We start from the raw sequence: 144,179 nt of genomic DNA, 5'->3' as shown, positions 1-144,179 counted from the left end.
CTCCCTTCAGGATCATTGGAGTTAGGAAACTGAAGTAAATGTCATTGAAGGCCAGTGTTTTCAGGGATCTGACAAGTTGCCAGTTGAGATCGATTACAAGCCTTGAATAATTCAAACACTGAAGGCAGCACTAAGCTTTCTGGATTTGAGAAATAGTTCAGGGTGAGGGCTATTGAGACAACCATTCATTCATACAGGCTCAGCAGATGGCAAATGCACCCATGTTTATCCAAGGGATCAGCACACCAAGCAACAGAAAGAAAACATCTAGCCTGGACTAGTCATAATGGCACAGGAGGCCATTCAGCCCATCAGCTCTCCAACAAACAAGTTCAAGTTCCATTCAACCAGAAATGTTGATATGCAACAAGTCACCTGTTCTTGAAATCTCCCTGGACAAAATGCAGCCACCTGCCTGACCACAAACATCAAGCATAAGTGATGATCAGGCTACAGTTTTTACACCAAATGCAGTTTTAAAGCAAATATTGCTTTAAGAGCAAGACTACCTCCATGTTAGTGATGTTTAAGGATTAATCACAATAATTTAACATCCCAGGGTTGCTATTGACTTAAAACTGGATTGGCCATACAAGTACCAGAGCCAGACAGGGGTAGGAATACTGCAGCAAGTAACTAAGACTCAAAGCTTGTCCACCCTATCAACAAGGGGATTGGTAGACGCAAGTCAGGAAATGACAAAGGGTCATTAACGTAGCCCAGTCCATCACACAAACCAGCCTCCCATCCATTGACTCCATCTACATTTCCTGCTGCCTTGGAAAAGCAGCCAGCATAATTAAGCACCCTGGACATTCTCTTCCACCTTCTGGAAGAGAAAAGAAAGTTTGACGTCACATACCAATTGACTCAAGAATAACTTCCCTACTGCTATCAGACTTTTGACTGGACCTACTTTGCATTTAAGTTGACCTTTCTTTACACCCTAGCTATGACTGTAACACTACATTGACTCTTTCCTTCCCTATGAATGGTATGCTGTCTGTACAGCACAGAAGAAATAATATTTTTCACTGTATACATATAAATCAAAGTCACCACAAGCATGGCAATAAATGCCATCCTAGCCAACAAACCCTGATCCACAAATGAAGGATAAATGCATGGGGTTACAGGAATAGGGCCCCAAGTGGGATTAGGGTCAGTACAGACTCAAATGGGCCAAAAGGCCTCCATTTGTACTGTAGGGATTCAAACTATTAATAAATCTCCTTTTAGGCAGACACTGACATAAATAGCAGCCTTTAAATTGTTTACCATGGTGGATAGCCTCATTTTCCCTCCAGTGAAACTGTAGCAAGGTGCTGACAAGTTCAGTGATACTAGTTAAGGAAACATTGGCAAGCAAAATTTATTTTAGACATCATTTCATCATGGTGGGGAGTTCAGTTATTACAGTAGATTGTAGAACAGGAAGTATCATATCCTCAACTCTTTACAAACAGCAAACACGAGTAGTGGAAGCTCAAGAGCCAACACAAAACTAGGGGGGGGAATATAATTAGGAGCAGAAATTCAACACTTCTAGCAACATCAGTTAACGGGAAACATTAATTTTACAATGTTATTTTAAATGAAGAAACTATCCTCAAAACTAAGACTATCACAGAAACTTCAGCGTAAATGTAGCCGTATGTGGAGACGCCGGCATCGGACTTGGGTGGACACATTAAGTCTCACAAAATAGGTTAAAGTACTGTTGCGAGAATTAAGCCTACTTGTAACTAAATAATAATAAAAGTTGTCTAGCAACATTTAAAGTTAAAATGTTGCAGCATGGCAAGTTTTAAATCTCTATCCTACACTTGAGAACGCTGTTAAAATGTTGCAGGATGGCTCAGTTGAAATTTATATCCTATGTTGTGACTGCTGCGGACACAATGAATAGATAGATATTTATAGAGAAATAGATAGATATTGTGATTGCTACAGACAATAGATAGATACATACATAGTGCTGTTAATTTCATGTGAAGATTAAGGTTGTACGCGTCATGTGGAGCAGAAATTTTTTTTAAATCTAGGCTTTAGTTTTCAAATTTAAAGTTGAAATAATTTTTTTGTAAATTTGTTGTTCTGGGTGTTATATGATCCTTTTGTAAGTTGGGGGGAGGGGAAGCTTCGGGGTCCTTAAAAGAGGATTTGCGTCACACACAGCTCCTTTGTGCAGCTAGTAAAAAAGGCCATTCACCCGCTAAACAAAAGCTCCAACCCCTTTCAGAATATTTGTAAGAAAAATAAAATCCCTGCTCCCAAATGCACTTTTTGCAAAAGGGAAAATCTTTTAACTAAATAGTTATTTGTTAAAACCAAACGCAGAGACAAGCTTCCCCCTGCACTGGGATGAAACACACTAGCGCTCTCTGTATATCACCATCACTTACCCTTGTCTGTTCAGTACTCCTGTAGATAGGACTCACTCCTCCTCGCCTCCTCCCTTTATAATCAGGCTGAACTCGCGAGGTTTGAACATCTAAGTACAGAATGACTCAGCACAATACATCACTTAAAGGGACCGCCACTCTGTGAATTCAGCGTGACTTTTCAGTTTCGGGATGCACTCAGCGCGGTGCAACTTTTGGAATGAAATGCTTAAATAATTAGGCACTCCCAGGAAGGGAAATAAAGATGGTTAGAGAATGGATTGGCCATGGTAGATTGTTCCTTGGTGTCCAAAGATGTGTAGGTTAGGTGGATTGGCCATGCTAAGTTGCGCCTTGGTGTGCAAGTTAGGTTGGTTATGCTAAATTCATAGAATCGTTACAGTACAGAAGGAGGCCATTCAGCCCATTGAGCTTGTACCAACTACAATCCCACCCAGGCTCTATTCCCATATCCCCACACATTTATTCTGCTAATTCCCCAATACTAGGGTCAATTTAGCACGGCCAATCCACCTAACCTGCATATCTTTGGACTGTGGGAGGAAATCAGGGCACCCAGAGGAAACCTACGCAGACATGGGGAGAATGTGCAGGCTCCACACAGACAGTCTCCTGAGGTCGGAATTGACCTTGGGACCCTGGCACTGTGAAGCAGCAGTGCTAACCACTGTGTCACCATGCTACCCCATAAATTGCTCCTTTGTGTCCAAAGATGTGCGGGTTAGGTGGATTGGCTATGCTAAATTACCGCCTAATGTCTAAGGATATGCAAGTTAAATGGATTGGCCATGCTGAATTGCCTCTTGGTGTACAAAGATGTGCAGGTCAGGGGGAATTGGCCTTGCTAAATTGCCCCTTACTGTCCAAAGATATGCAGGTTAGGGGGGGATTAGCACTGATAACATGGATGGGGTTATGGGAATAGAGCATGGGGTGGGCTTGGGTACAGAATGATGGATTCAGGATGGTGTGTCAGAGAGTTAGTGCAGACTCAATACACCGAATGGCCTCCTTCTGCATTGTAGGGATTCTATGAGAGAGAGTCTGTGTGAGAGGGTGGATGCTGGAGAGAGAATGTAAGAAAGAGGCTGGTGAGAAAGCATGTGGGAGATAAACTTAAGTTTATTTATTAGTGTCACAAATAAACGTACATTAACACTGCAGTGAAGGTACTATGAAAATCCCCTAGCTGTCACACTGCAGGAAGACCGAGGGAGAATTTAGCATGGCCAATTTTTTTGTTATTTGCTGGCACTGTTTTCAACCAACAAAACAATTTTATTTACATATGACCTTTAATGTCATAAATAATCCCGAGACACTCCACTGGAGTTCACTAAGCAGAATTTGAGACTGAGTTGCACAAGTTGATATTCTGGCTTGGGGGGGTGATATGATGGCACAGTGATTAGCACTGCTGCATCATGGATTTGACTCCAGCTTCGGAATTCCGCACGTTCTCCCAGTGCCTGCATGGGTTTCCTCCAGATGCTCCAGTTTAAGTTTATTTATTAATGTCACAAATAAGCTTACATTAACACTGCGATGAAGTCACTGTGAAAATCTCCTAGCTGCCACACTCCAGTGCCTGTTCGGGTACACTAACGGAGAATTTAGCATAGCCAGTTCACATCTTTGGATTGTGGGAGGAAACCCAGGCAGACACAGGGCGAATGTGCAGACTCCACACAGACAGTGACCCAAGCCAGGAATTGAACCTGGGTCCCTGGTGCTGTAAGGCAGCAGTGTTAACTACTGTGCCGCTCTCGCTCCAAAAATGTGTGTTTCCTCATCTGAAGATGTTGTGTTTCCTCCCACAGTCCAAAGATGTGGGGCTTAGGTGGATTGGCCATGCTAAGTTACCCCTTAGTGTCTGGGGGATAGCAGGGTAAATATGTGAGGTTACAGGGATAGGGTCTGGGTGGGATTGTTGTTGATTCACGCTCGATGGGCCAAATGGCCTCCTTCTGCACTGTAGGGATTCTATGAAAGAAGTAGACTCTTAAAGAGAGAAAAAAGACAGAGAAGCTGAGAAACTAAAAGCAAGGATCCCAGAGTTTAGAGGTTAGACAATTAAAGGCATTGCCACCAATGGTGGAGCTACTAAATTCCAAACAAATACGGGCTGATTTGCATTGGCTCGGAAAAATCAACAGCATACCCAAATTCTGACCAACTTCCATTGCGTGTTATGTCCATACTCGCTGAGAATTGGATTGAGAGAGTCTCACACTCGTTTCACCTGCAATCCATCCACCGCGCAAGAACTCCCAGCCATCTGATGAAGGGACAGGTTGTCCCGAAAGCTTGGGGCTTTTGCTACAAATAAACCTGTTTGGACTTTAAACTGGTGTTGTGGGATTTCTTTCTGTTGGTCCATCCACCCACCAGGACAGAACCTGAATCTGGATCCAAAATCTCTTCAGGCCAACAATTCTTCCGCTTCACCACCCACCCCCTCCACTGTCACTGCGGTAAGCTTTGGTGACTTTAGTCATTGTAAATAAAAATGAAATGCAATAATACTTTACGGGTGGGATCTTCCCAGTCCCAGAGCGGGGACCATAGAATCCCTGCAGTGCAGAAGGAGGCCATTTGGCCAGTTGAGCCTGCACTGACAACAATCCCACCCAGGCCCCATCCCCAAATATTTACCCTGCTCATCCAACTGACACTAAGGCACAATTTGGCATAGCCAATCAACTTAACCTGCATATCTTTGGACACTAAGAGGCAATTTAGCATGGGTAATTCACCTAACCTGCACATCTTTGGACACTAAGGGGAAATTTAGCACGGCCAATCCACCTAACTTGCATATCTTTGGACACTAAGGGGCAATTTAGCATGGCCAGTCCACTTAACCTGCACCTCTTTTGAATGTGAGAGGAAACTGGAGCACCGGAGGAAACCTATGCAGACACGGGGAGAATGTGTGAACTCCACACAGACAGTGATATGAGCAGAATTGAACCCAGATCCCTGGCGCTGTGAGTAAGCAGTGCTAATCACTGTGCCACAGGAGGAGAGTGATGGGGGTGTGGACATCAGTGCCTGATTTCAAGGCGGATGGGCAGGAACTTTTGAGAAATAGGGGTCGTGAGCTGACGCATTCCCCACCTCAGGAAGATCTGCAGCTGCAGAGGCTCCCTTTCCATCAGCATTAGTTATCGTTAACTAGTCATAAGAACACAACACAAGAAACATAAGCAGGAATCAGCCACTTGGCCCTTCAAACCTGCACAAACATTCAGTGTGATCATGACTGAACTACTCATTTGTAGGTTGCCTGAAGCTCCCAGTAGGATTGTCCCAGCTGAGGGCTGACAGGTAGCTGGAGGGGCTGGTTCTGAGGGAGGGGAGGAGGGGGGTGGACTCAAGAAAGAGGCCTTTCAATGCCGACTGCTCCATCACTCATCAGTGGGGTCGCAGCCACTGCTGTCAGCCATCCTAGGGAGGGATTTCCCCTGTGCTGAGGAGGCCTTGCTGCAATGGGCGCCATCTATTTCAGTGAAGCAGACACCTTAAGCCTTTCATTCCTACTGCCCTCAGTGGCAGTTCTGCAGGTGTGGCTGCCATTCTTCGAGGCCCATGGGCCTGCAGTCCCAGGGCAGTAATTGAACATTGGGCCCGAAGGTGGTCTCTTAATTAATTGCTTCTGGAAAGATCCTGCAGGTGGATGTCCTGAATTGATTTGATTTCATTTATTATTGTCACATGTATTAGTGTACAGTGAAACATATTGTTTCTTGTTCTCTTGTGCTCACCAACCTTTACAGATGCACCATAGAAAGCATTCTTCCTGGTTGTATCACAGCTTGGTATGGCTCCTGCTCTGCCCAAGACTGAAAGGAACTACAAAAGATCGTGAAGGTAGCCCAATCCATCATGCAAAACAGCCTTCTATCCATTGACTCTGTCTACACTTCCTGCTGCCTCGGCAAAGCAGCCAGCGTAATTAAGGACCCCGCATACCACGAGCATTTTCTCTTCCACCTTCTTCCATAGGGAAAAAGATACAAAACTCTGAGGTCACGTACCAACCGACTCAAGAACAGCTTCTTCCCTGCTGCTGTCAGACTTTTGAATGGACCTACCTTGCACTAAGTTGACCTTTCTCTACCCCCTAACTATGACTGTAACACTACATTCCACACTCCCTCCTTTCCTTCTCTCTGAACGGTATGTTTTGTCTGTATAGTGCGCAAGAAACAATACTTTTCACTGTATCCCAATACATGTGACAATAATAAATCAAAATCAAATCAATTCAAAATCTATACAGACAAAACATACTGTTCATAGAATACATTGGGGAGAAAGAAAGGAGAGGGTGCAGAATAAAGTGTTACAGTCATAGCTAAGGTGTAGAGAAACAGTGGCACAATGGTTAGCACTGCTGCCTCATAGCACCAGGGACCTGGGTTCAATTCCCAGCTTGGGTCACTCTCTGTGTGGAGTCTGCATGTTCTTCCTGTGTCTGTGTAGGTTTTCTCCGGGTGCTCTGGCTTCGTCCCACATTCTGAATGACATGCTGGTTAGGGTGCATTGACCTGAACAGGTGTCAGAGTGTGGCAACTAGGGGAATTTCACAGCAACTTCATTGCAGTGTTAATGTAAGCCTTACTTGTGACTCACAAGTAAACTTTTCTTAGAGAAAGATTGGCTTAATATGAGGTAGGTCCATTCAAAAGTCTGATGGCAACAGGGAAGAAGCTATTCTTGAGTCAATTAATATGTAATCTCAGATTTTTGTACTTTTATCCTGCTGGAAGAAGATGGAAGAGAGAATGTCCAGGGTGCATTGGATCCTTGATTATGCTGGCTGCTTTCCTGAGGCAGTGGGAAGAGTAGGCAGAGTCAATGGGTGGGAGGCTGGTTTGCATGATAGACTGGGTTACATTTCTTGTGGTCTTAGAATCATAAAATTATAGAATCCCTACAATGCAGGAGGAGGCCATTCCATCCATCAAGCCTGCACCAATAACAATCCTACCCAGAGACTGTAACCCCATCTATTTATCCTAGCTAGTCCCCCCATACACTAAGGGGCAATTTTGCATGGCCGATCAACCTAACCTGCACATCTTTGGACCGTGGGAGGAAACTGGAGCACCTGGAGGATACCCAGGCAGACCCAGGAGAGAATGTACAGACCCGAGACTGGAATTGAACCGGGGTCCCTGACACTGTGAGGCAGCAGTGCTAACCGCTGTGCCACCGTGCCGCCCTGGGTCAGAGGAGGATCCATACCAACATTGGATAGGATGCTCTCTATGGTGCATCTGTAAAAATTGGTGAGAGTCGTAGCAGACGTGCCAAATTTCCTTAGCCTCCTGAGAAAGTAGAGACATTACTTGAGCGTGATTCAGTCCTGAAAATTCTCCTGACTCATGTTCAGAAAAGGAAACAAGAAGAATCAACCCACTATAAGCCCTTGTGATATTGACCACTGGTTATCTCCATTCTGGAGTTGTGTCAGACATCTTGAATATGTCACAGGACCAATAAAGGGCATGTAAAAAATATTCCTGTGAACGCGCATTACAGATTAACTGCCAAATATATTGTTCGAGGTATTCTGCTTGAATGAACTGTTTTCAGTTAAACCCTGAATTATGCCACTTCTTGTAGGGTTCCACAGATAAGAACAACAGCACATTCTTGGCATGGTAAGAGAGTTCAGTTCAACACTGACCGTAACACACCCTCGGGTGTGTCTGTATGTCTGTCACAAGATAATGTGATGGATGTTCATTGCATCTGTTTTCAGAGTTTCAACACGAAACTTTCAAAAGTAAATAGTCATAAAACATTTAGTCTTTTACATGTGACACAGTCATTTTCCTTGATGTTGGTTTAAGTTTCAGTAAGAATAATGGGCAAACAGGTTTCGGAAGGATGGAATGTCATATAGGTCTTTTAACTGTGACCTACAATTTAAGCTCATTTATTAGTGTCACAAGCAGGCTTACATTAACACTGCAGTGAAGTTACAGTGAAACAACCCTAGTCGCCACATTCCAGCGTCTGTTCGGGTACACTGAGGGAGAATTTAACACAGCCAGTCCATAGAACTCTACAGTGCAGAAGGAGGCCATTCGGCCCATCAAGTCTGCACCGACCACAAATCCACCCAGGCCCTAACCCCACAACCCCATTCATTTACCCTAGCTAGTCCCCCTGACACTAAGGGACAATTTAGTTAGTATGGCCAATCCGCCCTAAACCGCACATCTTTGGACTGTGGGAGGAAATCGGAGCACCCGGAGGAAACCCATGCAGACACGGGGAGAATTTGCACACAGGCAGTCACCCGTGCATCCGTAAAAGTTGGTGAGAGCTGTAGCTGAAATGCCAAATTTCCTTAGTCTTCTGAGAAAGTAGGGGCATTGGTGGGCTTTCTTAACTATATTTAAGGGCAGTACAGTGGCACAGTGGTTAGCACTGCTGCCTGGCACCTGGGTTCAATTCTCAGCTTGGGTTACTGTCTGTGTGGAGTCTGCACATTCTCCCATATCTGTGTGGGTTTCCTCTGGGTGCTCCGGTGTCCTCCCACAGTCCAAAGATGTGCAGGTTAGGTTGATTGGCCATGCTAAGTTGTCCCTTAGTGTCCCATGATGTGTATGTTAGATGGGTTAGAGAGTAAATATGTTGGGTTTTGGGAATAGGGCCTGGATGGGATTTTTGCCGGTGCAGGCTCGATGGGCTGAATGGCCTCCTTTAGCACTGTAGGGATTCTACTGACGGCATGGGGAGACCAGGACAGGTTGTTGGTGATCTGGATACCTAAAAACTTGAAGGTGATGACCCTTTCTGCATTGTCCCCATTGATGTAGACAGGGGCATGTTCTCCTTTGCGCTTCTTGAAGTCATTGACAATCTCCTTCATTTTGTTGCCACTGAGGGAGAGATTATTGTTGCTGCATCCATCCACCAAATTCTCTATGTCATTCCTATACTCAGTCTCGTCATTGTTTGAGATCCGACCCACTACGGTGGTGTTGTCAACTAACTTGAAAGTTGAATTGGTGGGGAATTTGGCTGCACCAGTAGATGTACAAGGAGTATATGATTCTGACCAGGTCATCATCTTTTTGTGATGTTGATTGAGGGATGACTATTGGCCAGGGCACTGGGAATAATGCACCCTGTCACTCCATCCAATGGGATCTTGCACATCCACCCGTGCAGGCCGCTGGGGTCTCAGTTTAGGATTCCTTCTGAAGGGCGGTGCATCACATTCTCAGAACCGCGGCACTGTCGCAGCCTGGATTTTTGTGCTCAAGTCCTGGAGTGAGACTTGAACCTGGAACCTTGCTAATCAACAGCAAGAGTTCTTTATTCATTCATGGGACATGGGCATTGCTGGCTGGGCCAGCATTTATTACCCATCTCTAGTTGCCCTTGAACTGAGTGATTTGCTGGACCATTTCAGTTAAGAGACAACCATGTTGCTGTGGCTCTGGAGTCATACGTAGGCCAGACTGGGTTAGGATGGCAGATTTCCTTCCCTAAAGGGAGACGAGTGAACCGGATGGCTTTTTCCGACAATCGACAATGGTTTCGTGGTCATCAGTAGATTCTTAATTCCAGATATTTTTTATTGAATTCAAATTCCACCATCTGCCGTGGTGGGATTCGAACCCGGGTCCTCAGAAAATTAGCTGAGTTTCTGGATTAATAGTCCAGCGATGATCCCACTAAGCCATCGTCTCCTGTTAACTATCCAGACATGATTAGGTTGCTGTTTGTGGGATCTTGCTGTGCATAAATGGGCTGCTGTAAGTCTGACATTACTATAATGACTGTCCTTTTAAAGTATTTCATTGGTTGACATGCTCGTTGGCACATCCCAGGCGCTATAAAAATGCAAGATCCCCCCAACCCACCCCCCTCTCCATGGAAAGCCAGCAATCTGCCAGGTTTAATACTACATGGTAGTTCATGCTGGCAAGATAGAATGGTTCAAGGGGTGGGGCCTTTGTTCTGCCGAGTTCATTGTACTTTGAGTTGGAGGAAGCAAAAAAAGGCCAGCTTTCATGTTGTGAGGGTTAATGAATAAACCAGTAGGATAGAAAAGCATTGGGAAATAGCTTGTTGAGCAATGCCTGAAGGGAAGCTGTCAGAAGATGAGTCTGCTGGATTGTACCAGGCTTGCAAAGTTACTAGGGCAGCCAAAATTGACACAGCATTCATGCTTCAGACCTTCAGCAGAGATAAAAATAGATGTTTCCAGCTTGGAAACAGGCCCTTGGCCCAACTTGTCCATGCCACCCATTTTTTAAAGCACTAAGCTAGTCCCAAATGCCCACATTTGGCCCATATCCCTCTATACCCATCTTACCCATGTAACTGTCTTTATAAAAGACAAAATTGTACCCACCTCTGCTACTATCTCTGGCAGCTCGTTCCAAACACTCACCACCCTCTGTGTGAAAAAAATTGCCCCACTGGACCCTTTTGTATCTCTCCCCTCTCACCTTAAACCTATGCCCTCTAGTTTTAGACTCTCCTATCTTTGGGAAAATGTGTTGACTATCTTGCTGATCTGTGTCCCTCTATTTTTGGGAAAAGATTGTTGGCATGGTGGCACAGTGGTTAGCACTACTGCTTCACAGGTCCAAAGATCCGGGTTCGATTCCCAGCTTGTATCACTGTCTGTGTGGAGTTTGCACGTTCTCCTTGTGTCTGCATGGGTTTTCTCCAGGTGCTCCGGTTTCCTCCCACAGTCCAAAGATGTGCGGGTTAGGTTGATTAGCCATGCTAAATTTGCCCCTTAGTGTCCTGAGATGTGTAGGTTAGAGGGATTAGTGGGTAAATATGTAGGGAAATGGGGGTAGGGCCTGGGTGGGATTGTGGTCGGTGCAGACTCGATGGACTGGATGGCCTCTTTCTGCACTGTAAGATTTGTATGATGATATTTCTATGATATTGACTATCCAGCTGATCTGTGACCCTCATTATTTTATAGACCTCTATAAGATCATCCCTCAACTTCTTCAGCCTCTCAATCTCTCCAGCCTCTCCTTATAACTCAAATCATCAAGCCCCTGTAGCATACTAGTAAACCTTTACTGCACTCTTTCTAGTATTTGCTATAATATAATTTTCTATAATATAACAGAAATGTATACAGTATTCCAAATGTGACCTTACCAATATCTTGTACAACTTCAACAAGATGCCCCAACTCCTGTATTCAATGTTCTGACTAATGTTGTGGGAGGGCAGCAGAATACTGAGAATTACGTGGAATATATAGCACAGGAACAGGCCATTCAGCCCATCTGGTTTATGGTGCACGTCATCTTCCCTCCCTCTCTTCACCCACCAATCCTTTATAACCTAACCTTAAAACTATGGCTGGAAGTGTCCGGCCATTCACGCAAATGAGGACAGAAAATTTGGCGCTCAGCCAAATCTCCCGCGCATTGCAGCGGATTCCTGCCAGCACGAATGGCCAGAAGGTTCTGGCCTAAGAGTGCCAATCTTACCAGCTGTTCATGCCACGCTCCCCGCTGCAGCGAGGTCAGAGAATTTGGCGCCCTGCCAAATCTCTGTTCACTGCAGTGAAATGGGAAAATCCTGCCAGTCCAAACGGCCGTAACATTCCGGACCATGGGTGGAATTTTCCGGCCTTGCTCATCCCGAAACCATAAAATCCTGCCTGAGGGACTGGACATTTCCATTGTCTGCCCCTTCGCCTGCTCTGATTCCTGTAGCGGGCAGGGCGGTAAAATTCTGGCCTAAATGTTTCTATTTCCGTCTCCATCCAGTATTTAGCTTATTTTCCCCTTAAACGCAATTCTACTCATGGCGGTGCAGTGGTTAGCACTGCTGCCTCTCAGCACAAGGGATCCGGGTTTGATTCCCAGCTTGAGTGACTGTCTGTGTGGAATCTGCACGTTCTCCATGTGTCTACGTGAGTTTCCTCCGGGTGCTCCGGTTCCCTCCCACAGTCCGAAAGACGTGCTGGTTAGGGTGCATTGGCCGTGCTAAATTCTCCCTCAGTGTACCCGAACAGGTGCCTGAGTGTGGTGGCTAGGGGATTTTCACGATGACTTCATTGCAGTGTTAATGTAAGCCTACTTGTGACTAATAAATAAAGTTTACTTTACACTCAACTTCTTACTCTGCATTCTCACCGCTCTTTGTAAGCATATTTCTCCTGGATTCTCCATTGGATTTGTTGCTGCCTCTGCCACAAGTGGAAACGTTTGCTCTGTGTCGATCTGACACCAAAACCCTTTCATAATCTTAAAGAGCTCTATCAGGTCGGTCCTCCACCTTTTTTCCTGAAAAAAGCAATAGATAAATATGCAACATTGGTCTCAGATTGGGAAGAATGAGGTTTTGCAACCTCTGTAGGCAGCTATCAATGAATCAATTGGCAGAGCCACCAGGAGTACAAACAACAGGCTGGATTAGGAAACAGCAGCAAAGAATTTTAAAAAGGCCATCCTGATTTCAACAAACATGTCATTAAAAGATGCCTTGGCACCTTCCCAAAGCAGGACTGGCAAGGCCTCTGATTCTTAAGAAATTCTTATGAAGTACAGATCAACAAGGAACACACTGAGTGAAATTTCTCAGTGCCATCCCTGGCACACCTTGAAGAGAGAGAGCAAGGGTGTGAAACCAGTGCATGGTTTGAAGGCAAGCTGCAACTCGAGGCAATCACAGGCTTTCATAATGTGCTTCCTCAACAATTCCGGGGGAAGGACATGGGCTTAAAGTTCCACTCCAGACGTTTGAACGCATAATTCAAGCCAACACCACACCACAGTTCTCTGGGAGTGCTGCACTGTTGTTATCCAATTTGATTTATTATTGTCACATATATGCAGTGAAAAGTGTTGTTGGAGGAATCTTACAGCCTCACTCGACCTGAGACTGGAAAATCCCGCCTGAGGTCAATGGACATTTCCAGTGTCCACCGCTCGCCTGCTCCAATTCTGTGACGGGTGATAGAATTCCAATGTGGATTTCAAACACACAATTAAAACTTGACATTTGTCCTTGATTTGATTTATTATTGTCACATGTATTGGAATACAGTGAAAAGTATTGTTTCTTGTATGTAGACAATATAGACAAAACATTCCATTCATAGAGTACATGGGGGAGAAGGAAAGGAGAGGGCCCCCGTCATACCCTCTAATTCTATCTTTTACTCTCATTCTATGCTTTTACAACTCCTTTAAACTTTCTAATAATGTTACTTCCAGCAATCTCTGCTTTCATGGTGGCACACTGCTGCCTCACAGGGATGCGGGTTCGATTTCCAGCTCGGGTCACTATCTGTGTGGAGTTTGCATGTCCTCCCCGTGTCTGCGTGGGTTTCCTCCGGCTGCTCTGGTTTCCCATCACAGTCCAAAGACGTGCGGGTTAGGTGCATTGGCCCTGCTAAAATGCCCCTTAGTGGTTGCAGGATGTGTAAATTAGAGAGGTTAGCGAGGTAAATATGTGGGATTACGGGGATAGGGCCTGGGTGGGATTGTTGTTGGTGCAGACTTAATGGGCTGAATGGACTCCTTCTGCACTGAAGGGTTTCTATAATTCCATGTGACAATAATAAACCAAATCAAAATAACTGTTACAGTATCTGCATTTCGAAGCAACACATTGCAGTGATGTGGGTTACCACTAAGATGCAATAAGCCACTCTGTGGAACCATTGTCTGAGAATGTCAAAGTGGATCTGAAAAGTTGCAGCTTATACATCAGGTTTTACAGGACTCTGAAATCTGCAAAAGGCAGTCAATCATCTGAGGCTTAACAGTGTTAGGCATCTGGTACTGACACACCCTTGCTCGGGGAGCTATTCACAATTGTTAAAGGAGAAGGTTATCTTTTTTTAAATTTATAAAAGTACTTTCCAAAACATTTCAAATTGAATATTACAGAAAGGGCTACTTTTCATTGAATCATAGAACCCTACAGTGCAGAAAGAGGCCTTTCAGCCCATCGAGTCTGCACCGAACACAATCCCACCCAGTCCCCACCCCCCTATCCCTACATATTATACCCACTAATCCCTCTAAACTACGCATCCCTGGACACTAAGGGGCAATTTCTTAGCATGGCCAATCAACCTAACCCACACATCTTTGGACTGTGGGAGGAAACCGGAGTACCTAGAGGAAATCCACGCAGACACGAGGAGAATGTGCAAACACCACACAGACAGTGACCCGAGCTAGGAATCGAACCCAGGACCCTAGAGCTGTGAAGCAGCAGTGCTAACCACTGTGCTATTGTGCCGCCCATATGGCACTTTTCTCCATATGGCACATTCTGCTCTGAGATGCCTCAATACAATACTCTTGATATTTGCAATACACATTTGTTTTTCAGTCATGGGACATGGGTGTTGCTGGCTGGGCCAGCATTTATTGCCCATCCCTGGTTGCCCAAGGGCAGTTGAGAGTCAACCACATTGTTGTGGCTCTGGAGTCACATGCAGGCCAGCACAGGTAAGGATGGCAGTTTTCCTTCCCTAAAGGGACATTGGACATCCAGATGGGTTTTTCCAAAAATGCTTTAATGGTCATCGAGAGGTTCTTAATTTCAGATGTATTTTCTTGAATCCCAATTCCACCATCTGCGGTGGCAGGATTCAAACCCGGGTCCCCAGAACACCAGCTGAGTTTCTGAATTAAGAGCCTAGTGATAATACCACTAGGCCATCACCTCCCCTAACAAGCCACCAGACCTTCAGGGGATGTACTCTATGAATGGTGTGCAGGGTGGTTAGCACTGCTGCCTCATGGTGCCCGGGACTCGGGTTCAATTCTGGCCTCAGGTTACTGTCTGTGTGGAATTTGAACATTCTCCCCATGTCTGCGTGGGTTTCCTCCGGGTACTCCGGTTTCCTTCCACAGCCCAAAGATGTGCGGGTTAGGTGGATTAGCCATGCTGAATTGCCCTTTCTGATATTCTAATCAAAAGGCAGTTGTGTTCACCACAGAAGTAATGGAGGATGGGGTATGCTGTGAATATGGTTTCTGCTCAACATCATGCGATATTTTTCTTCCAGTTATTCTTAGCTTGCTAATGTTACGCCGTTGTTTAAGAAGGGTGCCAGGCAAAAGGCGGGGAATTATAGGCCGGTTAGTTTAACGTCTGTGGTAGGTAAAATGTTAGAATCCGTCATTAAGCAGGAAATTGCGAGGCATCTTGAAGGGAATTGCTTGATAGGGCAGACGCAACACGGTTTCATTAAAGGGAAGTCGTGTCTGACAAATTTACTGGAGTTCTATGAGGATGTGTCTAGGGCAGTGGATAGAGGAGAGCCGGTGGATGTGGTCTTTCTGGATTTTCAGAAGGCGTTTGACAAGGTACCTCACAAGAGGTTATTGCAGAAGGTCAGGGGACATGGAGTTGGGGGTAGGGTGTTAGCGTGGATAGAGGATTGGTTGTCAAATAGGAGGCAGAGAGTGGGGGTCAATGGGTGCTATTCGGATTGGCGGTTGGTGACTAGTGGGGTGCCCCAGGGGTCGGTGCTGGGGCCTCAGCTATTTACCATTTATATAGATGATCTGGAGGAGGGAACCGAGTGCAGGGTGTCGAAATTTGCTGATGACACCAAGGTTGGGGGAAAGGCAAATTGTGCGGAGGGTGTGGAGAGTCTGCAGAAGGATCTAGATAGGCTGGGCGAATGGGCCAGGAAATGGCAAATGGAATTTAATGTTGGCAAGTGTGAGGTGGTCCACTTTGGTAGGATGAATGGTAGGAAGGACTATTACTTACGTGGCGAAAAACTGCAGCAGGCGACGGTGCAGAGGGACCTCGGGGTCCTTGTGCATGAGTCGCAAAAACCCAGCTTGCAGGTGCAGCAGGTGGTCAGGAAGGCGAATGGGATGCTGGCCTTCATAGCGAGGGGGATTGAATATAAAAGTAGGGAGGTCTTGCTGCAGCTGTATAGGGCATTGGTGAGGCCGCAGCTGGAGTACTGTGTGCAGTTTTGGGCGCCGCACCTGCGCAAGGATATTTTGGCCCTGGAGGGAGTGCAGAGGAGGTTTACTAGGCTGATACTGGAGTTGAGGGGATTGAGCTATGAGGAGAGGCTGAATAAACTGGGCTTGTACTCGTTAGAGTTTAGAAGAATGAGGGGAGATCTCATTGAGACGTATAAGATGATGAATGGGATGGATAGGATAGAGGTGGAGAGACTCTTCCCGCTCAAAAAAGACAGTAGGACTAGGGGGCACAGCCTCAAGATAAAGGGGAGGCGGTTTAGAACGGAGTTGAGGAGGAACTTCTTCACTCAAAGGGTGGTGAATCTCTGGAATTCTCTGCCCGTTGAAGTGGTGGAGGCTGCCTCGCTAAATATTTTTAAGAAGCGGGTTGATGGGTTCTTGATAAGAGAGGGGATTAAGGGTTATGGGGAGAGGGCGGGAAGGTGGAACTGAGCCACAACAGATCAGCCATGATCTTATTGAATGGCGGGGCAGGCTCGAAGGGCTAGATGGCCTACTCCTGCTCCTATTTCTTATGTTCTTATGTTCTTATGAGACAGATTATTTGATAATGTCCCTATTCGTGGTCAAGATCAGGGGTGGTGTTACATGCAAGAAAATCGATTCCTGTTTGCTGATCTATTATTGTGTCATGTGCTGGAAGGCTACATTGAGAGGTTCCCAAGACCCGGTCACGCCCTTTAGTCTCATTAATGGGAGTTTTGATAATGTATTCCCAGTTGGTGGCGCTCTATGACCTCTGTATGAGTAATAGAGTAAGAAGTCTCACAACACCAGGTAAAGTCCAACAGGTTTATTTGGTAGTAAACGCCACTAGCTTTCGGAACGCTGTTTCTTCCTCACCTGACAAATGAACAGCGCTCCGAAAGCTAGTGGCGTTTACTACCAAATAAACTTGTTGGACTTTAACCTGGTGTTGTGAGACTTCTTACTGTGTTTAACACAGTCCAATGCCAGCATCTCCTCATCATGAGTAATAGAGGCCATGAATGTTCTTTGTTGGAAGAATCATAGAATCTCTACGGTACAGAAGGAGGCCATTCAGCCCATCAAGTCTACATCCACCACAATCCCACCCAGGTCCTATTCCTGTAACCCCACACATTTACCCTGCTAATCCCCCTGACACTAGGGTCGATTTAGCACGGCCAATCAACCTAACCCACACATCTTTGGAGTGTGGGTAGAAACCGGAGCAGCTGGAGGAAACCCACGCAGTCACGGGGAGAATGCGCAGAGTCTACACAGACAGTGACCAGAGGCCGGAATTGAATCTGGGTACCTGGTGGTGTGAGGCAGTGGTGCTAAGGGCAGAGAAAGTCCTATTTGACTGTTAAAAGATTTCCAATGCACTTTTGATGCACTTACAGCGGCTCGGTGGTAGAACCTTTCTGGAAATTGAAAGCCAGATACCTGCTTTACACTTTGTGGAGTCTTGAAGCACTTTGCATAATTGATTAACGCGGCGTGATTTTGTAAGCAGTCACTTTGTCCTTGTAATGATATACAACAATTTTCATTTATACAGCAAAAATACTGCTGCTGCTGGAAACAGAAAATGCTGGCAAATCTCAGCAGGTCTGATTTGATCTGATTTGCACAGTAAGTAAGTTGTCTCGCCACACCAGGGTAGCACGAGCTTTCAGAGCGCCGTTCCTTCATTGAGCTCATGTTGTGTTGTGAGACTACTTACTGTGCCTACCCCAGTCCAACGCCGGCAACTCCACATCTTGATTTGATTTGATTGATTTATTATTTGTCACATGTATTAATATACAGTGAAAAGTGTTGTTTCTTGCACGCTATACAGACAAAACCTACCGTTCATAGAGAAGGAAACAAGAGAGTGCAGAATGTAGCATTACAGTCATAATGTAGGCTGTAGGGAAAGATCAGGTAAAGATCAACTTAATGCAAGGTAAGTCCATTCAAAAGTCTGATGGCAGCAGAGAAGAAGCTGTTCTTGAGTCGGTTGGTATGTGACCTCAGGCTTTTGTATCTTTTCCCTGACAGAAGAAGGTGGAAGAGAGAATGTTCACCAGATTCTCTGTCTCATTCCTGCATTCGTTCTTGTCATTGTTTGAGATCTGACCCACTACAGTGGTCATCACTGAAAATTAAGTTGGAGGGGAATTTGGCCTCACGGTCAAAGGTGTATAAGGAGTATAGTAGGGGGCTGAGAACACAGCCTTATGGAGCACCGGTGTTGAGGATGATCGTGGAGGAGGCAAGTTAGGAAGTCTAGGATCCTGTCTCAGAGGGAGGTGCCAAGCCCAGGCCACGAAGTTTGGAAATGAGTTTTGTGGGAATAATGGTGTCGAAGGTTGAGCTGTAGTCATAAATGGGAATCTGACATAGGTGTCCTTGTTATCCAGCCGTTCCAGGGTTGAGTGCAGGGCCAGGGAGATGGCGTCTGCTTTGGACCTGTTGTGGTGATAGGCAAACTGCAGTGGATCCAGGCAATCTGGGAGGCCTGAATTGATTTGTGCCATGATTAACCCTTTGAAGCACTTCATAATAATGAATCATAGAATCATAGAACCCTTCAGTGCAGAAAGAGGCCCATCGAGTCTGCACCGACCACAATCCCACCCAGGCCCTATCCCCATATCCCTACATATTTTACCCGCCAGTCCCGCTAACTTAAGCATCCTAGTACACTAAGGGGCAATTTTAGCATGGCCTATCAACCTAACCCGCGCAACTTTTGGACTGTGGGAGGAAACCGGAGCACCCAGAGGAAACCCACACAGACACGAGGAGAATGTGCAAACTCCACACAGACAGTGACCCGAGCCGGGAATCGAACCCGGGTCCCTAGAGCTGTGAAGCAGCAGTGCTAACCACTGTGCTACCGTGCCACCCTAATGGATGTCAGAGCCACCGGCTGATAGTCACATTGCCTGGCTTTTCTTTGGTATTGGGATGATGGTCACCTTCTTGAAGCAGGTAGGGACCTCCGATTGTTGTAAAAAGAATCTGTGAATACCTCTGCCTCAGACCTCTGGTCTGCACAGGATCTGAGTGCCCGTCTGGGTACCCCATCCGGGCCAGTCGCTTTCCGTGGGTTGACTTTCGAGAAGGGTGATCTAACATCTGCGACAGTGATCTCAGATCATCCGAGGCTTCCAGGGTGGAGGGCGTGGTCTCACTGACCTCTTGCTTAAAATGGGCATTGAATGCATTGAGCTAATCTGGGAGGGGTGTGTTGGATCCAGCGATTTTACATGCCTTCATCTTGTAGCCTGTTATGTTTTGCAGACCTTGCCATAGTTGACGGGGTGGGTGTGGCTAGCCTGGGACTCTAGCTTGGTCTGGTATTGTCTTTTGGCATCTTTGATGGATTTCCATAGTTCATATTTGGATTTTTTGTATAGGTCACCTGACTTGAACACCTCAGACCTGGACTGCAGGAAGCAGTGGATATCCCTGTTCTTCCATGGTTTCCAGCTGGGAAACACACAGATTTGCTTCTTTGGCACACAGTCTTCTACACAATTACTAATGAAGTCAGTTACTGTATTGGCGTACTCATTCAGGCTGGTCGCAGAGTTTTTAAATACTGACCAGTCCACTGACTCTAAGCAGTTCCGTAGGAGGTTATCCAATTCCTGAGACCAACATTGCACAACATCCTTTCACGGATTCTCTCACTTCAACTTTTGTTTGTAAGCCGGAAGCAGGAGCCTTGTGGTCTGATTTGCCGAAGTGTGGGCTGGTGATAGAGCAGTAGGCATGTTAGATATCTGTGCAGCAGTGGTCTAGGATATTTGGGCCTCTGGTGGAACAGGAGATGTGTTGGTGGTATCTTGGTAGGACACGATTGAGCTTGGCCTGATTGAAGTCTCCAGCAACAATGAACAAGGCCTCGGGATGTTTCGTCTCAAGGCTATTTGCAGTGGTGTATATTCTGTCCAGGGTGGTCTTCACAGCCACATGGGGTAGGAGCTAAACTGCTGTCAGGGTAACAGAGGTGAACTCCCACGGAAGGTAGTAGGGGCGGCAGGTATTTGAGGTCTGGGCAGCAGAAACTCACCTGTCTAGGCACCAAGCAGTGTTGATTCGAAGGCAGACCACACCTTCTCTAGCTGCGGTACAGTCCATTTGGCGGATTGAGAAGCCCTCTGGTTGTAGGGCATAGGCTGGTGAAGCAGGAGTGAGCCATGTCTCCGTAAAACCGAGCACACAGCAGTCCCTCAGTTCCCTTTGGAAAATGAGTCTGGCTTTAAGTTCATCCAGCTTGTTTTCTAGAGATTGGACATTTGCCAGGAGTAGGCTGGGGAAGTGGGGGGAGGGGGGGTGGCCTTGGGACCGCATTGTTTCACTCTCACCTGCTGGCTTCCCACACTTCTGGAGTGACTACGTCTTTTCGTGCCTGGAAAATGGTGAAAGTATTATGTAGTGTTAAGGGTGTAGGTGTGTCCAATGAGGTTCTTTGTTTTGGTCGGTGGGTAGATGGGGGATTTGTTGCATTGTTTGTGGTTCCTTCTTCAGTAGATGTATCCACACAGTCGGGCGTTCCGGGTCGCTGTTGGGCTGCGGTACAGATTTGGAGGTCAGAATTCTGACAGCATCTGTGGAGAAAGAACAGACACAACATTTTACATCTGGATGACCCTTCGTCAGAAGTAAAGACAAAGAAAATAGAACAAGGCTTTTACTGGGGTGAGGTGAGGTGCGTAGGGTGCTGTAATTGGTACAGACAAAAAGATAAAGGAAATTTAAATGGTGATGATGAAGTTTGGGAATGGTGCTAGAGCGTCCATTCAGAGATCGGAATGCATAGGTGGCAGAACAAAGGTGCAGAACGTAGAAAACCATGGGTGGCAGAGTGGTTAGCACTGCTGCCTCGCAGTGCCAGGGACCCAGGTCCAATTCCGGCCCTGGGTCTATCTGTGCAGAGTCTGCATGTTCTCCCCGTGTCTGCATGGATTTCCTCCGGGTGCTCTGGTTTCCTCCCACAGTCCAAAGATAGGCTGGTTAGGTGGATTGGCCATGGTAAATTGCCCCTTAGTGTCAGGGGGACTAGCTAAAGTAAATACATGGGGTTATGGGGATAGGGCCTGGGTGGGATTGTGGTCGGTGCAGTCTTGATGGGCCGAATGGCATCCTTCTGCCTTGTAGGATTCTATATCCTTAAATGCATTTATGGTGCTACGTCTGCATGTGGGTAGCAAGTTCCACACTCTCTATGTAAAGCTGTTCATCCTGTGTTCCCTATCGGATTTATTAGTGAAAGTGGTAAGTTGGGTCAGCTCTCAAAATCATTAAAGTGAAATGGTCACACGGTGGCACAGTGGTTAGCACTGCTGCCTTGCAATGCCAGGGACCTGGATTTGGTCACAGGTTCGGGTACTGTCCGTGCAGAGTCTAGACATTCTCTCCGTGTCTGCATGGGTTTCCTCTGTGTGCTCCGGTTTTCTCCCACAGTCCGAAACACATGCTGGTTAGGATGCATTGGCCGTGCTAAATTCTCCCTCAGTGTACCCGAACAGGCGCCGGAGTGTGGCGACTAGGGGATTTTCACAGTAACTTCACTGCAGTGTTAATGTAAGCCTACTTTTGACGTGAATAAATAGACTTTAATTTGGGCAGGAGAATAATACGTTTATGCACAGCGGAAGATGGGGATCCAGCCAGGACAGTTTTAATTACAAGCAGCAATTATATAAATGCAACAGCTATTAATTAGTTTTTTTATTGCTATACAGTATAAGGAAAGATGTTGGCTGAGTCACTGAGACTCTAACTTCCTTTGAACACCATCAAGAGACATTAGACAACATCCATCTGAATAAGCAAGCATGTTGCTCCCATAGTAACTGTGAGGTAGTTGACAGATCTTACATCCATCTGATAAAAATACAGCATGCGCTAGAAATCTGAAATGAAACGGAAATGGCTCATCAGCATTTGAAAGCAAAACCTGGGCTCATATTTCAGGCGGAATAATTCATAAGAACATTTCAGGCTCAGAGAGAACTCGCTGCTATTTTAATATTGGAAAGCAAAATCCTTACAATGAGATTCAGCATATTAAAATAATGTCTGGCATTGTGGCCAGATAATTCAAAAACAGCTAATGTGGTTCCACTATTTAAGAAGGGCACTTGACAGAGTGATTAGAACTGCTGCCTCACAGCTCTAGGGAACTGGATTCCTGGCTTGGGTCACTGTCTGTGCGGGGTTTGCATGTTCTCCCCGTGTCTCTGTGGGTTTCCTCCAGGTGCTCCGGTTTTGTCCCACAGTTCAAAAGGCATGCTGGTTAGGTGCACTGACCCGAACTGGCACTGGACTGTGACGATGAGGAGAATTTCACAGTAACTTCATTGCAGTGTTAATGTAAGCCTTACTTGTGACTAATAAATAAATAAACTTCCACCTTCTTCCAGCAGGAAAAAGATTTAAAAGTGTGAGATTGTGTGCCAACTGACTCAAGAACAGCTTCTTCCCTGCTGCCGTCAGACTTTTGAATGGACCTACCTCGCATTAAGTTGATCTTTCTCTACACCCTGGCTATGACTGTAACACTACATTCTGCACTCGCTCCTTTCCTTCTCTATGAACGGTATGCTTTGTCTGTATAGCACGCAAGGAACAATACTTTTCACTGTATCCTAATAACTGTGACAATAATAAATCAAATCCTTTTTCATTTGGCTCTGGGGTTGGGAACTACAACTCCCAGAGGGCATTGCGAATGGCCGCACATGCGCACCATCAGGGCCCAGTCGACGACTCCCACCAACATCAAATTATAATAAAACTAAACGAAAACTACTGTAAAGTTTTATGGCTGAATTTGCTGTAACCCTGGACATCACGCATTAAAAAAGAGTAAAATTTGGCCATTAGCCTAGGGTCAGAGGTCAGTCAGCACTGAGCGCGGGAGAGCTGCTCTGACAGTTGGTCTCGAGCTCCCCGCATTCACCGCTTTGGGAGTTTGGTGTAAAACTCCTGATTTTATTTTTTTCAGTTTGTTTCAGTAATCACAGGGGCTGCAGCAATGGATCTGAGTGAGTTTGAACGAGACAACAGCAATAGCTGCCGCCTAGTGTCGGCCATTCCCGACGGTTGCCGGACGGAAGATTGCAGCTTGGGTGTGGATGAGGCGGGCCGCGGCCCGGTGCTGGGTGAGTCATGGCGGCGGGAGCCTCGCCCCCGCACCTCGGAGCTCCGCCCTAACCTTCGGAGCCCCTCCCCCTCGCGCCCCTGCCCCTCCCCACTAGCACCTCTGCCCCTCGCGCCCCTCCCCCTCCCCCTCGCGCCCCTCCCCCTCAGCCTCGGTTCCCCGCCCTCACCTCCCGGTTCCCCGCCCCTCACTCACGGAACCCGCCCTCTCCCTGCCTCCACATTGCTCCATGCCGACTCTTCCCTGACTCTACCCCCTTCATTCCGCCATCACTCTTTCTTCCTCCTGTCCATCCTACGTTTCCTCCCCCGCCCCGTCCCTTCTCTCTCTCCTTCATCTCCCCTCCCTCCCCCCCTCGACCCCCCTCTTCCCCCTATTTATCCCCCTGTTCTCCCCTTCATCCCTCCTCTCCCTTTGCCCCCTCCCCTGCTTTGTCCCCCCTTTCCCTGCTCCAGTCCCCTCTCTCCTCCTCTTTGTCCCCCCTTCCCACTTTTCCCCCTCTCCCCCCCCCTTGTCCCCCCCTTGCAATAGTGAGCATTAGTGGGCATTAGTGAGTCCCTCTCGGGACTCACTAATGCCATGTTAAACATGTCAGCAGAGCTGATTTCATAAGCAGAACAGGGCTGGTAAGACTGGGGGAGGCAAGAAAGAAGGTGTGAACCTGATCCTCTGTCTTTCACCCAATCTTACCACCTCGTGTTGCCAAACTCCAGGCAGGATGAGATTGTAAGATCGTGCTCTAAGCGTCTGTAGAAGGAAAAGCAAGGTCGCATCTTACATTTTTAAGTATTGTCAGGATAGTTAGAAACACTACAGAGATCCCAATCTCTCCCTATCATTGTCGAGAAGCACTTCACAGTCCTTCATTGGTGTTATATTCAGGTGCAGACTAAACAATTCCCTTAAAATGCAGTCGGACTGGTTGCAAAATGAGTTTTCATGGAGGCACAGTAGTTAGCGCTGCTGCCTCAGAGCACTCAGGGACACAGATTTGATCCCCGGCTTGGGTGATTGTCTATGCGGAGTACATTCTTCCCGTCTGTATGGGTTTCCTCCGGCAGTTGATATGCAAGTTAGGTGGATTGCCCATGCTAAATTGTCACTTAGTGTCAGGGGTATTTGCAGTGTAAATATGTAGGGTTAGGGGGATAGGCCTGGATGGGATTGTTGTCAGTGGAGGATCAATGGGCTGAATGGCCTCTTCCTGCACTATATGGATCCTTTTCTATGATTAAAGCTAAGGAGAAACTTGTCCTTTGGCCTTGTCCTTTGGTGACCAGAGGATGAATTTGATATAATTGGCAAAAGAAGCAGAAGAAAGTTGGGAAGAAATATTTTGATACAACAAGTTGTTACTACTGGAATGTGCCACTTGGGGTGGCAGTGGGAGCTGATTCACTCATACTTTGGAAAGGGAATTGGACAGTTGAAAAAAAAAACAATATTTTTAGTGTTATGGGAAAATAATAGGGTAGTTCTTTGAAGGAGGTAGTAACAGGAATGATTAAGTTTATTAGTGTCATAAGTAGGCTTACATTAACACTGTAATGAAGTTACTGTAAAAATCTCCTAGTCACCACACTCCGGCACCTGTTCAGGTACACTGAGGGAAAATTTAGCACGGCCAATGCACCTAACCTGCACATCTTTCGGACTGTGGGAGGAAACTGGAGCACCCAGAGGAAACCCATGCAGATGCAGGGAGAACATGTAGACTCCGCACAGACAGTGACCCAAGCTGGGAATCGAACTCGGGTCCCTGGTGCAGTGAGTCAGCAGTGCTAATCACTGTGCCACTCAACATAAACTCCAACTTAGTTGTGATATGTACCCCGCGTATCCTGAGTATCGTACACTGACTTCACCTGTGCTGAGTGTTCACACAGCAGTGTTGTGCCTAATGCTTACTGTTTTGCCATGTCCTCAGGGCCAATGGTGTACGGAATCTGTTATTGCCCGCTTTCCAAACAACAGCAGCTCGAGGAGCTCAAGGTTGCAGGTACGGAAGTCAAAACACTTTCTCTTTGAAAAGGCAGAAGGCTGCTGATAGTGCAGTCAAACTGCGGAATGGCGCCGCAACCCAAAGGCAGAAATGACAAACAAGCAAGTATCCTGTGATATGAGCTTTGCTCTTTATCATGGTATCAATGCTCGGGGCTCATCCCTGACTCCAGTAAGCTGTGGCATTTTGTGCTGGCGTTTCTGATTATTCAATAAAGTTTTGGTGATAGCTGGAACTAATCCCACAATATCTATTGTGATTTCTTTTTAAAAATATATCAAACGTCCTTGTGCATGAATCGCAAAAACCCAGCTTGCAGGTGCAGCAGGTGGTCAGGAAGGCGAATGGGATGCTGGCCTTCATAGCGAGGGGGATTGAATATAAAAGTAGGGAGGTCTTGCTGCAGCTGTATAGGGCATTGGTGAGGCCGCAGCTGGAGTACTGTGTGCAGTTTTGGGCGCCGCACCTGCGCAAGGATATTTTGGCCCTGGAGGGAGTGCAGAGGAGGTTTACTAGGCTGATACCGGAGTTGAGGGGATTGAGCTATGAGGAGAGGCTGAATAAACTAGGCTTGTACTCGTTAGAGTTTAGAAGAATGAGGGGAGATCTCATTGAGACGTATAAGATGATGAATGGGATGGATAGGATAGAGGTGGAGAGACTCTTCCCGCTCAAAAAAGACAGTAGGACTAGGGGGCACAGCCTCAAGATAAAGGGGAGGCGGTTTAGAACGGAGTTGAGGAGGAACTTCTTCACTCAAAGGGTGGTGAATCTCTGGAATTCTCTGCCCGTTGAAGTGGTGGAGGCTGCCTCGCTAAATATTTTTAAGAAGCGGGTTGATGGGTTTTTGATAAGAGAAGGGATTAAGGGTTATGGGGAGAGGGCGGGAAAGTGGAACTGAGCCACGACAGATCAGCCATGATCTTATTGAATGGCGGGGCAGGCTCGAAGGGCTAGATGGCCTACTCCTGCTCCTATTTCTTATGTTCTTATGTTCTTATGTACTTATTCAGTATCGGTGACAATTTGCTGCTGATAAAAGCTTTAGAGAAACAGCACTTATCCCTAGACTGTTGTCTGCACAGTGTTAAACACGTCCCAAACGAGATGGAAAAATATTGTAAGATTCACTGACTACTTTGTTTTGAATTTTTCGTCTCCCAAATTGTCCTTGTCCATGTAACCTTCACTGCTTTTTTCCCCAAACAAGATGTAATGTATGGGAGTTTCTGAAAAAAACTGCCGAACCGAACTAGCAGGAGCTGCTGATTTTGTGAATTCAGACTTTCTTTCCCAGGCCCAGAACAGTACCATTATCTGGGATTACCTTGGTTTCTTTACTCTGTGTGGTTTACATTGGGAATCACAGAGTTCTGCAGTGCAGAAGAGGCCCTTTAGCCCATCGAGTCTGCACTGACGCATGAAAGGCCCTGAAATCCCACATAATCCCACTTGACAGCACTTGGCCCATAGCCTTGAATGTTATCATAGAATCCCTGCAGTACAGAAGGAGGTCGTTCGGCCCATTGAGTCTGTACCAGCCAAAATCCCACCTCAGGCCCTATTCCCGCAACGCATACATTTAACCTATAAATTCCCCTGACACCAGGGTCAATTTAGCATGGCCAATGAACTTAACCCCCACATCTTTGGACTGTGGGAGGAAACCGAGCACCTGGAGGAAACCCTTTGCAGACACGGGGAGAACGTGCAAACTCCACACAGACAGTGACCTGAGGCTGGAATTTAACCTGGGACTCTGGCGCTGTGAGGCAGCATTGCTAACCACTGTGCCACCGTGCCCACCCCCTCCAATGCATTTACCTCCCTATAATGTGGCGATCAGAACTGTACACAGTTATGATGTGCTAAGTACTCACCCAGGTACTTTTTAAAGGATGTGAGGCATCCCGCCTCTACCACCCCCCCCAGGCAGCGCATTCCAGATGGTCATCGCCTCTGGGTAAAAAGGTTTTTCCTCAAATCCCCCTTAAACCTCCCATCCTCGTTTTTAATTTGTGTCCCCTTGTAACTGACCCTTCAACTAAGGGGAACCGAACTAGCAAGAGCTAGGTTCCTATCCACCCTATCCATGCCCCTCATATTTTGTACACCTCGATCAGGTCGCCCCTCAGTCTTCTCTGCTCCAACAAAAACAAGATGTGGAGATGCCAGCATTGGACTGGGGTAAACACAGTAAGAAGTCTCACAACACCAGGTTTAAGTCCAACCAGTTTATTTGATAGTAATCCCACAAGCTTTTGGAAACGGTGTTCCTTCGTCAGGTGTGTGGAAGGTAAAGAAGGTAACAAAAACAACCCAAGCCTATCCAACCTCTCTTCATAACTTAAATGTTCTATCCCAGGCAGCACCCTGGTGAATCTCCTCTGCAACCCCTCCAGTGTGTTCATGTCCTTCCTATAATATGATGACTAGAACTGCACACAGTACTCCAGCTGTGGCCTCAGCAAAGTTCTGTACAACTCCATGATGACCTCTCTGCTTTTGTAATCTATACCCCGATTGATAAAGACCTTTTTCACCACCCTATTAACCTGCCTTTTTGCCTTCAGAGATCCATGGACAAATATGTCAAAATTAATTGCTCAGAATAATCTGGCCCTTTGAGATGAGGTGAACCCCTCTGAGGTGGTTGATCCTCCAGGGTTGCATATATCTCCTTCGCAGTGTTGAAATCAAGACAGCCCACGAAGAAACATGATCCACCATCTCTGACTCTAATTTATTCTGCCTCAGAAACTTATTTATTATTAGTGTCACAAGTAGATTTACATTAACACTGCAACAAAGTTACTGTAAAAATCCCCTAGTTGCCACACTCTGGCGCCTGTTTGAAGTTAATGTTTAAGTTTATTTATCAGTGTCACAAGTAGGCTTACAGTGAAGTTATTGTGAAAATACCCTAGTCGCCACACTCCGGCTCCTGTTTAGGTACACTGAGGGAGAATTTAGCACGGCCAATGCACTTTAACCAGCACGTGTTTCAGGCTGTAGGAGGAAACCTGCACGGACATGGGGAGAATGTGCAGACTCCGCACAGACAGTGACCCAAGCCGGGAATTGAACCTGGGTCCCTGTTGGTGTGAGGCAGCAGTGATAACAGTACGTGGAGGGAGAATTTAGCATGGCCCATCCACCTAACCAGCACGTCTTTCAGACTGTGGGAGGAAACAGGAGGAAACAAGAGGAAACCCACGCAGACACAGGGGGAATGTGCAGACTCCGCACAGTGACCCAAGCTGGGAATTGAACCTGGGTCTCTGGCACTGGGAAGCAGCAGTGCTAACCACTGTGCCACCATGCCACCCTTATTTCTGCTTGCTGAGATTAAGAGCCACTTTCTGATCAATCTCTTCATGTCTTCTGTCTGACATTGTACACCCTTTACCTTGGTTTCACTGTTACTCTCTCGGATATGCCTCCTGCAAGCTGACAGTAGATCATTATTGTGTGGGACTCGCAAGCATGAACTGTGTTTTCCCAAGATCTAATAGGCTACTGGTCTCTTCCCTGTACTGGACTACTTTACATTTGTTTTGTTGTCCATACCTGACCTTGGTGAAGGATACAATCTGATTGCTGGGCTAAACGCAGGTTGCGGTGGAATAATTTAATTTTCCTTTCTGTTCTCTCTTGCAGACTCCAAGACACTGACAGAGAAAGAGAGAGAGAAGCTGTTTGCCAAAATAGATGAAGCCAGTGATTTTATGGGCTGGGCCCTGCAGGTCCTTTCCCCCAATGTAATCTCCACCACCATGCAGCAAAGGTACTTCTCAGCATATCCATTTCACAGAGGGGTTGCTTCATGATATATGAATGCTGCAACAACATGAAGGCAACTGACCTCATGCAGATGTTGTAGTGGGCTGATTGTCGCCTGTGGACTGGTGCTGGAGGTTTTGTAGAACAGTTACAGTGAAGATGTTGAACTGCTTCACCACCCCCTCCTATCCCAGTCTGGAATGCGTAGAATCATAGAATCCCTACAGTGCAGAAGGAGGCCATTTGGCACATCGATCCTGCACTGACCACAATCCCACCCACGTCCTATCCCCGTAACCCTAAGTATTTACCCTGCAAACCCCCCCGACACTAAAGGGCAATTTAGCATGACCAATTCACCTCACCTGCACACTTTGGAGTGTGGGAGGAACCCAGAGCACCAGGAGGAAACCCAAGCAGACACAGGGAGAACGTGCAAACTCCAGACTGTCACCTGCGTTTGGAATTGAACCTGGATCTCTGGCATTGTGAGGCAGCAGTGCTAACCACTGATTAATTGCGACTCTGCCTCAAATCATATTTTTAATCACTTGGCAGTTATGACATTAGGGTTTGCCCAGCTTTCAATGCCTGCAGATTTAGATGGCCATTTCTTAATCTTGCCTTTCCCTTGGTGTGTTCCTACAATCAGGTGTTAGTTGTTGATGCATAATCTCAAATACTCATCACCACACTGAAGCTTTTGACCCAATTGGAAAGCTAATAAAATTATCACTAAGTCTAGTTTACTGAGGGAGAATTTAGCATGGCCAATCCACCTAACCAGCACATCTTTTCAGACTGTGGGAGGAAACTGGAGCACCCAAAGGAAACCCACACAGACACAGGGAGAATGTGCAAACCCCACACAGACAGTGACCCAAGCTGGGAATCAAACCCGGGTCCCTGGTGCTGTGAGTCAGCAATGCTAACCACTGTGCTGCAAGTTGAGCTGATGCCAAAACCATGCATTAATGACCATGATTAACTCATATTTCTTGTTTCCCAAATCAGAACCAAATACAACCTGAATGCGTTGTCTCATGATGCTGCCATTGGGCTTATTCAGTACGCCTTGGACAGTGGTGTTCAAGTAAAAGAGGTGAGTCGGAAACATGTTCTGCTGATGAAGGTAACTGATCCGCTCTCTCCCACCACGTATTGCTCCTTTACAATTCAGTCTAGAAAATATAATCCCTACAGTGCAGAAGGACGCCATTCAGCTCATCAAGTCTGCACCGACCACAATCCCACCCTGGACCTATTCCTGTAGCCCCACATATTTATCCTGCTAATCCCCTGATGTAGGGTCAATTTAGCATGGCCAATCAACTTAGCCTGCACATCTTTGGACTGTGGGAGGAAACCGGAGCACCCGGAGGAAACCCACGCAGAATGTGCAATCTCCACACAGACAGTGACCTGAGCCTGGAATTGAACCTGAGTCCCTGGAGCTGTGAGGCAGCAGTGCTAGCCACCGTGCCACCCAAAACATTGACTTGCTGCTCAAGTCTCCTATAGTTGCTGCCTTCTCCCATCTCAGTGAGCTTCAGGTAAAGCCATTTCTTCGGATGCTGTGGTCTTTCTCCATCATTCTGCTGCCCTTGGGATTGTAATGTTTAATTTTTGCCCATTGTGGATGGCAATTTTAGAATACATATCTGTAAAAAAATTATTGACAGGAAACAAAATTAATAATTTTGAAATTAATCTGGTCTTGTCTAATCCTTTAAAGCAGAGATGAGGAGGAATTTCTTCAGCCAGAAAGTGGTGAAGGCTGTGGAGGCCAGGTCATTGAGTGTCTTTAAGACAGAGATAGACAGGTTCTTGATCAATAAGGGGATCAGGGATTGTGGGAAAAAGGCAGGAGAATGGGGATGAGAAAAATATCAGCCATGATTGAATGGCGGAGTAGGCTTGATGGGCCGAGTTGCCTAATTCTGCTCCTATGTCTTATGGTCTCAATCATTTAGCTTTTGTTGTACTGGCAATTGCTGATCACATATGTTTTACAAATATTGATCTGTAGATTTGTTGTTCAGTCTGACGTCTGGCCAGCTGAGGTATTGTTTATCCTTGAACATTGCTTTAGTTAGTGCACTAAATATGATTCATTTATCATATTGCAGTTATATGACGCACGTGTACAACTAAAGGCGAGTAACCCTAGATAGATGGAACACATTCTGAACAATTAATTTGCTACTTCACGTGCTGCAAATACCCACCGTTGTTTTATTCTGTTTTGTTTGATGCAAGAAAGGCCAAACTTTAATTCTGGACTGCTGGAAAAACTCAGCAGGTCAGGCAGCGCCTGAGGAGACATGTAAACAGGGTTCAGGTGGATGAGGTTTTCTCAGAAGGGTGCCGAGATGTTTTCAAACAGTAGGGGAGAGATCTTTTAGCCAAGCTTGTGATTTTTAACGGATGCCACTCATCATAAAGCTACTTCGCGCTTTACAGTTCCTGTAATGTGATAGGGTAGATTTTTGTTAGTGCTATTCGACTGGGTTGCTTGATAATCATGCTTCCTCTCTACTTTTGCTCATTAATCAAAATGGAAAGTTTTGTGGGCAGCACAGTGACTAGCACTGCAGCCTCACAACACCAGGGACCCGAATTTGATTCCCTGCATGGGTCACTGTCTGTGCGGAGCCTGCACGTTCTCCCAATGTCTGCAAGGGTTTCCTCCAGGTGCTCTGATTTTCTCTCACAATCCGAAAGATGTGCTGGTTAGGGTGCATTGGCTGTACTAAATTCTCCCTCAGTGTACCTGAACAGGTGCTGGAATGTGGTGACTACGAGATTTTCACAGTTGCACTGTTAACGTAAGTCTACTTATGACACTAATAAATAAACTCTAAACTTCAGCATTTATATTTGCCTTTACTACAGTGATGCAACCCCAAATGCTTCAGAATTAAAAAAAAACAGGTCACGACAGCTAGGGATTGAGGAAATTGTACAGTGAGCACAACTTGCGTGGTAGACGTAAATCTTTAACAAAAAAAAATTGCTGGCTCACAAGAACAATTACTAGGATAAATGTCAAAGATGGCGTTAGTTGATAATCTGATCCTCATTATTGCTGTCTGCAGACTGCTGGTGAATCAGTGAGGGAATTTGGGCAGACTGCTTTGTCTTATTTCTTGTAATATCCTGGTCTGGAAACTCTGCTGTCAAGTTGGCTGCGACATCTACAATCTGGTGTTCTGGTATCAGCGCTATCTAAGGTTTAAGCTTACTCAGTGTGGCTTTGTTTTTGTTTGAAAATAAATTTATATCTTGTGGTTACAGAACTAAATTTCTGGCATCCAAACCAGAGCATGCAGCGATTTTTTTTCAAGTCCCTCATTAGATAATTGCTCATTACTGTACAGAGGTGGCGAAATATCTTTATGCTTTTCCATGGCAGCACTAATTACTTTTTTCAATTAGGTATCTTTAGTGTTTTATTAATATATATATTTATGTATATAGAATCCCTACAGTGCAGGAGAAGTCACTTGGCCCATTGAAACAACTTTAATCAGGCAATTGAAGTGGGCCTGTTAGAATGTGAACTCCCTGATTAAGGGCTCACAAAAAGATGTCTTTGATTAAGGGCTGAATTGATAGGCCAATCAGGGAGCCTCTTGCTTTATATTTAACCAGGTCCTCTGGGACTCCTAGTGTAGACTGTTAACCGAAAACATTCTGTATGCAGTTGTCAGACTTGTGAATAAAGAGCTTTTGGTGAAGGGACTTCTGCCTCCGAGGACTTCCTCCACCTGTCAAGTCTACTCCGACTCTCTGACAAAGTATCTTACCCATGTCCTCTTCCCCCACTCTATCCCTGTAACGTCACACATTTACCATGGCTAATCCATCTAACCTGCAGATTTTGGGACAAAGAACAAAAACAGCCTGGGAAACAGGCCCTTTGGCCCAATGAGCCTGCGCCGCCATTTTAACGCTACCAGTCCCCCCCCTCCACCCATGACCCTTATCTATTGTTTTATGGCCATCCACATTAAGGGAAACTAATTTGGGGACAATTTATTACTGCCAATCAGCCTAATAGCACATCTTTGGGGTGTGGGAGGAAACTGGAGCACCCGGAAGAAACCCACGCAAGCACGGGGAGAATGCGCAAACTCCCACAGACACTGGCCCAAATCCATGTGTCTGCACAGCAAACAGTAATAGTCACTGAGCTGTCGTCTTGCCCAGCATCTGGTCCAGTTTAAGCACACACTAACGACATGAAGCACTAGGCCAATCTTGAACAACCAAGAGCAGCCCAAGTACGACCCATCGCGTGTATGCCCCTCGTTGGACAACAAGGTGGACCGACTTAAAACCTGTGAATGAAAAGAGAAAAAACATTATTATCGTACCATATCCATTTACCTTACCAGGGACGCCCCAATGCTAATGAACCTTATTTAAAACAATCTCCTATATCCACCCATCTCCAACCCACTCATGTGCCTGTCTAAGGACACTAAGGAGGAATTCAGAATGGCCAGTCTAACTAACCTGCACACCTTTGGACACTAAGAGGTAATTTAGCTTGGCCAATCCATCTAACTCGCACATCTTTGGACACTAAGGGGCAATTTAGCATGGCCAAACCAGCTAAACTACACATCTTTGGTCTCTGGGAGGAAATCAGAGCAGCTGGAGGAAACCCACGCAGATACGGAGAAAGCATGCAAACTCCACATAGACTGTCACTCGAGGCTGGCATCGAACCCAGCTCCCTGACACTGTGAGGCAGCAGCACTAACCACTGTGCCACCCCAAGAAATATAAGATTTCTTTACTGTGCTGTAATTTGCACACTCCTGCTGCAACAGATGGTGGCTGCTTTGCGAACAGTTTGATCAGCTGAATATCCACCAGTACACAACTTATTAACCCTCTGGTTTTTTAATGTTAGAGCCTGGGACGCTTTTTATTTGCTGTTTGTAGCACACACCTGGATCAAGGAGGTCGATGAAGCTGCTGTGTGAAGAATTGATTTGACTGTATCAACTGAATGATTATCCTGGAGAAGTTTCATTAATAGCTGGAATTGAACTGTCATTTTACCATTTACATCAATAATAAATTAACCCTGTTGCTTTGATCTGGAACCCATTAATGTAACACTCATTTCCAGCTGCTCTGAACTGGCCTTCTAAATTTGTTTTCTTTCTCTGTAAAACAACTTAACCATGCACAAATAAAATATGTTGGAAGCAGGACGGCACAATGGTTAGCACTGCTGCCTCACAGCAACAGAGACCCAGGTTTGATTCCCAGCTTGGGTCACTGTCTTTGTGGAGTCTGCACGTTCTCCCTGTGTCTGTGTGGGTTTCCTCCGGGTGCTCCGGTTTCCTCCCACAGTCCGAAAGACGTGCTGGTTAGGGTGCATTGACCATGCGAAATTCTCCCTCAGTGTACCCGAACAGGCGCCAGAGGGTGGCGACTAGTGGATTTTCACAGTAGCTTCATTGTAGTGTTAATGTAAGCCTACTTGGAACACTGAGGGGTGGCACAGTGGTTAGCACTGCAGCATCACAGTGTCAGGCTCCTATGCTCGATTCCTGGTTTGGGTCACTGTCTGTGCGGAGTCTGCGCAGAATGTACAGACTCCGGTTTCCTCCCACTGTCCAAAAAATGTGCGGGTTAGGTGCATTTGCCGTACAAAATTCTTCCTCAGTGTACCCGAACAGATGCCAGAGGGATCTGTAAGCATACTTGTGATACTGATAAATAAGCTTAAATTTAGATTGTAGTTCACATCTGTGTTTCACATACAGTGCATTTCCAATTTTAACTGAGTTGCATGTTTTCAAGCGATTTTTTTTTTAATGCGTTTTAAAGGCACAATTTCAGTCCCTCGTGGTAGAATTTCTCTGCTTAGCTACATGAATTCAACAGTTACCATTCCTATTCAGTGAGCTGACAACCGTTCACCTTGATATTTACACAGCTGCAGTAATAGCTGAATCTCTGCTTATCCTTAGGTTTACGTAGACACAGTGGGACCCGCTGAAAAGTACGAGGCGAAGCTGAAGGAACGTTTCCCAGGGCTGGAGGTCACCGTCAGATCCAAGGCTGATTCCTTATTCCCGATAGTCAGCGCAGCCAGCATCTGTGCTAAAGTGAGTGCCGGTTGTTGGGAGTGTGTTCTGGGTTGCGGGAGCACCTTCCCTGCATGGTGAAATTGTGGAGAATACTGGTGGGGGGCAGCTTATGGCCTGCGCTCAGCATGTTGGGACCACACAATGCAAAATCACTATGCAACCCCGTACTGTTCTCATTTTCACACTCTCCTAAATTGGCCATTTGGTGTGCCCCTTCACTCCCCGAAGTAAAATGTGTTTTTATATTTCAGTACGCTTTTAAAATGAACTTTGTTTTCAAAGTAATACGTTGCACACTTAATCCCATGATGTGCAGTTTGGAAAATAATGCTTTGGGTACAATTTACAGTAATGCACCTGAAACCTATCTTCCCATTAACGGAAGTGGGGTGTGCCAACGAGCCCTTGGAGTTTCACTGCCCCAGATATCGCATGAGGAGAAAGATCAACGTGGGCAGCAGTGCTTTACTGTACTTGCCCACCTGGAATAAGTCCAGTATTGCTTGAAATTGATGTGAAATATTTGCAAGGACGTCTGGGTTATTGATGATGATGTGTATCTGGTGAAACCATACCTCTTTAAATGTATTATTTAACTAAATGTACTCATAGACGTTAACTAGTTCAGTGTCATGCTAACTTACTGCTTTTCTTCAGACTACTTCACCTTCTAATTGTCTACCCTCAGATGGCTTTGTTATGGTGGCACATTGGTTAGCACTGCTGCCTCACAGCACCAGGGACCTGGGTTTGATTCCTGGTTTGGGTCACTGTCTGTGCGGAGTTTGCACGTTCTCCTCATGTCTGTGTGGGTTTCCTCCAGGTGCTCCGGTTTCCTCCCACAGTCTGAAAGATGTGCTGGTTGGGTGCATTGGCCATGCTAAATTCTCCCTCAGTGTGCACAAACAGGTGCAGGACTGTGGTGACCAGGGGATTTTCACAATAACACAAAGATAGAGGAGTCTAACACTAGAGGCATAGGGTTAAGTGGGAGGGGAGAGATACAAAAGGGTACAGAGGGGCAATTTTTTCACGCGGAGGGTGGTGAGTGTCTGGAATAAGCTGCCAGAGGTAGTAGTAGAGGAGGGTACAATTTTGTCTTTTAAAAAGTGTTTAGAGATTTACATGGGTAAGATGGGTATAACAGGGATATGGGCCAAACACAGGCAATGGACTAGCTTAGTGGTTTAAAAAAAGGCCTGCATGGACAAGTTGGGCTGAAGAGCCTGTTTCCATGCTATAAACCTCTGTGATTCTAACTTCATTGTTAAATTAAGCCTATTTGTGACACCAATAAATAAAACTTTAAAACATTTGAGGTGCAGCAATCAGAAATAACTGGTCAAACACAGCAGTTGATTGACTGCAGAATGCGTTCCTTAGATAGAAGTGTCAGGGGTTTGTTAGTTTTAATTTTTAAACTCTGATGGTTAACATGCATAATGATCGTGTCTAGGGTTCCTGGTGCATCTCCCTGTTGCAAAGGAAAGGTGTGACTGCAAACTGTGGCCTCAGGATGGCAGTAATGGGCCACATTTCCATTTACAATTTGGAAGAAAGGGTATGACTTGAATTTAATACCCAACCCTTGAAGTTTACGATATCTAATACAATCGCTACTGAGTATAGAATGTCTGTCCAAAATAAATGTGGGAATGTCAAATGTAGAGCACTATTTCAAATCAGAGAATCCATACGGTGCAGAAGAGGCCATTTGTCCCATCGAGTCTGCACCAAATCTCTGACAGAGTCTCTTACCCAGATCCTCTCCCCCACCCATGGGTAATCCTATCCAATCTACTCATTTGGGATACTGAGGGGCAATTTAGCATGGCCAGTTCACCAAATCCACACATCTTTGGACTGCGGGAGGAAACTGGAGCACCAGGAGGAAACCCACACAGACACGGGGAGAATGTGCAGACTCCACACAGGCAGTGTGGAGGCTGGGAATTGAACCCGGATCCCTGGCACTGTGAGACAGCAATGCCCAATTCCTAATGTCCCTCCTCCGGCAGCAGTTGACCTCAGAGGTGCATCGTTGTTTGGGAGATGCCATCCAGAAGATACTTTGTGGAAGGCTCAAACTGTCCCTGGTGCTGTGAGGCAGCGGCGCTGACCCGCTGTGCTATCGTGCTGTGTTCATGAAAGAATTCAATCTGTGAATGATTTAAAAATACTGAAACACTCATAGGGGAAATGAAACTCAGACAATTTATTTGGATACATGATTTGTTATTAATTACATTTATTAAATGAGGTAAATGTTCTTGTAATTTTTTTTGAAATGTAACTGCAGCCCTCAGAGAGTTGATGAGCCGAGCTCGCCTGGTATCTTAACTACCTATGCTCTCTTCAGGTTGCTAGAGACCATGCTGTTCAATCATGGAAATTTGTTGAAGATCTAGCCGACGTAGATGTGGATTACGGCTCAGGATATCCGAATGGTAAGAGTTGCTGGTAGCAGGTGGATGACATGTTCAGTACAGTATAGGAGTGATAAGGGCTGATTGACTTTTTGATAGCAGGAAGAGTTGCACCACATATTCTGAGGGAAGGAATGGAGGAAGGTTTCCCTCCGTTCCTTCCTCCTCAAACATCACATTGAGTAATGTTGTTTCTCCTGATGCATTTGTTCCATATTTACCTTTAAAATATATCCTTTTTTTAAATTCATTCTTGGGGCATGGACACCACTGGCTGGGCCAGCACTTATTGCCAATCCGTATTTGCCCCTTGAGAAGGTGGTGGTGAGCTGCCTTCTTGAATCGCTGTAGTCCACGTGCTGTGAGTTGACCCACAATGCCGTTAGGGAGAAAATTCCAGGATTTTGACCCAGCGACTGCGAAGGAATGGCTGATATATTTCCAAGTCAGGATGGTGAGTGGCTTGGAGGGGAACTTGCAGGTGATGGTGTTCCCCCTGTATTAGCTGCCCTTGTCCTTCTAGGTGGAAGTGGCCATGGGTTTGGAAGATGTTGTCTCAGGATCTTTGGTGAATTGCTGCAATGCATCTTGTAGATAGTACACACTGCTGCTACTGAGCATCGGTGGTGGAGGGAGTGGATGTTTGTAGATGTGGTGCCAATCAAGCAGGGCTGCTTTGTTTTGAATGGTCTCAATCTTCTTGAGTGTTGTTGGAGCTGCACCCATCCAGGTATTACAGCATAACTCTCATAGAGTGATGTGAAATATTAATCTTTGTTTATCTTGTCTGTGCATTTGTACTTTGTACATTTTGAGGTTGTGGGGAGATTGAAGAAATCTGGTACCTCCATTTCTGTGTCCCATTCTCCCCCCATCTCTAAAATAATGTTCTTCTGAAGAACTGACCAATTATTAAAGTCATCTGATTTATTCTTGAAAATGGCCATATGAATGCCTTGTTATTATATTAGGAATGATTGATTCAACTTAGAACGGCACAGTGGTTAGCGCTGCTGTCTCACAGTCCCAGGGACTTGGGTTCAATAGCGGCCTCAGGTGATTGTCTGTGTGGAGTTTGCACATTCTCCCCGTGTCTACGTCAGTTTCCTCTGGGTTTCCTCCCACAGTCCGAAATGTGCAGGTTCGGTGGATTGGCCATGCTAACTTGTCTACTAGTGACCCAAGATGTTTAGGTTAGGGGGATTAGAAGGGTAAATATGTGGGGTTACGGGATAGTGTCTGGGGAAGATGCTCTTTCGGAGAGTCAGTGTATATCCGATGGGTCGAATGGCCTCTTTCTGCACTGTAGGGATACTATGATTTTGTATTAAAGGCATGATGTGGAGATGCCGGCTTTGAACTGGGGTGGGCACAGTAAGAAGTCTCAGAACACCAGGTTAAAGTACAACAGCTTTATTTGAATCACGAGCTTTCAAGGGTGCTGCTCCACTTGCCTGGAAGGAGCAGCGCTCCGAAAGCTTGTGCTACCAAATAAACCTGTTGGGCTTTAACGTGGTGTTGTGAGACTTCTTATTGTATTAAGGGCAGTTAGCCAAGCACTGTGTGTTGTTTTCATGCCTGAGCTCCACCACTGTCTGCTTTTTATTTCCCCTGTGATCTGTTGTTTATCTCCTGAGTGGAAGAGAATGTTTATCCTTCAATCAGAAGACAACGAGAGAACTTCTTCCAGTTGAAGAAGAATATTATAAAACAAGGTGTCCTGGTCACTGCTAGATACTGTACAATTTCAAATATTGCATTTTGGCAATCACACTTTGGTTTCCCATGAACGCTGACTAGTTTTTAAGTGTTATCTTTGGTGCTGATTATCAGAACCAATTTGAGTGGCAGACATGTTGAGTTCTCACAACATTGCTCTCTCAACATGAGCGAGGGATAAATATTGAGATTTCGTATGCAAGATACAAGATCAAGTATACACGATCCTGCAGTACAGATCGTCTGAAAGTGAACTGAATGTTGTACATGATAAGAGGTTGCAAGGTGGCACGGTGGTTAACACTGCTGCCTCATAGCACCAAGGACCTCGGTTCAACTCCTGCCTCAGGTCACTCTGTGTGTGGAGTTTGCACGTTCTCTCTGTGTCTGCATCGGGTTCCACCCACAGTCCAAAGATGTGTGGGTTAGATGGATTGGCCGTGCTAAATTGCCAGTCAAATTTGTTCTCATTATCAGCACCAAAGATAGAACTTAAAAACTAGTCAGCATTCATGGGAAAGCAGAGTGTGATTTTCAAAACACAATATTTGACATTGTACAGTATCTAGCAGTGACCAGGACACCTTGCTTTGTAATGTTCTTCTGCGACTGAAAGAAGTTCACTTGTTGTCTTCTGATTGAAGGATAAATGTTCTCTTCGACTCGGGGACTAACAGGGTAAATGTGTGAGGTTACGAGGATAGGGCCTTGGTGGCATCGTTGTCGGTGCAGGCTTGATGGGCCAAATGGCTGTCTTCTGCACTGCAGGGATGTTATGAAGTGACAGTGTCCCACCAAGAAAAGAGTTCTTGCTATGCCCTTGAATTGTTAGTTCTCACTTTGGCTGTTAACGATGTGAAGTGCATGCACAATAATGTATGGATTCTATAGCACTGTGCGTTTATTATACTCTGTTGTGTTATATTGAATTGTTTCAGTGCAATCGGACATCCAGGATTCACAACTCGATGATTGTAGCCTTGTTGCTTGGGAAGAAATCAAATAAAGTAGGAAATGGGATCTATTATTTCATCGAATCCCGAGAGTTTCAAATATTGATGCGCAAGAAAAGTTCCAGCTAAAATTTACAGGCCTTTATTCGATGTTTGCAGGATTTTCAGAATGCTTGCTCTTAAATTTTAGTTTAATTAAAATGAATAATTTATTCAAGTTGAACTTGCAGCAAAAGATAACCAGTAGGTTTAATTTAGTTGCTAGGATTTACACAGGAGTGCTCTAGCAAGGCATTACCTTTTGTTCAAGGATTCAATTGTGTCTTTTTGTACTTTTCTTGCAGACCCCAAAACAAAGGACTGGCTGGAAAAGCAGGTGGACCCTGTGTTTGGCTTCCCGCAGTTTGTGCGCTTTAGTTGGAGCACGGCCCAGGTGATTCTGGATAGTCGGGCCGTACCTGTGCACTGGTACGTAACTAATAGCATCACTACCTAGCCAGCAAGAGTCTTGTCTCCTGTAGGGTGAATCTCATCACTGGGTAACAATTCTTTAGAATTCGTCTTACTGTTTATAAGCCCTATTAGAAATTGATGTTGGCCAACTTTTCTATCACCTGAATGTACTACCTCTCTCCCAAACAGGGCTTTTTAGTATTCCAGTCTTAGATGCTAGATGACCACCACGTCCGATTCTCCTCACGGTGGCACAGTGGTTAGCGCTGCTGCCTCACAGCGTCAGTGACCTGGGTTCAATTCCGTCTTTATGTAACTGTCTGTAAGAAGTCTGCATGTTCTCTCTGTGTCTGCATGGGTTTCCTCCGGGTGCTCCAGTTTCCTCCTAGAGTCCAAAGATATGTAAGTTCCATGGAATGGTCATGCTAAATTGACCTTTAGTGTTCAAAGATGTGCAGGTTAGGTGGTTTGGCCATGCTAAATTGACCTTTAGTGCCCAAAAATGCACAGGTTAGATGGATCAGCCATGCTAAATTGACCCTTATTGTCCAAAGATGTATAGGTTAGGTGCATTACCCATGGTAAACTGAGCCTTAGTGTCCAAAGGTGTGCAATGTAGATGGATTGGCCGTGGTCAATGCGCGAGTTACATGGGTACAGCAAAGGGGTGGGCTTAGGCAGGATGGTCTTCCAGAGAGTTGGTGACGATTTGATGGGCTGAATGGCCTCCATCTGCACTGTGGGATACTATGGTTCTAACAAGATTAGGCTTGGCCATGGTGCTTTTCATAGTGATAGACTCCTGAACCCCAACACTGAAGGTTACAAATGTCAATTTGCTACTTGAATGAGGTGCTACAGAGCCGACAGTAAATGTAGAACTATATTTCAACAGCCATCTGTATTTACAGGATAGGATGAAAGGGAAAAAATTAACATAAAACTAGCAATATTCACTTTCCTCTAGTGCAACAACCATCATTACATATTAGATAAGTTAACTCAGAGCAGAGGGGTTATGATTGGGTTCAGAGATACTGTGCTGAAGAGGAAAGCCAAGAATACCCCTTTGAAAGACTATCCATTCAGTGATACCTTCTGCTGGGATATACCCACAGATCCACAATTGAATCATAGAATCCCTACAGGACAGAACGAGACCATTCAGCCCATTTAGTCTGTACCAACCACAATCCCACCCAGGCCCTTTATTCCCATAGCCCCAAGCATTTACCCTAGCTAGTTCCCCTGATGAGCCCCTGGAGGGGGCGGGGTTCTTCTCTGAAGTTTACTGCCATACTTTCTATTAAGACTAGCTCGCTAGAAATCAGGAGTGATAACTCTGACTGTTGACCCTGCCCTGTGCTGTAGCCCAGAAGGGGTAAGGCCAGTCGTGGTAGCTCAGCCGTTGCTCTGGCTGACATCAGTTAATTGTAAAACCCCAGCCATCAATCTCTTTGAAGAAATCTCCATTTCTTTGCCTTTGTGCCACAGCACCAAATCATAAAGGATGCTAATAATATTTGTGTCATGAAAATCCTCACTCCTGAACTATAGTGTGCAGTGATTCAGAATTTCAGCAGATGGCTCCATTGCCCTGGGTGATGAGAAACAGCTGAGCAGTACGCTCCATAACGATCATCATGATATCAAATGCAAATAATAAAGTGGTATAGGTAAATCTTCATACATGAGCAAGCGTGGAATTTAGATGGTGCAGAATTGCTTTTCTCCCCTCCCCACTAATTTTAGAAAGAAAAAGAAATACTTGCAAATGTGTGTGTGCATTTATCTGGGAGCTGATCATAGGGCGTTTCAACTCCCTATGAGGAATTGCTTTTGGAGTGGAGGTATTGTAGGCAAAAATGGCACTTACATTTAGAAACATAGCACTAACTGCAATGAGATGCAAGAGTACTTTTTAATGGTTTAGGGGATAATGTTGGTGTAAACTCCCTCCAGTCCCTAAAAAGCATTGTCACGGGACCTTTAATGTCTGCCAAACAAGGCAGATTGGACCTCGATTGTACTCACTTGAAGGCAGAGAATCCCGTTAATGCCCTGCAATATTGGTCTAAGTTATGTGCCAAAGTCCTGGTTTTGAAATGCTTTGACAATTAAATTCATAGAATGATAACAACACGGAATGAGGCCATTCAACCTGTCGTGTCTGTGCTGGCACTCTGAAGGCGCAGTTCACCTAGAGCCGCTCCTCACTTTTTGCCTGTCACACTATATATTTTTCCTTTTTGTAATAATCTAAACACCTCTGAGTGTCTCAATTGAATCTGCCTCCACCTATCACTCAGTCAGTGCATTCCAGATCCTAACCATTTGCTACATGAAAAAGGTTTTTCCTCTTGCTGCCATTGCTTCTTTTGTCGATACTCTTAAATCTGTGTTCCCTTGTTCTCAATTCATACAGGATTAATAACCATGTTACTTACACACACACAAAACACACACACACACACACACAGTCAGGATTAGTAACCATGTTCCTCACACTCATGCATATGCACGCGCACCCACACACACACAGTGAGGATTAGTAACCATGTTCCACACACACACACAAGCACATGCACGTATATGCACAGAGTCAATATTAATAACCATGTTCTATGTATACACACACACACACACACACACACACTCAGTATTAATAACCATGTTTCTCACATACACAAATGCGAACAGTTTCTCACAGTTTACAGAAAGAAGCTAATCCTATTTCTGTAGTTCAGACATACCTTTCCAGTTATTATGAACCACCTGACAGCTGGAGTTTCTAGTCTAACAGATTATTCACCATGATGAAGTATGGTTGCCATTGTTGTTGCTTTTATGTGACACATTCTGTAAAAGGTTCCTGTCAGTGCTACTATAAAAAAACACAATTGAAATTTTCTGGAATGGTTAAATAGAAAGTGCTGAAAATACTCAGCAGGTGAGGCAGTCCCAGTGGAGAGAGAGGAAAAACAGAGCGGTTTAGACCTTTTGTTGAACTTGAGAGACATTAACACTGTTTCTCTTTCTGCAGATGCTGCCTAGCCTGCTGAGTATTTACAGCATGTTCTCTTTTCATTTGTTTATTAAAGTTTATTTATTTGTATCACAAGTAGGCTTACATCAATACTGTAATGAAGTTACTGTGAAAATCCCCTAGTTACCACGCTCCGGCATCTATTCAGATACACTGAGGGAGAATTTAGCATCGACAATGCACCGTAACCAGCACGTCTTTTGGATTGTGGGAGGAAACCGAAGCACCTGGACAAAACCCACACAGACAGTGACCCAAACCAAGAATCGAACCTAGGTCCCTGGCACTGTGAAACAGAAGTGCTAACTGCTGTGCCAACCTACAGATGGTTAGCAATTCTTGTTTGAATTTAATGCAGTTAACTGTGATCATACTCAATGCATTACAAAACGGGAAGAAAGAGAATGGTGGGAGGAATGTTGCAAGATGAGCTATTCAACAAAACAGGCTACAAAACATTGGGGATAATTTATAGACAGTATTTTGAAAGCTGTACTTTAAAGCCTTTTATTTAAAAGGGGTTGTGTTTCCTTGAACTGTCCGGAAGCAAAGGCTTGTGAGATTTGACCAGTCAATTCCCCCTGCTAGCAGACTGATAGATGAGCTGTTCTCACCATAACCACACTGCCCTTCATTAAATGAAGTCCTCTGGCTACGTAATTCACATTGATTTTATTTATTTTCTTGTGTCTCCTGTCCAAGCTCCTAACCAGCAGTGTGCGCGTGTTTTTTTTCTAATTGCCTGGCAGGAGAGAATATTCAGAAAATGAAACTGCTGTCATCTTTTACAATTTTAACCTTCACAGTGGTGACTCTTGTTGCTGTTAGTTTACCAAGTGAAAAATAAGCTGAAGGCTTGTTTAGTGTAACTCATTCTTGCGTCAAAATGGAATCCCAGTAATCCTCAGCGCAACCAGCACCTTAATTTTTTTTTAAGATTCATTTGTGGAACATGGGCATCGCTGACTGGGCCAGCATTTATTGCCCATCCCTAGTTGCCCTTGGAGGGCAGTTGAGAGTCAACCACATTGCTATACCTCTAGAGTCACACGTAGGCCAGACCAGGTAAGGACGGCAGATTTCCTTCCCTAAAGGACATTAGTGAACCAGATGTGTTTTTCTGACAATCGACAATGGTTTCATGGTCATCAGTGGATTCTTAATTCCAGATTTTTCTTCTTGAATTCAAATCCCACCATCTGTCGTGGTTGGATTTGAACCCGGGTCCCCAGAACATTAGCTGAATTTCTGGATTAATAGCCTAATGATAATACCACTAGGCCATCACCACCCCTGTTTGGAGATTTGATCCTGTTGGGGTGGTTAGCACTGATGCCTCACAGCGCCAGGGACCCGGGTTCGATTCCCAGCACGGGTTACTGTCTGTGTGGTGTTTGCGCATTCTCCCCGTGTCTGCCTGGGTTTCCTCTGGGTTCTCCGGTTTTCTCCCACAGTCCAATCATTTTTGATTGTAACTGATTGCAGTTTAGCCTCCCTTGCTCTGCCCAGGAAATCATTAGAACATTACAGCGCAGAACAGGCCCTTCGGCCCACGATGTTGCGCCGACCAATTAAGAAAAAAGCAATGACCCTCTAACCTAAACCAATCCCTTTCCATCCATAAACCTATCCACGGACCTCTTAAACTTCCCCAAACTAGGCGCATCTACAACTGCAGCAGGCAGGGCATTCAATCCATCATGCACGTTGATCAATGTGGCGTTATAGCCGGTCCCTGGGCCAGATCGCTCAATCCCTTATTAGTCAGCATAATCAAGGACCCCATGCACCCCGAATGTTCTCTCTTCCACCACCTTCCGTCGGGAAAAAGATTCAAAAGTCTCAGGTCGCATACCATCCGACTCAAGAACAGCTTCTTCCCTGCTGCCATCAGACTTTTGAATGGACCTACCTGATATTAAGTTGATCTTTCCCTACACCCTAGCTATGACTGTAACACTACATTCTGCACCCTCTCCTCTGTGAACGATATGTTTTGTCTGTATAGTGCACAAGAAGCAATACTCTTCACTGTATCCCAGTACGTTTAACAATAATAAGTCAAATCAAAATCAAAAATTAATTTGTTACCCTCTCTGGGAACTATCTTGGCACAAGCACCAACTTGTTAAATCCTAGACTTGATATTCCCCAGATTGTTAAGCCTCTAGGTGAGGAGGGGTGAACTGGCTCCAATAATTTATTCAAACCCCCTCGGTTGGTTGCAATAAAATTACTTCAAAAAACGTCTCTTTTCCATGCTGAAACCTTTTCCAGTTCCAATACATTAATGTTTTAAAAGGAGCCAATTTAGCCAGGCTTTCTTGAGTTTAAAAAAAGACTGAGATTATTTGTTACTAAAATGTGAAAAAAAAAATACATTCGCACCAAATAGCATCATAGAACCTCCAGTACAGAGACAGGCCCTTTGGCCCAAACTGGTCCATGCTGACCAACAAGTTCATCTAAACTAACCCCATTTGCCTCTAAACCTTTCCTATCCACGCATCTGTCCAAATGCCTTTTAAGTGTTGTCAATGTCCCTGCCTCAACCACTTCCTCCAGTAGCTCATTCCAAATACATATCACCTTCTGTATAAAAAAGTTGTTCCTCTGGTTCCCATTAATTCTTTTCCCTCTTAACTTAAACCTATGCCCTCTAGTTCTCAATTCCCCAACCCTGGGAAAAAGACTGACTGCGTTCACCCTATCCATGCTTCCTGTTATCTTACACATCTCTATAAAACCACCCCTAAGTCTTCTATGCCCCAAAGAAAAATGTCCTAGCCTGTCCAATCTCTACTTATAACTCAGTCCCTTCAGACCTGGCAACATCCTTGTAAATCTGTTCTGCACTCTCTCTGTTTTAGTAACATCTTTCCTATAGCAAAGTGACCAAAACTGAACACAATACTCTAGGTGCAACCTCATCCACACTTTGTATAACTGCAACATAACTTCCCAACTTCTATACTCAAGCTCCTGACTGATGAAGGCCAATATGCCAAAAGCCTTCTTCATTGCCCTATCTACCTGTGACTCCACCTTTAGAGAACCATGCACCTGAACTCCAAGGTTCCACGATACTCCATAAGGTCCTACTATTCACCATGAAAGTCCTATCTCGATTTGACTTTACAAAATGCAACACCTCGCACTTATCTGTATTGAACTCCATTTGCCATTTCTCGACCCACTTCCCCAGCTGATCATGATCCTGCTGCAATTTTTGATAACTTTCCTCACTGTCTACAGTACCATCTATTTTAGTGTCATCTAGAAATGAGAAGTGAGTCCAAAAGTAAGTTTAAATGAATCAATCTGACTTGTCAATGAGGAGTAGATGGTGAAACCTTGCTGATGTTTGAAATTCATGATTTCAGCAGTTGAATAGTTGGTTTTGATATTCCAGGGTTCTGTGGTTTGGCTGGGGGGAGTTGTCTTGCTTCCTTTTCAGATGTGTCTTCGCTTATTTGGCTTGCTTCAGCAATAGAGGAGAGAGAGAGAGAGCGTTATTTTTGTTTTACCTGCCAGAGCAGAGGGAACTCCGCTGCTTTTCCTTGATTCTGTGTCACATATTCTGACACAGCCAACACTAGTCCAAACTGATCAGGTTTGCAGCTGGCCTTTTATCCCAGTCTCCTGTGAATTCCTGGAGAAGGGGAGAACCCACATAAGATCTGGGACACAACTTACATGATGTCATTCCTTCTGATGTGGCATTTGAATTCCATTATCTCCACAGGAGATGACAGTCAGTTGCTTTGTTCCTTTGATGTGTCTCTGTCTGGAAAAAGGGTGTGATATTCCATTATCTCACAGTACCTAAGACGATTGTAACAAGAAATTCTCAGATAGTCACTGAATTTACATGATCAAAATTTACACTCTCAGCTATCCCTGTCTTGTATATCAAGTCCAGTAAGAAGTCTCACAACATCAAGTTAAAGTCCAACAGGTTTATTTGATAGTAAACGCCACAAGCTTTCGGAACGTTGTTCAAGTTTACACTGATCACAATCCCACCCAGGCCCTGTTCCTGCAACCCCACACACTTACCTTGCTAATCCCCCTGACATTAAGGTCAATTTAGCATTGCCAATCAACCTAACCTGCACACCTTGGACTGTGGCAGGAAACCCACAGAGACACTGGGAGAATGTGCCTAAATATTCAATATGTTTGTGTGTAATTTGGAATTTTGCTGCATTATCATGACACTCCTCACCTTCTGCGGAGGAAGGAGAAAGACCCTATCTTAAGTTTATACACCTAACTATTCAGAAGCAGATTGTTTGGCCCAATAGTGCTCTGCCAACCTACGTCTCCACGTGACCCATTCATTTACTCTCACTCAGCTTGTTCTCCATATGCTCTACAGTATTTTTGCCTTTTCACAAGAATAATTTTAACACCATTTTAGAAGTATTTATGGACTCTGCCTCAATAATGCTTTGTGGTAAAATGCAGAAAATTCTAACCAGCCTCCGTGAGGCGGTGGTTAATACTGCTGCTTCACAATGCCAGGGAGCCAGGTTCAGTTCCAGCCTCAGGTCACTATCTGTGCAGAATCTGCACGTTCTCCCCATGTCTCCGTAGGTTTCCTCCCACAGTCCAAAGATGTGCGTGTTATGTTGATTGGCAATGCTAAATTGACCCTAGTGTCAGGGGGACTAGCAGGGTAAATGCGTTGGATTGTGGGAATAGGGCCTGGATGGGATTGTGGTCAATGTAGACTTGATGGGCCGAATGGTCTCCTTCTGCACTGCAGGGATTCTATGATTCTATGAAAATAGTTTTCTAATTTCCTATTTAATTCTTATGTAAAATCTGTACACTCTTGTCATAACTGTGTTACTGACAGTTATCACTTGCCATATCCTAATATTCTTGAGTATCTTGAAGGTCATTTGCACATCTCATTGTTAGAGGAAGGGGGCTGAGTTTTATTTTCATAATTATTACTTTTGATTGCTGATTATCTACTGAATTTATGTTGCACATTTCCTGTGGTTTTTGGATCTTTCCTATCAACAGAGTGCCCAAATATGTGCACAGTAAATCAACTGTAGCCTCATTAAGACTTGCATATTATGTTTAAGTTTATTTATTAGTGTCACAAGTAGACTTACGTTAATGCTGCAGTGAAGTTACTGTGAAAATCCTCTAGTAGCCACATTCCGGCACGTGTTCGGGTACATTGAGGGAAATTTTAGAGCGGCCAATCCTCCTAACCAGCATTCTTTCGGACTGTGGGAGGAAACTGGAGCACCCGGAAGAAACCCACGCAGACACAGAGAATGTGCAGACTCCACACAGACAGTGATCCAAGCTGGGAATCAAACCCAGAACCCTGGCACTGTGAGGCAGCAGTGCTAACCACTGTGCCACCATGCTGTCGTGTCCTGAATTACCTGTGCACCTGTTCCCCTCGCTCTACACTCCCTTATAATTTTGCCATTTAAGAATCATTTCCTTCTCCTTTTCTATGCATTCAAAATATGTTGGCTGGAATTCTCCTGCCATTCACAGCCCGCCACCACTGCAAGGAAGGATGGAAAATTAGATGCTCAGCCGCTATTTCCCTGCTCTGCACTAAACTACATCTACCACCTATCAGCCCGTGCTCAGAGCTTATATATCTACTGTCCTTCCTAATCCTCCTCACAATTCACCATGTTGCCCAGTGTGGTGTCCTGAGAATATTATTTTGTTGTTCCTTCAGTTCCAGTTTACAGATTGTTTATGTTTCGAGGCATCATAGAAGCCCTACAGTGCAGAAGGCGAACATTCGGCCCATGGAATCTGCACCGACAACAATCTCACCCCAGACCCTATCCGCACAATCCCACACATTTACCCCTATTTTTTAATCTAATCTTATACATCCTGGGACACGAAGGGGTGATTTAGCATGGCCAATCAACCCAACCTGCACAACTTTGGACCGTGGGAGGAAACCAGAGCATTTGGAGGAAACCCACACAAACACAGGGAGAATGTGCAAACTTCACACAAACAGTAACCCAAGCCGGGAATCGAACCCAGGTCCCTGGAGCTGTGAGACAGCAGTGCTAACCACTGTGTCACCATGCCGCCCCATTAGTGATTGTTCAACTTCAGTATATCTTCACACAAACAAACTTTGTTTACAAGGTCTTAAGACTCAGGCCAGAAACTCCAAAGTGTTTTGTGGAGTCATATGTAGGCCAGACTGGGTAATGACGGCAGATTTCCTTCCCTAAAGGACATCAGTGAACCAGATGAGTTTTTCTGACAATCGACAATGGTTTCATGGTAATCAGTAGATTCTCAATTCCAAATTTTTTTAAATTGAATTCAAATTCCACCATCTGCCGTGGTGGGATTCAACCCCAGGTCCCCAGAACATCAGTCGAGTTTCTGGATAATAGCCTAGCAATAATACCACTAAACCATTAGTTCCCCCTATATTCAAAATGATATCAGTATGAACTCACGAAAGCAATGTCAGCTACACACATGGAACCATAGCTGTTATTGTAAAAATATTTTAAATTTGTATACATTATTGGTAACAACCTGTTATCAATTTGAAAAATGTATAAAAATTTAATTATGCAGATTGAATTGTGCTGTGGAAATTGATTTGATTTGATTTATTATTGTCACATGTATTAGCATACAGTGAAAAGTATTGTTTCTTGCATGCTATACAACAAAGCATACTGTTAATAGAGAAGGAAACGAGAGAGTGCAGAGTGTAGTGTTACAATTATTGTTAGAGAGTTTTAGAAGCATACAACGAGAGTAAAACATAGAATTAGAAGGTATGCTTGGCACAGCTTGCAAGAATCATTTCATAAGAACTAGGAGCTGGAGTAGGCCATCTGGCCCCTCGAGCCTGCTCCACCATTCAATAAGATCATGGCTGATCATTTCGTGGACTCAGCTCCACTTACCCGCCCGCTCACCATACCCGTTAATTCCTTTACTGTTCAAAAATTTATCTATCCTTGCCTTGAAAACATTCAATGAGGTAGCCACAACTGCTTCACTGTGTTCTCCCTCAGCGCTGGAGTGTGGCAACTAGTAACGTCATTGCAGTGTCAATGTAAGCCTACTTGCAACACTAATAAATAAACTTTAAACTCTCAAGAATTGACCATGTGATCATACTGACACGATCAGGGCAGTACTGAGGGAGCACTGCACGGTAGGAGCTGCTGTCCTTTAAATGAGATGTTAAGCCAATCTCAACTTGCCCTCAGAGGTACAGGTAAAAGATTCTATGGCGTTTATTTAAAAAGGCAATCTCCCACTGTCCTGATCGATATTTATTGATCAGCCAGCCCCACTATAACAGATAATGTCGCCGTCAATCACATTATTTTTCATAGGATCGTGCTGTATGCACCTGGTTTGTCACATTCCTTTCAGTAACTATTGAATATGAAACTCCTTGGGACGTTCTGAGGTCATGAAAAGTGCACTAACAATACAAGCATTTTTTTTCAAATATTGACAGCCCCAAATGAAGCATCAGGCCAAAAGTTCATGGATGTAAAATGTGGAATGATTTGAAATCTGTATTTCCTTTCTCATAAACTAGAGTTGTCCTGTGCTTCCAGAATGCTATGTTTGAGTAGTTCCTTTATACACAGCAAACTTCAACAGTTGGTTATTGTAGAAACCTTACAGTGCAGAAGAAGGCCATTCGGCCCATCAAGTCTGCACCGACCACAATCCCACCCAGGTCCTATCCTTGTAACCCTGTGTATTTACCCTGCTAATCCCCCTGACACTAAGGGGCAATATAGCATGGCCAATCCACCTAACTTACGGCAGAATTGTGAAACTCCAACACAGTTCGGGGGTGCAAATCAAAATCTTGGGTCTGCAAGAAAAGTAATTAATTGGAAGAATTTAAATGAGCTTTGCAACTTTGAAAAGTGAAGCCCCCGGAATGTTGAAAGACTCTATTATTGTCAAAGGACTGTTCATTATCGTGTTATGAGGCCTCTTGTATTCCATTAGTTTGTTGGTTTATTTTTTTCCCTTCCGTGAAATAATTTGAACTTCAGTGTTTGTGTGCAGTGGCTTTCTCCAAATTTTCCCTTCTTAGCCAAATCGAGCTGAGATACAGGCCAGATAGCAATGCAGGAATGAACGGGATGCTTAGCCATCTTACTGCTTCAGTTATGAAAAGACCTCAGGTGCACACTGTTTCCGCTCATGAAATATTAGGTGTCCTTCCTGTGCTGGTTTTGCATTAACCTCTATATTGTTATTGATTTCTCCGCACTCCATCTTATTTTTCCGTTTAGTTGGAGCTTTGTCCTTTTCAACCCTGTGGTCCAGTAGATCTTTCATCTCTGGATTTAGAGGCTTGTGAACACTTTGTCTTGAGTGATTGAGAAGCTTGCTGCTGGCTAAGTGCCGAGTGGTATCAAATATTCAAACGCGGACAAGATAAAATCAGCAGAGACATGCTGTCAAAGCTTTTCATCCTGCATTCATCAGGTTAGATGTGCAAGAATATCTGTTATTGATTTGATTTATTATTGTCATATGTAATAGTATACAGTTTCTTGCACACTATACAGACAAAACCTACCATTCATAGAGAAGGAAAGGAGAGAGTGCAGAATGTACTATTACAATCATAGCTAGAGTGTAGAGAAAGGTCAACTTAATGCAAGGTAGGTCCATTCAAAAGTCTGACAGCAGCAGGGAAGAAGCTGTTCTTGAGTTAGTTGGTACATGACCTCAGACTTTCTTATCTTTTTCTCGAAGAAGGAAGGTGGAAGAGAGAATGTCTGGGGTGCGTGGCGTCCTTAATTATGCTGACTGCTTTGCTGAAGCAGCGGGCAGTGTAGACGGAGTTAATGGAAGGGAGGCTGGTTTGTATGATGAATTGGGCTACGCTCATGACCTTTTGTGGTTCCTTGCGCTCTTGAGCAGAGCAGGAGCCGTACCAAGCTGTGACACAACCAGAAGAAATACTTTCCATGGTGTATCTGTAGAAGTTGGTGAGAGTCGTAGCTGACATGCCAAATTTCCTTAGTCTTTTGAGAAAGTAGATGCGTTGGTGGGCTTTCTTAACTATAGTGTTGGCATGGGGGGAACCAGGACCGGTTTATTGGTGATCTGGACACGTACAAACTTGAAGCTCTCGACCCTTTCTACTTTGGCCCCGTTGATGTAGACAGGGGCATGTTCTCTTTTACACTTCCTGACATCGATGACAATCTCCTTTGTTTTGTTGACATTGTGGGAGAAATTATAAAGGGAACAACAATTTCTACTGTGTGGGATAGCACAGTGGTTAGCATCATGGCAAGAAATGAGAAGGAATTTGTTACTCTGAAGATTGTGAAGGGGGCAGCATGGTGGCACAGCAGTTAGCACCACTACCTCCCAACGCCAGGGACCTGGGTTCAAATCCAGCCTTGAGTGACTGTCTGTGTGGAGATTGCACATTCTCCCCATGTCTGCGTGGGCTTCCTCCGGGTACTCCAGTTTCCTCCCACTGTCCAAAAGATGTGCAGGTTGGATGGATTGGCCATGAAAATTGCCCCTTTGCGTCAGTGAGATTTGTAGGGTAAATACATGGGGTGACTGGGATAGGAATCAAAAGAGAAAACGCTGGAAAATCTCAGCAGGTCTGGCAGCACCTGTAAGGAGAGAAAAGAGCTGACGTTTCGAGTCCAGGTGACCTTTTGTCAAAGCTAAAAGGCATAGAAAGGAGCTTTCTAGAAACAGGTCTGTTTCTGTGCCTTTTAGCTTCGACAAAGGATCATCTGGACTCGAAACATCAGCCCTTTTCTCTCCTTACAGATGCTGCCAGATCTGCTGAGATTTTTCTCTTTTGCTTTCAGATTCCAGCATCTGCAGTAATTTTCTTTTACCCAGTGACTGGGATAGGGCATGTGTGGGATTGTTGTCGGTACAGGCACAATGGGTCAAATGGCCTGTTATGGCACCCTAGGGATTCTATGATATCTACAATTAATTTTAAGATTGAGAAGAGGGAAGGAGATAGTGTCCTTTAGGATTGGTACTATTGTGAATCCATCTTGATGAGAAGCTTCAACAACATGTATTTTTGTTTTAGCAATACTCAGGTTCAGTGCTACTACCTAATGGCTATAAGATTAACAAGCCATTGTTTCAGTTGTAGTACCTTTGTCTTATTTTTGTTTCAGAAGTCTCTGTGGCGTAATTTTGTGATTGGACACCGGAAACAATTCTCTGAAATGCAAATATCTGCTGGTACCATGCCACTGGCTGGCCTTCCACATTCTACAATGGTGACAGGTGTTAGTGCTGAGGCGGGGAGCTCTTCCCACTTCAAGCTGACACAGGTCTGGTGATCAAGCAGCCTCAACCACATGCCTTTGCCTCAGTGCCGGATGAACACCCCCATATTATTCCAGCATGGCATATTTTCCATTGCATCTGAGTCAATTGCAAGTTAATTCCGGTTCAGGGACAGTTTTGTGAATAGAATAGAGTCCCTAGAGTGCAGAAGGAGACCATTTGGCCCATCGAGTCTGCACCAACAATCCCACCCCAAACCCTATCCCCACAACCTCACATACTTACCCTGCCAATCCCTCTAACCTACACATCCCGGGACACTGAGGGAGAATTTAGCATGGCCACTTAGCGTAGCACGTTATTGGAGTGTGGGAGGAACCAGAGAAGCTGGAGAAAACCCACGCAGATATGGGGAGAACGTGTAAACTCCATACAAACAGTCACGAGAGGCCGCATTTGAACATGGGTCCCTGGCGCTGTGAGGCAGCAATGCTAACCACTGTGCCACCGCACTGCCCTAAGGGCTCATGCCATCTAGGAACTGGGTTGACTTTGCCCAGACTCAATTCACTTGTGGACTGAAAGGTTAGTTTAATCCCAACTTTAGTCTGTGCCTGATTTGAAAGACAAGCAATTCAGTGATCTGCTTTATCCTGTTGGGCTTAACCAGGGTAGCACAGTGGTTAGCACTGTTGCCTCACAGCTCCAAGGACCTGGATTCAATTCCACACAGTATCTGTGTGGAGTTTGCACATTTCTACGCGTGTCTGCATTGCTTTCCTCTGGGTGCTCCGGTTTCCTCCCACACTCCAAAGATGTGCGGGTTAGCTGCATTAGCCGTGCTAAATTGCATCTTTGGTTCGATGGATTATCCATGGGAAGGGTGTGGGGGTTACACACGCTGATGAAGGAACACTGTTTCCGAAAGCTTGTAGGATTACTATCAAATAAACTGGTTGGACTTAAACCTGGTATTGTGAGACTTCTTACTGAGATACTCTGTCAGAGAATTGGTGCAGACTTGATGGACCAAATGGCCTCTTTTCCACTGCAGGGATTCTATGACATCTTTATGTGGCTGTAATAAGATTTTTTTCCCTCAATGTTCATTTATCTGAGGAACTTTCCCAATTTGGCGATCAAAAACAAGAACTCTGAGCCTTTCTTCCTAGCCAGCTGTAGTGCCAACTACCGTACATCATTTTTAACTTGCTTTATTTTTGTAGGGATGACGAAGAGGACAACAGCACCAAGAGTACTCCCTCAGTGCTGTCCTACTTTCAAAGGAAGACCGAAGACCCCAAACCACAGCCACACCGCTTCTTCACTGAGAGGAAGCTGGTCTCTCTTGAGAACCTTTGAAGTGTACCACTCCCTCCCTCGGGTTTGTCGTGAAGATGCAAAACAAGTTTGTGAAATTCGAAAGCTATGCAGAGGGCGGGGAAGAAAAATTGCCTTAAAATTGACAGAAGATAGAGGATCGGTGAAGCAGTGCATTGGGTAATGGGTCAGTAATGAGCATTGGTCAAGTTTGCAAATGGGAAGCCACATTAACCCCGCATTGAATGTTTCCTGAGGATCTTGGATCATTCATCGAGGACTCATTCCCTTTCAGTATTGGATCAAGCTTCTTGCTCAGTTGTGCATTGTTGCTTACCTGACTGGGTTACTGCAAGTGTGGTTTTGCATGATCATAGTGACTGCTGTCGAACTTAATTTCTATATTTTTTTAAAGAAAGATGCTCTCGAGCAATCCTTTTGTAATTCTCCCAAGGAGACTGACTTTCTCCAGCCCTGATGAAAGGTCACTCGACCGGAAATGCTTCTCTCCACAGATGCTGCCCGACCTGCTGCGTTTTGCCAGCATTTTGTTTTCTTTCTAGATTTCCAGCATCCACGGCATTTTGTTTCTGGAGACCTGACTGAAGACTTTCTTCTCAGCTTTGGCCACTGCTTCCAAAGCTGGGAGGCAGGAGTAGGCTGGGAATAAATTCTCACGGTTTCTTTCAACTCTCTCTCTCACACACACAGACACACACACACACACACACACCTTCCTCCCTCTCTCACTCTGGATCTGTCTAATAAAATGGCTGAGATCAAGGTATCCTCACCTCGGAAGATTATAAACTTTTCACTGAGTCCTGTTACTTCGTGTTACAGCTCATCAGAGTGCCTGAGCTGACAGCTCAACATTTGTATGCAAAACTCAGGGCTCATGGAAAATAATTTACTGATGACTTTCTGTGCAATTTGGGATTGTACCAATAAAGCCATTGTGTTTTGGAACCTTTGGGCTGACTCTGGGGAAATATCTTTTGTCCTAAACTCCCTGTTGTTGCGGGCTGCAGTAAATTGATTACGACAGTGACCAGACTCCACAAGATCTTAGTTAATTACTTGTTGTCCTGTCACAGTTGATCCTGGAGAAATGAAAATTTTTCAAGAGACAATTTATAATCCAACCTGTAAAATGCAAATTTGAGCCCTGAAGAAAGTTCTTTTATAGCAACCTCCTGACGTGGAGTAAATGACATAGAAAAACTAGCAAAATCATGTTTTCTTTGAATTCCATATCCCCCTGTTAATACACTTCTATATGTATGTAAATAGAAACAGCATGTGTACTGTCAACTGCAGTCCATGATTAATGGTTTAAGGTCCCCCGTGTACACCTGTAGGAATTCACTGGTGGTTAACTGTACAGTCCATCAGGCTCTATGTTTTAAGTTGAGCATGAAGGACGCTGGCAAGGTCGCAAAGAAGCTAAAACTAGGAGATAAATGAAGTAGCAGTGATCATTCCCTCGGTATTGTACTGATGTGGGCAGCATGGTGGTGCAGTGGTTGGCACTGCTGCCCAACAGCTCCAAGGACCCAGGTTTGATTCCCGGCTTGGGTCACTGTCTGTGTGCAGTCTGCACGTTCTGCATGTGTCTGTGTGGATTCCCTCCTGTTACCTCCCACAGTCCAAAAAACGTGCTGGTTAGGGTGCATTGGCTGTGCTAAATTCTCCCTTAGTGTACCCGAATAAGCGCAGGAATGTGGCGACTAGGGGATTTTCACAGTAACTTCATTGTGGTATTAATGTAAGACTTCTTGTGACTCTAATAAATAAACTTAACTTAAAGTATGGGCTAAATGAGATGCTGAATTGTCTAGACATGTGCATTGAACTTCTTCCCTCGGCGGTGAGACTGGTTTTAACTATGCGAAACTGACACTGAAGTTACAGATCGTGTGGCAAAGATAAAACGAATCATAGAATCCTAGGATGCAGAAGGAGGCCACTTGGCCTATCGAGTCTGCACTAACCACAATCCCACCCAACCCCAATCCCCACAATCTCATGCATTTACCCTAGCTAGTCCCCCTGACACTAAGGGTTAACTTAACATGGCCAATCCACCTAACCTACACATCTTTGGACGATGGGAGGAAACCCATTCAGACACGGGGGGAGAACGTGCAAACTCCACACAGTGACCCAAGCCAGAAATCGAACCCGTGTCCCTGGCGCTGTGAGGCAGCAGCGCTAACTATTGTGATGCCACTGAACTGCCCAGTGAGTGAACTGTTTACAGTGTGTCACCGCTGTCAATCTAAACCATGCGACTGGTTCTGGTTCTGGTTCTGTCTTTCAACTCCCTCTGGCCTCTTCCCTCCCTCTCTCTGTAACCTCCTGCAGCTCTACAATCCACTGAGATCTACTCCTATTCTGACTCTTGTGCATCTTTTTTATTGCTGCATGATTGGTTGCTATGCCTTCAACTGCCAGGGCCTTAACAACTGGAGTTCTCTATCTAACCTCTCTTTTTTTAATTTGATTTATTATTGTCACATGTCTTAGTGTACAACGAAAAGCATTGTTTCTTGCATGCTATACAGACAAAGCATACCATTCATAGAGAAGGAAAGGAGAGAGTGCAGAATGTAGTGTTACAATCATAGCTAGGGTGTAGAGAAAGATCAACTTAATGCAAGGTAGGTCCATTCACAAGTCTGATGGCAGCAGGGAAGAAGCTGTTCTTGAGTCGGTAAGTACGTGTCCTCAGACTTTTGTACCTTTCTCCTGGTGGAAGAGACTATGTCCGGGGTGTGTGGGGTCCTCAATTATGCTGGCTGCTTTGCCGAGGCAACAGGAAATGTAGACAGAGAGAATGGATGGGAGGCTGGTTTGCGTGATGGATTGGGCTACACTCACAACCTTTTGTAGTTCCTTGCGGTCTTGGGCAGAGCAGGGGCCATACCAAGCTGTGATACAACCAGAAAGAATGCTTTCTATGATGCATCTGTAAAAGTTGGTGAGAGCTGTAGCTGACATGCCAATTTTCCTTCATCTGAGAAAACAGAGGCATTGTTGGGCTTTCTTAACTATAGTGTCGGCATGGAGGGACGAGGACAGGTTGTTGATGAACTGGATGACTAAAACCAAAGCTCGACCATTTCTGCATCATCCCCGCTGACGTAAACAGAGGCTTGCAATGTAATACAACCCTAGAATGCAATGTTTAGAGACCAGTCTTTTTCAAATGTTTTAAAAATCCAGTCAAACGTGAATGAGTATGTAATCAGTGTCTGCATCCTGACCCCGGGCAGTCCCTACTTAATTATTAATTTCTCACCGGGTGCATTTCTTTGACAACCTCAGTCATCACAAGGCCCCTTGGGTTGCTGGGGCCTTTCTCTCCCGTTAACAGTTGCCATTAACGGATGTTGCTGTCGGCTAGCAGATGGCTTCCCAGTCACTTTCTGGAGCTTAAGACAAGCACGTTGAACCGAACAAAAACAGAAGTAACGGGTGAGTGCGCTGCAGCAGCATTGCACGCTAATGTGTTGAGTGTTGCGCTGAGTAGTCCCCCACTGGCATAGAATTGGCCAGTGCCTGGGTTAGTTCTTCCGCTGCTTAGTAAAGAATTCTGGCCTTTGTGTTCTCACTTCTGCACCATCCTTGCTTTCCCCGCAGAACTGGTTCTGACTGACCATGATTCACAGTGCCAGGGATCCGGGTTCGATTCCCGGCTTAGGTCACAGTTCTATTTAAAGTTTATTTATTTATTAGTTACCAGTGGGCTTACACTGCAATGAAGTTACTGTGAAAATCCCCTAGTCGCCACAGTCCAGTGCCTGTTCAGTTACACTGAGGGGGAATTTAAGTTTAAGTTTATCAGTGTCACAAGTCGGCATACATTAACGTTGCAATGAAGTTCTGTGAAAATCCCGCTAGTTCCCACACTCTGGCGCCTGTTCAGGCACACTGAGTGAGAATTTAGCACAGCCAATGTGCCAAACCAGCATGTCTTTCGGACTGTGGGAGGAAACTGGAGCACCTGGAGGAAACCCACGCAGACACGGGGAGAATGTGCAGACTCCACACAGACAGTGACCCAAGTCGGGAATCGAATCCAGAGCCCTGGCGCTATGAAGCAGCAGTACTAACCACTGTGCCACCGTGTCACCCTGTCTGTTGTCTGGAGTCTGCACATTCTCCCCGTGTCTACATGGGTTTCCTCTGGGTGCGCCTGCTTTTTTGCACAGTCTGATAGATGTGCTGGTTAGGTGTATTGGCCATGCTAAATTCTCCCTCAGTATACTCGAATAGGTGCCAAAGTGTGGCAATGAGGGAGATTTTCACAGTAATTTCATTGCAGTGAATATGGAAGCCTACTGGGACAATAATAAATAAACTTTAAACTTAAAAATATTTGCAGTCCAAAACTAGTCTTGTCATCATGAAATCCTACAGTGCAGAAGGAGGTCTTTTGGCCCATCGAATCTGCACCAACCACAATCCCACCCAGGTCCTATTCCCATAACCCCATGCATTTACCCTGATAATCCCCCTGAAACTAAGGAGCAATTTAACTTGGCCAATCCACGTAACCTACACATCTTTGGACACAAAGAGGCAAATTAGCATGACCAATCCACCTAACCTACACATCTTTGGACACTAAGAGGCAATTTAGCATGACCAATCCACCTAACCTACATATCTTTGGACACCAAGGGGCAATTTAGCATGGCCAATCCACCTAACCTGAACATTTTTGGACACTAAGGGGCAATTTAGTGTGGCCAATCCATATAACCTGCGCACCTCTGACCCCAAAATGGCTTAGCTCAGTGACTGATTTTAAAGAGAGGCTTGCAAGGGTTAAATGATAAGGACCATTTGCAAGATTAAGTTTGCATTGCCTTGCGAATGTGTGATTAAGTGGTGATTAAGGGCAGATAACTGTCCCTCTGATGTTGGAATCCAGGACAAGTGGACATGGCTTTGAAATTGGAGCATAGCCATTCCAGGCTTTGTCAGGCTGCATGTCTTGACGCAGTGGGTAGGTAAGAACCTGGAACTCTCTCAAAATCCTGTTTAGACTTGCGGGGGCGGAGTTGGGGTGGGGGTGGCAGGGGCCAAGGGGCAAGGCGGGTGTGGCCAGGTGAAGGTTTTAAAACTGAGAATGAATGATTTTTACAAAAGCAAAATACTGTGGATGCTGGAATCTGAATCAAAAACAGGAAATGCTGGAAAATCTCAGTGGGTCTGATAGCATTAGTGGAGAGAGAATAGAGTCAACGTTTCGAGTCTGGGTGAGGTTTGATGAAGGGTCATCCAGACTTGAAAAGTTGTCTCTATTCTCCACAGATGCTGTCAGACCTGTTGAGATTTTCCAGCATTTTCTGTTTTTGTTGTGATTGAATGATTTTTGTTAGGCAAGTGAATTAAAGGAGACTGGGTCAGTGCTGTTTGTTGGAGTTAGTTTTAAAGTTTATTTCTTAGTGTCACATGTAGGCTTACATTAACACTGCAGTGAAGTTACTATGAAAATCCCCCGGTCGCCACACTTCGGCACCTGTTCGGGTACACTGAGGGAGAATTTAGCATGGCCAGTGCGCCTAACCAGCACGTCTTTCGGACTGTGGGAGGAAACTGGAGCACCCGGAGGAAACCCACGCAGACGTGGGGAGAACGTGCAAACTCCACACAGACGGTCACTCAAGCTGGGAATCAAACCCAGTTCCCTGGCGCTGTGAGGCAGCAGTGTTAACCACTGTGCCATCGTGCCGCCCAGTCTGAGGTGTATCGTTCGTGCCGTGGGATGGCATGGTGGCATAGTGGTTAGCACTGCTGTCTCACAGCACCAGGGACCCAGGTTCAACTCCAGCCTCGGGTCACTATCTGTGTGGAGTTTGCACATTCTCCCCATGTCCGTGTGGGTTTCCCCCAGGTACTCCGGTTTCCTCCCACACTCCAAAGATGCGCAGGTTAGGTTGATTGGCCATGTTAAATTGACCCTAGTATCAGGGGGATTAGCAGGGTAAATATATAATAGGGCCTCGGTGGGGCTGTGGTGGGTGCAGACTGATCCTTTTGCACTGTCGAGACTCTATGAAGATACAGATTGGCTTCAATCTAATTGAATGGCACAATAGGCTCGAGGTGCGAATGGTCTACTCTGATGAGAGCATTTAAATTCTTAATGATCAAGTTTATTTCTTTCTTTTGTGAATTTTGTCTTTGTTGAGCTAAGTGCCATCCATAATGGGAAGTAGAGCTACTTCTATTTCAGTCACTTGGAGGCCAGGTATGAGAAAGTTAAATGTAAAGTAAATTTCCTGCTGTTATTGCCCAATAATCTACCTCGATCACTAACCTTGGAAGCAGGTACCCCTAATTCAGTGCTGTGTTGCATCTTTCTCAGCCTCATGCTGCCGTTGGAATGAGGTGTTCCAAACTTATTGAATTGTTTTACAATTTGGTAACAGTGAGAGAATTCTATTCCCATGCTGAGTTAATACTATGATGTGGAGATGCCGACGTTGGACTAGGGGTTAGGCACAGTAAGAAGTCTCATATCACCAGGTTAAAGTCCAACAGGTTTATTTGGTATCACGAGCTTTCACAGTGTTGCTCCTTCATCAGCAGATGAAAGGGGAAAGTTTAAAGGAGATGTGAGAGGCAAATTTTTTTACAGAGTTATAGAGGTTTACAGCATGGAAACAGACCCTTTGGCCCAACTTGTCTGTGCCGCCCAGTTTTTACCACTAAGCTAGTCCCAATTACCCACCTTTGGTCCATATCCCTCTATACCCATATAACTGTCTAAATGCTTTTTAAAAGACAAAATTGTCTCACCACTCACCTGAGAAGGGGCAGTGCTCCGAAAGCTCGTGATTCCAAATAAACCTGTTGGACTTTAGCCTGATGTTGTGAGACTTCTTATAGCTGATACTAAATCACCCAGGTGCCACAGTAGCACCGTGGTCAGCACTGCTGCCTCACAGTGCCAGGGACCTGGGTTCAATTCTGGCTTTGAGGTCACTGTCTGTGTGGAGTTTGCACATTCTCCCCATGTCTGCCTGGGTTCCCTCCAGGTGCTCTGGTTTCCTCCCACACTCCAAAGATGTGCGGGTTAGGTTGATTGGTGGTGCTAAATTGCCCCTTAGTGTCAGGGGAATTAGCAGAGTAAATATGTGGGGTTTCGGGGATAGGGCCTGGGTGGGATTGTTGTCAGTGCAGACTTGATGGGCTGAATTACTTTGTTAAGTCAGTTAGGATTATGCTCATAGAATCTACAGTGTAGAAGGAAGCCATTTGGCCCAACAAGTCTGAGACAACCACAATTCATTGGAGTTTAGAAGAGTGAGAGGGAATCACATAGAAACCTGTAAAATTCGAACAGGGTTAGACAGAGTAGATTCAGAAAGAATGTTCCCGATGGTGTGAGGGAGTCTAGAACGAGGGGTCATACTTCGAGGATAAGAGGTAAACCTTTTAGGACTGAGGTGAGAAGAAATTTCTTCACTCAGAGTGGTGAATGTGTGGAACTCACTACCACAGAAAGTAGTGACGGCCAAAACATTGTGTGATTTCCAGAAGAAATTAGATATAGCTCTTGGGGCCAAAGGGATTGAGGGATATGGGAGGAAGGTGGGATCAGGCTATTGAATTTGATGGTCAGCCATGATCATGATAAATGGCAGAGCAGGTTTGAAGGGCCAAATGGCCTATTCCTGCTTCTGGTTTCTATGTTTCTGCACTGTCAGGACTCTACAATTTTAACACCTCCTTATCGCTGTGCTCTATTAGCTATTCAACTTCCTCATTTACTGTTTCACAAACACTTGTTGCTTAAATAATTTGGAAAATGGAATTAAACAAAAGGATGTCAATATTCATCAGAATTTTTGGTACCTTTGAGAGGGGATCCTGATGGTAGAATATTCTGATTAAAATTAAAATTGAACTGTGTTTGATCGTTCTGGATTTTCACTGTGTATCCACTGCACTTGCTATAGCTGACGGTTGCAGTAGAAACGTGGATTAAGTCAATGATCCTGATTTGTGACTCGGAAGACACCATGAACATGGTGGCGCTGTGATCATATTGTTCCATTCGGAGCATGTTTGCAGTAGAAGATTCCCAGAAATCATTCCCACATAAATGCTTTAGGATGCCCTCAAAGTTCATAAGACATAGGAGCAGAATTGGCCATTCAGCCCATCTAGTCTGCTCTGCAATTTGATCATGGCTGATATGCTCTTCATCCCCATTTTCCTGCCTTCTCCCCTTTAACCCATTACCAATTAAAAATCTGTCTAACTCCTCCTTAAATTTACTCACTGTTCCAGCATCTGCCGCACTTTGGGGCAGTGAATTCCACAGATTCACAACTCTCCGGGAGAAGTAGTTTCTCCTGAACTCTGTTTTAGATTTGCTGCCCCATATCCTAAGACTTTGACCTCTCACATCAAAACATCCCTCTATAGGTCAAATATACCCACTAATGCATGGGAGACTAACTCATGACAGGCCAAAATGGGGAAAGCTCAATTGTGAAGGCACTGAACCGGGCAGCACGGTGGTGCAGTGGTTAGTACTGCTGCCTCACAGCGCCAGTGACCCGGGTTCAATTCCCGGCTTGGGTCACTGTCTGTGTGGAGTTTGCATGTTCCCCTGTGTTTGCGTGGGTTTCCTCTGGGTGCTCCGGTTTCCTTCCACAGTCTAAAGATGTGCGGGTCAGGCAGATTTGCCATATAAATTGTCCCCCTTAGTGTCCCAAAATGTGTAGATTAGGGGGATTCCATGTTAAATTGCCCCTTAGTGTCCCAAGGTGTGTAGATTAATGGGATTAGTGGGATACACGTGTGAGGTTACGGGGATAGGCCTGGGTAAGATGTTAAGATGGTGCAGACTTGATAGGCCGAATGGTCTCCTTGTGCTCTGTTGGGATTCTATGAAGATCACATGGAGAGACTTTGTCAGGAATGTCCAAAGACAAAGTTGAGGTAAAGGAGGGAATGCATAAACCTCCAGAGAACCCCCCCCGCCCCAACCCCGAGTACCACCTGCCCCACATGGGGCAGAGTCTGCAGGTTGTACATTGGACTGATTCACCACCTCAGAACACATCAAACAGGAAGGTTAGCAAGTCATCCCCACTCCTGAGGGACTGTCTAACAGGAAGATATTACTGGAATAGTACTTCAGTGACCTAGATGTGCTAGTTAGGGGTATTAGCTATGCTAAATTCTCCCTCAGTATATCCGGCGATGGAGTGTGGTGACTAGGGGATTTTCACAGTAGCTTCTTTGCAGTGTTACTGTGACACTTGTGACATAAATCAATAAACTTTAACTTTTAATGATCTGGAGACATTGATTCAACTCCCACCACGACAGCTGGCAAATTTTAAATTCAGAGAATTAAATAAATCCTGCAATTAAACTATATAGAATTTTAGTTTGGGTACATGTGGAATATTGTGTACAATTCTGGTCGCCACACTGCCAGAAGGATGTGGAGGCGTTGGACAGGGTACAGAAAAAATTTATCTGGATGTTGCCTGGTATGGAAGGTATTAGCTATGAGGTGAGATTGGACAAACTTGGTTTGTTTTCACTTGAGCGTCAGAGGAGCAACCTGATAGAAATTTACAAAATTATGAGAGGCATGGATAGAATGGATAGTCGGAGTTTTTTTTACCAAAGAGAAATGTCAATTACTGGGGGACATAGATTTAAGGTAAAAGAGGGAAAGTTTAATGGAGATGTGAGAGGCAAGTTTTTTTTACATAGAGTCACAGAAATTTACAGCCAAACAGACCCTTTGGCCCAACTTGTCCAGGCTGCCCAGTTTTTACCATTAAACTAATCCCAATTGCCTGCATTTGGTCCATATCCCTCTATACCCATCTTACCCATGTAAGTGTCTAAATGCTTTTTAAAAGTCAAAATTGTACCGACCTCTACAACTACCTCTGGCAGCTTGTTCCAGACACTCACCACCCTCTGTGTGAAAGAATTGCCCCTTCTAGACCCTTTTGTATCTCTTCACCTTAAACATATGCTCCCCTACCTTTGGGAAAAGGCATTGACTAATCTAGCTGATCTATCCCCCTCATTATTTTATGGACCTCTATATGATCACTCCTACGCCTCATGGAAAATAGTCCCAGATGATCCAGCCTCTCCTTGTAACTCAAAACCACCAAGTCTCGGAAGGTGGTAAGTGCCTGGCAGAGGAAGTGGTGGAAGCAGATACAATAGCAATGTTTAAGAAGCATCTTGACAGATACAGGAATCGGCAGGGAATAGAAGGATATGGACCGCTAGGAGTTAAAAGGTTCTTTAGTTCAGAAAGACATATGTCGGTGCCAGCTTGGTGGGCCAAATGGTCTGTTCCTGTGCTGTACTGTCTTTTGTTCTTTAAAAAAAGCAAGACTCAGTAATGGTGACCATAAAACTACTGAACTGGCATTAAACTCCCATCAGGTTTGCTAATGTCTACTTGGGAAGGAAATCTGTCGTCCTCTCCTGGTCTGGCATACATGTGACTCCAAACGTACAACAATGTGGTTGATACTTTCTGTCCTTTGAAAGAACTTACAAAATAGTACCTACTCATGAACATTTCGAGCTGGGCGATAAAAATCAGCATTTATTCTGATTCCTGTGAATGAATGTTTAAGAAGTGTCAAATCTCTGAAGGCGGAAAGTCAGGTTAATAGGGTGGTGAAAAAAGGCATAAGGCATACTCACCTTTATCAATCAGGGTATAGGTTACAAAAGCAGAGAGGTCATGATGGCATTGTACAGGACTTTGGTGAGGCCACAGCTGGGGTACTGTGTGTAGTTCTGGTCACCACATTATAAGAAGGACGTGAACGCACTGGAGGGGGTGCAGAGGAGATTCACTAGGACGCTGCCTGCGATGGAACATTTTAGTTATGAAGAGAGGTTGGATAGGCTTGGGTTGTTTTCGTTGGAGAAGAGAAGACTTGAGGGGCGACCTGATCGAGGTGTACAAGATTATGAGAGACATGGACAGAGTGGATAAGAAGCAGCTGTTCCCCTTAGTTGAAGGGTCAGTTACGAAGGGACATAAGTTAAAAGAGAGTGGTAAGAGGCTTTGGGAGGGGTGGGGTGATTTGAGGAAAAACATTTTTACCCAGGGGGTGGTGAGGGTCTGGAATGCGCTGCCTGAGAGGGTGGTGGAGGTGGGTTGCCTCACATCCTTTAAAAAGTACCTGGATGAGTACTTGGCATGCCATAACATTCCAGGCTTTGGTGATAAGTGGGATTGAATAGGCAGGTCAGGGCCTTTCATGTGTCAGTACAGACTAGATGGGTCAAAGGGCCTCTTCTGCGCTGTAGTATTTTGTTGTACAATTTAACACAAACACTTTGAAGGAAATCTCAACTGTACAAATGTTGTGAGAAATCTCCAGATATTTTGTTCTGGAATGCTAGAATATAAATAAGTCTTCATGACATGAAGTCTTTTATCACCGTGTTTCCCATTTTATTAGTAAATCTCACAGTTCTGTAGAATTGCACAATACCAGTATTACAGGGACAGATAATCTGGTTAATAAAAATATAGAAGGAGCAGAGACAAGAAAAGCGCACTATCCACGTATACAAGGACATCCTGCTTACAACACACATTGCACAGGGACCAGATCTTTACGAGCTGCTGCAGCGAGGTAAACAGACTTTAATAACCAACATTTTACCAGACGTTACGAGGCAGAAACAGTGCCTAAAATACAAAAGAGTCTGCAATAAAATCTATTATACTCTTCATTTTCAACATATGTGACAAGGGAGGGGTTGACAAGGGGAGCAAGTGAATTGTTGCGTATGTGTTGTGTGATGGGAGGATCTAGTCTGAAGCGAGCAGCGATCAACGCAAGAACGTTCTCTTCTTGTTGACATAGCTGCAGGTCCCCAGGTTGGAATGTTGCAAGAAAATTGGTCATTCATATGTTTGTTGGATGAAAAAGGGGTGTCAGGTCAAGGATAGAACTGTTCTTCCCTTCCCTCAGTACCTCTCACTTTGACTCATTGGCTTCCAATCTCTCCTCAAGTCTCAAGACATTTGGACTACTACTCTGTCTGAATATTGTCAATAGAGCCAGAATTGGCACCATGCCAACTCCAATACCCAGCAGGAGACAGACAATGATGATTTTTATTGTGTCTAGCCAGACTTGGATAAGTTATCGACCTATCTCTCATATCTCTGTTTCCAATTTATATATTTTTCCTTCCATAGTGTTGTAAAGTCGACAAAAAAAGGAGACTTTAAGACTCCAATAAACTGATCCAGCCAAAACTCTCAGTAGATTATGGTCAAATCATCAAGATAAAACTGCGGACGCTGGAATCTGAAACAAAAACGGAAAATGCTGGAAAATCTCAGCAGGTCTGCGGAGAGAGAATAGAGCCAACGTTTCAGGTCTGGATGACTGAGCTCTGACGAAGGGGTCATCCAGACTTGAAACACTGGCTCAATTCTCTCTCCACAGACGCTGTCAGACCTGCTGAGATTTTCCAGCGTTTTCTGTTTTTGTTATGGTCAGATCATCTGTGCTTTTTTTGCCCTCATTGTGAAGCAACGCACGATTGAAATGTAGCTTTATTTGAGTCCGGGCTGTGTTGATTTATCACTTGGCTTCCAAGGGCAAAAATTTGTACGACAAAGCTAAGCATTTTTAAAGCCACCCAGTGGTGTGAGCTACAAAAAAATTAATAAAGAGAGATCTGCAAGCAAGGTTAATCCAAGTGTATGCTGAGACAAAATTCTATTGCTTCACAGCCTATTTCTGTTTCAAGCTTTATGTCCCATTGTTAACATAGTCTTGTATCTTAAATGGAATTTGATTTAAAAAAAAGACTGTTAAGTTTCTGCGCATGCTTATTCTGCAGCAAGTTGCTAATTAGGTCACATCAGTCGGGTCTCTGGCTGAAAACGCAGCATTGGCAAAGCAAAAAAAGATCTGTTTCACTGATACTTTGCAAGCATTGAAGCAGTCTGTACTCTGACTTTCTCTGTGTCTTTGTTAATATGATTCAAGTAAGATGCCTAGGCAAATCTTTCACCCTCTGGTAAATAAGAATGTATTGTAGGAATACTGAATAGTACGTTGCAGTGTAATAAAGTGTACACAAACAGCTCAGAATATCAAGTACAGAGCTACATCACTGAAACCAGCCTCCCACCCATTGAAACTGTCTACACTTCCCACTGCAAAGTAACCAGCATAATTAAGGACCCCACGCACCCTGGACATCTTCTTCCGTCGGGAAAAAGGTACAAAAGTCTGAGGACGCTTATCAATTAACTCAAGAACCGCTTCTTCCCTGCTGCCATCAGATTTCTGAATGGACCTCCCTTGTGTTAAGCTGACCTTTCCCTTCACCCTAGCTATGACTGTAACACTACATTCTGCACTCTCTCCTCCTATGAACGGAATGCTTTGTCTGTATAGCGGGCAAGAAAATATACTTTTCACTGTATGCTGATACACCTGACAATAATAAATATCAAATTAGTTTACAATTTAACGGTGGACGAAAATTGTGGATGTTAAAATAAAATACTTTTAGAAGCTTTTAATACCCATTTTATCCTGTCCTTTAAAACAGAGAAGCAGATGTAATGTTCAAAATTTAATTTGGCGGGATGAAAACCAAGCCAGCATGTACATACCGGTCTGATCATAGAGGGTCTCATTCTAGCAACTCAGCCAGCTGACGCCACTTGGATGACAGGGGTCTTTTTTAAACATTTAACCCAAAATTTGCCAGTCACCCAACTGTAGTTACAACCTCAGGTGGTCTTCAGTCATGTGACCTGGAATGTCAGTAATAATGCCCCATTTGTGATTGGCTCACTTGCTATAACATCGCAATGTTGAACTGGGGAAAGGTCAGAAATGGCCACTTCCAGAATGCACTGGTACTGCGTTGTAAGGTAGATTTGTACAAATTGGACTGGTTTGATAAAATGGCCACAGTACACCTGTGTTAAAGACTGGGGGTAGGGGTGGCTCAGATTTCCATTCCTGATTTCTGCTAGAAAGATTTGAGCTTCTTCCTTCTCTTCCACTCCCCTCCACCACCCCCCCCCACCCACCTCTTCGACTCCTCTCCTTCTCCTCTCACCCCCAACCTCTCTCTCACCCCCAGCCCTCTCAGCCCCCACACCCCTCTCACTCCCTCTCCTCCTCTCACCCCCAACCTTTCTTTCACCCCCAGCCCTCTCACCCACCTCCGCCAGCCCTTTCAGTCCCCGCTTCCCTCTCCCCCACTCCTCTCCCCGAACCCCTTTGACCTTTCCCACCCTCCCCACAGCTCTCATCCACCTCTCCTTCTCCTCTCATCTCTCATTTCTCTTCTCTCTCCCACATCCCTCTCATCCACCTCTCCTTCCCCTCTCAGAAGCACGGTGGCACAGTGGTTAGCATTGCTGCCTCACAGCGTCAGGGACCCAGATTCGATTCCCAGCTTGGGTGACTATCTATGTGGAGTCTGTACATTCTCCCCGTGTCTGCGTGTGTTTCCTCCGGGTGCTCCTGTTTCCTCCCACAGTCCACAGATGTGTGGGTTAGGTTGATTGGCCATGCTAAACTGGTGTCATGTAAGGGGATTAGCAGGGTAAATACATGTGGTTACAATGATAGGGCTGGGGCTCGATGGGGCGTGTGGCCTCCTTCTGCACTGTAGGGATTCTGTGATTCACCCCCTGCACTCCTCTCACATCCCCCCCCTCCCCGCCCTCCAACTCACACCCCTCTCAATCAAATGGTCAAAGTTAACATAGTTACTTCAGTGAGAGTTTGAATTCCTGGTAGCCGCTGAATTGTATTTTAGCATGGCTTCAGGAAACGAGCGAATTAAAGGTTGTGACAACATTTTCTTTATGACTTGTCCGTTGTATGAAACCTCTGTTCATGCAGGTCAGGCTAACTTTACCTTAGTGATCTTGTTGTGCTGTGTATAACACTACATCACCAGCCCTGTATTCCTACACACACACACACATACACACAATGTGCCACCCCATGTACTGTGGTGACACTCTAACACGCACATACATTCTAAAAATCACCACGGAATTACATGTTCAGTGTGGTGACTAATGCTCTGTAGCTATTTCATCCTTTTACTTCTACTATGGAGCAGAGACGGAGGGAGTGACCTGATTGAGGTGTTCAAGATTATGAGGGGCATGGACAGAGTGGATAAGGAACAGCTGTTCCCCTTAGTTGAAGGGTCAGTAACAAGGGGACACAAGTTAAAAGTGAGAGGGGAAGGTGTGGGGGGGGGTGGAATTTGAGGAAAAACTTTTTACCCTAAGGATGGTGACGGTTTGGAGTGCGCTAGCTGGGAGGCAAAATGCCTCCTATCCTTTAAAAAGTACCTGGATGAGCGCTTGGAACTCCATAACATTCAGGGCTATGGGCCAAGTGCTGGCAGGTGGGACTAGGTGGGCAGATCTGGGCCTTTCATGAGTCAGTGCAGACACGATGGGCTGAAAGGCCTCTTCTGTATTTTGTGATAAAGCGAACAATTGGAAATTTACAGAAAAAAAAGTGATCATTTTGGAAGGCAAAAGATCATTAATTGTAAAATCCAGCAAGTAAACTATATCTTTGTGGATATTTATATGTTATATGTTATATTTAAATACAGAGTACAGCTTATAGAATCTTATCCCCCACACCCAACAGAATTAGGCTGTGATGCATATAAAGCATGATTTGTACTTGTTAAATATACCAAGTGTCAATAAAACTCCTGTCTTCTTACAGCAGGATTTAGGATCAAAGGTCGAAGATTCCATGGCGTTTACACCAAAACTGCAAAATTGGAGTATCTAAACATTTGTGACTGCGGTGCGAGCTGAGATTCAGAATTGACCATCGTGTTTCCAATATCTAATGCTTGACACAATCCCTGACCAAAGGTTAAAAAAAGACGGCAGCTTCTGTGGGGGAACTTTGCCTGAAGTGTTGGCATTGCTGTCAAACGAATTCTCTTTTAATTTTATCCATCTTGTGTCTTTCATTCTGAGTCTGTCTCCAACGGAGAAATTGGATTTCAGAGGAGATGTGGGTCAAAATGAGGTGAGGCGTGGTGAGGGCGGATTATTTTAATTTAGACTGTGAATAAGGAGCCAGAGAACAGGAGTACAATATTAACGAACCTCAGTTATAATCAGATTTCTTGCCAAGACCCCAACATTAAGAATAGTAGCTGTTTGAATGGAACCCGCCTTGCTAAGTCGCTTGTGAACAGTTACTTATTTAGTCCTCTCAGGATTTAGGTTAGTTGCCACATTGTAGGAAGGATGTGTTTGCACTGGAGGGGGTGCAGAGGAGATTCACCAGGATGCTGCCTGGGATGGAACATTTAAATTATGAAGAGAAGTTGGAGAGGCTTGGGTTGTTTCCTTTGGAGCAGAGAAGACATGATTGAGGTGTACAAGATTATAAGGGGCACGGACAGAATGGATAAGGAGCATCTGCTCCCCTTAGTTGAAGGGGCATTCACGAGGGGGCATCAGTTCAAGGTGAGGGGCAGGAGGTTCCGGCAGGGGGGAACGTGAGGAAAATAATTTTTACCCAGAGAGCAAGATGGAATGATGCTGCTTGGGACAGTGGTAGAGGCGGGATGCCTCACATCCTTTAAAAAGTATCTGGATGAGCACTTGGCACATCGTAACATTTAAGACAATGGGCCTCGTGCTGGCAGACGGGATTAGGTAGGAGTTGAGGCATTTCTAATGTGTCAGTGCAGACTCAATGGGCTGAAGGGCCTCTTCTGTGCTATATGATTCTACGATTATACATATGTGTGGGTGAATGAATGATTTGTGTGCACGGTTAGATAGTTTGTTGTTAAATACTGCTTCAAATTTCTTTTATTTATTAGTGTCACAAGTAGGTTTATATTAACACTGCATTGTATGATTCTATGATTAATTGTGACATTCTATTACTCTGCCCAAGATAACAGAATGGAGGTCAGAGTTAGCTGTAAGTTTGGCTTGATATCCTGTCTATCAGGAATTAGGGAGAGAATGCAGAACTTTTATCTACTTGTTTGTTTTATTACCTCTCTTGGGTTACATTGTGTACACAAAGGTGACTGGCTCATGAGCTAAAATGTGAACTCGAGGATTGTCTTAGGAATGGGGAAATGTCCATGACGGTTTTTTTTTGATGGGGTAACCTCGCTGTTTGCCCTTTTATTGCTTTCTTTAAAGTTTCCATCCATCCGTCTGTATTTTTGTTTAAGGGTCATTCTCAATGAAAATCAATAAGGAAGCTCTTTGAAACAGATGGGTCTAACTCTGTCTCAGGAAGAGTCTGATAGCAACCAAGGTCCCACCTTCACACACTGGCTATTTTCATAATGATGTTACATCACTTAAACACCTCTGAAAGGTTAGCAGCCTGATAGTTATCCTGGAACTTTGACGCGGGTTGTAATCTTAATCCTGGCTGACTAGATTATGAGCGGGGGGGGTGGGGAACTGAGCAAAACTGAAAACTGGGTTGGGGGAGGATAGAGAGAGAGAGAGAGCGAGGAGATATTTTTTCCTTCCTCTGTGGTGCTTTGGTTGACATTAGGCTCAGAGGGGCAGCACTATGGCACAGTGGTTAGCACTGCTGCCTCACACCACCAGAGATCTAGGTTCGATTCCCAGCTTGGCTGACAGTCTGTCTGGTTTTTACGCATTCTCCCCATGTCTGCATGGGTTTCCTCCAGGTGCTCCCGTTTCCTCTCACAGCCCAAAGATGTGTGGGTTAGGTGAATTAGCCATGCTAAATTGCCCCTTCTTCTCCAAAGATGTACAGGTTAGGTGGATTAGCCATGCCAAATTGCCCCTTAGTCTCCAAAAATGTACAGGTTAGGTGGGATTAGCTGTGCTAAACTGCCCCTTAGTCTCCAAAAATGTACAGGTTAGGTGGGATTAGCCATGCTAAATTGCCCGTTAGTGTCCAAAGATGTGCAGGTTTAGGTGGATTGGCCATACTTAGTGCGTGGGGTTACGGGTAGAGGAGAGGGGGCCTGGGTGGGATGGTCTTTCAGGGAGTCTGCTCAAAACTGAATGAACTGAATGGCTTCCTTCTGCACTGTACGGATTCTATAGTTCTATATAAGGGAATTTGATGGTGTTTGTGGAGAATAGTTGGGGGGGGGGTCGGTGTGACGGATGGGTGTTAGCTCTGGAGTATTTCAGTGTATGATCGCAGCAAGGAGCAGGTTCTGTTAACAAGAGCAGCAACTATGCAAAACAAAAATATGAAATAAAACAGACAGCAGCTGCAGTTTTAACTATTCGCTTGTCGGGAATCCGCTTCCGCTGCCATCAATATCTTCCACAAAGAGCGAGCGCTTACGGATAGAGAGCCTCAGCTGGTTCAGCGTGCTGCGCTTCTCTTTGCATGGGAGCTCTCCGTTAATACCAGCCTTGGTGCTGTCCTCCTGCATCAGGCTTCTAATCACCTGCTCATCACTCTTGTCCATGTTCAGGCAGTTGCAGGATCTGACCTTGAAAGAATCCCCAGATGTACTCTCGCACAGGTCTTTGCCGTCCTTGTACATCTTGAAAGGAAATTAAGCAAAGAGGGCCATTAATCCGTGAGCATTTGCTAGCTTGAGGACAATTTATTGGAGGCTGTATCATTGATAGTGCGCGCTGTTATATATTACCATGATCGTATATCTGTAGTCGTGGCATCTAACCTTTGCTTTCTGTGCAATACTGCAGCAGTGATCTCCAACTAAAGTTTAAAGTTTATTCATTAGTGTGACAAGTAGGCTTGCATTACCACTGCAATGAAGTTACTGTGAAAATGACATGACAGAGTACAGGAATGAGATAGAGAACCTGGTGAACTGGTGCTGCAACAATGATCTCTTCCTCAATGTCAACAAAACAAGGAGATTGTCGTCAACTTCAGGAAGCGTAAAGGAGAACATGCTCCTGTCTACATCAACGGGATGAAGTAGAAAGGGTCGAGAACTTCAAGTTTTTAGGTGTCCAGATCAACAACAACCTGTCCTGGTCCCTCCATGCTGACACCATAGTTAAGAAAGCCCACCAACGCCTCAACTTTCTCAGAAGACTAAGGGAATTTGACATGTCAGCTACGACTATCATAGAATAGAATCCCTACAGTACAGAAAGAGGCCATTCAGCCCATCGAGTCTGCACTGACCACAATCCCACCCAGGCCCTACCCCCATATCCCTACATATTTTACCCACTAATCCCTCTAACCTACGCATCTCAGGACAGTAAGGGGCAACTTTAGCAAGGCCAATCAACTTAACCCGCACATCATTGGACTATGGGAGGAAACTGGAGCACCTGGAGAAAACCCATGCAGACACGAAGACAATGTACAGTGACCCAAGCCGGGAATCAAACCCAGGTCCCTGGAGCTGTGAAGCAGCACTGCTAACCACTGTGCATGGCCAATGCACCTAACCAGTGCGTCTTTCGGACACTCACACACACAGGATGAATATGTAGATTCTGCACAGGTTGTGACCCAAGCATGATGGATTGGGCTACATTCATGACCTTTGGTAGTTCCTTGTGGTGTTGGTCAGAGCAGGAGCCATACCAAGTTATCGTACAACCAGAAAGAATGCTTTCTATGGTGCACCTGTAAAAGTTGGTGAGAGTTGGGCAGTTAGGAAAGCCCACCAACTTTCTCAGTAGACTGAGGAGATTTGGCATGTCAGCTATGACTCTCACCAACTTTTACAGATGCATCATGGAAAGCATTCTTTCTGGTTGTATCACAGCTTGGTATGGCTCCTGCTCTGCCCAAGGCCACAAGGAAGTACAAAGGGCTGTGAATGAAGCCCAGCCCATCACGCAAACCAGCCTTCCATCCATTGACTCCATCTAATTCCCGCTGCCTCGAAAAAACAGCCAGCATAATTAAGGACTCCACACACTGTGGACATTCTCTCTTCAACTTTCTTCCATTGGGAGAAAGATACAAAAGTCTGAGGTCACTTATCAAGCGACTCAAGAACAGCTTCTTCCCTGCTGCTGCCAGACTTTTGAATGTACTTACCTTGCATTAAGTTGATCTTTCTCCGCGTCCTAGCTATGACTGTAACACTACATCCTGCACTCTCTCGTTTCCTTCTCTATGAACGGTATACTTTGTATAGCACGCAAGAAACAATACTTTTCACTGTGTACTAATACATGTGATAATAATAAATCAAATCAAATCAAAGGATTTTATGATTGTCTGAGGAACTTTCCAACATCTTGATCAAAAGTGAGAACTCGGAACTTTTCTTTGCAGTCTGTATACTGGGATTCTGATGCTAAGTTGCGCCCTTAATGTTAGGGAGATTAGTAGGGTACGTTTGTGGGGTTACGGGGATAGGGCCTGGTCAGCACAGGCTCGTTGGGCTGAATTCAGTGTAGGCATTTGATGATTCTATTCTATGATTCCAGAACTGGGAGCAGCAGCCAGTGCCAAGTGAGAGAGGAGCCTGGGGCCACATTGATCTCCTTGGATCATAGGAGTTTGAGGGGGAGTTTGCATATTCTCCCCATGTCTGCGTGGGTTTCCTCCGGGCACTCCGATTTCCTCCCACAGTCCAAAGAAGTACAAGTTAGGTGGATTGGCCATGCTAAATTGTCCCTTAGTGTCAGGGGGGCTAGTTAGGGTAAATGCATGGGGTTACGAGAATAGGGCCTGGGTGGAATTGTGGTTGGTGCAGACTTGATGGACTGAATGACCTCCTTCTGCACTGTAGGGATTCTATTCTACTACATGGTGTACATAGCAGCCTTCCCTTTTAGAGTGGCTTCTGAACAGCTTGAAGCTTGAATGAGGGACAGAGGGTAATATTGAGGTCGGTTCATTATTTTGGGGAGTGAATCCGTCAATTCCTGACCCGTATTCTGTCCATGTTGGAATGTGCATTTGTGGATATAACACAGTCTGCTCGTCAAAGAACCTGCTATCTTAGTTTCAGCCAGAATAATGGCTTCTTGGAAGGTACATTTCAAAGAATCCCTACAATACAGAAGGAGGCCATTCAGTCCATCTAAACTACATATCTTTGGAACTAAGGGACAATTTAGCATGGCCAATCGACCTAACCTGCACATCTATGGACACTAAGGAGCAATTTAGCATGGCCAATCCACTCAAGAATATTGGCTTCTTGCAAGGTGTGAGAGGACATTGCATTGGATCTCCACAGTACAGGAGACCATTTGGCCTATCGAGTCTACACTGACCACAATCCCACCCAGGCTCTATCCCCATAACCCCATGCATTTACCCTAGCTAGTCCTCCTGACACTAAGGGCCAATTTAGCATGGTCAATCCATCTAACCCGCACATCTTTTGGACACTAAGAGGCAATTTAGCATTGGTCAATCCACCTAACCCACACATCTTTTGGACTGAGGGAGGAAACTGGAGGAAACCCATGCAAACACTAGGAGAATGTACAAACTCCACACAAATAGTGACCTGAGGCCAGAATTGAACCCCGGTCCCTGGCGCTGTGTGGTAGCACTGTGTCCCCGCGCCTTCCGTGCAGAGATATACTCTGAGGCAAGAAAATGCCTTTGGTTGGAGTGGGTAATAGAAGAGAAAGAGCGGATGTGCGGAAGGCAGGAAAAGAAACAATTTGGGAGTAGCAAAGAAATATGTAGCTCTTTATGACAGGCGAGTTCTAAATAAGACATCCTGTCCCACACATCACAACAGGGAGTTCATCTGTCTTGACAACCCCTCAGTACTAGCAGCAATGTTCCAGTACATTTCCAGCTGGCTGACAAACTCCCCTCCGGGGCCCGGCATCCTCCAAAAGACAAAAGCTTATCGATGCGACATAATTTGCAGACATCTGCGACCGTTTGTCATGCATGTCATAATCCCTCAGCAGAAGAGTCACACAATTATCATCCGGCTGGAAGCAGGATTTGAGATGCGTCTCACGTGCTGCGGAGGAAGCGCTGCGTACTCCTCCGAAGTGGGATCAGCTCAGACAGGCAATTGGGGGCGCCGAAGCAGCAAAGCTTCATTTTACAATGTGAGTGCCACGCTAATGAATCTACATTCAGTTATCTCCCAGTCTCATAGAGCAAGGGGTGCGTTAACAAGCAGCACGGTGGCACAGTGGATAGTTCTGCTGCCTTACTGCTCCAGGGACCACAGGTTCGATTCCTGGCTTGGGTCACGATCTGTGCAGAGTTTGCACATTCTCCCCATGTCTGCGTGGGTTTCCTCCGGGTACTCATGTTTCCTCCCACAGTATAAAGATGTGTGGGTTAGGTGGATTGGCCGTGTAAGATTGCCCCTTAGTGCCCAAAGATATGCAGGTTAGATGGATTGACCATGCTAAATTGCCATTTAGTGCCTAATGATGTGCAGGTTAGGTGGATTGGCCATGTTAAATTGCCCCTTAGTGTCTAAAGATGTGTGGATTAGATGGATTGGCCATGCTAAAATGCCCCTTAGTTTTTAAAGATGTGTAGGTTAGGTGGATTGGCCACGGTAAATTGCCCCTTAACGTCCAAAGATGTGCAGGTTAGGTGGATTGGCCATGCTAAATTGCCCCTTAGTGTCCAAAGATATGCAGGTTAGGTGGACTGGCCATGCTAAATTGTCCCTCAGTGTACCCCAACAGAGTGTGGCAACTAGGGGTTTTCACAGTAACCTCATTGCGGTGTTAATGTAAGCCTACTTGTGACACTGATAAATAAATTAAAACTGAGCATATAACGGCCTCGGTGACTTTGTCCAGCTGTGGCTCTGTGCCGGTAGCCAGGTTAGCTCATCAGACTCAGAAGGTCAGGCGTCCAAGCCCCACTCCGTAGACTTGAGCGCAGAACCCATGCCCAACATGAGTACTCAGAGAGGGAATGCCGCATTGTCAGAGGCACAATCTACTCTCTCAAATGGATGCAAGAGATCCTAAGGCACTCATTCAAATTAGAGGAGGGTGTCCTGGCAAATATTTACCCCTCAAGTGACCGCACCAAATCTGATATTTGGTCATTATTTTGTGGGATCTTGTGCTCAGAAGTTGACTCGTGTGATAACATTTCACGTGCTGTGAACAGCGTACTGTCTAAAGTCTATTTGTTATTAATGTCACAAGTCAGCTTACATTAACACTACAATGAAGTTACTGTGAAAATCCTCTGGTCGTCACACTCCTGTTCGGGTATACTGAGGGAGAATTTAGCATGACCAACGCACTCTAACCGGCCCGTCTTTCAGACTGTGGGAGGAAACCCGAGGAAACCCAAGGGGAGAACAGGCAGACTCTGCACAGTGCCCAAGCCAGGAATCTAACCAGGGTCCTTGACGATGTGAGGCAGCAGTGCTAACCACTGTGCCATTGTACTATGCAAATGAAAGCTCTTCTTTCTGGTCAAATGACAAACTGCATTTGAGACATGGAGTGATATTTATTTTTGAAATTCCTTTACAGCCTTGTCCTCCCCTATCTCTGTAACCTTTAGCCTCAGAAACCTTTGAGATATCTGTGCCCCATCCTATTCTAGACTCTTGCACATCCCCACTTTTAATGCTGCCACCATTGAGGCCATACTCTCAACTGCCATGTCCCTAAACTCTGTCTTTCTTCCCACCTTTAAGACATTCCTTTAAACCTACCTCTTTGGCCAGATCTTTTGTCAAAGACGTATTGCCTAGGTGCATTGGCCGTGCTAAATTCTCCCTCAGTAGCACTGCTGCCTCACAGCGCCAGGGACCCGGGTTTGATTCCTGGCTCGGGTCACTGTCTGTGTGGAGTCTGCACATTTTCCCTGTGCCTTTGTGGCTTTCCTCCAGGTGCTCTGGTTTCCTCCCACAGTTAGGATGCATTGACTATGCTAAATTCTCCCTCGGTGTGGCGACTAAGGGATTTTCACAGTAACTTCAATGCAGTGCTAATGTAAGCCTACTTGTGACTAATAAATATTCCTGCTCCTATTTCTTATGTTCTTATGTGGCTCAGCGTCAAATGATGTTTCGGTAATCCTTCTTTGTACCGCTATGGGACATTTTGCTGGCCTTGTCTTTCTATAAGATCATAAGATATAGGAGCAGAGTTAGGCCACTCGGCCCATCCTCCACCATTCAATCATGGCTGATATTTCTCTCATCCCCATTATCCTGCCTTTTCTCCATAACCCCTGATCCCCTTATTAATTAAGAACCTATCTATCTCTGTCTTAAAGACACTCAACGACTGACCTCCACAGCCTTCTGCGGCAAAGACCTCCACAGATTTACCACCTTCTGGCTGAAGAAATTCCTCCTCATCTCTGTTTTAAAGGATCGTCCCTTCAGCCTGAGGTTGTTCCCTTCTGGTGGTAGAGGCTGCCGGTTTGGAAAGTGTTCTTGAAGGAGCCTTTTTACAAACAGACTTTAGATTTGGTCAACTAGGCCTGTGCTCACTGGGGTTTCGAAAAATGAGAGGGAATCTCAATGAAACATGTACGATTCTGACAGGACTGGACAGACTGGACACAGGGATGTTGTTTCCTCTGGCCGGGGGGCTGGGTGGGGGTGTTGGTGGCGGTGGCGGTGGTGGGGTTGCTTAGAACAAGAAGTCACGCTCTCAGGAGAGATGTTTAAGACTGGGATGGTGGCATGGTGCCACAGTGGTGATTATGGTGAGAGTGAAGAGCACAATGGGAATGCAAGTGAAGGATTATTCCAGATCTTAGAGGGTGAGCGTACACCTGAGGACGTGATTTGATAGATTGAGAAAGACTCAAAAATAGGGTTCACATAAAACTGAAAAGATATGTGGGTGGCACAGTGGTTAGCACTGCTGCCCCACAGCGCCAGGGTCCCAGAATTAATTCCAGCCTCCGATCACTGTGCAGAGTCTGCATGTTCTCCTTGTGTCTGCATGGGTTTCCTCTGGGTGCCTCAGTTTTCTCCCACAGTCCAAAGATGTGCGGGTTAGGTGGATCGGCCAGGCTAAATTGACCATAGTGTCAGGGGGATTAGCAGGGTAAATGTGTGGGTTTACAGGAATAGAGCCAAGGTGGGATTGTGGTCGGTACAGATTTGATGGGCCAAATGGCCTCCTTCTGCACTTTGATTTGAGGAACCACCTCTTCACTCAGGGGTTGATGAACCTGTGGAATTCTCTACCATGGAAGACTATGGAGGCCAAGTCACTGAATATACTTAAGATGATAGATAGACTCTAAAGGTGTCTGGGGGCTGCATGGGAGCGAGGTGTTAAAATAGAGGATCAGCCACAATCATATTGAACATTGGAATAGTCTCGAAGGGCCAAATGGCTTACTCCTGCTCCTATCTTTCTATGTTAAAAAAGCTTAACTTCACCCAGTCACTATTTGATTGATCTTGATTATTCAAGGGTGGTGCAAACCCTGATCCATCAACTATGGGCGGCACGGTGGCACAGTGATTAGCACTGCTGCCTCATTGCATCAGGGACTTGGGTTCAATTCCCGTCTTGGGTCGCTGTCTGTGCAGAATCTGCATGTTCTCGCCATGTCTGCATGTGTTTGTCAGAGACTTGGGAATGTATTGGGCCTGATGAAACCCTTCCAGCCTGGCAAACTGAAGCCAAAGATTGGAAAACATCCCCCGCCATTTTCTCTGATGCTCTCAGTCACTTCTGGAGTTTCCCTCAGTGACATCTGGTTTGAGATCCATTCATTCAACTGCAACTAACCAATGCCCCAAAGGATCAGATTATCCCCCTCTCCTATGTTCTTCTGATGAATAAGTAGTTAACTGGGCCAGAAAATTGCATCTTTGCATTCCTCTTCTGATTCTTGCAATCCTGAATCCAGTTTTCTTGTCCTGCCCGCCAAGGGAATTGTAACGGGCAGGACACGGACCATGTATAGGTCCCTGGACCTCGGATGGGATTTTCTGGTCTCGGGTTGAGCAAATCAGGAAAGTCCCACCCATTGGACGAGGGCAGCCAGAAAATCCCACCCCCAGTCTATCGTTTCCAACTGCACTTTCTGGCTGTATCACAGCTTGGTATGGCTCCTGCTCTGCCCAAGACCGCAAGAAACTACAAATGGTTGCGAATGTAGCCCAGTCTGTCACACAAACCAGCCTCCCATCCATTGACTCTGTCTACACTTCCCGCTGCCTCGGGAAAAGCAGCCAGCATAATTAAGGACCCCACGCACCCTGGACATTCTCCCTTCCACCTTCTTCCGTTAGGAAAAAGTTACAGAAGTCTGAGGTCATGTACCAATCGACTCAAAAACAGCTTCTTCCCTGCTGCTGTCAGACTTTTGAATGGACCTACCTAGCACTAAGTTGATCTTGCTCTGCGCCCTAGCTATGACTGTAACACTACATTCTGTACTCTCTCCTTTCCTTCTTTATGAACGGTATGCTTTATCTGTATAGTGTCCAAGAAACAATACTTTTCATTGTATGTTAATACATGTGACAATAATAAATCAAAACAAATTAATCAAATCAGTGGGCATCAGATGCCTATTACTTTCTGAACATTGATCTTTTCAATGTATGTCTGTCAATGGGGCAGCACGGTGGCACAATGCTTAGCACTGCTGCCTCACAGTGCCAGGGACCTGGGTTTGATTCCCAGCTTGGGTCACTGTCTGTGTGGAGTTTCCTCTGGGTGCTCTGGTTTCCTCCCACCGTTCAGAGTTGTGCGGGTTAGATGGATTGGCGTTGCTAAATTGCCCCTCAGGGGAACTAGCTAGGGTAAATGCATGGGGTTATGAGGATGAGGCCTAGGTGGGATTGTGGTTGGTGTAGGCTCTATGGGCTAAATGGAGCTCCTTCTGTGCTGCAGGATTCTATGAATGCTCACCATTACCCAATGTCAATTCTTTGGAGGAAGTTTACTTTCCATTCCTTGTTTGCTTGTTTTATCGGAGTCCTTACAGCAAACAGTTTTCTTCCCTCTGTCCCAGCCTGTTGGCCACAAGCCAAGTGCTTAAAAGGAACAAAGAGCTTGTGTCTTTCCATGACCCGATCAGTGAATTGTTTGTGAAGTATTGTCACTATTTGCCATCTAAGCAATAGCACAGCCAAATTTATTCACCAGCTGCAAGCGAAATGAATGGCCAATTAATTTGAACTTGGTGGTGATGGCTGAAGGAGAAGTGCTTGCCAGGAGCTTTCTCTGCAGGATCACTAATGCCCACTAACCTCCACCACCACCCCCCCCGCCCCCGAAGAGGTCGACAGTGCGAGGGTTTAACACATCAATGCATTGGCAGCACCTTCAACAATACAGCTCTGCGGCATGGTAGCACATGATTAGCACCCACTGCTGGGTTCAATTCAGGCCTTGGATCACTGTCTGTGTGGAGTTTGTATGGTCTCCCCGTCTCTTAGGATCCCTAGAATCAAAGAATCCCTACAGCAAGAAGGAGGCCATTCAACCCATTGAGTCTGTACCCACCCCACCCTGGCCCTACACTCCTGTTTACCCTGCTGATCCTCCTGACATTAAGGTCAATTTAATATGGCCAATTCACCTAACCTGTGTATCTTTGTAGTCTCTGCGTGGTTTTCCTTCAGATGCTCCCGTTTTCGTCCCCACGCTCCAAAGACTTGCAGGTTAGGTGGATTGGCTATGCTAAATTTTCTCTTAGTGTCCAAAGATGTGTAGGTTAAGTGGATTGGCCATGCTAAATTGCCCCTTAGTGTCCCAAGTTATATTGGTTAGGGGGGGATTATCAGGATAAATACAGGGTATGCCTGAGTTTAAGTCGGTGCAGACTCGATGGGCCAAATGGCTTCCTTCTGCACTGTAGGTATCCTACGATTCTATAATAAATCTCCCAGCCTGCTGCGGTACACTTGTTCTGGATACCGTGTTGGGAACACTTCACAATTTTGAGATACAAACTTCACCCATAACGAGTAATGAGGGCAGATAAAGAGACGTTGCCTAGCAACCACGGCAGTACTTTAGCAGTCGACTAATAATGTAAAGGCACTTAATGCTTGAAAAGTTGGAAAGCTTAGTTCTAATTACTGGATCAATGTGAAAAAAAAAACCCCAGCATAAAGTGGGAATTTAATGTTGGAATATAATTGGAATCAATCAGATAAGTGGACTGTTAAGGATCTAATGAATTGAAAGTCTGTTGCCCTGTCTCGATTGCCACCGTTCCTGGGTTCCACAACCCTCTCGCGGTTTTAGTGATTTTTTTTTAATATCCCAAGGAAGATGAAACTATTCCAGATTCATTCTCCCTCCTAAACAGCTGCCCTGGGCCTTGCACTCTCTCTTTTTCTCTCTCTCTCTCTGCACTGATTCAAATAATATCTTCCCTGGATTATTTGGTGGTGTGTAATGCATCAGTGTCCCTTCATGGACCATTTACACAAGGAAGCAGCGGGAGGGGGTGGAGGGAGTGGGGGGAGGAGGGGGTGTGGTAGCCTCATGCCTCGTTGTAAAATGAGATGTGACAGAACCTCGCAGACAAATGGGAATTTTAAACTCGCGTCCTACAGCTCAAGGACACATGAGCGAACAAAGCAGACATTAATTTTTCTTTTTAAAAAAACACTCTACATCTTCTCTCTGAGGTCACTGCAGCATGTATAACTCTCTCTCCCCCCCCCCGGCCCCCCAGCTCCGGCTGCACTCCCCCACTTGCCATCCTCAAGTCCAGCCGCTTGTGACTCCTGAAGGAACTTGTTAAATACTTCGGCACAGCTGGTGGGAGCTGACCTTTGCCTGCAATTGTGCTTCTCCGGGGGACACCTGGCGCTTAAAAGCCTGCGAGCTAGGCCGAGAAGAGGGTTTGCGCTCGCTAACTTGACTGCCACCGCTGTCGAGGTCCTCTGCAGCATTTTCCAGCTCAGTCGGAAAACGGAGCGTAAAAGTTGCCCACTTTAAATGCCCTACAGAATTGTCACAGAGCAGAAGGAGGCCATTCGGCCCATTGTGTCAGCTCTGGCTCTCCAAAGGTGGCTAAGTGCCATTCCCTTGCCTTTTCCCCATACCCCTGCACGTTTCTATTCAAGTACTCTCTATATACTCTCTTATACTCTCTTATCGAGGGCCGAAGGACCGGTACTGCGCTGTAATATATCTATATTATATATAAATACCTATACAATACCACATGTACATTCAGTCCCTCCACCACCGACACTCAGTAGCAGCAATGTGTACTATCTACAAGATGCACTACAGCAATTCACCAAAGATCCTTAGACAGCACCTTCCAAACCCATGACCACTTCTTTCTAGAAGAACAAAGGCAGCAGATAAATGGGAACTCCGCCACCTGCAAGCTCCCCTCCAAGCCACTCACCATCCTGAGTTGGAAATATAGCGCCATTCCTTCACAGTCACTGGATCAAAATCCTGGAATTCCCTCCCTAACGGCATTGTGATCAACCCACAGCATGTGGACTGCAACGATTCAGGAGGCAGCTCACTGCCACCTTCTCAAGGGGCAACTAGTGATGGGCAATACATGCTGGCCAGCCAGTGACACCCTCGTCCCATGAATGAATAAAGAAAATATTTTAGATGGCTTTACGGAGGCACAGTGGTTAACACTGCTGCCTCACAGTGCCAGGGACCTGGGTTCGGTTCCTGGTTAGGGTCACTGTCTGTATTGAGTTTGCACATCCTTCCCGTGCCTGCATGGGTTTCCTCCGGGTGCTCCGGTTTCCTCCCACAGTCCGAAAGACGTTCTGGCTAGGTGCATTGGCCGTGCTAAATTCTCCCTCAGTGTACCTGAACAGTGTGGCGACTAAGGGATTTTCACAGTAACTGGACTGCAGTGTTAATGTAAGCCTACTTGTGACACTAATAGAATAAATAAAACTTTAAAAATGTTTGAAACAAATTACTCTGAAGTGAATCTATTGTTTGGTGTGCCATTCTGTGCACCAGATACCACAATAGTGAGATTCATAACTCATCCCAACTGGCTGTGGTTGAGGGAGGAACACTGGACAACTTATCAAATGAGCTAGTTGCCCTGATAGTGCCATTTTCTATCTGATTGTTGGATGCTGTGTTGCCATCCTGGAGCGGTGCTCGAATGCACGACCTTCTGATTCTGCCATTGATGGAGCCAATGGGGAGGTGATGGCCTAGTGCTTTTATTGCTAGACTATTAATCAGCTAATGTTCTGGGGACCTGGGTTCGAATCCCGCCACGGCAGAATTTGAATTCAGTAAAAAATATCTGGAATTAAGAATCTACTGATGACCCTGAAACCATTATCGATTGTGAGACAAACCCATCACTAATGTCCTTTAGGGAAGGAAATCTGCCATCCTTAGCACGTCTGGCCTACATGAGAGTCCAGAGCCACAGCGACGTGGTTGACTGTCAACTGCCTTCTGAAATGGCCATGCAAACCACTAGGTACAAGAGCAACTGGGGATGGGCAATAAACGCTGGCCCAGCCAGGGATGCCTGTGTCCCATGAAGGAATTAAAAAAAAGATTGGTCAGAGTGGCATTGTATTCACTGCCTAATGACTTCAGTATTGCTGTCCCTTTGTCTCTGCTGTAGCAGCTCCAAGCATGATCATCAACCCTACCTTATTGAAAGGAATACAGTCCGAGGTGCAGGCGCCCTGAGTGCGATTTGACCATTTTAAATCTGCATTCCAGTTCCTAACGCAGGTCAGATCATGCTCACATGCCTTGTACCTGTAGAGGGAGAAAGGAACCACTTCAGACAGCCATACCACCAGGATCACACCCTATTAAGCTTATTTTAAAATAAAATGAGTTTCACAATTTCTGTTACACCAACCATGACTCGGATTCTGATTTTTGCAACATTTTCTTTGAGCATGTAGTCATAAAGTGACTTCATAGATGGAAGTATTTCCAACTCAAGATGCTAGGGTGTCACAGTAGTTAGCACCGCTGCCTCACAGTGCCAGGAACCTGGGTTCGATTCCTGGCTTGGGTCACTGTCTGTGAGGAGTTTGCGCATTCTCCCCATGTCTGTGTGGGTTTCTTCTGGATGCTCCGGTTTCCTCCCATGATGCAAAGATGTGTAGGCTAGGTGGATTAGCCATGCTAAATTACACCTTAGTTTCTAAAGAATTTCCCACCGAGGTCAATGGACCTTTCCATGGTCTGCCCCGCATCACCCCACCACCCCCAACGACTATTCCCATGGTGGATGGGATGGGAAAATTCCGCCCATGGAGTCAGTTTTTATATTCCCTAACCCACAAACAATGGGACATTGGCGGGGCATACACGGCCAACTCCCTCTGTGAACCTGATTCCCCATCGATCAGGGAATGTGATGTGTTATTGAATGACCCCCATCAGGTCATTATTTTTGGAAGACTTTCAAGGAAACCAGAAACTTGATGGCATCCACTTCACAAAGTCGCCTCTCATTACAAAGTGGGATGCATGTTGGCTTGTATTTTGTTTTATTAATTCGTGGGACATGGGTGTCGCTGGTTGGACCAGCATTTATTGCCCATCCCTAATTGCCCCTTGAGAAGGTCTTGAATCGCTACAGTCCACATACTGTGGTTTGACCCACAATGCTGTTAGGGAGTAATTCCAGGATTTTGAACCAGCGACTGTGAAGGAACAGCCGATATATTTCCAAGTCAGGATGGTGAGTGGTTTGGAGGGGAACTTGCAGGTGGTGGTGTTCCCATGTGTCTGCTGCCCTTCTAGTTGGAAGTGGTCGTGGATTTTGAAGGTGCTGTCTAAGGATCTTGGTGAATTGCTTCAGTGCATTTCGTAGATAGTACACACTGCCGCTACTGAGCGTCGGTGGTGGAGGGATTGAATGTTTGTGGATGTGGTGCCAATCAAGCGGGCTGCTTTTGTCCTGGGTGGTGTCAAATTTCTTGAGTATTGTTAGAGCTGCATCCATCCAGGCAAGTGGCGAGTATTCCATCGCTCTCCTGACTTGTGTTTTATATTGATATTCAGTCTGCTGCATTGCCAGAGCTCGGGGCTCCAGAGTCAGGAAGTCAGTTTTGTCTTATCACTCTTCTGACATCTCGCCAACTTTACCCAGGGGACAATGGCTCCATGGGACCAAGAATATACCCAGTTTAGCCCCTGGTCTGAATGGACTTAATTGATCTTGACTGCAGAGCATTGGGACAGTAAATTGATCTTGACTTAAAGATAGAAATTCTTCCCCATTGTCTTGCTGCAAGTTTCCTCAAGATAAGCAGTGTGAACGGAGGCCTCCATACTGCGGAACAGCCTGTTGATACTTGATTCATTGGCCATTGAGCCAAGTGTTCTGGAGACAAAGGGAGATTTTTCTCAAATCTTCCTAACCTAAATATAACCCCGCTTCAGTAATTGGTTGGGAAGTAGAAAATAGAGAATAAGAATAAGGTGTTCATTGTCTGATCTGCGCTCTCCTTACTTCTTGTATATCCCATTTACTGCCACCCCCATTATGTGTGGGTTAGCGAATGTACTAACCAATGTGGAATTGAGCCATTGGTGGCCCTGCCTTTGGTTGCCTAGGTCACAAGCTCTAAGGGGAGGCAATGGCCCAGTGGTATTATTGCTAGACTATTAATCTGGGTTCGATTCCCGGCTTGGATCCCTGTCTGTACGGTGTCTGTACGTTCTCCCTGTGTCTGCGTGGGTTTCCTCTGGGTTGAGACCATCCAGGATGAAGCAGCCCACAAGATTGGCACCACATCCACTCCCTCCACCACCGATGCTCAGTAGCAGCAGTGTGTACTATCCACAAGATGTACCGCAGCAATTCACCAAAGATCCTTAGACAGCAGCTTCCAAATCCACTTCCATCTAGAAGAACAAGGGCAGCAGGTACATGGGAACACCACCACCGGCAAGTTCACCTCCAAGCTGTTCACCTTTCCAACTTGGAAATATATCGGCTGTTCCTTCGCAGTCGCGAAGTAAAAATCCTGGAATTCCCTCTCCAAAGGCATTGTGGGTCAATCCACAGTCCGAAAGACGTGCTGGTTAGGGTGCTTTGGCCATGCTAAAATTCTCCCTCAGTGTACCCGGACCAGGTTCGATTCCTGGCTTGGGTCACTGTGGAGTTTGCATGTTCTCCCCTCTTTTGCATGGGTTTCGTCCGGGTGCTCCAGTTTCCTCCCACAGTCCAAAAGATGTGTGGGTTGAGTTGATTGGCCATGCTAAATTGCCCCTTACTGTCCAAAAATGTGCAGGTTAGGTGGATTGGCCATGCTAAATTGCCCCTTGGTGTCCAAAAATGTGCAGGTTAGGTGGATTGGCCATGCTCAATTGCTCCTTAATGTCCAAAGATGTACAGGTAAGGTGGATTGCCCATGCTAAATTGTTCTTTAGTGTCCAAAGCTGTGCTGGTTAGGTGGATTGTCAATGCTAAGTTGTCCCTTAGTGTCAGGGGAATTAGCAGGGTAAATGCTTGGGGTTGTGGAGATTGGGTCTGGGTGGGATTGTGGTCAGTGCTGACTCAATGGACCGAATGGCCTCTTTCTGCACTGTAGGATTCTATGAAGGTGCTGTTTAAGTTCTGATTGAAGAGTTTATTCATCAGCCTGTATTTAATCTAATCCCAGATGCTACTGTGATGCTGCACGTGATGATTCACTGTGTGACTTTATACACATGCCCAGCTTACCGGTGTGATGACTTCAGCCAGGCTAATGAGGTTGGCCGTCCTAATTGATGGAGCCTCATGCTCCCTATTTAAAGCAGGTGTGTCAGACTGCCAGCCTGCATTCAGCAGACAGCAACTGGAGAGCTGGCTGTGTTCAGATACATGGTGTAAATAAAGTAACATGGTGATGGGACTTCCGCCCCAGTTATTACAACTGCATCTAAACTGATCAGCCCTAACAGAGCTGCATGAGTATCAGTGTACTTACCATTGGTCACAGAAGCCCTGGCAGAGAGGTACGTTCAGAAGGGAATTGGAATGACTGGGATTTGCCCAAACTGTTGCATCTGGAGAGCAGCGATAGAAACACGACAGCTGTTTGAAGAATTGCTCACACCTGGAGAAATGGGAAATTGGTTAAGTACTGTGACATTGCATCTTTGTTTTATCTCAACAAGACTTTGAGTCCCAGAATACACAGTCACCTTTCTTTCTTCCCCTTCTGTTTTGGTTCTTTGGACAAATTTCTGGAATTCCACCAAAGTGGTCATTTTCCTTTTACTTCTGGCCAATCTGCATTCAGCCCTGGAATGGAATTATCGCAGGAGTCATAAGAACTCGGAGCAGGAGTCGGCCAACTGGCCCCTCAGGCCTGCTCCGCCACTCATTAAGATCATGGCTGATCTTTTCATGGACTCAGCCCCACTTACTTGCTGTCATAACCCTTAATTCCTTTACTGTTCAAAAATTTATCTATCCTTGCCTTAAAAACATTCAGTGAGGTAGCCACAACTGCTTCACTGAGCAGGAAATTCCACAGATCCACAACTCTTTGGGTGAAGAAGTTCCTCCTCAACTCAATCCTAAATCTGCTCCCTCTTATTCTGAGGCTGTGTCCCCTAGTTCTAGTTTCACCCACCAGTGGAACCAACTTCCCTGCTTCTATCTTATCTATTCCCTTCATAATCCTACATGTTGCCATAAGATCTCCCTTTATCCTTCTGAATTCCAATGAGTATAGCCCCAGTCTACTCAGTCTCTCCTCATAAGCCAACCCTCTCAACTCCGGAATCAACCTAGTGAATCTCCTCTGCACCCCCTCCAATGCCAGTATATTCCTTCTTAAGTAAGGAGACCAAAACTGTACACAATACTCCAGGTATGGCCTCACCAGCACCTTATATAGCTGCAATGTAACCTCGCTCTTTTTAAATTTCATCCCTCTAGCAATGAAGGATAAAATTCTATTTGCCTTCTTAATTATCTGCTGAGACCCTGGAGAGAGACAATGGCCGGGATTCTCCCTTCCTGCCCGCCATTGGAATTTTAGCAGGTGGGTTGTGGAGAATGTGAAACTCCCATTGACAGTTGGGCAAGAATTTTTGGCTTTTAGACCAGCACGCCCAGAGAATTCCACACAAGGAGCTGGAATCCTGGCCGATTTCACTCTTCCGTAGCTCAGCCTACCATGGCTATTGAAGTGCTCCATTCACCAATTTCTGCTCTGTACTACTTCATGGTGGCACGGTGGTTAGCACTGCTGCCTCACAGCACTAGGGACCAGGGTTTGATTCCAGCCTCGGGTCATTGTCTGTGCAGAGTCTGCATGTTCTCCCCGTATCTGCGTGGGTCCCTGGAGCTGTGAGGCAGCAGCGCTAACCACTGTGCCACTGTGCCGCCCCTATTGACTGCTTCCAGTTTTTAAGCAACGAGGAAAGTGAGGAGACAGCCCCCCGCATCCCCGCGTTGTTGGCTGACAATGTAAAAATTACATTAAGGCCATGTCCCTTGTAACAGACGTGGAGCAGGAGTCAGCCATTTAGTTCCTCAACCTTGGCTTTCCATTCAATGGCCATTCACCCATTGACTTTGTCTAAACTTCCCACTGCCTAGGGAAAGCAGCCAGCATAATTAAGAAACCCATGCACCCCGGACATACTGGGAGGAATTTTCACATCCCGCTTACCACGGAAATTGTAGCAGGTGGGACACAGACCCTGCAAAGGATGCGCAAAGTGAACTCATAACTTAACCCTTTCATCTGATAATAATTCTAGAATCCGTCTTGCAACTGTTCAGGGGTTGAATTGAAATAATCCTTGAATGTATCATCTCTCTCTGGCCAGAATTCAAATCAGATTCGAATTGATGGGACACCAGTCTTCTGTCATATATTGCCTCTAAAGGTTCCAACCTCAAAAGATCTGGGACAGTTTGATCCAGTTGTTCTGAGTCATATACCCATAGCATAAAAATGCTGCATATTATTTGTCTATCAGCCCATCGAACTCAAGCTTACAGATGAGAAAATGGCTGAAAGAATTATCACACTGGTGGCACCCCATAGACTAGGAGCAGAAGTAGGCCATTCAGCCCATCTTGCCTGCTCTGCCATTCAGTGAGATCATATGATGTGATAACCCTCAACTCCACTTTCCCGCCTTATCCCCATAACCCTCCATTCCCTCACTGATTAACAATCTGTCTGTCTCAGCCTTGGACATATTTAATGACCCAGCCTCTACAGCCCTCTGCGGTAAAGAATTCCACAGATTCACTCCCCTCTGGGAGAAGAAATTCCTCATCTCTGTCTTAAATGGATGACCCAGATGGCACGATAGCACAGTGGTTAGCACTGCTGCCTCACAGCGCCAGGGACCCGGGATCAAATCCGGCCTCAAGTGACTGTGTGAAGGTTGCACGTTCTCCCCAGTGTCTGCATTGGTTTCCTCTGGGTGCTCCGCTTTCATCCCGCAGTCTAAAGATGTGCGGGTTAGGTGGATTGGCTGTGCTCAATTGCCCCTTAGTGTTAGGGGGATTAGCAGGGTAAATACGTGGGATTATGGGGATAGGACCTGGGTGGAAGTGTTGTTGGTGCAGGCTTGACAGGCCCTATCTTTCTGCACTGTAGGGATTATATGATCTCCCTTAATCTGAGATTATGCTCCCTGGTCTCGGAACATTGTGAGGATAGGAGACTGTGGACCTTAGATTCCTTGTGCCCGAAATGCAAAGGATTCCGTTCACCCATTCGATCGTTCCTCACCTTGATCAATAGGCAGACAAACTCGCTAATTCCACCTCAAGTGAACACTGAAAAGAAAACCCTACGAGGAAGTGATTTAAACAAAAATGTGTTGTACTTACTTCGGACTTAAGTGTCCACATCGGTTCCAGGACTCAGCCTCTGGTGAGGTATTCACCTTATCCTTTACGTTCGCTGTGCAACAAGCATCTGTAATTCAAACAAACAGAATATGTGATAAGTTCAAAGCATATCAGTCAGACCTAAATGTCTAAAAGCAGCCAGGATTGATTCATTGGTAATATTAGCAATCCCTGGTCGAGGTAGCACAATGCATAGAATCACAGAATCTCTACAGTGCAGAAAGAAGCTGTTTGGCTCATCGTGTCTGCACCAACTCTGGTGGCACAGTAGCACATTATTTAGCACTGCTGCCTCACTGCGCCAGTAAACTGGATTCAATTCCAGCCTCGGGTCACTGTCTGTGTGGAGTTTGCACATTCTCCTCGTGTCTGTGTGGGTTTTTTCTGGGTGCTCCGGTTTCCTCCCACAGTCCAAAGATGTGCGGGTTAGGTGGATTCGCCATGCTAAATTGCCCCTTAGTGTCAGGGGGATTAGCAGGGTAAATGTGCAGAGTTACAGGAATAGGGCCTGGGTGGGATTATGGTTGGTACAGACTCGATGGGCTGAATGGCCTCCTTCTGTACTCTAAGGATTCTATGAATCTATTCTATAACTCTGTCTTACCCAGGCCCTTTCCCGACACTATCTTTGTAACCCCCGCACATTTTCCATGGCAAATCCATTTAACTTAGACATCTTTGAACACTAAGGGGCAATTTAGTATTGCCAGATGCAAAGGGAAGAAGGTGGCTTAGTGGGATTATCACTAGGCTATTACTCCAGAAACTCAGCTGATGTTCTGGGAACCCAGGTTCGAATCCCGCCACAGCAGATAATAGAATTTGAAATCAATAAATAAAATATTTGGAATTAAAGATCTACTGTTGCCAATAGTAGGAAAAACCCATCTGATTCATTAATGTCCTTTAACGAAGAAAATCTGCCATCATTATCCTGTCTGGCCTACGTGTGACTCCAGAGGCACAGTATTGTGGTTGACTCTCAACTTTGGGCAACCAGGGATGGGCAATAAATGCTGGCCCAGCCAGCGATGCCCATGTCCCACAAATGAATAAAAAATCCACCTAACCTACACATCTTTGGATGTGGGAAGAAACCAGAGCATCTGGAGAAAACCCACATAGACACAGGGAGAATGTGCAGTCTCCACACAGACAGTAATCGAACCCGGGTCCCTGGCACTGTGAAGCAGCAGTGCGTGCCATTGGCCACCCTATTTAGCATTCGTTTCTTGCCAATTTAGCACCTTTATTTGATTTGATTTATTATTATCACATGTATTAATATACAGTGAAAAGTATTGTTTCTTGTGCTCTATACAGACAAAACATACTTTCCTAGAGAAGGAAAGGAAAGAATGCAGAATGTATTGTTACAGTCATAACTAGGGTACAGAGAAGGATCAACTTGATGCAAGGTAAGTCCATTCAAAAGTCTGATGGCAGCAGGGAAGAAGCTATTCTTGAGTCGGTTGATAAAAGACCTCAGACTTTTGTATCTTTTTCCCGATGGAAGAAGATGGAAGAGAGAATGTCCGGGATGCGTGGGTTTGTTAATTATGTTGGCTGCTGTTCCGAGGCAGCAGGAAGTGTAGACAGAGTCAATGAATGGGAGGCTGGTTTGCGTGATGGATTGGGCTACATTCATGACCTTTTGTAGTTCCTTGTGGTCTTGGGCAAAGCAGGAGCCATACCAAGCTGTGATACAACCAGAAAACCTACCATATTTTATTTAGGCTTCTGCACATCTGGCCCCTGTTGGAGCAGCAACCGTAAAATTGGGGCAAATTAAACTGTTTGAGAGTGCTACTTTGTAGTAGGAACGGGATTACAGGACTGAAGCCAGCTGAGAAACTCAGGTCACTGGGGCAGTTGAGAAGGAAATTATTGGAATCTGTTCACAGGTGCCCACGTTTGTACATAATTCGCTATAAACTCATTTAATACTGCTTCCAGCTCCCTGAGTTAACAGCAATGTCTTTTCACTGTTATTATTTTTAATTACAGTAATTACCAAACCAAATAATCAAATAAATGTCAGCATCTCTCCCTTCAGATCCTCTTTGCTCCTTTCTGCCACCATTTCCTGCTTGTGTTTTAAAAAAAGTCTTTTGAATGTTTGCTAAACCAGAACTTTATGAATATTTCAAGATGGCTGTTTTTCTGTCTTCTCAAAGAGGCTTCAGGGTCCAACTTCCTCTGATTAAAGGCACGGTGGCACAGTGGTTAGCACTGCTGCCTCACAGTGCTAGGGACCTGGGTTCGATTCTGGCCTTGGGTCACTGTCTGTGTGGCGTTTGCATATTGTTCCTGTGTCTGTGTGAGTTTCCTCTGGGTGCTCAGGTTTCCTCCCACAGTCCAAAGATGTGCGGATTAGGTGTATTCGCCATGCTAAATTGTCCTTTAGTGTCCCAAGATGTGCTGGTTAGGTGGATTGGCTGTGGTAAATTGTCCCTTAATGTCCAAAGATGTGCAGGTTAGGTGGATTGGCCATGCTAAATTGCCCCTTAGTGTCCAAAGATGTGCAGGTTAGGTGGATTGGCCATGCTAAATTGCCCCTTAGTATCCGAAGATGTGCAGGTTAAAGGGATTAGTGGGGTAAATACGTGAGGTTACTGGAATAGGGCCTGAGTAAAGGGGCTCGGTTGGAGAGCCGGTGCAGACTCAATCAACCGAATGTCCTCCTTCTGCACTTTGTGCAGAGATTGTGGGATTCTAGGTGCAGCACAGAACACCCTTCTTCCCCAATTTTGCACCCAGTATTCGCACTCCCAACTAAAGGTTATATTCAGAGTTAAACTTGCTGTAATCTGCCCCAATAGTGTGCCTCCCTCCAGCGTCAAAGTATACCCCAGTGTGCCATTTCTGCCCTCAAAGGACATTTGGCATCAAATTCTTCCAAACATTCAGTTGTGAAAGAAAAAAATCTGATGGTGTTTTAACATTATGTTGTTAACTTCTGTTGATTGGGTTGTGAACAAAGCCCAATCCATCACGCAAACCAGCCTCCCAACCATTGACCCTGTCTACACTTCCTGCTGCCTTGGAAAAGCAGCCAACATAATCAAGGACCCCAGACATTCTCTCTTCCACTGGGAAAAAGATATCAAAGCCTGAGTGTGGCGACTAGGGGATTTTCATTGGAACTTCATTGTAGTGTTAATGTAAGCCTACTTATGACACTAGTAATTAAACTTGCAGTCTCTGCTTAAATCCTGGTTTTGGAGAGTGAGAGTGAAGCTCTTTCCTCTGTTACTACAGACGGAGGCTGGTGATTAGCCGGTCATGGATGTGACAGTTAAGGTCTAATTTTGCAGAAGAGCCCGGCGGCGCGGGCTCGTTGGGCCGAAGGGCCTGTTTCCCGTGCTGTGTTGTTCTTTGTTAATAGAAAGTCCATCACACACATTGCTCTGCTCACCCCAGAGGGAACTTCACTGGGCTTCAGCAAGATTGAGAGTGAAATCAGTTGTGATAGGGTGTATACTGAGAGGGAAATAGAAGCCTTGCTTTATTCTGCTCAGCGGCAGCGCTCAGTCCCCGAGAAGACCTCTTCATCATCTGATCCACACAACGAAGCTTCTCGTTATAAATAAAATGCTGCCAAGCCAGATCCCAACATTTCTGTCTGAGAAGATGTCTGTAACAGCGTGGCGCGCTTTGGGTTGTCCTTAAAAGGCTTTAGACTTTTGTAGGAACGAAAAAGTATTGACAACAAGAAATTATGTACGAGCAGTTGTAGCCCATGGCTGTCTGGAGCAGCGCTCCAGCCTTTACATGTTGACTACATTGGCTGCCAGATGCATTCTTACCAAGGAGGACTTCACGCTCTGGGGTGATCACTTGCTGTTGGTTTCCCATAGAATCATAGAAACCCTGCAGTGTAGAAAGAGGCCACTTGGCCCATTAAGTCTGTACCGACCACAATCCTACCCAGGTCCTACCCCCATATCCCTACATACTTATCCGCTAATCCCTCTAACCTATGCATCTCAAGACACTAAGGGGCGATTTTAGCATGGCCAATCCACCTAACCCGCCCATCTTTGGGACTGTGGGAGAAAACCCGAGCACCCAGAGAAAACCCATGCAGACATGAGGAGAATGTGCAAACTCCACACAGACAGTGACCCGAACTGGGAATTGAACCTTGTTCCCTCGAGCTGTGAAGCAGCAGTGCTAACCACTGTGCTACCGTGCTGCCTTATTGGTTTTATTGATTCTATTGGTTCCTCAGCCTAGTTGATACTCTCATGTTGTGCTATCTGAAAGAGCTAGACATCACAACTACTACAATGTCCGCAGAACCCTGTGGTTAGAATAACTGAATCCCTACAGTGCAGAAGGAGGTCATTTGGCTCATCAAGTCTGCACTAACAACAATCCTAGCCAAGCCCTATCCATGTAACCTGCTGATCCCCCAACAGTAAGGATGGGACTTTCTGCTTTTCTGCTTCACCCCAAAAGCGGAAAATCCAGCCCGAGATCAACAGATCTTTTCATGATCCACTGCCCGCCACCGCCCCCCACCCTCCCCGGCCCGCCACTGCCCCCCCCCCACCGCACACTACGATTCCCATGGACAGTGGGATGGAAAATTCCAGTCTAAGGGGCAATTTTTTGGCATGGCAAACCAACCTAATCCGCACATCTTTGGAGTGTGGGTGGAAATTGTAGCACCCGGAGGAAACCCATGCAGACATGGAGAGAACATGCAAAACAAATCCTCGGAACTCAATCTTTCTCGAAGCCTTCAGTGTGTTTTAACTGCAGCACAGTAGTTAGCACTGCTGCCTCACAGCGCCATGGACCAGGTTCAATTCCAGCCTTGGGTCACTGTCTGTGTGGGGTTTGCAAGTTCTCCCTGTGTCTGCGTGCGTTTCCTCACACACTCCAAAGATGTGTAGGTTAGATGGATTGGCCATGCTAAATTGCCCCTTAGTGTCCAAAGATGTGCAGCTTAGAAGGATTCGCTATGCTAAAATGCCCCTTAGTAACCAAAAATGTGCAGATTAGGTGGATTAGCCATGCTAAATTGCCCCTTAGTGACCAAAGATGTGCAGGTTAGGGGGATTGGCCATGTGAAATTGTCCCTTAGTGTCCAAAGATGTGCAGGTTAGGGGGATTGGCCATGATAAATTGCCCCTTAGTGACCAAAGATGTGCAGGTTAGGTGGATTGGCCATGCTAACTTGCCTCTTAGTGTCCCAAGATGTGTCAGTTAGGTGGATTAGCCAAGCTAAATGTGTGGGGTGAAGGGGATAGGACATCCGGGGTGGGCCTGGCTAAGGTACACTTTCGGAGAGTCGGTGCAGCTTCGATGGGTTGGATGGCCTCATTCTGCACTGTATGGATTCTACTCTTCAAGCTTAGTCACGTTAAAACCCCTGACCCCATTTCTCACACAAGTGCAAATGAAGAGGAAGGCTTTTGGAGGTAGATATGAATCAGATACAGGGGACGCTGTCTGACATTACCTCCTGCCTTCCCCCCCCGCCCCCCATGTCAACCCAGATTAGTAGTATCACAGTATTGTTAACCAGCTGAAGTTGGGGAGTTCAGGTATAAATGAAGGAATATCTTCAATCTGAAAGATTCCAGATTTCCAGCATCCACAGGATTTTGCTTTTATCGTCAACGCGATCAGTGCAGATCAGCTCACTTTTAAATTGGTTAGTTACACTGCAAGTTGTCATCACCTTGAGAAATCGATTGTACACCCTGATGTGATTGGCAGAGCGACCATGCCTGGTGGAGTTCTGGTCACGTTATCGTAACACTGAGTTTTCTGTTACGGTTGGGTGGGGTTGCTGTGTGTCCTCCCTTATTGACTGTTTTTGGCTGCAGCCTGTACCACGACCCAGATCTTTTTAGGATAATTTCTCACAATTCAGCTTCAGTGGGTTTTATTTCCCCCCAGAGTGAGACATAAAATTCTCTCTCTCTCTCTCTCTGCATTCAGTTCTCAAGCATTGCAATTGGCAAATCTTTCTCCTCCACTCAAGGTCAGAAAGCACAAATAAATGGATGTGATTTGGGCTGTTTACATTTACATTTCTCACTGCAGTGAACTGTCACTATGCTATATGAGCCTCACACGGGAATGATAGACAGAGCTACCTTCTTTTAAGTGACAAAACAACTAGACCATGCCAAAACCTGGGAACAAGGCTGCTAATGCGGCATAGCTTTCTCTTTTATTCATTCATGGGCATCGCTGGCTGGGCCAGCATTTATTGCCCATCCCTAGTTGCCTAGGGACAGTTGAGAGTCAACCACATTGCTGCGAATCTGGAGTCACGTGTAGGCCAGACCAGGTCAGGATGGCAGTTTTGCTCCCCAAAAGGACATTAGTGAGCCAGATGGGTTTTTCCAACAATGGGTGACTGTCTGTGTGAAGTTTGCACATTCTCCCCGTGTCTGCCTGGGTTTCCTCCGGGTGCTCCGGCTTCCTCCCACAGTCCAAAGTTGTGTGGGTTAGGCAAATTGGCCAGGCTAAATTGCCCCTCAGTGTCAGGGGGACTGGCAGGGTAAATGTGTGGGTTGACAGCGATAGGGTCTGGCTGGGATTGTTGTTGGTGCAGGCTCGATGGGCTGAATGGCCTCCTCCGGCACTGCTGAGATTTTATGATTCTATACTGTCCCAACATTGAAAAAGAATATTCCCTTCGTTACCAATAGATTCTTAATTCTAGATTTTTTTTATTGAATTCAAATTCCACTATCTGCCGTGGCAGGATTTGAACACAGGTCCCCAAAACGTTAGCTAAATTGAGCAACTAATAGTCTAATGATAATACCACAAGACCATCAGTACTCCGTCTTTGTGTGAACATTACGGGAAAAGAAGCAACAAAGAACATTTTAAAAAAAACCTGCTGTGACCAACTTAGATCATCTAAATATGCTTCCTGGCCATTGACATACTTTGCAGTGTAGGAAATATTGCAGTCAATTAAAAACATGATAGGAGATTGTCTTTTTATCTTCATTCATGGAATATGGGCCTCATTTTTTGGGCCAGCATTTATTGCCCATCCTTAATTACCCTTGAACTGAGTGGCTTGCTAGGTCATTTCAGAGGGCATTTAAGAGTCAACCACATTGCTGTGGCTCTGGAGTCATATGTAGGCCAGATCGGGTAAGGAAGGCAGATTTCCTTCCCTAAAGGGCATTAATGAACCAAATGGGTTTTTATGACAATCCACACATGATCTTCATTCCAAATTCCACCATGCTGGGATTCAAGGTCCCCAGAGCATTAGGTTTTTGGATTACTAGCAGTGACAATACTACTAAAAAAACGCTGTAGTTTATTTATTTGTCACAAGTGGGCTTACATTAACACTACAATGAAGTTACTGTGAAAATCCCCTAGTCTCCACACTCTGGCACCTGTTTGGGTACACTGAAGGAGAATTTAGCACGGCCAATGCACCTAACCAGTATGTCTTTGGACACTAAGGGAGAAATTAGCACGGCCAACACACCTAACCAGCACATCTTTCAGACTGTGGGAGCACCCAAAGGAAATCCACGCAGACCAAGGGAGAATGTTGAAATTCCACACAAACAGTGACCCGGGAATTGAACCCAGGCCCCTGAAGCTGCGAGGCAGCAGTGCTGACCACTGGGCCACCATGCCACCCCTTACATCACCACCTCCAATCTAGGTGGTAATATGACAACAATGTGACTGACTCTTAACTGACCTCTGACATAGCCTAGAGAGCTACTCAATTCAAGGGCAATTAGGGAGGGGTAACAAATGCTGATCTTGCCAGTGATGTTCATATCTTAGGAAAGAATAACTTCAAGGAAAAAAACATGTATGCACCGGAAGCTGCAAGAAACAGCAATGTGTTAGTGATCAGATCATTATTTTTTCTTTAAAATATGTTAGTTGAGGAATTAGCTTTGCCCAAGACACAAGGGATAACTCTCCTGCCCATCTTTGAACCAGGCTCAAAGAGTTGAACAGGCTCTGCAGGCTCAAGGGGCCAAATGGCCTACTACACTTGTATTTGCTATGTATCAACAGGATTTTATATGACAGTGATGACTTCAGGCAGGCAACTGAGGTTGGCTTGCTAGAGTTTGAACTCCCTGCTTGAATCCTAGGGTGGCACAGTAACACACTGGTTAGCACTACTGCTTCACAGCGCCAGGGACCTGGGTTCGGATTCCCAGCTTGGGTCACTGTCTGTGTGGAGTTTGCACGTTTTCCCTATGTCTGTGTGGGTTTCCTCTGCGTGCTCCGGTTTCCTCTTACAGTCCAAAGATGTGTCGATTAGGTGCTAAATTGCCCCTTAGTGTCAGGGGAGTTACCGGAGTAAATGCATGGACTTATGGGTATAGGGCCTGGGTGGGATTGTTGTTGGTGCAGCCTCAATGGGCTGAATTGCCTCCTTCTGCACTATAGAGATTCTACGGGAATGTCAACCAAAATTTATTTATTAGTGTCACAAGTAGGCTTACATTTACACTGCATTAAGTTACTGTGAAAACCCTGTAGTCGCCACTTGTGTATCTGAAATGGCACTACTCCGGGCGCCTGTTCAGGTACACTGAGGGAGAATTTAGCACCTAACCAGCATATCTTTTTGGACTGTGGGAGGAAACCGGAGCACCCATAGGAAACCCACGCAGACACAGGGAGAATGTGCAAACTCCACACAAACAGTGACCCAAGCCAGGAATCGAACCTGGGTCCCTGGCACTGTGAGGCAGCAGTGCCAACCACTGTTCCATCGTGCATAGGCACCGGAGTGTGGCTTCTCGGGGATTTTCACAGTAACTTCACTGCAGTGTAAATGTAAGACTACTTGTGCCACCGTGCCACCCGCAGATTTATGTGCTCTGATCCGTGCAGTGGGATCTGACTTTCTAATGTAGCGTGGGTTGCGAGTCCCTCAACAGCGAAACATAAGAATCATAGAAACCCTACAGTGCAGAAAGAGGCCATCTGGCCCATCGAGTCTGCACCGACCACAATCCCACCCAGGCCCTACCCCCATATCCTACACATTTACCCACTAATCCCTCTAACCTACACATCTCAGGACACTAAGGGGCAATTTTAGCATGGCCAATCAACCAAACCCACACATCTTTGGAAACATGAGGAATCATAACTGGAGGGGACAGGGTAGGCGGGTCAGCTACAATTTCCCTATTGGCATTTCCACACACCTACAACAGCTAGTGTCAATGACTTCATTTACAATCGCAGACACAAACTGCACTAAATCTTGCTGTCAACTGGCACAAGTGGCTTCAATATTTGACACCAAAGTCTGTTTAACCTTGTGAGCGGCAGGTCGAGATTTCCTTTCCTGTATTTGCTTCTCAGACTCCGAAGGCCCCTCAATCTCTACATCACTAATCTCAAGCTTTAAACCTTTCGCCTGCTAATCTCTGGTTAAAGCACCTACATTCAGAACAGCAAATCCCTGTTTACGTGAATTACACAATAGTGTATCGCATTCCTCCGGGACTGGAGGATTAAATATCTGCTGCAACTCAGCAGTGTTTTTTGTCTCAGCCATTTTCTTTATATGGAATCTTACAGCACGGGAGGCCATTCACTCCATCGTGCCTGAGCTGGCACTTTGAAACAGCTACTATATTTGTTCACTCTCTTGCTTTCTCCCCACAACCCTGGCAATTCTCCATCCCTTTTGAAAATTGCCATTGAATCCGCTTCCACTGCCCTTCCAGATAGCATGCCGGAATTCTCCAGAGGGAGTCTCTGGTCCTGCCGGCAATACCCACAGATTTCCTGTAGACATAGGGTGACCTCAATGGGAATTCCCATTGACAGTAGCAGGAGCAGAGAATCATAGAAGCCTGCAGTACAGAAGGAGGCCTTTTGGCCCATTGCATCTGCACCGACCACAATCTTACCCAGGCCCTATCTTCATAAGCCCGTGTGTTTACCCTAGTTAGTCCCCCAACACTAAGGGGCAATTTAGCATGGCCAATCCATCTAACCTGCACATCTTTGGACTGTGGGAGGCAACCAGACCACGTACCAACTGATTGTTGCCAATGCAGTCTCAATGGGCCAAATGGCCTCCTTCCGCACTGCAGGGATTCTATAATCTGGCAATGCATTGTTCCCTTGGTACTGCACTGGGTGTAGTTGCACTTGTCAACTCAAGTCTCTGGAGTGGAACCTGAACTCACAACTTCTGACATACGAGGAGTGCTATCCACTGGAATCACGGCTAATTTAGTGTTTTGAAAGAAAGAGCAACTTGTACCGTGACTCCTAAAGTTATATTGGACCTTCTCCTCACCCAATAGTTACACAAAGACATATTCAGCATGGGAGCCAGGAACTGGCACCAATTGAAACTTCACACCTTACCTGCCTGTCAAAAACTCCCTCTAGACCAAGGTTTTCTTTGTCTGTATGTACTGTGTATAGGAATGTAATACTTATATAACTGGTTGAATAGTTCTGGGCCAATAATCCAACACTGGGGATTCAAATCCCACCAAGGCAGGTTTAGAATTGTAGGATCATAGAATCCCCTACAGTACCGAAGAAGGCCATTCAGCCCAACAAGCCTACACCAACAGCAATCCATCCAGGCCTTATTTACGCTGCTAATCCCCCCAAAGGGGCAATTTATCATGGCCAATCCACCTAACCCACACATCATTGCAGTGTGGGAGAAAACTGGAGCACCCGGACGAAACCCACGCAGACACAGCGAGAACGTGGGGCGGGACAGCAGCACACAGTGGTTAGCACTGCTGACTCACAGCGCCAGGGACCCGGGGTCAATTCCGGCTTGGGTCACTGTCTGTATAGAGTTTGCACATTCTCCTCATGTTTGCCTGGGTCTCCTCCGGGTGCTCCGGTTTCCTCCCACAGTCCCACAAAGATGTGCAGGTTAGGTTGATTGGCCATGCTAAAATTGCGCCTTAGTGTCCTGAGATGCGTAGGTTAGAGGGATTAGCAGGTAAATATCTAGGGATATGGGGGTGGGGCCTGGATTGTGGTCAGTGCAGACTTGATGGGCTAAATGGCCTCTTTCTGCAGCGTGGGATTTCTATGATTTTATGACTCAAGAGCAGCTTCTTCCCTGCTGCCGTCAGACTTTTGAATGGACCAACCTCGCATTAAGTTGATCTTTCTCTACACCCTAGCTATGACTGTAACACTACACTCTCTCGTTTCCTTCTCTATGAACGGTATGCTTTGTCCGTATAGCGCACAAGAAACAATACTTTTCACTGTACACTAATACATGTGACAATAATAAATCAAATCAAAATCACCCAGAGGAAACCCACACAGACACGGGGAGATTGGGCAAACTCTGCACAGACGGTGACCTGAGGCTGGAATCGAATCCGGGTCCCTGATGTTGTGAGGCAGCAGTGCTAATCGCTGTGCCACCCTCATAAATAATGCGCCACCGCCCACTGGTGAGAAACATGCAGCAGTGAGGTTGGAGAATCTCACCCCACATTCCTTCTCTACCCCAGACTGATCATTGGTAGACTATTTGTCTATCTGACGGAGCAGGGTGAATCATAACCAAAGTCAACCTTCTCCTCGCCCATTATCACACTGTCTGGTAACAATTAGAAGAAAGAAGCTCGACGGGCGGCACAGTGGTTAGCACTGCTGCTTCATAGCACCAAGGACCCAGGTTCGATTCCCAGCTTGGGCCACTGTCTGTGTGGAATCTGCATGTTCTCCCCGTGTCTGCATGGGTTTTCTCCGGACGCTCCGGTTTCCTCCGAAGCTTTGCAGGGTGCGTGGATTGGCCAGGCTAAGTTGCCCCTTAGTGTCTGGGAGAACTAGCAGGATAAATACATGGGTTAAGGGGGATAGGGTCTGGGTGGGGTTGTTGTCGGTGCAGACGCGATGGGCCAAATGGCCTCCTTCTGCACTGTAGAGATTCTATGAATGTTAATAGATTGCGAAGTATATCCACTGTCTTGCGCTCCACCTCTTTCAACACACCAGGATGGAGCTTATCTGGTCTGGGAGATTGCTCAACCTTCAGCTCTCTGGTGTCCCTATTTTGAAAAGGAATCATTCCTTGACATATGGTAAATTCTGCCATCTCTGAAAGAAACCGAGTGCCTGGCTAGGTCTGTCAAACCATGAGGAGAATGCGCGGACTTTGCACAGACAATGACCCAAACCGCAAATCAATCCCGGGTCCCTGACGCTGTGAAGCAGCAGTGCTAACCACCGTGTGCTGCCGTGCCGCCCCCACATTCTCCCTGTGTCTGCGTGGGTTTCCTCTGGGTGCTCCAGTTTCCTCCGATGATGTGCGGGTTAGGTGGATTGGCCATGATAAATTGCCCCTCGGTGTCAGGGGGAGTAGCAGCGTAAATAGGGCCTGGGTGGGATTGCTGTTGGTGTCAGCTCGATGGGCTGAATGGCCTCCTTCTGTACTGTAGGGATTCTATGATTCTATAATTCTCAACCTGGTGGGATTTGAATCCCCGGTGTTGGATTATTGGCCCAAAACTATTCAACCAGTTATATAAATATTACATCCCCTTCCACACTTCTTACAGACAAGGAAAGCCTTGGTCTGGAGAGAGTTATTGACAAGCAGGTAAGGTGTGGAGTTATAATTGGTGTCAGTTCCTGGCTCCCATGCTGAAAATGCTTTTGAGTAACTATTGGGTGAGGAGAAGGTCCAATATAACGTCAGGAGTCATGGCACAAATTGTTCTTTCTTTCGGAACAGTAAGTTAGCCGTGACTCCAGTGGATAGCACTCCTACCTCTTACATCAGAAGTTGTGAGTTCAGGTTCCACTCCAGAGACTTGAGCTGACAAGTGCAACTACATCCAGTATCAGTATCAATGCATTGTCAGATCATAGAATCCCTGCAGTGCAGAAGGAGGCCATTTGGCCCACTGAGCCTGCATTGACAACAATCCTACCCAGGTCCTGTCCTCGTAACCTCACTTATTTATTCTGCTAATCACTTTGACATTAAGGAACAATTTAGCCTGGCCAATCTGCCTAACCTACACATGTTTGGAGTGTGGGAGGAAACTGGAGCATCCGGAGGAAACCCACGCAGATACGGGGAGAACATGCAGAATCTGCACAGACAGTGATCCAAGCCAGGAATTGAACCTGGCACTGTGCGGCAGCAGTGCTAACCACTGTGCCACTAATGCACCTAACCAGTGTGTCTTTAGGACTGTGGGAGGAAGCCCTCGCAGACACTTGGAGAATGTGCACAGAGAGTGACCCATGTTGGGAATTGAACCTGGCGCTGTGTGGCAGCTGTGCTAACCACTCTGCTAACCACTAGGCCACCACAGCACCTAACCAGCACGTCTTTCGGACAGTGGGAGGAAACTGAAGCACCCGGAGGAAACCCACGTGGACACAGGGAGAACTTGCAGACTCCGCACAGACAGAGACCCAAGGCTGGGAATCGAACTGCAGTCCCTCGCATTGTGAGGCAGCAGAGCTAACCGCTGTACCAAATTTAGCACGGCCAATCCACCTAACCAGCGCGTCTTTTGGACTGTGGGAAGAAACTGGAACACCCGGAGGAAACTCACGCAGACACGGGGAGAATGTGCAGACTCCGGTGTTACTGTAAGCACCCGGTGCAGTGTGGCAGCAGTGCTAACGACTGTACCACCCCTTTGAAATTGAAAGATGGATAATGAGTACGGCCTGTGGGATCTTGCTGTGCGCAAACGGGCTGCTGCATTTCCTAGATTAGAACTGTGCTTCAAAAGCACCTAATTGGCCGTAAAGTGCTTTGAGATGTCCTGAGGTCGCGAAAGACGCAAGTCTTTTTCCGACAGGCAAGAAGAGTATGTTATGGAGTGGATTAGAAGTAGATTAGGCTTACAGGACTGATAACCAGTATCCACTGGAAACATGAAGCAGTGTTTTCTTTGGAGAATCAAACATGATTGTTAAGCATTTTCAGCGCGCACAGCTTTTATTTAGGCACCGTTAAACCTCAAAATGCTTTACATTTCCTCTACTGCCAGCATTACGGAACATCTCCCCAACTGAGTTAAGTACATCGAAAGGACAGAAGCGGAAAAAAAATCTTTAAGCACGGGTTGCCTGTAAATAATTCATATCTAGCAATGAGTTACAAGAATGAAATTCAATCAAACCCTTCTGATGAGGTTATAAGCTAAAGGGAGTTAAGCTTGAACAGTTCCTGTACATCAGCAGGATGTGGCCATTGATTTTGCGATTTGAACTGCACTGCCAGCAATTTCTTTATTTTTTTTTATGTCGTGCAGCCTCACTGCAAAATAGATTTTCTTCAAAATCAATAAGTAATCAGAGTACAAGATAAGGCAGAGGGCAGGTAAAGGTGAGAGAGGCATGATCTGAAGATGTGTCGCCAGATCACGGATTTTCACAGTAACCTCACTGCAGTGTTAATGTAAGCCTATTTGCGACATTAATAAATAAGCTTTAGATAGGGAGAGGGTACAGTGTGCGGGTGTAATATCTATTGGTTTTACAAGGTGGGGGTCAGAGAATGATGGCAATCAAAGCACGTAGTGGCAGGTCATTGCTTTAAACAAGGTGCTCAAAGGGGCAGCACGGTGGCACAGTGGTTAGCGCTGCTGCCTCACAGCGCCAGGGACCTGGTTTCCTCCCACAGTCTGAAAGACTGTGCTGGTTAGGTGGATTGGCTGTGTTAGATTGGGCACTGTGGTGAGAACTGCTGCCTCACAGCGCCAGGGACCCGGGTTCAATTCCCAGCTTTGGGAGGAAACCGGAGCACCCGGAGGAAATCCACACAGACACAGGGAGAATGCGCAAACTCCACACAGGCAATGACCCAAGACTGTCTGTGTGGAGTCTGCATATTCTCCCCGCATTTGCGTGGGTTTCCACTGGTGCTCCGGTTTCCTCCCACAGTCTGAAACATGTGCCAATTAGGTGCATTGGCTGTGCTAAATTCTCCCTTAGTTTGATTCTCGGCTTGGGTCACTGTCTGTGGGGAGAATGCACATTCTCCCCATGTCTGCGTGGGTTTCCTCTGGGTGCTCCGGTTCCTTCTCACAGCCTGAAAGACGTGCTGATAGGTGCATTGGCCATGCTAAATTTGGCACAGTGGTTAGCCCTGCTGCCTCACAGTGCTAGAGTCCAGGTTCGATTCCCAGCCTTGGGTCACTGTCTGTGTGGAGTTTGCATGTTCTCCCTGCATCTGCGAGGGTTTCCTCCCACAGTCTGAAAGACATGCCAATGAGGTGCATTGGCTGTGCTAAGTTCCCCTTTAGTGTACCCAAACAGGCGGTGGAGTGTGGCGACTTGGGGATTTTCACAGTAACTTCACTGCAATGTTAAAGAACAAAGAAAATTACAGCCCAGGAAGAGGCTCCAAGCCTGCACCAACCATACTGCCTGTATGATGGTAATATAAGCCTACTTGTGACAATTTTTTTTTATTTGTATCACAGGTAGGCTTACATTAACACTGCAATGAAGTTACTGTGAAACTCCTCCAGTCGCTACACTCCAACAAAATAAATTAAAATCGTGAGGGTTTTTGATAGATAGGGTGGTCCTTTGCTGCATGAGGGTTATAAAGTAGGCTGCAAAGTGTTCCAAAGGTGTTATCTAAATGCAACTTGTCTTTAACTGTCTACTCATGGGTGACTCCAGTACAAGAAATCAGCTTACACCAGTTAATGGGCTCAGTTAATGGCCTCCCTCCCCAACGTTCAATTCTTCCGGCAGAAGGCAAGGTCATCAAAAAGCAAAAGGTTTAAGTAAAAATAGTTCCTTAATTCCAGTTATTTAACACCACTCACACAAGGTAATGCTCCGATTACCGCCTCCTGTAATTCAGATGATGCGATTATTTTGTGGTAATGATGTCAACGTAACTTCCTTAATACCAAATACACTGCAACCTCTAGATCCCAGTGTAGGTTCCCTTGCCAGCCTAAAGAGTGAGCACACAACTTCAAGCTTGCTTTCTCTCTCTCTCTCTCGGTGGTACTCTTGATATTTCCTTCATAGGTGCTGGGCAGTATTTCCCAGTTTTTTTTCTCTCACCTTCACTTCTCCCGACTACAGATGGTTTGGGTAGGATTGGGATTCATGATGTGGAGATGCCAGCGTTGGACTGGGGTAAACACGGTAAGAAGTCTCACAAGACCAGGTTAAAGTCCAACAGGTTTAGTTGGTAGCAGATGCCACTAGTTTTCGGGGCTTTGTCCCTTTGTCAGTTGAGTGGGGAGTTCTGATCACAAACAGAGCATTTAAATGCCTTTACATGTTCTGTTTGTGATCAGAACTCCCCACTCACCTGATGAAGGGGCAAAGCCCCGAAAGCTAGTGGCATCTGCTACCAAATAAACCTGTTGGACTTTAACCTGGTCTTGTGAGACTTCTTACATTGGATTGGGACTCAGTGCAACCTTTGAGCACATAATAGGCTGAGATGGAGGCTGTACTGTATGCTTTGGACCAGACCCTTAAACCAAAGCCCTCTCAAGTAGGCTGAGAAACCTTGTTTGAAGAAGAGCAGAGGAGTTATCGCGGGGGTGGCACAGTGGTGAGCTCCGCCGCCTCACAGTGCCACCACCCGGGTTTGTTTCCTGGCTTGGATCACTGTCTGTGCGGAGTCTGCACATTCTCCCCGTGTCAGCGTGGGTGCTTCAGTTTCCTCCCATATTCCCAAGATGTGCAGGTTAGGGGGATTGACCATGCTAAATTGCCTCTTAGTGTCCCAAGATGTGTGGGTTAGGTAGATTGGCCATGCTAAATTGCCCCTTAGTGTCAGGGGGACTAGCTAGGGTAAATGTATGGGGTTACGGAGATAGGGCCTGGGTGGGATTGTGGTTGGTGCAGTCTTGATGAGCCGAATAGCTCCTTTTGCACTGTAGGAGCCTATGATTCTATCAGCATCCTTGCTAATGTTTATCCTTCAACCAACATCTTTAAAAAAACCCCAGACATCCTGGTCATTTATTTGCCATTTGTGCACTTGAGCAAAAATTGGCTGCCATGTTTCCCTCGTTACCATAGTGACAACATTTTCAAAGGATTTCATTTCATAGAAACCGCTCTGGGATGTCCTGACGTTGCGAAAGGTGCTTTTTAATTGCAAGTTCTTTTGTCTTTACCACATTTCTCTTTTGAGAATCTCTTGCCAGTTCTGCTGAGGTTTTGAGCCACACAGACAGATAAGGATCCCAACTGAATCCCTTAGGTGGCACAGTGGTTAGCACTGCTGCCTCACAGTGCCAAGGACCCAGGTCACTGTCTGTGTGGAGTCTACATGTTCTCCCTGTGTTTGCAGGGTTTCCTCAGGCTGCTCGGGTTTCCTCCCACACTCCAAAGATGTGCAGGTTAGGTGGATTGGCCATGGTAAAGTGCCCCTTAGTGTCCAAAGATATGAAGATTAGATGGATTGGCCATGGTAAATTGCCCCTTAGTATCCAAAGCTGTGCAGGTTAGGGGATTAGCTGGGCTAAATGGTTATTAGGTGAAGGTGAGAAGGGGATGGGTCTGGGCAGAATGCTCCTTTGAAGAGTTGGTTCATACTTGATGGGCTGAATGACCTCCTTCGGCACTGTAGGGATTCTATGATTCTTATCTGATCTTAACAGGACAAAGTAATACAAATTGTCTCAGGCGTTCCTTGGAATATAAAGCAAAATGGACGAGTGAGGCTTTTTACAATTTGTTCATGGGATGTGGGCGTCACCCATCCATGAGGCCTTTTCAGAGCCAACCACATTGCTGTGGCTCTGGAGTCACATGTAGGCCAGACTGGGTAAGGATGACAGATTTCCTTCCCTAAAGGACGTTAATGAGCCAGGTGGGTTTTTACAACAATGGTTTCATCATCATCAGTAGATTTTTAATTCCAGATTTTTTATTTAATTCAAATTTCACCATTTGCTGCGGTGGGATTTGAATGCAAGTTCTGAAAGCATTATTCTGGGTCACTGGGTTCCTCGTCCAGTGACAATACCATTATCCCCCTGCCTCCCCTCTCTGAACGTTGATTACAGAATCACAGAATGGTTACAGGACAGAAGGAGGCCATTAGGCCCATCATGTCTTCCGTTGCTCTCTGAAGCACCAATTCACCTCGTGTCGCTCCCCAGCCTTCTCTCCATAGCTTTGCACATTCTTCCCTTTCAGATAATAACCCAAATCCCTCTCTGATGCCTCAGTTAACCTGCCTCCATCGCATTCTTAGGCAGTTCATTCCAGCTTCCGTGTATGTCTGGGTGCATGTGTGTGTGTTTGTGTTTGTGTCTGTGTATCTGTGCATGTGCACATCTGTAAGCACGTCTGTGTGTCTCTGTGTGCGCATCTGTGTGTGTATATTTGTGTGCACGCACGTGTGTGAGTATGTGTGTGTGTGTGTATCTATGTCTGTGTGTTTGTTGTATCTACGCGTGTGCATATCTATGTATCTGCTGTCTGTGTATCTGCGTGTGTGTGTGTGTGTGTGTGCGTGCGCGCATCTGTGTGTGCGTATCTGTGTCTGTGTATACGTGTGTGTATGTGTGTCTGTGCATATCTGTGTGTCTGCATTAGGACAGTAAGTGGGAAATTCCTCCGTATGGAATATGATAAACATCCTCTGGGAAATAAATCTAAAAATGACTGGTAAACTCTTTGCACTCAACAACATTGATTCTTGCACTTATTCTTGCAATATAAATTATGCAAGTTTGAATATGCCAATTTATCCAATCAACATTTTTTAATAAGTTTATTTCTTAGTGTCACAAGTAGGCTTACATTAACACTGCAAAGCTTTGGCCGCAGTCTACACTCCCGAATTGATCAATTTATTTGAATTTGCTTCAAACTAGAAAGAATTTGGTTGTACAAAAAGCTATTTTTCAGCTGAAGGATAAATAACGCTGCAATTAAAGGTTTGCTGGCAGGAACTGATTGATGTTAAGGGGACAGGTGAGGATCTTCAACACAGCGCCAGCTCCAAACAGATGCCGGTCAGCACAATGTCACACAGGGAGGGGGAACGAAAGGTCGTCTCCATAATGAAGGAAAATTGAAACCCCTGCAAATGGACCTATTTTAACGGTTTCATCTGCTGCCAAGAAAGGAGGTAAACTGCCACAGAATCTAGTGAAGATGAGGTTAACACTGGTGCACTCAGCACTTTCCTCCATTGAGTTAAGGGTTTGTTTACACTTTATAGATTAGGCCAGGACAAAAACAAAATGGTGAAATGAGGAGAAAGTGTTTCAACAGTGTCCACGAGGAGAACTTTTTTTTTTACATTTATTTATTAGTGTCACAAGTTGGCTTACATAGAAACACAGAAGATAGGAGCAGGAGGAGGCCATTCGGCCCTTCGAGCCTGCTCCACTATTCATTACGGTCTTGACTGATCATCCAACTCAATAGCCTAATCCTGTCTTCTCCCCATAACCTTTGATCCTGTTCACCCCAAGTGCTATATCTAGCATACATTCTTGAATATACTCAATGTTTTGGCATCAGCTACTTCCTGTGTAATGAATTCCACAGGCTCACCACTCTTTGGGTGAAGAAATGTCTCCTCACCTCCATCCTAAATGGTTTACTTTGATTCCTCAGACTGTGACCTCTGGTTCTGGACTTCCCCACCATGGGGAACATCCTCCCCACATATACGTGTCTCGTCCTTTTAGAATTTTATAAGTCTAGATGAGATCCCCCCCATTCATCAGAGCTCTAGCGAAAATGATCCTAATCTCATCAATATCTCCTCATACATTAGTTGCATTACATTACATTAACACAACAATAAAGTTACTGTGAAAATCCCCTAGTTGCCACACTCTGGCACCTGTTTGGGTACACTGAGGGAGAATTTAGCATGGCCAATGCATCCTAACCAGCATGTCTTTCGCACTGTGGGAGGAAACCCATGAAATCATGGCAAGAATGTGCAGACTCCGCACAGACAGTAACCCAAGCTCTTGCACCTCTTGGAGTACAAATTGAACCTGGAAGATGGGTTAACAGGTGGGATTTTACTGCCTCGCTTGTCCCAAAACCATAAAATCCCACCTGAGGTCAACAGACCCTCCCATTGTCCGTCCCTCGCCCACTCCAATTCCCATGGCGAGCGGGGTGGTAAATTTCTAGCTCATGTCTCCTCTCTCCAATGTTGGTTCCTAAATACCGTTGGACACTGTTGGGGCAAATGCAGGCAATTGGGACTAGCTTAGGGGTTTAAAAAATGGGCGGCATGAACAAGTTGGGCTGAAGGGCCTGTTTCTGTGCTGTAAACCTCTATGACTTGAACTTCCAGCCAATGGAAATCAAAAGTTTCAAAAAACAGAGTACTCATTAACTGTGCAGATTCAATCAGACTGAAGGTCAACATCTAACCTGATTCTCTTAGATATCCATAGATATCCATTGAATCAGTGCAGAAGGGGGCCATTTGGCTCATTAAGTCTGCAGCAACAACAATCCCACCCAGGCTCTATCCCCGTAACCCTACACATTTACCCTGCTAATGTCCCTGACACTAAAGGGCAACTTATCATGGCCAATCCACTCTTCCTGATCACCATCACCCATTAGGAGAAAGGAACATAATAATTTTTATTTATTAGTCACAAGTAAGGCTTACATTAACACTGCAGTGAAGTTACTGTGAAATTTCCCCAGTTGCCACACTCCTGTTCAGGTACACTTAGGGATAATTTAGCATGGCCAATGCACCTAACCAGCATGTCTATAGGACAGTGGGAGGAAACTGGAGCACCCGGAGAAAACCCACGCAGACACGGGAGAATGTGCAGGCTCCGCACAGACAGTGACTCAAGCCGGGAATTGAACCCAGGTCCCTGGTGCTGTGAGGCAGCAATGCTAACCACTGTGCCACCGTAATAATGCCATCCAATGGTATACAATTAAAATTTAGCATGGCCAATGCATCTAACCAGCACGTGTTTCAGACTGTGGGAGGAATCCAGAGCACCCGGAGGAAAGCACGCAGACAGGGGGAGAATGTGCAGACTCCGCACAAGTTGGGAAGTGAACATGGGTCCCTGGCACTGTGAGGCAACAACGTTTGCCTTAAGCGCATTACGTTCACCGTATTCTGGCTCGGAGTCCCTTTTAACATAGCCAGTTCTGACGCACCTTTCTCGAAACATCGACTGACATGATGGTGAGAGCAGACAGTCGCGAAGTCAGGGTGTTCAATAACAAGGGCAACACAGGAATCTCCAAACTTTATCCATCCTGTGTTTCGCAATATTGGGATTTTCAACGCTAGGAGGGCACAGTGTGAAAGGGTTGTGAGAAAGCCACATGCACAATTCTACTCGATCACAGTTGGCAATGCTTACCCTTTTAAAGAAAAGCAACTTTCAGTCGCAGCTTTCACAACCCCAGGACATTCTTTACAACCAATGGAATTCTTTCAGCATGGTCAAAGTTGTAACTTTGCAGAATGCAACTGGCAGTTTTTACACAGCAAGACTCCACCAACAGCAATGTGAGAATGACCCAATAATCTTAGAATAGAATGTAGAGTAGAATCCCTACAGTACAGAAAGAGGCCATTTGGCCCATCGAGACGGCACCGACCGCAATCCCTTCCAGGTCCTACCCCCATATCCCTACATATTTACCCACTAATTCCTCTAACTTTATGCATCTCAGGCCACTAGGGGAAATTTCAGCATGGCTAATCCACCTAACCCGCACATCTTTGGACTGTGGGAAGAAACCGGAGTACCCCTGAGGAAATCCACACAGACACAAGAGAATGTGCACACTCCACACAGACAGTGACCTAAGCTGGGAATTGAACCCAGGTCCTTGGAGCTGTGAAGCAGCAGTGCTAACCACCGTGCTACCGTGCCATGCATTAATCTTTTATTAATACGACCTGAGAGACAAATATTGGCCCTGACAGCAGGGATAATAGTGCCATGGGAATTTCTGAGGATAGATGGGGCATCAGTTTGATATCTCATCCAAAGAATTCTCATCTCTTTGGATTCGCTGACTAGATTTCAACAGCAAAGGTCTTTTCATAGAATCCCTACAGTGCAGGAGGAGCCCATTTGGCCTGTTGCGTCTGCACCAACCACAATCCCACCCAGCCACTATCCCCATAACCCCATGCATTTATCCTAACGAGTCTCCCTGACACTAAGGGGCAACTTAGTGTGGCCAATCCACCAACCCACATATCTTTGGAATGTGAGAGGAAACTGGAGCACCCGGAGGAAACCCATGCAGACATGGGGAGAACGCGCAAACTCCTCACAGACAGTGACCCAAGACAGGAAGCCAACCCAGGACCCTGGTATTGTGAGGCAGCAGTGCCAACCTCTGTGCCACCCCAAATAAAGAATAAACAATAAAGGAAAATGAAGACATATGGCAGAGTAGATATCATTTGAAGGAAATAATCCAATTGTTGTTGAATCCTTGGACATAAAGCCAGTTCCGGGCAGAAGGATTTAACTCTCCATGTCATCATTGCCTCATAGTATTAAGATTAATGTCTTAGAACAAGTAATCAACAGGGATAATTCTTCAGCCAGACAGTAAAGGCAGATGGCTTCCGCATGTTAATGACAAGCATTTGCCTGCTCCTTTGCTATGTGAGAAGGGTGACTATTTTCGAAAAGGTTTCTCTCACACATAGACATTATTCATCACTGTGTCCTCCAAACATGGTCAAGTATGAGTCACAGCTGTAGCTGATGGACGTGAGATGGAAATGCTGGCGTTGGACTGGGGTGGGCACAGTAAGAAGACTCACAACACCAGGTTAAAGTCCAACAGGTTTATTTGGAATCATGAGATTTCAGAGCGCTGCTCCTTCATCTGGTGAGTGGAGAGGTAGAGAGATGTCTTTATCTTATATGCCGCGTTTGTGAACCTACCTCTCCACTCACCTGATGTAGGAGCAGTGCTCCGAAAGCTTGTGATTCCAAATAAACCTGTTGGACTTAAACCTAGTGTTGTGAAACTCCTGACTTAGTTGATGGTGAACACTTAACAAGACAATTGAATACTTTCTGCTGGAAAATGCACCTAGCTTCGGACCTTAGATGGGACAGCAAAGTGGCACAGTGGTTATCACTGCTGCCTCATAGCACCAGAGACCGAGTTCAATTCTGACTTCGGGTCACTGTCTGTGCAGAGTTTGCACTTTCTCACTGTGTCTGCGTTGGTTTCTTCCGGGTGCTCCGGTTTCCCCCCACAGACCTATGATGTGCAGGTTATGTTGACTGGCTACACAAAATTGACCCTAGTGTCAGGGGGATTAGCAGGGTAAATATGTAGGGTTACGGGAATAGGACCTATTCCTATAGACTTGAAACATTGGCTCTATTCTCTCTCCACAGATGCTGGCAGACCAGCTGAGTTTTTCCAGTATTTTCCTGTTTTTGTTTCAAATTCCAGCATTCCCAGTTTTTTTGCTTTTTTCGGGAAAGATGTCTTTATCCAGAGAGTGGTGAGAATGTGGTGCTTGGTATCACAGAGAGTAGTGAGGGCAAATGTATGGATGTATTAAAAGAGAAAATAATGAAGGGAGGAGGCAGAGAGAAATAGAAGGTTTTGCTGATGGGGGTTAATGAAGATAGAGTCAGAGTTTTACAGCACAAAAAGAGGCCCTTCAGCCCATCGTGTCTGCGCCTGCCAACAAGCACCTAGATAGATAGGCAAAGCCTCCTGTGGAACATGAACACTGGCATGGACCAGTTGATCCAAATGGTCTGTTTGTGTTCTGTATGTAGCATGCAAACACTTACTCTTCAAATATAATGGACAGTCGTGAAGCTCCGGCTCAGGGCTTGGGACGGCTTTGTGGCTCCCAGTTGCTGGACATGTTGCTTCCAGGTGTCGAACAGTCCCACACAACAAAAGGACAGCAACCAGCAGCATTTTGGCACCTTGTGTCGGACCTGAAAGGGAAAGAGGCAGGAAGTTAGAAACGCGTTAAAAATTAAATTGCATGCCAACTACTGGAGCGTCACTATGCGGGAAGGTAAATGGGGTACTGTGTAAGGTTGCTCCCTAGAAATCAATTGGTTTGATCCTCGGGTTCTGATTCTTCCCATTGCAACAGAAATGAGCAAGTGTTCCAAATCCGACAGGTTATAGAACAGCAGGAAGTTTGTTCCCTACAGATGACGACACAACACATACCGTGTGACGGATTAGTTATGTGGCTCATTAACTAGGGCTTTGTTCTGAGGAACCGGAACACTGTTTTTCAAATTCTTTTAATTTCAAGTGTTTGATCTCTGGGGCAGGGTCATTGGGCAAGAAGAAAGATTGGCGTTCTTCACAGTTTCGGGATGTTAATGGAGCTCATTTGAAGCGTAGCCATCATTGTAATATCAGCACCCACTTTATGCACAGCAAGATCCCACAAACAGCAATGTGATAATGGCCAGATAATCAGTTTTTAATGATCTTAATGAAGGGGTAACTATTTGCCTGGACACTAGGGAGAAGAACTTTCTCATCTTTAGAGAATACTGCCATGTACATGTATATAACATCTAAGTTTGGGGCCATGGTTTATTATCTCATCTGAAAGACAGCATCTCCAACAGTGCAGCACTCCCTGATTGGGAGTGTCAGCCTAGATTTTGTGCTTAAACCTTTGGAGTGGGGTTTGATCTTCTGACTCAGAGGCAAGAATTATGACCTAAGCACACACCTCCCTTCTTTTTTGGACTGGTCCAAAGCTTCTGCATATTCTCCCTGCTACCTATACCCTTGCCCCATTAGCCTCCAGAAGAGCTACAGTTTCACATACAAAATGCTCCAGTTTTCTCCCATAGTGCAAAGATGGGCAGATTAGGTGGACTGGCCATGCTAAATTGCCCCTTGTTGTCCAAAGATATGTAGGTTAGGTGGGTTAGCCATGCTAAATTGCCCCTTAGTGTCCAAAACTGTATAGGTTAGGTGGATTAGGGAATAGGGTGTGGAGTAGGCCTGAGTAAGATGGTCTGTTGGAGAGTTGGTGCAGACACAATGGACTGAATGGCCTCCGTCAAGATTTTATTCTATGAATAAATATTTAATGAACTGATTTTTCAAAACATGGACACTTGGAGCACTAAAAACTCTGGCCTTTTTTTACTGGCAGTTAAAGAGGTTAAAGGCTCTATTGGAGCAAAGCACTTCATCCAAGAATGACAATTCAGTTAAACGAAGTATGGTGGCACAGTGGTTAACACTGCTGCCTCACACCGCGAGGGACCCAGGTTCAATTCCCAGCTCAGGTCACTGTCGGTGTGGAGTCTGCACATTCTCCCTGTGTCTACATGGGTTTCCTCCGGGTGCTCTGGTTTCCTTCCACAGTTCGAAAGACGTGCTGGTTAGAATGCATTGGCCATGCTAAATTCTCCCTCAGTGTAACCGAACAGGCACCAGAGTGTGGCGATTAGGGGATTTTCACAGTAATTTCATGCAGTGTTAATGTAAGCCTATTTGTGACACAAATAAACTTTAACTAAAAGGTGAATATAGCTTATAAAAGATGTCATTTGTTATTCACAAAAGCATTTGTAGTATTATTTATCATTAAACTCTCTTTCGGGGACTGATGTCACTGTCAGGTATGTCACCTTGCTTATTTAAAAGGCAGTTCAGGGTTAGACACTGGCTTTTCATTTTTGAGACATTGGGTGAGTGCCGAACAGAGACTTGATGGGTTGCAGTTCCAATCTGGCTCTTCTGTGGACGCCCTCCCTTGTGAAATGAGGTCAGCCTTTCTCAGTCCAGTTCCAAGGCCACAACACAATGAATGCCCACCATTCTCCGAAAGCTTAATGGCAAATGGAGCAGATCATTGAACAGCAGGAGAGAATGCAGCACGTAGACTGCAGCATTTCAAGAAGGCAGCTCACCACCACCTTCTCAAGGGCAACTAGGGATGGGCAATAAATGCTGACCTGGCCAGCGACACCAAAGTCCCATGAGTGAATAGAAAAAATGAAGGGCCAATTTAGCATGACCAATCCACCTAACCTACACATCTTTGAACACTAAGGGGCAATTTAACATGGCCAATCCCCCTAACCTACGTATCTTTGAACACTAAGGGGCAATTTAACATGGCCAATCCCCCTAACCTACATATCTTTGAACACTAAGGGGCAATTTAACATGGCCAATCCACCTAATCTGCACATCTTGGGACACTAAGGGCCAATTTAGCATGGCCAATCCATCTAACCTGCACATCTTGGGACACTAAGAGGCAATTTAGCATGGCCAATCCACCTAATCTGCACATCTTGGGACACTAAGGGCCAATTTAGCATGGCCAATCCACCTAACCTGCACACCTTTGGACTATGGGAGAAACCCGGAGCACCGTGTGTGTGAAGATCTTCTGAAGTCACGGCAGAATGGAGAGAGCTTGATTCTGTACCTGACTGCATGGTATCTGACTTGGGCATAATCGTTGCTGATGCAACATCTAACATGCCAAGTGTTCCAGTTTTCCCAAGACTAAACCTCATCCCGGGTATTTACAAACTCACCACAACTCATTTAATGAAAAGCTACTTTTTTAACCTTGATGGGTCCAATGTTATTTTTAAGTATAGTTAATGAGTTTGGGTTTAAACATTCGGAGAGGAGGATTGCGAGTTTGAGAAACTTTCGAAAGGCATGACTAACTCTAGTGCAGGCACACTCTGAAATCTGGTGTTGCGTATTAACAAAGGATGCTGTTGTTTAGAAGATAATGAGTACTTCCAAGCAAATTATAAGACAATAATCCAATTGAGAGGTTCAATGACATCATTACTCGCAAGACTGAAACTTGAGTGGTTTAGGTTCATCCTCAATACCAAGAATAACAGATTTAACCTTTAGTAACACTCCAGCCCCACATCAGTTGCTGCTGAAACTCTCATGCTTTGTCACAATTCTAATTCTCTCCCCCCTCCCATTCTTTTTTTTTAAAAATTCATTTATGGGACATGGGCATTGCTGGCTGGGCCAGCATTTATTACCCATCCCTAGTTGCCTTTGGAGGGCATTTGAGAGTCAACCACATTGCTGTGGGTCTGGAGTCACATGTAGGCTAGACCAGGTAAGGATGGCAGATTTGCTCTGAAATGTTGGCTCTATTCTCTCCCCACGGATGCTGTCAGACCTGCTGAGATTTGACCATTCTTTGTTCAATCGCAGGACAGGGAGGCATCGCTGGCTAAGCCAGCACTTATTGCCCAGCCCTAGATGGCCTTGAACTGAGTGGCTCGTTCAACCATTTCTGAGGGCAGTTGAAAGTCAACCACATTGCTGTGGCTCAGGAGTCACATGTAGACCAGACCAGGTAAGGACGGCAGATTTCCTTCCCTAAAGGGGCATTAGTGAACCAGATGGGTTTTCCTGACAATAGTTACATGGTCATCAGTAGTTTCTTAATTCCAGATATTTGTTATTGAATTCAAATTCCATCATCTGTCGTAGCAGGATTCGAACCCGGGTCCCCAGAACCTTAGCTGAGTTTCTGGATTAATGGTCTAGCGATAATACCACTAGGCCATTGCCTCCCCTTAATCAAAACACTGCTGCCCTATCCTAACTCACACCAAGTCCCGTTCATCAGTCACCCTCACTTTCACTGGCCTAAGTTGGCCCCAGTTTTAAAACACTCATCATTGTTCTTAAATCCCTCCATGACATTGCAAACCCCCACCACCCCCACCCCGCCCCCAGTCCATGGCTGGAATTTTCCAGCCATTTACACCAGTGGGATTCTCTTTCCTGCTGCAGTGAACGGAGATTTGACCAGGGCGCGAATGGCCAGAAAATTCCAGCCCGTATCTTTATATCTCCCTCCAGCTCTTCAAGCCTCAGGGATCTCTGTGTTTCTTCAATTCTGGCCTCTTGAAAATCAGGATTGGTTTTGCTCCCCCACTGAAAACCAAGACTGGGAGATCCCAGTGGTGGAGGCGGTTCACCATTGGCTGCCAACAGGGTCTTCCAGTCCTGCTGAAGTCAATGGGCATTTGCGCTGCTCGCCAGCCGTGCTACTGGGGAACCTTCAGCGGAACTGGAAGATCCTGCCAGTGAGGAGGGCCAGAAAATCCTGCCTCCAGTGACATATGCCCCACATCCTGGAATTCCTTCCTTACACCCCTCAACACATTTTTAAGATGCTCCTATCTCTTAGAACAGGTGACTAGAAGCTTGGTCAAACATCTCTGTGCAGCTTGGTTTCGTAACACTTTTGTGTGGTATTTTGGGATGTTTTAGGTAAATGCAAGTCCTTGTTGTGGCATTATGGAGTGACTGACTCATCCAGGTCATGCTGGGACCTAGATGCCAACTGTAACTGCACTTGTCTGCTTTTAGCTAAGAGGACCAAAAGTCAACTTGATTACACCTGCAACCTATGTAAATATATATATATATCCATTTCCAAGCCTCAGCTTCAGATTGTCTGAAGGGCCTTCCTAAAAAGAAAACCATTAGCAGAATATGGATTTTAATGTCAGCATTTATTGTCCATCACTAATTGCCCTTGAGAAGGTGGTGGTGGGAAACCTTCTTGAGTAGCTTGCTAGGGTATTTCAAAGGACTGATAAGCGTCAGTCACATTGACTTGTGTCTGGTGTCACATGCAGGCCAGATCAGGTAAGGACATCTTGGGTTTTTAAGACAATTTGGTAGTTTCATGGTCACTGTTATTGAGACTATCTTTATCTTCCAAACTGGAATTGAATTTCCTCAGCTGCTGTGGTGGGATTTGAACTCCAGGGGCCCTGTTTTACCATTTTGATTCTAAGTGCTGGGCAGATTTGAAACTGGGAGTGTTTCAGATCCGATGTTTAGACCGGTTCTCAGGCGCCCCCATACGCACCCTGCCTGAAAAAATATCAGCGATTCTGAATTGTGCCGCACAAGCCTGTGGGTGGGGCTTAACGCGCCCAAAATCCTGCAGCTCCGGTCGGCGCCTCCAAGTGCGCATGCGCAGGGAAAATGATAGAATGCGGCTTCCCTGCCACATCCCTCCGGGGCCAGATAATGCCTCCCCCCTGGCCCCCACAGACATCACCCTACCCTCACAACATAACTGACCCCCTTATCCCCCCCACCACTCCCTGCCACCCAGACCGATCTTGGGCCCCTCCCTCCCCCTATCCCACCCACTGATCTCAGGCAGAGTGGCAGTGGACCCCACCTCCCCCTCACCTCCTCCTCCACTGATCTCAGGCAGAGTGGCAGCGACCCCCCCCCCCCCCCCCCCCCCCGCCACGAATTGTGCTACTCTCCTCTCGCCCGACTTTACCAAGTTTCTGAAAACGGGCGCAACTTGATGGTAAAATTGGACTCATGGTTTCAAAGCCTTTGTCCAGGCTTCTGCATTCTAACACAACACTGTGCTAAAATATCCAGTTTCAACTTCCTAAATAGACAAAGTAACTACAACACCAAGGAGGAAGTGATTTGGAAATATAAAATATCAGGTTATTGAAAAGTCACAAAAAGGAACACCGATCCAGCAGTAGGCCATTCAGCCCTTTGAGCTAGTTTGGCAACTCAATTAGTATGAATCTTGACTCCATTGCCCTCCTTGGTTCCACACCCCTTTGCCTAACAAAAATTCTATCGATTACAGGTTTGAAACTTTTCATTGGCTCTCTCCCAGAGAGAGTGTCAGATTTCCAAGACCCTTTGTATATAGCAACATGGAAACTAGAAACAGGAGTAGGCCATTCGGCCCTATGAGCCAGCTGCACCATTTCATTTTGATCATGACTGATCATCCAATTGAATATCCTGATCCCCCTCCCTTCCTCCCATATCCCTTGATCCCTTTAGCCCCAAGAGCAAAATCTAGTTTCTTCTTGAAATCACACAATGTTTTGGCCTTAGCTACTTTCTGTGGGAGTGAATTCCACGCGTTCACCACCCTCTGGGTGAAGAAGTTTCTCCTCACCTCAGTCCAAGAAGTTTTACCCCCTTATCCCTTTGCCCCTTATATAAAGTGCTTCTTGACACTGTTCACTAAATAACTGAATTAAAACTAAACTAAAAAGATGGGGAAGACAGAGCACATATCCACTTCATTAAGCTGAGGGCCTCTTATAGATTTCTTATGAATGTACAAATCAGAAGCAGGCCACTCGGCCCCTCGAGCTTGCTCTACCATTCAAGAAGATCATGGCTGATCTAATAGAAATCTGAGGACGGGCAATATTTTCACAGAGGGTGGAACGAGCTGCCACTCGGGGGTACAATTTTATCTTTTAATAAGCATTTAGACAGTTACATCAGTAAGATGGGTATAGAGGGATATGGGCCAAACAGGGGCAATTGGGACCAGCTTACTGGTAAAATTAAAGGGCAGCATGGTCAAATTGGGCCGAAGGGCCTGTTTCCATGCTGTAAACCATGATCGTAATAAATGGCGGAGCAGGCTCGAAGGGCCGAATGGCCTCCTTGTGCTCCTATGTTTCTAATCGCCACACTGGCGCCTGTTCGCGTACACTGAGGGAGAATTTAGCATCTAATCTAATTTTACCAGCACATCTGCACCAATTCTGGGGGGCGGTGGGTAAGGCTCAGAGAACGGCATCCTCAGTTGGCTTCAGGTGGGATCGTGTGAATCATGGACGGACTTGCCGGTAAAATTCTGCCCTTTGAATCTGTTGCTGCCTACTGCTGATAATCTTTCACCCCCTTGCCAATCGCAAACCTATCTATCTTGGTCTTAAAAATATTCAAAGATTCTGTATCCACTGCCTTTTGAGTGTTCCAAAGATTCACGAGCCTTAGAGAAAGAAATGTCCTCTCATCTCTGCCTCAGATGGGCGATCCCCTTTATTTTAACAACCGGTAGTTCCAGACACTCTGAGGAAACATCCTTTCTACATTCTCCCACGTCAAGACAGGATCTTTAACATAGGGGTTCATTTTCTGATCCTGCCCTCCATGTCAACTGTCGTGGGTGGGACAGGCAAGTTAATCATTGAAAGGTCATTTGACCTCGGGTGGGAATCTCCGGTCCCTGGTTGGCAGCAGCTGAAAATCCCGCCCGCAGAATTAACAGCCATTCAATCCAGTTGGTGCTCCACTTGCACTTCTTCCCTCTTTATCTTGTCCTTGCTCCCTCATAGCCTTACCTAACTTCTCCCTGAATAACAATCGCGAGTGGTGGCAAGTTCCACAATCAAACCACTGTCTGAGTAAAGATAATTCTCCTGAATTCCACCCCCCCACTCAGCGATTCTTTTGAAAATGACCCCCAGTTTGAGTCAGTGAGTGAGGGAGCATTGCCCCCTTCTGATGGAACAGCACGATCCCAGCTCACTATCCAGTTGGTTTGTTTGCGGGTGGAGATTTTAACGCCCCATCTGCCACTGGAATCTGACCGGGCAAGGGACGGACAATGGGAAGGTCTGTTAACCTTGGGTGGGATTTTACGGTTTTGGGATGAGCGAGGCCGTAAAATCCCGTGCTAAAGGTTGATTTACTAGTGCCACAAGTAGGCTTACATTAACACTGCAATGAAGTTACTGTGAAAATCCCCGAACAGGATTAGATTATTGAGATGGAAGGTCAGCCATGATCGTAATGAAGGCTCACAGCGCCGAATGGCCTCTTTATGTTCCTATGTTTCTAATTGCCACACTGTTCGCGTACACTGAGGGAGAATTTTGCATCTAATCAGCACGCCTTTTGGACTGTGGAAGGAAACCAGAGTACCCGGAGGAAACTCACGCAGACACTGGGGAGAAGGTGCAGACAGTGCCTCAAGCCGGAAATTGGACCCAGCTCCCTGGCACTGTGAGGCAGCAGCGCTAATCACTGAGGGAAAATTTAGCACGGCCAATGCACCTAAACAGCATGTCTTTGACTAAAAACTTGGCACAGACAATGACCCAAGGCTGGGAATCGAACCTGGGTCCCTGACGCTGTGAGGCAGTAGTGCTAAACACTGTGTCACCGTGCTGGGGTGGAACTTAGTCATCATTTCGTAATAAGCAGCAACTCTCCCTATGATCCCATCAACATTCCCTGCTCGGAGCAACACCGCAGGGAAAGTAGACTAACTGCCTCTTCATTGTAATGCTGATAGTGCTGCGTCTGTCTGCAGAACAACAACTCCTTAAAGGGAACTCATGCACAGAGCAAAATGCATGCAGGTTCTGCTATCCATTTTAATGCTTAAGGATTGATATCTCTATAATAAAATTAATCTGTGAGTATCGCTACAAAACAATGTTATTTCAGCATTGCCACGCAGAAGCCAAACAAAGATACTGAACCAAGGGAGAGAGAGGTTTCCCTGTGTCCGCTAACAGCCTCAGTCACACTTACCAAATCCTACCAGTTAAATGTTGAGATTACAAGGCTGAGTCTTACCCCGTCCCCTCCGCAAAATCTTCTACGCTGACCTGATTTCTGCCTGTGATGTATGACGCAGAGGAATACTTGCCCCCTGATAGAATGCCAAAGTTATTTTTTAAAATTGGCGAATTGAGTGCTCTGTGCACAATGAGAAGAAAACAAGATTGCCTTTCTTCTGAGCTGGTCACAATCTGAGAACCTCCCAAAGCCAGGAAAGCACTTTTTGAGTTGTAGCCATTGATGTCGGAAACAACACAGTCAATTTGTGCACAAATTGCGTAAACAACCATGTTTCAGGGATGTTGGTTGAGAGATAAGATAATTTATTAGTCACAAATAGGCTTACATTAACACTGCTTTGAAGGTACTGTGAAAATCCCCCAGTCCCCACACTCCGGTGCCTGTTTGGGTACACTGAAGAAGAATTTAGCATGGTCAATGCACCCTAACCAGCACATCTTTCAGACTGTGGGAGCAAACCGGAGCACCCAGAGGAAACCCATCTGAGTAGGCTGATGGGAGCACTTTCTAACAGAACATCTGAAAGGCAGCTCCTCACAACACTGCAGCACTCCCTGGTCACTGCATTTCTGGTAAAATGCTCAGGTCCCTGGAGCTGGACTTGAACTCACAACCTTCTGACTCAGTGTAGTTGAGAACATGCCCCTGTCTACATCAACAAGGGTGAAGTAGAAAGGGTCGAGGGCTTCAGGTTTTTAGGTGTCCAGATCACCAATAAACTTGTCCTGGTTTCTCCAACCCCACCACCCCCCCCCCCCCCCCCCCCCCCCGCCCCAAACCCCCATGCTGACACTATAGTTAAGAAAGCCCACCAATGCCCCTACTTTCTCAAAAGACTAAGGAAATTGGGCATGTCAGCTACGACTCTCACCAACTTTTACAAATGCATCATAGAAAGCATTCTTTCTGGTTGTATGGCTCCTGCTCTGACCAAGACTGCAAGAAATTACAAAGGGTCATGAACGTAGTCCAGTCCATCATGCAAACCAACCTCTCATCCATTGACCTCTGTCTACACTTCCCGAGGACTCAGCAAAGCATAATTAAGGACCCCCAGGCACCCTGGACATTTCCTCTTCCATCTTCTTCCGTCGGCAAAAAGATACAAAAGTCTGAGGCCACGTACCAACCGACTCAAAAACAGCTTCATCCCTGCTGCTGTCAGTCTTTTGAATGGACCTACCTCACATTAAGTTGATCTTTCTCTACACCCTAGCTACGACTGTAACACTACATTCTGCACTCTATCGTTTCCTTCTCTATGAATGGTATGCTTTGTCTGTATAGCACGCAAGAAACAACACTTTTCACTGTATACTAATACATGTGACAACAATAAATCAAATCAAATCAAATCAAATCAAATCAGAGGCGAGAGCGCTGTTAACTGAGCCCAGCCAAGAGAAAACTGAACAATGCCAGGCCAGTGCTTTTAGTCAGTTCCACATAAATCAATGTCCCATCACATCCTGGCAACATCTACTGCTACAGCACAGTACTGACACTTAAAGGCCCATAGGACATTATATCACAAGGCAAATCATAGAGTAGCACTCCCCATGTAGAGTGACATGTCTAACACAGTGCACGTTGTTCTGTGTTGCAGTTTTGACAGCTTTCCGCACCCCCCCCTCCCCACCGCCCCTTGCTCCCCTCTCTATTTTATACATTTTTTTACAGGCAGAGTCTGTTTTATATTGTGTTGACTGACAAATACAACATTAATTTCGTAGAGTTTATTTTATTAGTGTCACAAGTAGGCCTACATTAACACTGCAACGAAAATTCCCTAGTCACCACACTCTGGCGCCTGTTTGGGTACACTGAGGGAGAATTTAGCATGGCCAATGCACCCTAACCAGCAAGTCTTTCAGACTCTGGGACGAAACCGGAGCACCCAGAGGAAACTCACACAGATGCGGGGAGAACATGCAGACTCCACACAGAGAGTGACCCAAGCTGGGATTCAAATCCGGGACCCCCAGCGCTGTGAGGCTGTTTGCATAATGTGGCTCCCCCCTTCCATCTCTCTAACCTGATGGGGGCAGCACCTTCCAGAGGTGAGTTGTGTGCGGGGGAATCAGACTAAATGCTTCAGCTTGTCTGGAAGATGGATAGTCACCTGGTTTATCCTCTAACTGCGTCCTTACTGCTTCCACGCCTCTCAGAAAGCTTCACCATCTCCAGAACATCTTGAACATCAACATGCAGTAAGTGGGGGCGGCATGGTCACACAGTGGTTAGCACTGCTGCCTCACAGCGCCAGGGACCCAGGTTCAATTTCCAGCTTAGGTCACTGTGTGGAGTCTGCATATTCTCCCCGTGTCTGCGTGGGTTTCCTCTGGGTGCTCTGGTTTCCTCCCACAGTCCGAAAGACATGCTGGTTAGATGCATTGGCTGTGCTAAGTTCTCTCTCAGTGTACCTGAACAGGCACTGGAGTGTGGCGACTAGGGGATTTTCACAGTAACTTCATTGCAGTGTTAATGTAAGCCTACTTGTGACAGTAATGATGAAACTTTAATTTCTTATTAATCAAATTTTCTGGGGTTAATGAGCAAAAGATCCAGGGTGGTGGGGGTGGGCTGGGGAGAGGGGGGTGCTGTTGCGGGCAGAGATGAGGAGAACTTTGATTTTTTTTCTTGGGTTGGGTGGTGGTGATCTAAAATGCACTGTCTCAGAGGGTGCTGCAATATACAAGGGAATTGGATAAATACTGGCGCAGAAAAACATTTGCAACTCCACAGGGAGAAACAGGGGGAGAGGGACTCATTGCATAGCAATATGGCGTGGTGGCATTTTCAAAATGTGAGCGACCCCATGGCTTGGAACATAAGAACATAAGAACTAGGAGCAGGAGTAGGCCATCTGGCCCCTCGAGCCTGCTCCACTATTCAATAAGATCATGGCTGATCTTTTCATGGATTCAGCTCCATTTACCCGCCCACTCATCATAACCCTTAATTTCTTACTGTTCAAAAATTTATCTATCCTTGTCTTAAAAACATTCAATGAGGTAGCCTCAACTGCTTCACTGGGCAGGGGATTCCACAGATTCACAACCCTTTGTGTGAAGAAGTTCCTTCTCAACTCAGTCTTAAATCTGCTTCCCCTTATTTTGAGGCCATGCCCCCTAGTTCTATTTTCACCCACCAGTGGAAACAACTTCCCTGTTTCTATCTTATCTATTCCCTTCATAATCTTATATGTTTCTATAAGATCTCCCTCATTCTTCTGAATTCCAATGAGTATAGCCCCAGTCTACTCAGTCTCTCCTCATAAGCCAATGCTCTCAGCTCTGGAATCAACCTAGTGAATCTCCTCTGCACCCCCTCCAGTGCCGTATATCCTTCCTCAAGTAAGGAGACCAAAACTGTACACAGTACTCCAGGTGTGGCCTCACCAGCACCTCATACAGCTGCAACATAACCTCGCTGTTTTTAAACTCCATCCCTCTAACAATGAAGGACAAAATTTCATTTGCCTTTTTAATTACCTTTATTCATAGAATCTTACAGTGCAGAAGGAGGCCCTTCGGCCCATCGAGTCTGCACTGAACACAATCCCACTCAGGCCTCACCCCAATATCCCTACATATTATACCCACTAATCCCTCTAACCTACACATCCCTGGACACTGAGGGGCAATTTCTTAGCATGGCCAATCAACCTAACCCGCACATCTTTGGACTGTGGGAGGAAACCGGAGCACCCGGAGGAAACCCACACAGACACGAGGAGAATGTGCAAACTCCACACTGACAGAGACCCGAGCTGGGAATCGAACCCAGGTCCCTGGAGCTGTGAAGCAGCAGTGCTAACCACTGTGCTACCGTGCCGTACCTGCTGTACCTGCAAACCAATTCCTTGTGATTAGAATCATAGAGTCATAGAGGTTTACAGCTTGGAAACATGCCCTTCGGCCCAACTTGTCCATGCCACCCTTTTTTTAAACCTGTAAGCTAATCCCAATTGCCCGCATTTGGCCAATATCCCTTATACCCATCTTATCCAGGTAACTATCTAAATGCTTTTTAAAAGACAAAATTGTATCTGCCTCTACTACTACTTCTGGCACCTTATTCCAGACACTTACCACCCTCTGTGTGAAAAAATTGCCCCTCTGGACACTTTTGTATCTCTCCCGTCTCACCTTAAACCTATGCCCTCTAGTTTTAGACTCCTCTACCTTTGGGAAAAGATGTTGACTATTGAGCTAATCTGTGCCCTTCATTATTTTATAGGCCTCTATAAGATCACCTCTCAGCCTCCTACTCCACATAAAAAAGTCCAGTCCATCCAGCCTCTCCTTATAACCCAAACCTCAAGTCCTGGTAGCATCCTAATTATTCTTTTCTGCACTCTTTCTAATTTAATAATATCCTTTCCATAATACGGTGACCAAAACTGCACACAGTATTCCTGACCAATGTCTTATACAACTTCAACAAGACATTCCAACTCCTGTATTCAATGTTCTGACCAATGAAACCAAGCATGCCAAATGCCTTCTTTACTCTGTCCACCTGTGACTCCACTTTCAAGGAGCTATGAACTTATACCCCTAGATCTCTTTGTTCTGTAACTCTCCCCAATGCCCTACCATTAACTGAGTAAATCCTGCCCTGGTTCAATCTACTAAAATGCATCACCTTGCATTTGCCTAAATTAAACTCCATCTGCCATTCGTCAGCCCCCTGGCCCAATTGATCAAGAACCGGTCCAATATGCCACCAATCTTTTGATTCTTGCACAAGGACACCCAGGTCCTTCTGCGCAGCAGCATGCTGCAATTTTTTTTACAATTTAAATAATAGTCCATTTTGCTGTTATTCCTACCAAAATGATTGAACTCATGTTTACCAACACTGTACTCCATCCGCCAGACTCTCGCCCACTTGCACTTAGATTGCAAGTACAGACTGGGCCGGGCAGCTTTCAATGAAGCCTCTTTTACAAATTGGGCTGCTCACACACCTTGAGAAACAATTGCATTGAAGATGGTGTATACCATTGGAAATCGATGACAATAATATCCTATACAAACTTAAAGGGTCAACATTTCTGGTACCGATGAGGGTGTCACACTCAACTGTGAGCCAGATCATATCATACAGAATCTTACTGAGATCCACAGCAGGTTGGAGAGGCTGATGAGGGTCTAGTCCTGCTCCTTCTTATGACCTTCCTGTCCCAGACAGGAAGCTGCAGTGAACATTCAGCACCATCTTTGGGTTATCATTTCATAGAGACCTCATCTTAATTGGGTGCTACAATTCTGAACGGTGATCCAATTTGTGTGAGTGTGTATGAGAGAGAAAGATCCTGAGAAAGAGAAAGAGCGTGGGGGAGAGAAAAGGCGTGGGGGAGAGAAAAGGCGTGGGGGAGAGGAAGAGTGTGAGGGAGAGGAAGAGATTGAGAGGGAGAGAGCGTGAGGGGATGAGAGTGTGAGAAGGACGAGAGTGTGAGGGGTCGAGAGTGTGAGGGGTCGAGAGTGTGAGGGGTCGAGAGTGTGAGGGGACAAGAGTGTGAGAAGGAGAGAGTGAGGGGGAGAGTGTGAGGGGACAGAGTGTGAGGGGACAAGAGCGTGAGAGGACAGGAGTGTGAGGGGACGAGAGTGCGAGAGGAAATGTGAGAGGGAGAGTGCGAGAGAGTGATTGTGAGAGAGTGAGTGAGAGTAGTAAATGAGTGAATGAGTGAGAGTGAGTGAGAGTGAGTGAGTGAATGAATGAAAAAGAATGAGTGAGCGTGCATGAGAGAGTGAGTGCAAGAGAATGAGTGCGAGAGAGTGAGTACGAGAGAGTGAGTGAGAGAGAGAGTGAGTGCAAGAGAGTGAGAGAGAGAGAGTGAGTGAGAGGGTGAGTGCGAGAGAGTGAGTGCGAGAGAGTGTGAGAGAGTGAGTGCGAGAAAGTGAGCGTGAGAGAGTGTGAGAGAGTGAGTGCGAGAGAGAGTGAGTGCAAGAGAGAGTGCGAGAGAGAGAGTGCGAGAGAGGTGTGTGAGAGAGTGCGAGACAGTGACTGCGAGAGAGTTCAGTGCTAGAAAGTGAGCAAATGAGAGTGAGTGAGAGAGAATGAGTGAGAGAGCAAGAGATTGAGTGAGAGAGAGTGAGTGAATGAGAATGAGAGTTGAGGAGTGAGAGTGTGAGAGAGAGTGTGGGTGATAGTGTGAGTGTGTGAGTGAGTGAGAATGAATGAGTGAGAGTGAGAGTGTGAGAGACAGTGCGAGAGAGTGAGTGCGGGAGAGTGAGTGCGGGAGAGTGAGTGCGGGAGAGTGAGTGTGGGAGAGTGAGTGCGGGAGAGTGAGTGCGGGTGAGTGAGTGCGGGTGAGTGAGTGCGGGTGAGTGAGTGCGGGAGAGTCAGTGCGGGAGAGTGAGTGCGGGAGAGTCAGTGCGGGAGAGTCAGTGCGGGAGAGTCAGGGTGAGAGAGTCAGGGCAAGAAAGTCAGTGCAACAGAGAGTGAGTGAGTGAATGAAAGAGAATGAATGAGCATGAGTGAGTGCAAGAGAGAGTGTGAGAGAATGAGCGAATGAGAATGAGTAAGAGAGAATGAGTGAGAGAGAGAGATAAAATGAGAGACAGAGTGAGAGAGAGTGAGAGTGAGCAAATGAGAGTGAGAGTGTGAGAGTGAGTGAGTGAGGCTAAGTGAGTGACAGTGAGAGTGTAAGAGAGAGAATGTGAGAGAGTGTGTGTAAGAGAATGTATGTAAGAGAGTGTGCGATAGAGTGTGTGTGTGAGAATGTATGTGAGAGTGCGTGTGAGAGAGTGTGTGTGAGAGAATGTGTGAGAGAGTGAGTGTGAGAGTGTGTGAGAGAGAGAATGTGAGAGACTGTGAGAGAGAGACAGTGTGAGATGGAGTGTGTGAGAGGGAGTGTGTGAGAGCAGCACAGTGGTTAGCACCCAGCGACCCGGGTTCAATTCCGGCCTTAGGTGACTGTGTGCACATTCTCCCCGTGTCTGCATGCATTCCCTCCAGGTACTCCGGTTTTCTCCCACAGTCCAAAGATGTGCAAGTTAGATGGCTTGGCTATACTAAATTGCCCTGAGTATCAGGGGAATTAGCAGGGTAAATTTATGGGACTGGAGATCGGGCTTGGGAGGGATTGTTGTTGGTGCAGACTTGATGGGCTGAATGACCTCCTTCTGCACTGTAGGGATTCTATGAGAGAGTGCATGTGTGTGAGAGAGCATGAGTGAGAGAGAGCAAGTGCATGTGTGTGAGACAGAGAGTGAGTTTGTGAGACAGACAGAGAGTGTGTGGGACAGAGAGAGTGTGTGTGAGACCGAGAGAGTGCGAGTGTGAGAGAGAGAGTTCACCCCTTCCCCTACCCGCTCTATTCTCCATCTGTCTACGAGACTGCATATTCAGACAGGCTGCTTCATGAGGTCACCAATGTCTAATGCCCAATTCCCTGAAAAGCCCATCTGGCAATCAATGCTGAATATCTTAGGTGAAAAATGACCTTTTATGAGCCTGGATTTGTGACACTATTACCCAGGCAAACTAATGTATAAGACCTACTCTTTAATGTTAAAATAAGTGGGTTCAAGCCTTTGAAATCAGAGCTAAATAATTTCACGCCAATATGCCCTTTGCATATCCTTTTACACACAGTCATTTCACAGTTTAAGAAAATAGGTAGAACATTCTCTCAGTATAAAACAAAAAACAAAACTTATCAAGGTTTAAAGTCTGGAATATAGATATAAGCATGTGCAAGAGACTAACTGGCGGCTGTGCAGAGGAAATAACTTAAATGTCCCACCCTTCATTAAAGAATTAAATTCAAACTATTTTGCTTCCCCGCTGCTTGTTTTGGCTTCACACTGTTCGCTACAAGATCTATCAGAGGGAAACACACACATTTATCACACTACGGCAGCCACACGGATCCTAGTTTAACAACTGGAGATGAGACTTTGAACCTGGCTTAATTAGCCCAGACTAAACGGAATTGGAGAGCACTGGGGTCAGGGCTGTCCTTGAATCCAAAGTCTTATCTAAATCATTCCATAACTCGGGAGTTTGGCCCTAGTTTGTACCCGGTTGGCCGTCAGAGATTCAAGTGATCCCCACTATCTATCCGCCTTTCTCAAACACCCACGGTGTTGTCTCTTAAGTTTCCAATTCAAAAGTGGGAGATAATTCCCAGATAATGTTCTCCCTGTTCCTCGCAGATGACAATTTTAGCAAACAAGCCTGACATTTATTCTTTGAAAAAAAAGAAAATTAAACGAGGATTTCTGAAGACAATTTTTTTCTACCAGCCTAAGAAAAATATAATGAATTGAAAAGCAAAGAAGCGCCCCAGTGCATTTTAATTTGGGAGAACTATTCAATTTGTCTGGGGGAAGATTCTGACTCAATTGCTAGAATGTTCCTTGCAATTCATTCTTCCCAATTTTATTCAAAGGACATCTCATCAGACCCACCCCAAAATTCGGTTCCTCTTCCAACCGCCCCCCACCCCCACCCCCGCCGCTGACCCGGTAAATCTCAAAATTGATACCCTACATTCTAACAGTGACTCATTTGAAACCAGATTAACCCCGAGAGGATTGGCTCCTGTCCTGGAACCCACTCTCACAATCTCTACCTCCGCCACCCCCCATCCCCTCCTGCCTCCGCCCCTCCCTCCCCCCCACAATTGAGGAACTTTAATTTGAGGAAATAAACTCACTGTTAATTTCTGGGTAATAACTCTTCTTAATTTCTCGAAAAATAACTCGTTAATTCCTGGAGCATAACTCAATTCCTGGAGTGTTATGATTTGGGGAAATTAGTTCATTGTTAATTTCAGAAAGATAACTGTTAATCTCAGGAAATCAGCTCCCTATTAATTTCAGAAAGAGAATTGCAGGAAATCAGCTCAAGTGTTAATTTCACGTAATCACCCCGCACCCCCAACATCCAACACCCCCCCAGCCCCCTCACCACCACCACTACCACTCCCCCCCCCCCTCTCCACTCACCCATCCTTAGCTGCAAAAATAAGCGGTCCTCCCCCCCCACCTCTTTTGCTTACTGGGGTGGATGAAGGTTTTCTCACAGTTCAGCATCACCCTCTGATTGCGGGAGTTTGACGCATTTTGGGTGAAAATAAAACGGGGGTGGGGGTGGGCAGCGAAACAAGACACAGAGAGAGACATACACATACACAAGACAGAGAGAAAAGACATAAGACACAGAGGAACAGATAGAGATACAAGACAGAGGGAGACACACACACACAAGACAAGAGGGAAAAGACACAAGACACAGAGAAACAGACAGAGACACAAGACTGAGAGACACACACAAGACACAGAGAAACAAGGCAGGAAGACACAAGACAGAAAAGACACAGAAAAAAAGACAGAGGAGATAAAAACACCAGGATATATTGTGCAGAAAAGAACTTCATTTTTGTCGCAGACCCTCATTGATATTCTTTGGCCAAGTCAGCCACCCCCCAAAAAAAAATTGCAAAACCATCCCATCTCGATCAATTATTATTACACAGCTTAAAAGGAAAGGTAAACACAGTTTTCAGACTAGTGATGTGCCGAGGGGTTTAATTGATCGAATTTGATCCGGAAAATTGTACATGACTTTGTTCAAATACCGCCGTTTAACATTCAACACAATATTGGCCGGCTCCAACAGAACGTGCTGCCCTGGGTACCTGTGTTATAGCCGCTCTCCCACTGTCTCTGCCGAGTTCAGCTTGCAAGGGCAGTGCAGATTCCTTCGCGCCTGGCTCAGCTGGATTTCCTGCTTGTGTGCAAGGGTTGGCTTGAAGTCTCGCACGGTTGTGCTTGTCAGAGGAAGGAAGCTGTATCTAGTAGGCTGCCCCCCCCTCCCTCGCTAGCATCTCTCGCCACCTGTCCCCACCTCCGAAGCCGTTAGCTTTCACCATCACAGCAATGCATCAGGGCTGCGGGGAGGTGGAGTCTGGCTCTTTGAGGTGGGGCTGTGGAGGGTTGGGATGGCATCTGATCAGTTCATCACCCGCACCCCCCCCCATTGATTTTTCTGCACATTTTTTTTTAAATGGCACAATGAGGAATGGTAACTTATTGCAAAAAGAATCCTAGTGTATCAGGAGGTTGGAATTCAGTTTGAGGCAGAGGGTGGCACATTGGTTAGTACCACTGCCTCACAGGGCCAGGGACCCAGGTTCAATTTCGGCATCAGTTCACACTTTGTGTGGAGTTTTGCACCTTCTCCCCATGTCTGCGTGGGTTTCCTCCGGGTGCTCCGGTTTCCTCCCACACTCCAAAGATGTGCGGGTTAGGTTGATTGGCCATGCTTAGTGTCCTGGGATGCGGACGGATTAGCGGGATAAATGTGTGGGATTACGGAGGGGGGAGGTAGGGCCTGGATAGGATTGTACAGACTCGATGGGCCGAATGGCCTCCTTCTGCACTGTAGGGATTCTGTGGGATTGGCCGTGCTAAATTGACCCTACATCAGGGGATTAACAGGCTAAATACAGCGGGGGGGGGGGGGGGGTAGGTCCTGGGTGGGATTGTGGTCGGTGCAGACTCGATGGCCTCCTTCTTGCACTGTTGGGGCTCTATGACTCCCTCTATGAGATGTGAACAATTCGGGACTATCAATACAGCACAGAAAAAGGCTACTCTGCCCCTCGTCAAGCCTGAAAGAAGATGCTTGTGACAGTGCTAGCACTGGAGTGTCAGTCTTGGTGTTTGGACTTAAGCAGGACTTGAACCCAGAACTTTGTGACTCAGAGGCAAGGCTCCTACCAACTGAGCCATAGCTGAAATGGCTGTAGTTCTGCTACAAATCAAACACTAACTAGAGGACTCTCTTTACCTGTGATGTGAAGATGCTGATGTTGGATTGGGGTGGGCACAGTAAGAAGTCTAACAACACCAGGTTAAAGTCCAACAGGTTTATTTGGAATCATGAGCTTTCGGAGCACTGCTCCTTCATCAGGTGAGTAGAGAGGTAGAGAGGCGTCTTTGCCTATATATGCCGTGTTTATGAACCTACCTCTCACTCACCTGATGAAGGAGCATTGTTCCGAAAGCTCGTGATTCCAAATAAATTGGAATATAACCTGGTGTTGTGAGACTTCTTACTGTGCTCACTTTACTTACTTCTTTCCTTTTTAAATACCTGTAGAAACCCTTTTTTACATTTCTACTGATCTTCCTCTCATACTCTAATTATGCTGTGGAGTTGCCGGCATTGGACTGGGATAGGCACAGTAAGTAGTCTCACAACACCAGGTTAAAATCCAACAGCTTTGTTTGGTAGCACAAAGAGGCAATGGTCCAAAAGCTCGTGTTACCAAATAAAGCTGTTGGACTTTAACCTGGTATTGTGAGAATACTTACTGTACTCTAATTAATATCTCCCGATTAACTTCTCTGTGATTCTTTATAACCTGACTACTCATCTGGCCTGCTATTCCATTTTTGTGTTGTTATATTCTTTTTCCTTGAGTTTGATGCTTTCTCTAATTTCTGTAATCAACCACGGGCCCTCCCTTTAGAATTGTTCCTTATAATAGGAATATCCTGAATATTCTGTAATATCCCTTCAAAAGTCGACCTCTGCTTTTCTATTGATCTACCCTGTAACCTAGTGCCCAGTTCACTTCAGCCAGCTCAGCCTTCCTGCCCATTGTTGCCTTTATTTAAGTTTAAAATACTAGTCTTAGGCCCACTCTTCTCTCTTTTAAACTGGATGTAGAATTCAATCATAATGTGGTCACTGCTCCTGAGGGGTGATCTACCTTGAGGTCATTAATTAAACCTGTCGCATTACACCAGGTGGCATAATGGTTAGCACTGCTGCCTCACAATGCTAGAGACCCAGGTTTGGTTCCCGGCTTGAGTATGTGTAGAGTTTGCACGTTCTCCCCGTGTCTGTGTGGGTTTCCTCCAGGTGCTCCGGTTTCCACTCACAGTCCAAAAATGTGCGGATGAGTTGGATTGGCCATGCTAAATTGCCCCTTGGTGTCAGGGGGTTTAGCTAGGGTAAATACATGGGGATAGGGGCTGGGTGGGACTGTGGTCAATGTAGACTCGATGGGCCAAATGGCCTCCTTCTGCAATCTAGATTCTGTTTGAATATTATGTCTAAACTAACCTGCTCTTTCTGGTTTGTTCCAGAACATATTCTGTAAGAAACTATCTAAAAAGCAATCTATGAACTCCTCATCCAGGCCACCACTGCTAATCTGAGTTTTCCCATTTTATGTAGATTAAAATCGTCCATGATTATTGCTATCCCTTTATGCCATCCCTTTAGGCAGCATGGTGGCACAGTGATTAGCACTGCTGCCTCTGTGCCAGGGACCCGGGATTGATTCCAACTTTGGGTAACTGTGTGGAGTTTGCAAGTGTCTGCATGGGTTTCTCCGGGTGCTCCAGTTTCCTCCCACAGTCCAAAAGATGTGTAGGTTAGGTGGATTGGCCATGCTAAATTGCCTCTTAGTGTCAGGGAATTAGAAGGGTAAATACATGGGGTTACGGGGATGGGGCCTGGGTGGGATTGTGGGCGGTGCAGAGTCAGTGGGCCAAATGGCCTCCGTCTGCACTTAGGGATTCTATGATATGATGACTGTCTGTGTGGAGTTAAGCCTACATGGGTTTCCTCCAGGTGCTCTGGTTTCTACCCACAGTCCAAAGATATGTAGTTTAGGTGGATTGGCCATGGTATATGCGGTGGGGGGGGAGGTGTTACGGGATGAGGGTGGAAGAATTGGGCCTAGATAAAGTGCTCCTTCAGATGGTTGGTTCATACTTGATGGGCTGAATGGCCTCTTCTGCACTGTAGGGATTCAATGGTTTATCACAAGGACCCAATATTTTTTTCTTAATGAAAGCAAATTATGGAACCTGAAACCAAAAGAGAAAAGGCTGGAAAACCTCAGCAGGCCTGGCAGCATCTGTAAGCAGAGAAAAGAGCCGACATTTCGATCCTTGTCAAAGCTTTGACAAAGGGTTATCTGGACTCGAAACGACAGCTCTTTTCTCTCCTTACGGATGCTGCAATATTTTTTCTTGTTTATTCTGTTCAATGTCATGGTTACTGTTGGGTTTAATGGTTGTTGCTATGCAGCGTGCAAAGTCTTTTATAGGCAACCTTTTCTTTCCATTCATCTGAACACCCTACCTTCTTGTATGTAATTGGAAGGATGATGGAAGGTCATTGATCCAAAAGGTTAGCTCCCCACAGACACTTCCTGACCTGCTAAGTGTTTCCAGCATTTTCTGACTTCAGTTACAGAATGTGACCGACAAACCAGAAATTTGAATACAATAGTGAATTTGCAGCGACAATCAGAGCAAACTAACCCAGCGTACATCACCAGAGCAAAACTAAAGTCACACAGAACCACACAGCTGGAACTGATGGTATGAATTTCAGGGAATTGGATTTTTATTTCCGATTCGAATGTTGGGGAATAGTAAACCTGATAGCACTGCAGTGAGAATCACATGATTCCATTTAACTTGAATAAAATCTTTTCCTCTTGTCCTTCCAAAGTTTCCAAAGTGGCCAGCATGATGGCGCGGTGGTTAGCACTGCAGTGTCACAGCGCCAGGGACCCGGGTTCCATTCCCAGCTTGGGTCACTGTCTGTGAGGAGTCTGCATCTTCTGCCCCCCGTGTCTATGCGGGATTCCTCTGGGTGCTCTGGTTTCCTCGCACAGTCGGAAAGTTATAGAAACACTACAGTGCAGAAGGAGGCCATTTAATCCACCAAGTCTGCACCGACAATCCCATCCCAGGCCCTATTCCCATAACCCCACACATTTACCCAGTTGATGCCTCTGAGCTACAATTTCCAGGACACTATGGGCAACTTTGCATGGCCTATCAATCTAACCCACACATTTTTGAACTGTGGGAGGAAACCAGAGCACCCGGAGGAAACCATGCAGACACAGGGAGAACGTGCACACTCCACGCAGTGTCCCAAGCAGGGAATTGAACCCGGGTCCCTGGTGCCATGAGGCAGCCACGCTAACCACTGTGCTACTGTGCATTCCTCTAGTAAGTGCCAGGTTGATTACAATTCCCTGGGGTCTCTGGCATGGTGAATTGCATCTAACAACTTAAATCATTGCCTTTTTAAGTAAAGTAACGCACAAAACTGATCACCCAGTGCTCCACAATTATAAATGTGAGGTCATTCAGTTTGGTAGCAAAAACAGGAAGGCAGATTATTATCTGAGCTATGGATTGGAAGGGGGGAATGTGCAGTGAGACCTGGGTGTCCTCGCACAGGAGTCGCTGAAGGTTAGCACATGGTGAAGAAGGCAAATGGTATATTGGCCTTCGTAGAGAGAGGATTTGAATACAGGAGCAGGGATGCCTTGCTGCAATTATACAGGGCCTTGGTGAGGCCACAACCTGGAATACTGTGGGACATTTTCCTCTCCTGCCCACCGCAGGAATCGAAGCAGGCACGGGTGGACCTTGAAAGGCCTGTTGACCTTGGGTGGGATTTTCCAGTTTTGAGGCGAGTGCAATTGTAAATCCCGCCTATTGTATGCAGTTTTGGTCTACTTCGAAGAAGGATTTTCTTGCTATAGAGGGAATGCTGCAAAGGCTTACCAGACTGATGCCTGGGATGGCGGGACTGATGTACGAGGAGACATTGAGTTGGTTAGATTACATTAACTATAGTCTAGAAGGATGGGGATGGGATTTCATAGAAACACAATTCTAATAGGACTAGATGGGATGGATGCAGGAAGGATGTTCCTGATGGAGTGGGTGAATAGAACGAGGGGTCATGATTGATACCGGAGTTGAGGGGGTTGAGCTATGAGGAGAGGCTGAATAAACTGGGCTTGTACTCGTTAGAGTTTAGAAGAATGAGGGGAGATCTCATTGAGACTTATAAGATGATGAATGGGATGGATAGGATAGAGGTGGAGAGACTCTTCCTGCTCAAAAAAGACAGTAGGACTAGGGGGCACAGCCTCAAGATAAAAGGGGGGCGGTTTAGAACGGAGTTGAGGAGGAACTTCTTCACTCAAAGGGTGATGAATCTCTGGAATTCTCTGCCCGTTGAAGTGGTGGAGGCTGCTTCGCTAAATATTTTTAAGACGCAGGTTGATGGGTTTTTGATAAGAGAGGGGATTAAGGGTTATGGGGAGAGGGCGGGAAAGTGGAACTGAGCAGCGACAGATCAGCCATGATCTTATTGAATGGCGGGGCAGGCTCGAAGGGCTAGATGGCCTAGTCCTGCTCCTATTTCTTATGTTCTTATGTTCTTATTTGAGGATAAGAAGTAAACCTTTTAGGACAGAGATGGTTTCTTCACCCAGAGAGCAGTTGAGGCCAAAGCATTGAATGTTTTCAAGAAGCAGTTAAATATAGTATTTGTGGTCAAGGGGATCAAAGGATATGGGGGAAAGTGGGATCAGGCTATTGAGTTGGATGATCAACCATGATCATAATGAATGGCAGCGAAGGCTCGAAGGGCTGAATGGCCTACTCCTGCTCCCATTTTTCTGTGTTTCTATGTAACTCCCTCCTACGTGGCCCCCTATAAGAGAAGGTCTGATCTTTTATCACAATAGGAAGTTACCTCCCGTCCAGGGTATTTTATCACATAGTTGCACTTTCTTGATGCCCATAAGGGAAGGATTCCCGCAAGACCAGGAATTCCCACCCAATGTCAACAGACCCTTGACTGTTTTCCAAATTTCCCTGTTCTCCTGCGGTGATTCCTGCCGCAGAAAGAACTGGAAAATCCTGGCCCAAGTGTGAGCCTTGTTGAGTGGGGAGTGGCCTCACTCCAGAATCAGAAGGTTGTGGGTTCAGATTTCACTCCAAACAGATCACGCTTAAAGCCTAGGCTGACACTCCCTGTGCAGTACGGAGGGAATGTTGCACCATCGCATGTGCCTTCCTGATCGTAACCGACTCTGTTAACCTGAATCCCCGTTGACCCTCTGAGTTTAATGCGAAACATCCCATTAAGCACTAATATTGGAAGGAGAGCTGAGGAGTTCTCCCCATTGTCCAGGCAAACATTGATCCTGCAACCACATCATCACTAAGATTGTCTGCTCATTATGACATGGCTGTTTGTGGGAAATACAATGGTCGGGATTTTACAACCTCTCTCTCGGGCGAGGCTTGTAAAATCCCACCCCAGGCCAATGGAGAATTCCATTCTCCGAGCCTCAGGGTGGGCGTGCCAGTAAAATTCCAGCCAATGTTTCCTAAGTGACAACAATGATGATCTTCAGAAGCGTCGGTAAAGCACTTTGGGACACACTGGGGCGGCTTAACACTGCTGCTTCACATCGCCAGGGACCTGGATTCCCAGCATGGGTGACTGTGTGGAGTTTGTATGTTCTCCCCGTGCCTGTGTGGGTTTCCTCCGGGTCCTAAGGTTTCCTCCCACAGTCCAAAAATGTACGGGTTCAGTAAATTGGCCAGGCTAAATTGCCGCTTAGTGTCAAGGGGACTAGCTAGGATAAATGCATGTGGTTGTGGGGATAGAGTCTGGGTGGGATTGTGGTCGGTGCAGACTCGATAGGCCGAATGGCCTTCTTCTGCACTGTAGGAGTTCTATGATTCTACGTCATAGGAGCTGTATCATTGCACAAACATTTTTTTGTCTCGTACTGAAGGTACCGATTCACAGATCCTTTGGCTGGAATTTTACCCCCCTTGCCCGCCCTGTGAATCGGAGTGGAGCGAGGGGGCGGAAATGGGAAGGTCCGTTGACCTAGGGCGGAATTTGATGGTTTTGGGACAAGTGAGGCTGGAAAATCCCGCTCGATGTCTTTGAGGGTCTGGCTGGCAGGGGTCGGAGAGCAACTTGCAAACCCTTTGCCCGGCTGGCCGGAGGGTGACATGGATGGTATGGGTGGAGATGCCGTGAGAGGGATCATCGTGTCTGCGGCTTCGGTGGGGGACGGGCTCCAGAAGCAGAGGAACAGAAGACCCGACTTCAGAAGACTTCAGATGAAACATTTTTCAGAAATCTCCCGGCACTCTCTGTATCCACAGAAAACACAGTGTCATCAAAAAGCGAAAAGATAGTCAGCACACAAAAGCTGCCATTGTTTTCAGTGAGAATCAGGCTAACCTTGCTGATTCAATTGGAAACTTTTATTTGTTGAAAAGACAAATATGACAACTTTTTTTCTCTCCATGGTTCCCCGCTGCTTCATGTAGATACAATGTTTTCAAATCGATTAGATTATTTCCCTGGGCTTCATGCGGTGAGAGATGTTTGACCTTTGAGGCTAATTCTGCTTTCATTTTAGCTCCATTTTCCTCTCTCTCTCTCTCTCCCTCTCCCCCCCTCAGCCCCTTCCTTTTTTTTGCTCTCCCCTTCCTCTCTCTCTTCTTCTCTCCCCCTCCCTTTCCTTCTCTCTCTCTCTCTCCCTTCCTCTCTTTCTCTTCTTTCTCTCTCACCCGTCCCTTCCTTTCTCCCTCTTTCTCCTCCTTCTCTCTCTCTCTCCCCCTCTCTCTCTTCTCCGTTTCTTTCTCTCCTCTCCTCCCTCTCCCCCCTTCCTCCCTCACCCCCCTCCTCCCTCACCCCCCCTCCTTCTCTGTCGCCCCTCTCTCACTTCTTTCTCTGTCTCACTTTCTCTCTCTCCTTCTTGTCTCTCCCTCCCCCTCTCCTCTTTTTCTCTCTTCTCTCACCCACCCTCTCTTTTTCTCTCTCCCTTCCCCCCCTCCCCCTTCTCTCTCCCCCACTCTCTCTTTCTCTGTCTCTCTCTTTCCCATCTCTCCCCTCTCTCTTTTTCTTTCTCTCTCTCCCTCTCTCTTTCTTTTTCTCACTCCCCCTCGCTCTCTGCCCCCTCTCTCCCCACTTTCTCTCTGTCTACCTTTTTTCTCTCTCCTGCCCGCTTTCTCTCCCTCTCTCTCTCTCCTCCTTCTCTCTTTTTCTCTGTCTCCCCCCTCCCTTTTTCTCTCTCTCTCGCCCTCTTTCTCACCCTCCTTCCCTCGCTTTCTTTTTCTGTCTCTCTCTCTCCCCCCCTCTCTTTTTCTCTCTTTCTTCCCCCTGTCTCTCTCCCCCTCTCTTTATTTCTCTGTCTCCCTCCCCCTCCTCTCTCTCTCTCTCTCCCTCACTCCCTCTTTCTCTATCTCCCTCTCTCTTTCCGGCCCTGCTTCCTTTTCTCCCTCTTTTTCTCTCTCTCCTCCCTCCCTCCCTCTCTCTCTCCTCCTCCCCACACTCTGTCTTTGGTACAGTGTGTACAGCGGTGGGTGCATTTTGCTGTGTCACATGTCTTACTCCTTCTGAGTAAGCAGCTAATCAAAGTATTTTACACGTCAGGAGATTTAGTTTTCAACTCTGACACCAGGTCTGTCCTGGTGGGATCTTTCTTGCCTTCCTCTGAAAAGACCCCAAGACAAAGTGAAAAGTTTGGACAATTTCAGAATAAAGGTGTAAAATTGAATTGGGAAATAAGACATTAACTCAAATCTCCCTTCTGAGACAGAGGAGGGTCAAGGGGGGAATTTTTCCACACTCTCCACATCAATGTGGGTTTATATCTGGAATTTTCTTCTCCCAGGAGATCTTGCAGGTTTTGGGTGGGTTGGGGTTATATATTGTGATGTCCAAGGCATTACATTGTGATAGGATTGGGGGTCTCCCATTGAACATGGAGATGTGGAGAAATTGTACCTCTCTGGAACCCACTTCCCCAGTTAGTGCCGGGAGGAAGGGTCACTGAGCATTTCTAAGGTCGTGATAGATTCTTGATAACAAGAGAGTCAAAGGCAATCAGTTGCAGGAGGAATGAGGAATTGAGGCCACAATCAGATCAGGCATAATCTTGTTGAAAAGCAGAACATGCTGGATGGGCCAAATGGCCTACACCTGATTTGTAAATTGTGTACTCATAGCGTCATTCATTCTGCCAGTCATTATCCTTTTTTCCTGACTATAATAAGTTCTCAGAGGTGGAAGTCCTTCACCAGAATTCCTTTATTTACAAAATTCAACAACACTATATAGAATGTTCCCAGTATGCAGTCTGCATCTGGAGCATTGGAGGAACTGGCACTCCAGGAGTGCCAGAGGAATTGACACTCCTGGTTAAGTACAGAGCATGGGGCTCCCTGAGGATGGTGAGTGTCTGGAACGAGCTGCCAGAGGCAGCAGTAGAGGTGGGTACAATTTTGTCTTTTAAAAAGCATTTACACAGTTACATGGGTAAGACCGGTATGGAGGGATATGGGCCAAATGCGGGCAGTTGGGACTAGCTTAGAGGTTAAAAAAAGGGGTGGTTTGGACAAGTTGGGCTGAAAGGCCTGTTTCCATGCTGTAAACCTCAATGATTGGACCATCAATTTGGCCTTTAATCAGGGAGTTCATATTCAAGCACGCCCACCCCAACTGCCTGATTAAAGTCATTAGACTGACATCTTAACCCCAACTTTTAAAAAAAAATTGTATCCAGGTACGATGGGTTTGGAGCAAACTCGCGTGGACTATAAACA

At 45.8% G+C, this 144,179-nt stretch overlaps 3 protein-coding genes across 3 annotated transcripts in view; 1 reads left to right on the top strand and 2 right to left on the bottom strand.

Annotated features, from left to right (window-relative positions):
- Positions 1 to 2,478, bottom strand: part of prdx2 (peroxiredoxin 2) — a 10,381-nt gene extending 7,903 nt beyond the window's left edge. The window contains exon 1 of the mRNA XM_080216336.1: positions 2,406 to 2,478. The gene's annotated coding sequence lies outside the window, so the exon portion shown is untranslated. The remainder of the gene's footprint in view (positions 1 to 2,405) is intronic.
- Positions 2,479 to 23,270: 20,792 nt separating this feature from the next.
- Positions 23,271 to 56,616, top strand: rnaseh2a (ribonuclease H2, subunit A). The gene is made up of 8 exons (XM_080216670.1): positions 23,271 to 23,523; positions 25,450 to 25,521; positions 29,185 to 29,311; positions 30,322 to 30,409; positions 35,304 to 35,441; positions 37,783 to 37,870; positions 40,866 to 40,989; positions 55,549 to 56,616. The coding sequence occupies exons 1-8, from the start codon at positions 23,397 to 23,399 to the stop codon at positions 55,682 to 55,684; spliced, it is 900 nt and encodes a 299-aa protein (XP_080072796.1). The 5' UTR covers positions 23,271 to 23,396; the 3' UTR covers positions 55,685 to 56,616.
- Positions 56,617 to 69,932: 13,316 nt separating this feature from the next.
- rtbdn (retbindin) lies at positions 69,933 to 134,618 on the bottom strand. The gene is made up of 6 exons (XM_080216364.1): positions 134,399 to 134,618; positions 116,142 to 116,294; positions 92,368 to 92,455; positions 89,489 to 89,617; positions 86,198 to 86,309; positions 69,933 to 74,227 (listed from the first exon to the last, which is right to left on the bottom strand). The coding sequence occupies exons 2-6, from the start codon at positions 116,272 to 116,274 to the stop codon at positions 73,958 to 73,960; spliced, it is 732 nt and encodes a 243-aa protein (XP_080072490.1). The 5' UTR covers positions 116,275 to 116,294; positions 134,399 to 134,618; the 3' UTR covers positions 69,933 to 73,957.
- Positions 134,619 to 144,179: the final 9,561 nt, after the last annotated feature.

This window comes from Carcharhinus amblyrhynchos, chromosome 33 (genome assembly GCF_965287045.1).
Source record: "Carcharhinus amblyrhynchos chromosome 33, sCarAmb.v2.hapA, whole genome shotgun sequence".
In the NCBI taxonomy this organism is placed as follows: domain Eukaryota; kingdom Metazoa; phylum Chordata; class Chondrichthyes; order Carcharhiniformes; family Carcharhinidae; genus Carcharhinus; species Carcharhinus amblyrhynchos.
The sequence above is the reverse complement of the archived record's forward strand: the minus strand, read 5'-3'. Positions and strand labels throughout refer to the sequence as shown.

Coding starts and splice junctions, on each gene's coding strand:
- rnaseh2a (XM_080216670.1), top strand. CDS start 23,397: ATGGATCTGAGTGAGTTTGAACGAGACAACAGCAATAGCTGCCGCCTA. Junction 35,442..37,782: donor CAGCCAGCATCTGTGCTAAA/GTGAGTGCCGGT, acceptor TGCTCTCTTCAG/GTTGCTAGAGACCATGCTGT. Junction 37,871..40,865: donor CGGCTCAGGATATCCGAATG/GTAAGAGTTGCT, acceptor CTTTTCTTGCAG/ACCCCAAAACAAAGGACTGG.
- rtbdn (XM_080216364.1), bottom strand. CDS start 116,274: ATGCTGCTGGTTGCTGTCCTTTTGTTGTGTGGGACTGTTCGACACCTG. Junction 89,618..92,367: donor TGTGGACACTTAAGTCCGAA/GTAAGTACAACA, acceptor CCATTTCTCCAG/GTGTGAGCAATTCTTCAAAC. Junction 86,310..89,488: donor CAGGGCTTCTGTGACCAATG/GTAAGTACACTG, acceptor CTCCCTCTACAG/GTACAAGGCATGTGAGCATG.